Source organism: Magallana gigas, chromosome 6 (assembly GCF_963853765.1).
Source record: "Magallana gigas chromosome 6, xbMagGiga1.1, whole genome shotgun sequence".
Taxonomy (NCBI): Eukaryota; Metazoa; Mollusca; class Bivalvia; order Ostreida; family Ostreidae; genus Magallana; species Magallana gigas.
In genome coordinates, this window is record NC_088858.1 from 54,930,107 (window position 1) to 55,073,244 (window position 143,138).

Genomic DNA, 143,138 nt, shown 5'->3' on the forward strand with positions numbered 1-143,138 from the left:
AATTCATCGCTCAATCAATTTTCAAATATTTTAATCGTCCCAAATGACTATAAAATGTTTTGAACGTCTGAGACATTGTCCAAGAAGTAATCTTTATTGTGTTGGTTAATTGTGTTGGTTGTTATTACACAACCTTGGTGTGCTGTAACACGGTACTAAGACTTCCAATTCAATGTCGCACTCTTGCCGATGTAAGTGTTACATTGTTGTCTTGGAAGACAGAAACAAAAGATAATTATTTCTAATAAAGCTAGAAACGAACACGTAATCGAGGCAAGTGTTAACCTTATAACAAACAAGCGTCTACCGCTCAAACCGCGATCACTTTATAAAACAAACAAGCGTCTACCTTTAAGATGGTATGGGACATATGTAGATATTAATGGGGATAGAGTACATGATAATTAGAAAACTTTCACAGATTAAGATTTTTAAAATTGACAATATTTAGCCAAAAATAGGTTCTGAAAATATTTGAAGAGGTAAAAAGAGTAAAACCCCTAGCGGGATTCGAACTCACGGCTTGCAGATTCGTAGTAAACCGTAACCCGCTGATACAACCCTTTGTACGCTGTTAGGTGACGATATCGGGAAAGAAACTACTTATATAATTACACTTCATTTTATTGTTTATTTCGATAACCAAAATGTCACAACATGGAGGTGTCCCATACCACTTTAGGTCTGTTCACTCTATAACAAACAAGCATCTACCGCAGCTTTGAGCGTCTACATTTTTAGACCCCATTCACAGTCAATCGCTTGATATTGTCAAAATATATCTTTCAAATGTTACCAAATTTCCTTAGAGAAACAGTAAAAAATACTACGCATATGTTTATCTGGACAATCAACTCTCAAAAGGAATTAATTCAAAGCAAAATTAGAGATGTCAAACCACAGGAAATCAATTCATATTTTTAATACGCCACAAACATCAAAAGCAAGCTTATTCATGTCAATTGAAAATAAATGTCACAGTTTCCTTGTCAAAGCTAAACACTCAGTTAAAATCAAAGTACTGAAGAACTGACGGGAGTTGATTTTGTCGATGTTTACTTATTTTAAAATCAATGATATGTTATTTTGCATGACAAGTACATGTATACGTAGTTTCTAATTTGAATTACGCATATTTTTATAATATGAATTTTTGAACTTTGCGACTAGAATGTCGAGAAACCTCCATATGAATCATGTTAAATAATATTTAAAGATAAAATTAATTCAATCAAACTATGTATCAGTGGTAGAAATATTTCTCGAAAATTGTATGGATCCAAGCAATTATTTTATATTGAACTCTAGTCTCGTTAAACCAAACGCTCGGCTGACACCGTAAATCTCCGACAAGGGTTTTCGGAGACAGCCGAGCGTCGAGTTGAACGAGACTATATTGAACTCTGGCGTAGGAATACATACGACTACAAAAAATATTTAAATTGTTCGTACCATTTAAAATCTGACTATTTTTAAGGTACATGTATTTGTAAATAAGTTTCCTTGAAAAACAATGCTTTAGCATACATCACATCGAATTCATCAATTATTTTCAAGAACTAAGTCTTGTCAGGAGCAATGATTTGTGCTGAGGTCCAAACACTGTTTCACTTTCGGTTTGTCCGAGTGACTGCATAGGAGAGTTGATTAAAAATCAACTCCCAAAAATAGTTTTGACATATCGACGTATCGCAGCACAGATTGACCACGTGACAGGACAACATGGCGACAGAGGAACGATTTACATCGGGATCGAAAATCGTGGGAGAAGGGTGAACAAAAAATTATGCTTCAAAACGCTTCCTAAGACATGTATCAATATTAAAGTGATATTAGGCTTAAGGAAAGGTATTTCAAATTATGAGGCAGTAGAATCGGGGCCTTTCCAACTGAGCTCGTTCCGCTTACCGGAAAAGCCCGAGAAGTCGTCAAAGCAATTAAAACGTCAACATTTCAAAATACTGACATAAAGATTATGATAAGATTACATATACATTGTACAATATTAAACTTGTATACATTGTTTTTGATATAATGAAAACAATCTAGATTTTTGATACTTTTAAAATATTACTTAGTTTGAAGTTCCGTAAACCGCATCGAAAATATGCGTTCACAAACACTTTACAGACTTTAATTATCGATAAAACTGGGCCCAGCATGGATCATGGGGATAATAAATATGATCACCGCGGAATAAGCCTATTACATTTATACCAAAGGAATACCGATCCCGATGATTGGTATTTGGGCGAGATAATGAGATACTTTTGATGAATATGGATCATGGTGATACATGTACTTAATTTCAATAATTAGCAGTCGATTGGTTTTTAGCTGGATATCGCAGTCAAAACAAAACCTTGATAATTTATTTATCTGTCCACACATGGGCCTGTTGACCAAAGAAAATCGGATAAAGAAAGAAAGAAAGATACATGTTGATAGATAGATAGATAGATAGATAGATAGATAGATAGATAGATAGATAGATAGATAGATAGATAGATAGATAGATAGATAGATAGATTGATAGATAGATAAAATGAGGGAATCTGGAAGGATGTTTGGAATATATAAGGTTTATTTTTTAAAGTTTAATTTGATCTTTCTATATTTCCATATTTAACGACGCGAGATAAACGTTTCATTTGCAGGGAAGTTTAACGTATGGCTTTACGGGAAGCACAAGGTGTAAGTATGTAAGTATATTTATACACGGTTCTGGGCGAGACATTCTCCAGACGGCGGCAGCAACCATTGTAAGTTACCGAGGGACGGCCAACAAGATCAGGCCTCATTGGTATTCCAGCAATGTCTGCGTGACAGAATATCTACCGAAATGTTTACACAGAACAAATACATGCATGTAGTTTAATGTATTGTAATCCGATTCAAGCGTTTTTTTTCTGTTTTTTGCTTTGCCTAATTTTCGACAGTAATATGTTTTGAGCATATACCGGTATTTTCATTACAACCACGTACTTATTCGTGTAGCACAGTGCCTTTGATTAGAACACCCCCCCCCCCGTCTCGCGTCACAGGTACCCGTTTTGGTTGACCAATATTTCTATTATTCAATGCAATTTAAAAATGATGTTTTGACATTATTACAAAACATCGAATAATTTTGTTTGTAAGGAAGTATGATGAACGCCATATACCCATTTAATGGTTTAAAAGAATAATCTGAATTGAATAACAATCAAAAGTTAGAATATATAGGTACAAACCAGTGTCCTCTGTTCCTCCTCCCTAACACAACTAACACTGTTCTAAGTCTGAGAGAGAGAGAGAGAGAGAGAGAGAGAGAGAGAGAGAGAGAGAGAGAGAGAGATAGAGAGATAGAGAGAGAGAGAGAGAGAGAGCGCAAACGATTGCATAGTGCATACATATATCATTCTTGCCATGCCCTTATTTAGAGGGGGTGTTGGTATTTTTTGGTATTATTTTAAGTGTTTTAAAACGTTTTGAAAACTATTTTAGCTTGTATACCATTGTACACTTATGTTTTCAAAATATATCTATTTTATAATCTAAGATGGATTTTCAAAGCTGCTTAAATTGGTCCGTATGCATTAACCACTTGGTCATTGAGAACATTTAGAACATGTAAATGTATACAAATAATTTTCCAATTAAACGAAGAACCAGTGCAGTTTTAAAATAATCAAAATAATAAACATCCAAAACGAAGTCACAGTTCGATCATATCCACTGCAAACGTTTTCGCCATTCTCAATAACGTTCTCTGTCATTTCATTTTGATACCAAGAGTTTGTTTGATGATATTCGACTAATATTGTAGAGAGTACAGCCATTTATACTTTACATTTATTATACATCTACTAAGTATTTTCTATTTTAAGAAATCCGATTGTCATCATTCTAGATCTGATGCTGGAAATACCGAATCACGACATAACGTGACTCATTACTTACTTTAAACAATTTATAATATGAGAGAGAGAGAGAGAGAGAGAGAGAGAGAGAGAGAGAGAGAGAGAGAGAGAGAGAGAGAGAGAGAGAGAGATACAAATATGAGATGCTTTCTTTCATGGTACATCATCGCACGATGGTATGAATTATTACAGATGAGATTCTCTAGCTTTATACCCACAGGAACCACCAAAGAAAGTGTTTTGTTGATTGAATAATGCTAGTATTTGTCAACAATTATCTATGGTGTAATAAAATGTTCCAAGATTTTTACGCTGTCATTTACACTTTGAATGACATAAACAGCATATTATTTTCAAAACCCGCCATGAGAAGAATTGATCTAGTTTTGAGCCCCCCCCCCCCCCCACACACACACACACACACACACTTGGCTGGTACATCATCCGCACACTTCCTTGACCGGGGTCACATGCTCGCTATATATGGGCAAGGTCACGACTTTTCAAGGTACCGCCCTTTCTTGATATGCATACCAACATATTAAGTCGCTGCAATCTTGTACCATTCCAGACTTAGAAAAGAATCTGTAACCATTCCTACATGCATTGACATTTGTACTGTGTGGTTACTGAAGAAATGTCCCATTTAATGTAATAAATCTCCAAGAAAGAAATGCAGCGTTACCATAATTACCTAGATATTTAGGCAACCGAAAGAGGACATGAATATTCTAATGAGATAAAGAATTATAAACCGTTGTCATTGGATTGTCACCGGTGCGTCTTTCTGGCGCTATACTCGGTAAATGGTGCTATATATTGCGTTAGGTATATAGTAAATCACTCTTTGTATCAATATCTTCATTACCATACCGTAGACAGTATGGACATGTAAAAACAAACATATAAATATTGTACAACAGGTATATCACGTACGTACTGCTTGGCATTTCTATCTGGAGAGAACAGTTTTTTCGGTCGCTTTTGAAGTTGTGATGACTATGTAAATTCTTCAAACTAAGTCGAACTGGTTGGCAGACAATCCTTGTGTAAAAGTCAAAACTGGAACATAACATGGGTTAAATATGAATTTGAGATGGCGGAGTGGGTTATCTATAGATCGCCCATTGACAGCTCTAATATCCGTTCTTTGCTTGAAGGCTCTAGACCAAAATAAGACTTCGATCAAAATGGGGAAGAATGCAATTATAAGCATTTAGTACAATCTGCTGGAATAAACGTCTAATCGAAATTAGTTTAAACATGCAATATAGCCTATAATTTTGATAATAATACGCGCATGTAAGCATTTATTTAAAAGTCGCTTTAAATCCGTCTGAACAAAAAACACAGTCGAGGAATTCCTGGTTATCAATGACACAGGCTATACAAGATTTGTAGACAAACGTTGAATTACAACAAAGTTAAATAACAACGGAAAGTCTGACAAGGCATTGAGTTGTTATGACCCTGTCTCAATATCTGTTGACATCGTACGCGTCCGCACTTTCTTAAAACGTACATCGATGTTCTTACGAAAGACAAATAGGGCCACATGAAAAAATATTTTTATCTCGTAATTATTACGAGTATATTATCTCGTTATTACGAAAAAAGATCGCGTTATAACGAGAAAAGATCTCGTTATAACGAGCTATTTTTCTCGTTATAATGTCCTTACTTAGCAAAATCATTTTATCGACAAAGCCAGGAGAGAAAACCTCTGCATGCGACAAAAACACGCAAAATCTTTTGTGTCAACCATGTACGAAAGAGTATTTATTAATATAATTCAAATTCTATACTCCTTTGTAAAAATGCATGATGCAAATTCTCGGTAATAATAGCAAAATTTCTTTGTAAAGATCAAACGAATACAAAATAATCTATAATATTGCACGTAAAAACACACTGTTGTTCTGTTCCGATATATCTTCGATTCACATTTTGTTTTATTACTCGATATAAAGTGATTTACTATATACATGTACCTAACTACATTGTTAGCAAATCCATGTGTAAAGGTTGTAGGTTTTACGCAGCATATGTTCCTGTAAGACATCTGTGAGAAACGTTGAGAAACCTAATATACAGTGTCAGCTTGTAACAGCTGATTCTACAGGGTGGTTGTAATGTCATGTTGTAAATTCTGAATTTACCGGGAGGCAGCAAGTACAAAATTTACAACATGATAATAATTTTTGTATTCACTGCCACCCGGTAAATTCAAAACTACCAACATGACAGTAAATACAATATTTACAACATGACTATTTTTGTCCTGTTGTACATGTAGATTTTGTATTTACATTCAAAATTTTTACAACATAACATACAACATCTGAACTTGTTTCAATGCCAGTGTCTTCATCAATATTATACAAATATTGACTGGGGTTGAGGGCAACATTGATTATATTAGCCCCCGAGGGACGAAATATTGCCCGACGCGAAGCGGAGGGCAATATTTTCGTCCCAAGGGGGCTAATATAATCAATGTTGCCCGAAAACACAGTCAACATTTGTTTTGTTATATGAAGAAACAAACCAAAATTAAGAAATTAATTGAAAACAGATCGCCGTAATTTTCTCGGCTCAACAAAGAATTCACGAATTCAATTCTGTGCAAAGTTCATTTCCAAAATATCCTCAGCACCAAACCGCTGATATTCCTCCGACCGAAAGAATTAATATACAGATGTTCTACCTGATTTTACTTCACAGTACTATTCGCAAATCCTCATATCCGTTATGATAGCAAACCGTCGCATTGCGCGTCCGTTGTTTACTTGCCTTGACTGACTATTATGACGTCACCTTGTTTTGGAGTCGCGAAGAGTTATTTACGTCATCGTTTACGAATCAACTAATCAGAGGCGATTATTTGAAAAAGAGGGAATGTTCTCTAGATATTATTCCTAGCCGGTCAATATAAAAAAAATATTGACCGGTCAATTTTTTTCGGACGAGCTAATATTACAATTATTGACTATTCGTCTATATAGAGTTATATAGTGAGAATATACTACTGAATATAACAATATAATATAGTGACCAGAACCCTTAACCCCGCCCACCTAACTTTAATGTTTAAAGGCAATAAAATGTTTTAAATCCTGCGTTCTAACCTATTTGTATATCATTATGCAGTAAACTATATTTAAACCAATATTTAAATTAATAATGTATTGTATTGTTTATTTTGATAAAACTTATAATTTTATTGTTAGGAAAAGACTACTTATGTTATTTAGAACTTGTGTCCAATCCATTTGATTTAATCAATAACATATGTTCAAGTCAAACCAACGCCGCCCATCCGAAACCGCATGTAGAATTTACCACACAGCTTGGAATGAAGAGTTTTGAATGAAGGACTTAAATGAAGAGTTTGGATTAATTTGGTTTTCTTATCTGTGGTTTTTATCTGCGATATAAATCAGATATACCTTGTCACACAAAGACTCGTTATGGTGTGTCAAATCCGGCGCCTAATCAAGGAGAAAGTCGAGAGCAGACCTGAATGGTCTAATTTTCTCATGGGAAGAAGTAAAAAAAAAAAACCACGTTAGTTATATAAAATAACAGCCCGTCCCTGTTGTACTAGAATTCCTTTTTTTTTAAAATTGAAAATAACATGCCACAAAATATGAGATTGCATTTTGAATGGCATTGTTATAGTTAGAGTCTATTGGTGCAAGCTTAATCGCTCACATACAATGTCAAGTCTATAGGCTTAATGCTGTTTACTGGATATATATAATTAACAATCAATTAAAGAGATTCGCTCCTTAGGTTTTGGGTCGTCATTTTGGGTTACCTCTAGTCTGCAAATTCTGCATGACATATTACATGTATTTCTAGTGTTATATTTATATTTTCCAATGCCAAATAAACTTTATTGAATAAAATTATTTAAAAAAATTACATGTTTACCAAGTTTTGCAAGGGACTATATTTTGTGGCGGAAGGTTCTTAAGAAGGAAATGAACAATTTTCATAACTCACTACTTTTAGAGTACTGTTACTTTCGCTTCCAAATTTTCAGCGCAGACCAAACATTCTAGATAGTTTGTGTATTACGATATATTCATGATGATCTAAAAACATATTTAAATAATATTTTGATATTTCTATCGATATATTTCGGCATATTTAGCTTATATTTCATAGAAGTTAGGAAAAAAATAAACTCCAATTTTGGCCTAAAATTAGCTTATTTCATGCTATATCTCAAATATTTGAGATTTGACCCCTACTTGTTTAACTTTTGAATAAGACATCAAATGTATATCTATTTGTATGCAAAGTTTTGGAAAGATGACATTACTATAATTTTTTTTTAAATTTGATTACTCCAAAAATTTTGTAACATCTGTTGTTGTGTTTATTATGTACTGGCCTTTAAAGCCCCCAGTAAAGGAATAATTTTTCAATTTTGACTTAAATTTTAACTTTATAGTCACTACATGTGTTCAACTTCATACTACATTAAAATCATAATTGAATAATAGTTCAGAGTATAAATATTTGTTTGATTTCTTCAAATTATCAATTTCCACGTTTCAGGAAAAATATCATTTCTGTTTGGGGCACTATATTTAAGGAATGAATTCAAAACTTATTTGTTTTATACGATATAAAATGGTTTGGGGCAGTTTACGCTTTATAAACCGCGAAGCGGTTTATAAAAAAGCGTAAACTGTTACAAACCATTTTATATCGTATAAAACTAATAAATTTTGAATTCATTGCTTATAATTTAATTTTTTTATTCTTCATTGTATATATAAACGGTCATTTTACCTTTAAAATGACGTAAAATTGTACAAAATTCAAACGTAACGTCAGGCGTATTGATACATTTTAGACGTTAGTCTTACTATGACGTAGGCAACATTCTTTATACGATATAAAATAATTTTTTAGCCAATCAGAAAGCGCGTTACAACCAGAATTAAATTATTTCCAAATCAAAGTAATGAAGTACTGAAAGCCGGGCTCTTTTGGTGTGTCTTTATGCATAGTGTAGTAAAGACTGAATCTCTCTCTCTCTCTCTCTCTCTCTCTCTCTCTCTCTCTCTCTCTCATGCTTTTATTGTCGGCAAAGCGTTAGAGAGCGATCACTTTTTGTAAGAATATGTCTGTCTAGTAGAAATCAAAGTACTGAAGTACTGAAAGCCGGGCTCTTTTGGTGTGTCTTTATGCATATTGTGTAGTAAAGACAGAAAATCTCTCTCTCTCTCTCTCTCTCTCTCTCTCTCTCTCTCTCTCTCATACTTTTAATGTCGGCAAAGCATCAGAGAGCGACCAAATTTTGTAAGCGGCTATAAACAAAAATATGTCTGTCTAGTAGAAGTTAAAAAGTTCAACAGTTGCTGCCTTGAATTTTGCAATAAGCATTATATATTCAATCCCCATTTCTTTATCGCGCAGCAAAGTAGTTCATGGAAATTCATGCGCATTGTATGTGTCCAAAATGCATAGCAATGTTTTAAAAACACGTTATTAATAAGAAAACTAAAAAAGATAGACAATTCATTCGAAATTAAAAAAAAAGAAATAAAATGCCAACACTTTTGACAAAACATGGCTCTTTGTGTAACTATTAGGTATAGTGGAAGCTTTACCTTGACGCTGTTTGGTTTTTTGTTTATTTGTGCTATTTATAGTAACATTGGCAATTTGCCTGCCAATAGCCAGGACTCTGCTTTCAGCACACCCCTGCGAATGTGTTCGGAATGTTTTCTTTATCGTTGCTAAGTAAGTAATAAATCCAGAGGTGCTCGAATGAAAGTTCACGAGACTTCACCGATATTTGTTCACTTCCTGTGAAATTTCGAGCGGAAGTATAAGTGTTCGGATAATATTCTCAAAATACGTAAGTACTGGTCGTTTTTCATATCATATCCTACTGTGATTTATGTTAAAACGGGAAAAGCTTTCAAGATGTATGTCTTATTTTACCACCTAGCAGTTATTTATATTTAACGATAATATTCAGAACAGAGTTATCGTTCGTGTTCAAACACGTGTAGAGTGGTTGAAAATATAACCATTGAGTTGCTTAATAAAATCATAGCCATGTTTGATGCTTGTGGTGTGCAATACCATGTTTTTAAAAAAAATAATGGGTGTCTGTTTTGCATTAAAACTTAGTATATCGAGCCATTTTCAAGGAACATTCTGCATATAATGGTATAGTCTGTTTCACTATTGATGTTATTACTAGGTCAGGCGCGGATCGAAAATTAATCCTCAGGAGGGATCTCTTTTAAGCATGTTAGTTGTTGCAACAGCAGACAAAAACTAATTTTTGTATAGTCACATTTATTTCTAGAACACATTTTATTCACCAATTAATGAAGATAAAGTTTAAAATCAATAAACCTCTAAATTTTATATTTGTCTACTATATTAAGAACCTAGATACATGTACTGTGAAATAGACTTTATACACAAGGTACGATTTTTACTGCGAAACAAAGGGTCAAATAAAACCACGTGGTCTAAAATTTGAATGACAATAACATTCGCAGGGGTGAGCAGAGCCCGGCTAAAAAATTAACAGTTGCTGCCTTGAATTTTGCAAGAAGCGTTATATATTCAATCCCCATTTTTTCAACGCGCAGCAAAGTAGTTCATGAATATTCATGCGCATTGTATGTGTCCAAAATGCATAGTCTTGTTTTTAAAACACGTTATTAATAAAAAAAACTTAATAAAGATAGACAATTCTCTCGAAATTAAAAAAAAGAAACAAAATGCCATCACTTTTGACAAAACGTTGCTCTTTGTGTAACTATTTGGTATAGCGAAAGCTTTTACTTTGACGCTGTTTGGTTTTTTATTTACATTTGAAGTGCTATTTATAGTAACATTGGCGATTTGCCTGCCTACACCCAGGACTCTGCTTTCAGCAGAGCCCGGCTAAAAATGGCATGTGACATGGGTCACAAATAATATAAATGAACATTTCAGGTCCCCATCTTTATATTCAAGTGGATGATTGAAATTACTTTTATTTCAGGTGCCAACCTCCTTAATTCAGAATGCAAAACTACACCATAATTAAAATCTTTTAAGGTTATATGTGCTTGATGAAATTTTACTGATGGAGAATCTTTTAAAATGCTTGCGCAGAACAATTTTGGGGTGGGGTGGGGAGTTTGCCTTTATTTATTTCTCCAAGAGAGCGAAAAAAACCTTATTCCGTGTGTTTATCTGTGTGTGTGTGTCGGAGAAGGTGGGTCAGAGCTTTTGAGGTACAGCGCTTTCTTTTTTCATAAATTCATACTAGAATCCTCTTCCCCCTTTTTTTACCGAATAAAAATAATGCCTTTTTACCGGTATCTCAGTAGGGGGTCGATATTGCTTTTAAATTACTTTGTACACCGAACGCAATTTGACGCATGCACTGACGCACCACACATCGTTGTAAGATGACGCATCGCGGTGTTTTACTTGTTCATAAATGACGCCTTACATATACTTAAAATACAACATGCGTCTTGATTTGCCCTTCAAATGACGGAATACACATTGTTATATAGCATCTTAAATTGATTATACTTGAATATCTACATTTTCTAATGACTTGAAATTCATCAGTAATAACACTATACGAATCGATGTTTTAATGTATAGTCCACCATTTTTCATCTATGACTATTTAAATATTTTATCAAACAATTGCTGAAAATTACAGAGATACTGGTAATATTAGGAAAAATTCTTTGAATATTATGAGGTTATCAACCCTTCGGGCTTTATTGGATTTGATCACACCTGACCGTGTTCGATCACCTCATAATGTTCATAGAATGACTCCTTATTCAGTTTAGGGAAACAATACAACACAACAGCCCCTTCAAGATGGGATACATTTGTTAATATTCAATATTTTAATTTTTTTTAAAAGATTAATCTTTATTATTAAATAAACCCCTTAACACCACACTAAGATTTTAGTAATCAAACTTGCAATCTATTAGATATGAAATATGATAGTTATGGATAGACTACCTTAAGGGGGCTGGGGGGTGGCTGCCATTTTAGACAATACTGATCTCCTTTAAAAGAAGAGTTCCGTATAAAAATATAGAAAATGATAAAATTTTATATTAAAATATATGAAGTTTTTCTTTATCAAATAGTAGTTGATAGCTTCAGAAATCGCATATAAATTTTTCAAATAAATCTGATGGTTTTATATTACATTATATTTCGACCCCCCAGCCTCCTTAAGAACTTGAGCGTCGCATGAAGTCGATGAAGGACAACATATGTCCACCATTTTTCAGCGATCAAGGTCTGGACTACGTTTTGTGAATCCTTGTCGTCCAACTGCGACAACAGAAGGACCTTGGTAAATTATGGTGATTTGTAAATGAATTTAAAAAAAAGAAAAGAATGCAAAAACTCCAGACGGAACATTGATCTATTATTGTATACGACCTTGACACTAGATACACATCGAAATCTTTATAGCGATTATAGCCTTGTTCTCTTAAATGATGATTACTTGTACATGTAACACAACGGGCACAAATTTATGCGAAAGACAGTCACAGGGATCTCCCAAGCTCGCGTGTATCGGAACAATTACAGTGTATATCAGGTGGGCCAATGCTCGGAGGGAGGGGACTCGGAATGACCGGTGCTGGTTTATGTTTTATATACGGTGTACAGGTGGCGCCTCCTTTGTGTTTTGATCATGATTTATCCATCTTTGATTAGAGGCGACTGACGATTTGCCATCCGATAAAAAACATTGTCCTAATTTGAAACCAACTGACTGTGAAAGAAACCATTTATCTATCATGTGCAATATACAGGTACAAAATATACAGGTAAAAATATACAGGTAAATATATATAGGTACAATATACAAAGGTATAATATTTACGATTAAACCCCTTTTTACTCGTATTTCAAAAAACATACAGCAAGCACAAAAAATTGCATCCAATCTCCATGTGATATCTGCTGGTGATTTGTTCTGCTTTAATTGTTATGTTTTTTCCTCATGCTACATTCTTGCAACAGGGAAACCATACTTTTAACCCCCCCCCCCCTTCTATGACACTTCAACTGTCACCCACTCGTTTACATCTAGTCCTGGGTTTTGTCTGTCTTATTATCGCCATAAATATTTTCAAAATAAAATTCTATCAACACCAAACGTGTACATGTTTATTCATGTCTAGGAGCCCGGTTTGTCAGAGAAATTTATTTAAAAAAAACCCCCAAAACCAAATACAAATGAACGAAAGAATACATAAATGCTTAACAAGCTGTATGGAACCGAACAATACCGAAAAAAAACCCACGACAGTTGAAGACTTCCAGTTCACTTAATCACGTAAAACAAATAGGTAAATAAGTAAATAAATAAATAGATGAATAAATAAATAAATAAAGTCATTCAAATAGCTATTCAAAATAGATTTCTAAGCTGTCAATAACATAGATCTTTCAATGAATTTTCAGGATCAAGTTACTGATTTAAAATTATATGTCAAGGTTAAATAGAAATCGATGATGCTGTGTTCAAGTGTAATATATACCGGTATAAGTGCTTGGGTATTTGAATCGTCGTTGTCTTCATCGAGAGATTCTCCCCCCCCCCAATTTACAACATTACATACATTTGCATATATATGCATTTTAAAATAATTGTGGCCAAAAAACACAATAAATCAATTTTTCAATACCAAATAACACCAGCGAGTTCAAAACAAGACCCCATAAATACCGGAAGAGTTTTCGCGGCTCCACCGTCTGATTTGTATGCGCATAAGACCAAATGATGCGACCCCTGCTCCATATATCATAGAAAAACAAAAGAAAGGCTCTATTTTGGTCCCGTGGTCCTGTTTTTTGGAGTCTGAGTTTTTGTCATTCCATCTTCTTGTTTTCACGATGACGCTTGGTTTGAATTCCTGAGGTCACCCTCCTGCTATATATAAGGCCAGATATGTCAATGAATTCTGTTTAATGACACAAGGTTAATAAGTGATTTGTTGCGAAGTGTGTTCGTGCGTTAGGGGGCTACATGAACTGCTGTTGAAACCATCCTGATTATTTTGTAACTGTAATAATATAAATTAGCAGTTGTACTGTTGAGTCATCGGAATTCGTGGTTGCTCAATCTTTGAGCTATAAAAACGCGTATGACCGGTGGCATGTGTGGTGCCCGTAGTGTCAGGCAAACGAGAGTCGTTGACTGCCCCTGGATGGGACACCAGTCCATCACAGGCTAACCTTTAGGCGAAGCCTGTACCTGGGTAGGACACTAGTCCATCGAATGTTAACCTTTAGGCGAGACCTGTACCTGGGTAGGACAACAGTCCATCGCAGGCTAACCTTTAGGTGAAGCCTGTATACGTACCTGGCTGTACCCAACTGCAGCTGGGTGGACTGGTACATGCTACATGTCGATAAAGTACCTTGCCAAGGGGTATAACACAGTATATAAAGCGGCCACAGTTGGGCTCAAACCAGCGACCTTTGGTTACTGGCCTTTGACCATTTGACCAACGAGTCAATTCACCATTATGTTCTTATAAACACCATGATTAGGGTATATATATATATATATATATATATATATATATATATATATATATATATATATATATATATATATATATATATATATATATATATATATATATATATATATATATAAGCTGTTGAGTTATTATGTTCATGTATCTGGTATAATTTAATGAAGCAGCGTACGTGGTTTCTACATTTTCTGAAGTCAACCGATTTTGATCCAAGTAGCGAAGCTGATCGGAGTCCCATGTCTTGGGAGGATGGTGGTTTCTGATGTCCCCTAAAAACTTGCCGAAACCGGGGAGAGGGGGGGGGGGTCTTGTTAACCGGGGGGGGGGGGGGTGGGTAATCTTGTTTACCCTGGGAGGGGGCGGGGGTTCTAAGGCCTTCGTTCGGTTTTACTACGTGATTTTGATAAGCATAAATGTTACCCCTCCCCCGACTATCCTCTAGATCCGTGCATGTAGCAATTTATGAGTTACATACTGTATTGCAACTGGGAGACAAGATAAGTAAAGATTCACGCCGTTTTACTTACATTTAACACTCATATATGATGAAAATAATACTTGAAGCTGAGGATCGGTATATAATATAACTTAAGGTTCCCCGATCCTCAGCTTCAAGTATTTTTTTCATCATATATTAAGTATTATTTATCCTCCAAACTCTATAAATGAAATAAAATTAAAAGATTTTTTTTATGGTATCCATGCATTTTACTATTGCAATTTTGGCCACGATGGATAAAATGAAATAAATATAGAAGTTGAGATCAATTAAACAAAACAAAAAAAAAACCATGCAAAAAACAAAAAACAAAACCAAAAAAACCCTTATTTACCGGTGTCTCGAACCCCTCTGTCTTTAATTTAAGTCTCCGTGGAGCCACTAAGCCAAGCAGTTTTTTGAATAGTTGTATTATATGAACACTACAAGACTAAACAAATATGTCTATATAAAAGATAGCTGCAGGACTGTAGCTCCCGGTCTGAAAAAATTCGGATGGACGACCTGGGACTGTAGCTCCCGGTCTGAAAAAATTCAGATGGACGACCTGGGACTGTAGCTCCCGGTCTGAAAAAATTCAGATGGACGACCTGGGAGCTACAGTGCCTCCCATAGTAAAAAACTGCAATTTACTGCGCACAAAAAAATGCGCTAGTTTTGAACCGATTAATCTCATTTACGATCAAATTCTGTACAAATATTTGATCCCAAAAAATTTTACTACAGATATCGTCACTTCACTTGCCTCTGATATTCTTTTAAACACCATCAGCAGCACTGTAAATTAAAGTGGTGCAAGTTTGTTTATATTTAAAAATGGCGACTCTCGATCTTGACGTAAATTAACATACTTCATTTTCCGAGGTCGGTTATCATTTTTAAGAGAAAGTCTGAGGCAAGTAAAGTGACGATTTCAGTAGTAAATTGGCTGAAGAATTTAATGGTACTAAATTTTTTTTACAGAATTTGTGTGAAAATAAGGTTAATAAGTCCAAAACTAGCGCAATTTTTTGTGCGCCGTAAATTGCAGATTTTTCCTATGGTAGGCACTGTAGCTCCCAGGTCGTCCATCCGAATTTTTTCAGACCGGGAGCTACAGTCCTGCAGCTATATAAAAGACAGATTTATGGTACGAATAAAATATATTCCAAATAATTTAGAGTTATCGAACATAATGATAACCTTGATCATCATGATTCTATGCATACAAGGTACATGCATGAATATATCTGATTTGATTTCTTCTAAAGTATAGCATTATACTAGTCTGCAAGATAAATAAAAATTATTTTGGATTTTATACTGTGAAGAATTAGACATATATAATTTAATTCTGGTTGAAACGCGGCATTTGATTGGATAGAAAAATTAAGTTAAATTTGTATAACCTGGTTTGCATGTCACAAGACACTTCACAATGCACCAACGTCATAAATGTACTAATCAGCTTGACGTTACGTTTGAATTTTGAACAGATTATCATTTTTAAAAGTAAAACAGACTTAATTTGTACAACAAATTACAGAAAATTAAATTATAAGGAATGAACTCAATATCTACCCAAGTTATACTCGTATAACCTAGGTTGGAGCAATTTACGCCTTTTTATAACCTGCTTCGCAGATTATAAAGCGTAAATTGCCCCAACCCAGGTTATACGAGTATAACTTGGGTAGACATTGAGTTCATTTCTTAAATAATCTCTCTTGGTAAATTTTCACAAAAGACATTGCCTTAATTTGTATTTCTGAGTAAAATATTAATTTTCAATCATATGATAAACTATTTCAGATTTGTATGTATTTTGACATATTGATGTATGGATGTTCAACATATATATATATATATATATATGTGTGTGTGTGTGTGTGTGTGTGTGTGTGTATTGAGTATAGAAATATACATACATGTATATGTACTAATTAACCACTTCTATGCCACAGGGCCGATTTTGGGCCGATCACACAGTTGCGTAGAGTGCCACGGGGCCGATTTTGGGCCGATTTCAACATAAGATATTTTATACATCTTTTATGGTTCTAAAGATAACAGCAATGAAAGTTTTGCACATTTAAAATATTATACAATGCAATTTTTGTGGATTATATATGATTTTTTCATAAATTAACAATAAACAAAATATTATATGTACATATGTCTTACATGTAATATTTTAGGAAAATAAATTTGCGACACAAATGATTCCATGTTACATGAATGCTTTGTTTATGATACGAACGAGTTCTTGCTCATAGCAGTATTGAATAAATGAAATAAAGATCAACTACTTTAAAAATGAAATAGTTTGCACTGAAAATCAGGTTAGAATAATAATTGATGAAACAAATAGACACACGAAGCGGTTCAAAATGACGTCATTTTACGTAAGTGACGCCATAATTACATGTGTGTGCTCGTATATTCTGCTGTTTGGCGTCATGCCCCGCCCACCCAAACAAATGTAATTTACAGCACAGAAAAATGCATATCACTTATCACTTAATTACAATATTTACGTCTATTTTCTAACTAGAAATCTCAAAATATAGTTATTTGTCATACAAGAATTTGCCGAATACAGTGGAAAAAATATGAACAAAAAAATGTGAGCCGTGATTTTTATGTGACATGGGGATCCAAACAATTTGTCAGAGTAGAATTCTAGCATGATGCCATCATATTCTGTTTCACAGGTAAAAATTATGGTTTTGAAAATGTTATATGAGTTGATCCCTGTCAATTTTTTACCAACATACAATCTTTAAGTGTAATGCTAATGTTTACATGCGTCACAATTTCCTGAACATTCATTTTCATATTTACACCTTCCGAGTATAATTCCTTCTTCTATTTCTTATGGAAACGTATAGTTAATTCATAGCTCTATAGAAACAGCCAGACTGAAATCTACGCGCCCCGTTTATCGATTGGTCGAGCCTTCATCGACTGAAACTGACAGGACTTTAAATATTCACGCTCCGTTTATGGATTGGTCAAAACCTACAGCGACCTAAGAGAAATCACGGACTGCCCGAAATTATCATGATGATGTCAGACTCAAATTCCCATGAGAGACGATTTGGCCGTTTCTTTTAGCTAACTTATTGATGTACATTAACTGTAATATAGTGGATTTTACTTACTTTTTACAATCAATTTAATATTATTTTTAAAAGAAAGATGTAAAATATAGACAGTTAAATGCTTTCGTAGATGATTCAAGCGGGTTATGAAGGTAGTGATCATTGCAATAAAAAATTATGTATTCTTTCTGCAATGTAGCCACCTTCATATCCCGCATGAATCACCAAAGAAAGCATTTTATTGTTTAAATATTTATCTACATGTGCTTATATCTGTTATCACCTTTAAAATAATTAAAAACCTTTTTTTCAAATAGCTATTTGCCATTCAATTATTATCACACGTAAAATTGTATTTATTTTTAGAACTTAGTCATTTATCAATTTCATTCATGTCGGGTTCCTTGAGAAAATAATTCAAAATCTTTAAAGTTAATTAACTGGAACGTAAAATGCATACATAATTTTGAAATTATTCTTAAATATTAAATGTTCTCATGACAACTAGTGTTAAGATCGAGATCAAGTTAAATCAAGTGTTTTTCTAGGTGGTAGATTATTTTGACTATTCTGTACGTGTTAACATAAATTGATTATATCCGATACTTAACTCTCTCTTGAGAGATCTAGAACAATATTTCAACAACATATTATCTTCTGATTTTTTTTTTAGGAAAGTCGCCCTATTAATAATCTTAATATCGTTTACTAGTCACAGAATATATGAACATTTATAACTCTGTCCCGAGTTTTTGCTTCCACCACTTTCTGCTTGATATTTCGATAATAATAAATACCTTTGTGCTCAAACTACGTTCATCCACTAATATGAAAAATGTCCAGATTATCTGTTTTGAAACGCCCCCTCTACCGCTTCAGGTTTCAATACACTTCCAAAAATAGGAAGTCTACGGGGATTTTGAATTGCATTAACCATCAATAAGCCCGGATGATAACGCTGAAAAATTGCGCGAGGTATCCCGAGTACTTCCGAATTGAGAAAAGATGTAAACATTTCCCATTATAAATCTCCGTAAGTTTGTTTCCGTTCCTTTGAACTTTTATGAGTGAAAATGATAATTGTTCCATGAAGATAGCTTGGATATATTACCTTTTATCGATTTCAACTGCATTTCTTTCACAGGTATGTGTATTTTTATTAAAAATCATTAAAAAGTGATGGAAGCAATAACTAGGGAAAGACTATAGTATATCCGTTTGAATGGGATTGCCAGTTTCGTAGGGATGTAAAATTACCGAGATAGAAATTAGTGACATGGCGCTACCACAACCGATTGCAAAATTGGATTAAAAATGAATTCCATGTACACAAGTTTTACGATGAACGCCATTTATATCAATTTGAATAGCAGAAAAACTTTCCTCTCTTCAGTGTGTTTGTCAATGAGTAGCCTAGGAGATGTTATCCGGTCGCAGATTAAATTTTAAACTCGAAATTTGCTACTCGTTCATGAATGCATATAACCACACATGGGATCATGAAAAGCTTGCAACTCTGCTGAATCTTTAGGGACTGTGTGTAGCTTGGAGGCTCTTGACAAATTCTCAGTGAGAAGTGATAGAAAAAATCATAGTCTGATTGGCTGAAAAACTTATTGAAAGTAAGATAATATAAAAGAAAGGCGCATGCATGTGCACGCAATGTACTCAGTCGTTTTTAAGACACGAGTCCTACACTCCTAAATCCTACATTCTCGAAATATTTACAATTACAGATTATCTTTTGTAAAGATGAATTTTGACTTAGGCCTAAAAAAAAAATAGGTTTGTTTCCGCTTTCAGGCTGAAAAAAATTAGGGTCGGTCGGTCGGCTTTTTTTTTTTTTTTTTAATCTTTTTTTTTTCCCTCTCCATCTGTTCAATTGTGCATATTAAACCATTTATCTATTAAACTGGGTAAGATAAAAAAAAACAAGTATTTGTTGTCATTATTTAAATGATTTGATGAACTTTTTCCCCGGCTGGTGGGAACATTTCTCGAACTGGCACGACATGTGCTGCCATTTGTAAATAACAAACATCTACACAACACTGATGACATCTCAATAAGTTCTATAAGCGTTTTTACGACTTAAATTTGGAGGACACAATAAATTTTTAAATCGGATAAAAACGAAATTTTAACAAAAAACGGATAAAAACGGAAATTTACGAAAAAACTCGAAATTTTTTTTTGGGTCGGCGGGTTTAAGTTAGGGTCGGTCGGGAAAGCGGAAACAAACCTATTTTTTTTTTTTAGGCCTTATAGAATAACCCTAAAACTAGGCTCAAAATTCTTTTACGGAATGAAGATTTACTGTCATTCTAAAATCAAAAATCTACAAATATAATAGTGTCTGCTTGAAGGGTTTAAATATTTGTTTGGAAAAATATTCCAAATTATACATAACCGTATTTCACCAAAATAATTAATCGATTTATTTTTATTATCGTCGTTCTTTGTGTGAGAGTATTACTAAATTTGGCAATAAAGAGCACCCACTAAAAGTGCTGAGATTTGCAGGAAAAAATTCCATAGTTCTCTTGTACAGAGCTATGAAAATGCGACCTGAACTGTGTGCAGTAATTGTCGGTTAACTTTTGATCGGTTGAAATTAATGTTAGGGTAAATAAATGTTTTTATCCAATTTCTAGAATGGAAAGAATAATTAAATTCCTACTGTCCTTTACAAAAATTGAGTTTCATTAATATCAAAATTTGTACATGGCAATTTAAGGTGGGTCGCGGGTTTACCCATTAAAAATTCTCACGAGAAAACATACCCTGAAAATTTGTCAACTCGTTCTGTAGCATTTAAAGTTCATTATATAAAATATTTATCAAATTTGTCTACGCTGTTTTTATGCAATACCGCCTTGAACTTGGTATTGTTGATGGTGCTGTTTTGACGCTTTTCTAATGAATACATAGGAAAATGAGCATTTTTCAAGATGGAGTTATTTTGAGAAATTGCAAGTAACTTTAAAACAGTTAAGACAAATTTATCAACTGTTTCTGTGCGTAAAGAAAAAGTGATTTAAAATAAATTAATGTAAAAAAAATGATATGTGTTCTCGCTAGATTTTTTGCTATTTTATTTTTAATTTTTGATAATTTTACCAAAAATTGCCGTATTCTCGTATTTGACGTCGTGAGTACGACGTCATTTATTTTTAACCCGTTCCACTTATTTATTGATAACATCACTTAAAAATCAAATTTAGACTTCTTAAGTTTAAACTAGAAGCCTACATTTCTGAAAAAGCAATTTTAGAGAGAATGAAATTAATACGGAGATAAAAAAGCATATTTTTATTATGAATTCGGAGTTATAAGGCCTCCCGTGTACCCTCAGTTAGTATTGGCCTGTAAAAAACAATAATCTTAATTTTGCTTTTGTATTATAAAGATATTCTTTTAAATAATTGAAACGATTTGTTTAGTTGCTATTAAGAATATTAAATTAAAAAGCCCACTTTTGCCCTCTTATTCTAAATCAGAGAACGCAGAGCACAATATTTTTTCATCTAAAATTTAGAGGAAAGGATGGTTCCAAATTTTTAAGTAGGTTCCCAATTTCCACATTCTCTTTGTCAAATGTTATGTTAAATGTTAATGTAAATATATGCGAATAGTCTCAAATCTATAAAACGGATGATATTTGTAAGATATGGACTTTTATTTTGGTTATCAAAATCTTCACAACTATTGAACTAATTTAGAAAATTTAATTCCCCGGCTTTGCTCGTCTCTTTTTTCGGTCAAAATAGTTACGATATACTTACAATTAATGCTTGTAATTTTTTTTCTTTTGAAGAATTATTACTGACCAAAACTATTTTACAGACTCTCTCTCTCTCTCTCTTTCTCTCTCTCTCTCTCTCTCAAGTTTGAGACTACATGACTGTCATTACTTAGCTTTTATGTACAATTTCACATAGAGTTAAAATGTAAGTTCTTGCAAATAATCTACGTAGTTATGATGTATTGCTTCCAATCTGCATTTCCAACTTACGATTCCTACATGAAAACAAAAACTTGGTATGAATTACTACTTTAGTATTTACACTATAGACCTATTAGTAAAATCGAATTACTTTATTAGATCTATAACTAAGAGTATTTGACGTTAGAAAATGTGAAGCGGGAAACCTTGAGATGTCTCCTTTATGACGTCATAAACAAATGTGCACAAAACAGCCAGTCGAGTTGTCTTAATTGAGTACAGAATTTGATGACGAAAGCAAACCCGCGACCCACCTTAATAATACGAAGAAAATCAAATTCAATGCAATCACGAACACTTTGATTTTTTCCAAGGGACTACGCCCACAGTATCCAATTTTCAAGGATGAATGGGTGACTGTAAACGTATTACATTTGACTGTGTATTATTCATAGCGTTTATGGTTGAAAACCATTTCGGTATTAATCAAGTACATCTCTAAATGCAATTCATATACTAGTTAAGTACCTGTATAAGAATAGATATATATTTAAAAATACGATAATTTAGACACTTACTTGTTGAAAATTATTTTTTGCCCAATATCGTACACGTTAGATATAATACTCAGTACTCCTCAATTGATATTTATCCATAAATAAATAATTAAAATCATTCTTCAAGCCAATTTATACGAAGTTTTACCCGTAATTAAAAATACGCATTTCTTAAAAAGAGCTTTTACTTTTTATGTAGTGTTATTTTACCTTGTTTTGTTTGTTTGTTTGTTTGGTTGGGTTTTTTTTTTGGGGGGGGGGAGGGGGGCTGTTAATGTTTTAGAATATGGAAAAATTATCACTTGCCTTAACAGAAATATGCCTCATAAATTTTGGATAGGACTTAGTCATTAAAAAATATAATTTTGGAAACCGAAACCCATATTTTTCATTATCACAACAAAAAGTACGTGTGTACAGATCACTGAACTTTAAGTCAAGTGTGAGTTGTTTATCCGATTTGCTAAAGTTTCTTCTTCATTCCGAAAAGATTTTTTTTTCATGTAATTAAATCCATGTAGCTATATCGATTTATCATGCATTGATATGTAACTATTGTCATTCACTGCGAAGGTGTTTTAGTGTTGGGTAGTATTATATAAATAGTGCCTGTTTGGGAGGGTAACAGTTGAAATTGACACCCCGAGAAAACCATTGTCAACCGACGCGAAGCGGAGGTTGACAATGGTTTTCGAGGGGTGTCAATTTCAACTGTTATCCTCCCAAACAGGCACTATTTATTTTGTTATACTGAATGTCTTTTTTAAAAATCTTAAGAAAATTTTACTGCTTTTATATAGGAATAACGTGAATTCTACAGCGAACCGTACGCGCATAATTTTCGCGCATGTAATATTTTTTAATGTTACCCGTTGCCAAGTGCGTTGCTAACGCTGAGGGTAATAGTAAATATTGTTATACTTTCATGTTAAATACTGAAATCTGATTGGTTAAGACACAGTTAATAATATTTACTATTACCCTCAGCGTTAGCAACGCACTTGGCAACGGGTAACATTAAAAAATGTTACATGCGCGAAAATTATGCGCGTACGGTTCGCTGTAGAATTCACGTTATTCCTATATAAAAGCAGTAAAATTTTCTTAAGATTTTTAAAAAAGACATTCAGTATAACAAAATAAATAGTGCCTGTTTGGGAGGATAACAGTTGAAATTGATACCCCTCGAAAACCATTGTCAACCTCCGCTTCGCGTCGGTTGACAATGGTTTTCTCGGGGTGTCAATTTCAACTGTTACCCTCCCAAACAGGCACTATTTATATATTGTTATACTTTCATGTTAAATACTGAAATCTGATTGGTTAAGACGCAGTTAATAATATTTACTATTACCCTCAGCGTTAGCAACGCACTTGGCAACGGGTAACATTAAAAAATGTTACATGCGCGAAAATTATGCGCGTACGATTCGCTGTAGAATTCACGTTATTCCTATATAAAAGCAGTAAAATTTTCTTAAAATTTTTAAAAAAGACATTCAGTATAACAAAATAAATAGTGCCTGTTTGGGAGGATAACAGTTGAAATTGACACCCCTCGAAAACCATTGTCAACCTCCGCTTCGCGTCGGTTGACAATGGTTTTCTCGGGGTGTCAATTTCAACTGTTACCCTCCCAAACAGGCACTATTTATATATTGTTATACTTTCATGTTAAATACTGAAATCTGATTGGTTAAGACGCAGTTAATAATATTTACTATTACCCTCAGCGTTATCAACGCACTTGGCAACGGGTAACATTAAAAAATATTACATGCGCGAAAATTATGCGCGTACGGTTCGCTGTAGAATTCACGTTATTCCTATATAAAAGCAGTAAAATTTTCTTAAGATTTTTAAAAAAGACATTCAGTATAACAAAATAAATAGTGCCTGTTTGGGAGGATAACAGTTGAAATTGACACCCCTCGAAAACCATTGTCAACCTCCGCTTCGCGTCGGTTGACAATGGTTTTCTCGGGGTGTCAATGGCAACTGTTACCCTCCCAAACAGGCACTATTTATATAATATTGTACTTACTGTACATGTATATTATATACGTATAAATGATTAGCTAAACTAAACACCACTTTCATGCTATCGTTATTGTTTCTTATTTTAAATTTAATTCAACTCATTGCTGTTGTAGCTTGCGTCAATCCTGTTATAATTTTCATGTGTATAACTTTTTTGATCGAGTTGCTCAGTATTAATAATTGAAAAAAAAACTATTCGCACGCAATGACAATATTTATTTGCGCCATTTTACAATTTTAAAAGTGCTTTGTTTTTCGATGGGATGTAACGAACTATAGTTTGCTCAGCAAAACAAGCTGTCAAATAATGGTAGCCATTTTATCTGAATCGCTGAGAAAAACTCATTATTTATTCGCACGTTTTTATATATCATTTAAACTTTTCTTTCTTATTCTTATGCATAATCTAAATTCTTTCATAACTTAAGAAGTGCTTGCATAATCAACTTGACGTCATTTGTCGTACCTCGTTTTTTTTTTAGCTAAATAAAACATAAATAAAAGTCCAATATTGTTCGCTATTGAGAATTAATGATAAACATTACAAATTAAGGTTAGAATGAAATAAATACAAATTTCTTCCGGTGAACATGATATTGTAACATCATATTCGCACTATACCCTCGCTACAGAACAAAAATCAACTTCGGGCATTTTACATGTATGTAACATTATAGAAAAAGAATTACCCATAGTAATACATTCTTCTATCTGTATTAATTGCCTGCATCAAGTCAACTAACCATCTTTGTATGTAAAATTAAATGTTCGTGGCTTAATCACAACCAGAAATAGATATCTTTTGTTTTCTGTACATAATCGTTGGTTATGCATGCGATCGATTACATGTAGCAGCCGTGATTCATAGACTTTCAAATTCAGAAAGTTCTTTTTTGTTTTTTCTTACAAATGTTGACGCTGTTTTATTAAATAAAATATGCACCCCTAGATTTAGTCTGACAAGTGTCGTTGCGTTTAATGCATTCATATCAGATAACTGTGAGTATATTCCGCCTTCATCAAACTGGAGTCAAATTGCTCACAGTCCAAGCTCTTCTTAAACGGCTTTATATGAACAATTTGATGAATGATCATTAAGTACAAGAAAAATGCTTTGGTAAAAAAATGATTGAACGATATTTTCTTTTCAAAGTTAAATTTTCAAAACCCAATGAAAAGGTACATATATATAGGATCTCTCATGATTTGCGATGGTATATGATTTTTATCCAACGAGTTGTGTGTTTTCTATCCCCGAGCCTTGGCGAGGGGATAGAAAACACACAACGAGTTGGATAAAAATCATATACCATCGCAAATCATGAGAGATCCTTTTTATCACATGTTTTACCAAGTATTTTGTTAATCCCAACTTTTTCTGTAAACATTGTGATTGTGAGCCGCACAACACATTATTTACAACACGTCAACAACGTTACGCATGGAAAAAAAGTTCCGTGAAGTTTAACAAGCAGACATTCATTTTCGAACATTTTTTTTTTATGAATTCATGACAAATAACTGAAACAACATTAAATGTTTCAAATTTATATCTCAACACCCCTCAACTGAATTAATTATTTACTTTTTCATTCTACGTCAATCAACCGTCTAAACCTACGTAATGATTAACTATGACGTCACGTTGCGTAAGAACACACAGTGGAATATCAAAAATTTATACCATGAGTGATATCCACCGTATATTGGGATAAACATGTGATAAATATCAGATAAACATTTGCGTTTTTCATTTCAAATTAACTTTTAATTTATTATTAAATGTAATTTTAAAAAATCTATTTATAATACGATGAGTTAAACAGGTGCGCTTAACGTCAATAAGTCGATTTGACGCGAAAAGCCCCGCATTATATTATAACGTCATAAATTTTGTAACGTCATATACCAGTGACGTTACATATTTGGCAATTCAAACATTTACGTTGGCAGCGAAAGGGTTAAATGTTCATGTCTGTCCTAGCTCTTTGAATCACCCAACTCTTTCCCTCTTGTATATATGTTTATTTAACATGTTGAATGTTTTACGTACACTCTTCATGTTGCCCTTGAGGGCCCTTTATTGGCCAATAAAGCAATTGAATTGAAAATGTAATATATGTACATGTAATGTATCAGAGAGAGAGAGAGAGAGAGAGAGAGAGAGAGAGAGAGAGAGAGAGAGCTCACCCCACGGACACCCCATATGTGGAATCGAACTTTTATATGTGTGTTCACAATCAATGTCACATAATTTTCTTATTTTACATAGAAGGCTGCGTTGTCAATAAAAACATGAAATGATAAATAAAAAATCGAAATACAGTTGTACGACTGATAAAACTACTTCCAACCGGAAGTGTACATCTTTAGAAGGAAAACTCAGAAAAGGAACGGAATATGAACGCTTGTAAATTGCATGTAGTTTATTCATGTTTCAAAAGGATTCCCTATGTTGACACGACCTAAATTAACGTATATGGAGGATTTAACCCAATGTCAAACCAATTCATGCTTTCATCGGCGGGAAATTTACAAAAACGACGTAAAATCCACTTGGACAGAGTCGATTGTTTCACCCTTGCCAAGTCGAGCGAGGGCAGTTCCAGCTTAACGAATCCGTTATTTTGTAGTGGAAGCAAAAGTAGAAAGCGATATAATTTATTCCCAATTTACAAAACTCGTAAGAACGCCATGAATGATCGAGGTAAAACATTCGCACTGGGTGCCCCCGGATTTCAGTCTGCTTCAGATTTTCACAGACAGGAAACTTGTCCAGAACTACCCTCTGCTGAGGCTGAGGACAGTCCAATTAAAAGTATTCCCAAAATCTGTGCGGATTCGTATAAGGGCCAGAAAAGTATTGCATCATATTTTAATTTTAACTGCAACAATGAAAAACAAGATGGTAAAAAAATTAGACTTGATACAGACAGTAGGCCCTCTTCCAACAAATCAACTGAAGCTTCTTCTGTGATCTATATCAGTGATACTGATTCAACAAGCAGGTCACCCAAAGCCACACACAGTTCAGATCCATCCAACAGCCAGACTGGAACACCTTCAAAAATGTATTCACCAATTAAATTACTCAGAAAGTCTTCAACCATTTATGTTAGTGACTCAGATTCTTCCACATCAAAAGCGAATGGTGAACAAACTATGCAAAAGTTACAGCAAAATGATGTTGTGAAAGCATTATTTGAAGGGCAGAGAAACTTGGCCAAAAACTCAAACACAAAGAAAAGAAAAAGGGATGGAGGAATGAAAACATGTCCTATTTTATCTAAAGTACCAAGGACTAAGGTAGCTCTTTTTACTAAGGAGCTGGAAGAAATGAATTCCTCGGATGATGATGTGTTGTGGACAGCGGAAGAAACCACTGACTCAAAGTTTGGTCTTCTTGGTCATCAGCCTCAAGAGAAAATTAATTACTTTGATAAAATTCCAGATGAATTGTTGCAGAAAATATTTTGCCAGTTACCTATATTGGATCTTTGCCTAAACTGCAACAGAGTGTGCATAAGATGGAATGAAGTTATTTCACAGGAAAAGGTTAATTTTCATTTAAGCTTAGCTCTTTTGCATTAAAGAATTCAATTGTGTAACTTAAATATTTATTTGCAAAAAAATTAATTGACTTTGTTTTTGATTTTTTTAATGTAATTTGTAGTTTATGAAGTGGAAGAAGGCATACTATAAGCTTAAAAAGGACAACCAGTCATCTGAGGAGTCAAAGACAGCTGTTAGGCGAATTATGACGGAGAACGGAATGAAAAACACATCAGAGTATCTATCTGGACTCATTAGGTGATCTCTTAAGTGCTGAACAGTAAAACATCTTTACTCCATAACTTATCCTAAATTTTAAAATGAAAGCAAGTAAAAATTTATGATGTATTTCTTGAGTACATTTTTTTTTTTTTGTAATTTTAGGTACTTCAGTTCTTTCTTTTCCTTTCCTGTGTCTGTGAGGAAAGATATGTCAGAAAAAATGCAGCAACACAAGAAATATATGTGGGCCAAAGCTCTGATGGAGGAGAGATTGTCAGACCTTATCATTGAGGGGGTAAATATACAAACTCATGACATCACAAATAGAGTAAAAACAAGGTCAAGATATCCCAAAGGTGGTACACAGGGTAAATACACAACATTTTGACATAGAGAGAGAGAGAGGGTGTCAATACACTGGGGCTTGATATCCTGTAGGGGGCAGATGCACAAAAACATGATTTTATGGAGATGGTTATTATAAAGAGTCATAAAAATTTGATATCCGAGAGTGGTAAATACATAACAAAATTTAACCATTTCATAAATTTTCAGGAAAAATACCGATACTACAATTTACATGTAAGTGGTTATACATGTATCTGCAAATTTAGCTTAGAACATGATTTTTAAAAATATAATTGCTTGTACTAGGTTCCAAATCCCTGGAGTTTAATCATCACCCTGGTTGTGATCTCAGAGACAGTGGCGGACGTACAGGAAATCGTTAGTTGTATGTCACGTTCTATGTGTCTGACAGAGGAAATTCTGGAGATGTTGTATTGCTGTGCATCCATTTTGTTGTTGATGAAATTCCTCAAAAGAAGTGCTGTGTGGAATGGGTAAGGGTACAAAATTGCTGAGAGATGTGGAGAGTGAAACGATTTCTTGAAAAAAGTTGAAGCAATGCCATTAAGCACAATGAATTTGTTTAACTGTATATATGTTACTGCATGTACCTCATATTTGTCATGTTCTTTAAAAGAATTTTAACAGCATATAACTATTCTGATTGACAGGATGCATTACCGGTTGTTCTATGCCTTGTATCTGTTTGAGAATTCCTCAGTGGCTCATTATGGAGATCTTAAGGCAGTTACCAAGGGAGGTCAACAGAGCATTACCAATTACAGGTATTACATGACATGTAAGGTAATATCATATTAAAAAAAATTGTTAAACAGTAAAACATGCTTATAGCGAAGTTAGCGAACTCGCTTATAATGAATTGATGCTTGTTGGGAAGTGATTTTCATTCTCCTTTGGATTTAAACATATTGTGAAGATGTAACAAATTAAGTTTGAAATGAAACAAAATGGCCCTTCCCAGGAACTTTGTTTTAAGCACGTTTTACTGTAAAGTAGTTATGCAACTCCCTGATGATTCAATTTGAAATTTAAGAAAATGTTTGCTTCCCTCCCCCCTTGCCCTGATTCTACTTGCCTGTATCCATGTATCCATGGTATTAACAAACTTTGTTGCTAAATATTTGCACATTCTTGACACCACATAAAATAATTGAGAATGAAAGGTCACAGCGTGGGGCATTTGAACACGTGCAATTAATCAACAGGACACTGGAAACAATTGGCACTTTCTTGGTTCAAACAGACATGACTTTTATCACGGGTACATTAGCATATATTGGATGGTGGGGGAATGAGCTAACACACTAGGTTATCTAGGATTTCTCTATTAGAATGTTAAACATATCACTCTTTAAAAGAAAAATTTCACCACTGAACTTATTGTACATGCATGTAAATAGGGCAAACACGATGTCACGGCGCATTCATAATGTTCATGGTTACAATGTTTCCGCTTTGTTCAATCGTTGTTAGTTTATGTTGTTAGTTTTTGTAATAAGTATTATTATTTAAGAGCAAAAATAATCCCATCATGATGAAAAGTAGATAAACATGAACACTATCGTATTTTTTTCCCGAATCATAAAAAAATCCAGGATGTTCGCTACAACTTATCTTTAATTTGGCATCTATTCCCCTAGGACTATAACAGATTTTACTTGTGGTGTTTTAAAGTTATCATTATTATTATCCTGTGTGTGTTCTTTCGCAGAAAATAAATCATTAATATATCCCGTAATTAACAGAAATCCGGGCATCACTCAGAGATGTACAAGTTATCTCCCATAACATCTCGTGATGTGGAATGGGGGTCCGATCTTTAGTGTACATTTCAGAAGGAATTAAGGAGTTCGGAGTAGTATATCACACTAAAGGAGACTTTGAAGTTTTGTAGAAAATTAATCATATCTCACGGAAAATTCTTACAAACCAGTAATTGAACAAAATGTTCACTTACCCTTCGCTGATGGTACTTTCTTATTGCGTTTCCACGATTTTCTGTAATATAGTTTCCCACCGCTTGCTAACTTACAAGTTCTCGTAATATAACTTCATTACGAAAATTCGTAATATAAGATCTATATTACAAAGATTTGTAATATTACACATTTTAGTAATATTATTTATTTAAGTAACTAATATTACGATTCTTCATATTGGACTGGACTGTTTTATCAGTTTACAAATAATGGTCTGTTGTACCATCTTAATAGTTGTCTTGTACCGCAGAGATTACAAATTAAAACAGGTTCTTTTGTTTTGTAGTCGATCAGATACAGTAGTGAAATTAACTCATGAACAGCTACGCATTGTTAACCACAATGTTCAGGCAGGGGAAGTAATCAAAATCATTGCTTTTGCAGGTGAGTTGTTAGTTGTTGCAGGTAGACATTTTTTTTCAACTAAAGTATTTTTTTTTTAAATGAAAGCCATTGACATAAATTGTTATACCGTAAATTCTTGTGTATAGCCCACACATGTGTACAATATGCATCCCTAAAGTTGGGTGTAAAATGCTGAAGAAAAAAACGTTGCCTCCCTGTGAACCGGTAATACGCAATAAAAAAAAACCCAGAAAATTTTCAATCAAGTTTATTGTAAAGTCATTGATGTGCATGCACTGATAATGTATTTTAAGCGCTTAAAAGCAATAAAGTTTGTAGATCTCAACCAAAACATCAAAAGAAAAAAAAAAGGGGGGGGGAGGTCCTACACGGGGGACGGGGCACACACGTACACAGGTTATGCTGCTAACATTCGGTTAGGTTGAGATTTGAGGGTCTGATTGTAGCGTGCAGCAGTGTCTCGGATGTAATGAAAGTTAAGTATATGAACTGCACGTACATCTTTTTCTGACAACCATGTGAAGTATTTCCCACCTAGAAGAAAGAAGAATATATCATCCTCAGTCATGGCACACAGGTCCGCGGAGAGGTGAATATCAAAGGATTTGGTGATCTGATCCCACCAGTATGTACGTAAGTCATTAGTAGAGGGACAGGAACATACAGACATGGTGTTGCATAGTAGGCAGATAAAGGGAGTCTGTTCCGGAGGGCAAGCTATAAGCTTGCAGATAAATTTACAAAGAGAGATTTCATATGAGTTGGACGGAATAGACCAGATGAAACTTGGGTTTTGGTTTTGGATAATGGATTTGAAACGGTAAAAATCATTGTCATTTATCATTCTAATGTTACGGTTTGTTTGGTGTAGCTTAGATACAGCAGATCTCACTATCTTTTTCCAAGTCTGTTTTGGTGGAAATGAGCAATCAAGGAGCCATGTTTGTAGGTATTCAGTAAGACTGTAAGTGGACAAAATATTGATGACATCCGGAATAAACCCTCGCTGTTTATTGGAAATGTTCTCTAGGAATGAAAATAGGCGTGTTGAAAATATTTTCTTTGAAAGAGACTGGTGATCCATGAGACAGAGTCGGCCTAGAAATAAGAGTTTGCGGATATCTATTTCCGATTTGATAGGTAGAACTTTGAAAACACTTTCACAGATATCGGATCTTGTTTTGGTCGGAAGATTTTGTGCATTTTTGCAAACAAAATGTTGAAAAACATTTAATAGGCGTTGAAGATCGTTGGTAGATAGATTGCTCCATAATTCACAACCGTAGAGGACTGTGGGAAGAACGATCGCCTTATAGAGGTGTGACAAAGTAAGCGGGTTAAGATAGTTGGAGCCTATATCGTTGAGAGCAAAATATGATTTTTGTCCTTTTCTACAAGCTGTTATAGTCCTATCTGAGAGTGTAAGTTTGTTGTTGATAATAATGCCTAGGTGATTATAGTTGTCAGCACATGGAATTATTGTATCACCAAGTTTCCATATATAATCAAAATCTAGTTTGGAGCCTTTAGAGCGGACTTGTAAAATGCACGATTTTTGATCATTGAAGGAAAAACGCCACTTCCTGGAATATTCGGAAGAGACATCAAGCATGCGCTGTAACATTGTAGGTGTTATTGCAATACACACAATATCATCAGCAAGCGATGGACAGTTGCTGGTTATATTAAAAATACCAGTATTTGTACAGGACTTTTCCAGGTTAACAACAAGTTCGTTAATATACACAAGATATAAATAGGTTGACAGAACTCCACCTTGTCGTACACCTTGTGACACGGGAAACCAGTCTGATTGGGTTTGATTGACAACAATTGCACTGGTTGTGTTTGTATGACAATCATTAATGATTGACCAAAGTTTTCCAGATATACCCATTTCGCGTAATTTGATAAGGAGGCCATGCCTCCAAACCGTATTGAAAGCTTTTGAGATATCTAAAAAGCATACGTAAATATTGCTGCCCTGTTCAACGTTATGGTATATAGTTTCTTGCATATTGAAGGAAGCGGTTAAACACCCAAGATGCTTTTGAAAACCCTGCTGTTTTCCGCAGGGGAAATGTCTGTCAATAACAAACTCTGATATTCTTGAATTGATAACATTTTCAAAAACTTTAAGGAAACATGACAACAGGGCAACTGGTCTGTAGCTATTGCAAGATGTCTTAGGTTTGTCTCCTCCCTTGTATAATGGTACGATGAATCCACGTTCCCAGAATTCTGGGATTTTCCCGATATGTACAATTGTATTAAAGAGTTTAACGAGACACATATTCAAAAGGTCACCGCCAAAAATTAGATGTTCATAGGTAACAAGGTCTGGTCCCGGAGCTTTGCGGCGTTTGAGTTTGTTGAACACTGCTAATATGTCATTGGTTGATATTTAATAAAATATAATAAACTGTGAAGTGTGACACAGGGCAGGTGCCTGCAGTTTGTTCCCGTTTTGCACACATTTGAAAATTAGGTATCGAAAAAATGTGTGCAAAACGGGAATTTGACCAGGTGATATAATTGCTTAATTACTATAGTCTATATCACAGCTCCTGTAAGGGCAATTGACAATGAAATAAATAAAACATATCTACTCGCAATTGATATTTACATTTTTTTTATGTTACAATATAACTTGCATAGAAGCACATTTACATAATAATTGACATCCATGTTCTGGAATTTAATTTTAAACATCGATTTGGTCATCAACAATTTCATGAATTTCTTTAAACAAAAAAGATTATTGCAAAAATGTTGTGTATGTAGTGCTTTTGTTTATCTTCCTGCCTTTAGGAAGTACACTTACACGCTACAATTTAGAAGAGAAAATATCATATATTAGTATTTATTTATTGCTTTTGCTTACATAAATGGAGAAAATGTGTCTAGTGAAAACGCTGCTAATTATTTTTCATTTATGCTGTGGCTTGAATAATCGAAGAGAATACTATTAGACAAATTAATGTATGACGATATGATGATAAATAGGCAATTTTATATGCTTCAAAAACTGAAAATATTTTTTCACAAAACCTATCAAATGTAGAACTAATTCATACATTTTCAACCTTCTTCAGTTTGAGGTATATCGAATCAATATTTAAATTATTATTTTTGTCGGAATTTATTGAGCTGCTGATTTGAAAATTGACCCGCAATATACTAAAGCGGTGATGTTGATCATAAGATCTACTGTCAAGGCTGCTACTTCGAAGATTGAAATATTTTGTGATAAAGGTCTGTTTCTTTTCATAATAATCTTTCTGTTGATACCAAACAACCAATTATAAACACGCGATTTACATATTTTGCATCTATAATGTAAGTTGTAAAAAGAGACACGGACTACCCCATATGACTGGCCGTGTAGTTTTCCCCTTTATCATATAATTATCCACTGAATCAGCTTCCAATTGGCCCGGGACCAGCAATTTTTCCTCAATTCATCGAGTTTTATATTTAAAGTAAATGGGCAAAAATGTAAAAATCAAATCATCTAATCCTTATTTTTCTTATCAGTGAGCGGAAATTTAAGACTAAAAATATTAATTTGATCTTTATTTTATCAAATGAAAAAAAATTGTGATAGTTATTAGTCTAAAACACAACAAAATATCTATATTCTTCTTGTTTCATGGTGCTGATGAATGAATGATAAAACACAAGTAAAAATCCAGGTAAAATCTTTGACTGAAAGCAGACTATAAATTGCTATCACAACACAATTCACACCTATTGTTCTATACCCAATTATCAAATGTGTGCAAAACGGGAACACACCGTGCCTGCTTCTGACACCGAATATTGTTGAACAAACAATACATTGACCATGCGATGAGTAAACAGGTGGCTGGTTATGTAATGGTGAATACACTGGGGAAACTTGTGTGATGACAGAAACAATGGTCTAAGAGGATTAATGTTCTAATACATGGATATAAAATTAATAGTACCATTTTAACAAGAGCTTGGACTTTGTCTAGTTGTGTCAAACAGCAATGTGCCGTAGGCCTGTCTATTTCATTATTGGCCACTCAGCCATGGCTCTTTGAAATCAACAAGATTTGTCTGGCTTTTGAGCCAAGACTACGCAATCTACGCATATTTCACTCAAATCAATTTTACAATGTATATTTTGAATACATTTTATCAATGACTTTAATTTTAAATCTAATCGTACAATTGCTAAAAACTATATGCTAGTAAATATAAGTAGGTAATAAGGAATCATTTTTTGAACATTATGAGGTGATCAAATACAGCCTGATCAATCCTATCCTTCAGGCTCCCCCCTCCCCCTCATCCCCCCCCCCCCTTACACACACACTGTATTTGATCAACTCATATCACTCAAGAGAATCATTCTTTATTGCTTTAATAAGTACTTGTAAGTATTAATTTAAATATTGTGTATGTAGGAACCGGTAAAACTACGACCCTGGTACGCTACACCCAGATGAGACCTTCCATGAAGTTCCTGTTGGTTGTTTATAACAGGTAAAATATAACAACATTCACACAGTCCTGATTTTATGTTCTGTTACAATGTTTAAGGATGCACGACATTGTCCACATAAAGTAAATGACATTAGGATATACACCTGTACAAACAAATGACAATGAGTGTTCAAGACATTATCCACATTATAGGTGATGACATATATACAATCAGTGTATATTTCCGCTCGCGTTTGCATTGGAAATCTGCGATGTTCAATTTTCTATGAATAAACTATGCTTATTCATGCGCCATGAGACCAAATATAAATGTCTTCACATGCTTTAATTAAATTCATTTTTGTAAGATTAAATGAAACTTTCAATCTTACTTAACCAATTTGATGTGTACTTTTGAAAAAAAACAGTCATTAATACATATCTACTCCTTATTAATAAAGATTTTTCTCCACAAAGTTACTGGCACTATATTTTTGTCGCAGAAGCTAACTAAATACCATGTTGATATGGCTGTTCCATGGTAATGCATGTTTCATATCCCTGACTAAGAGCGTAAATTGTGGCTTCATAGAGGTGTGTAAAAGTGTAAGTCTTGGATTCTCTCTGTGGTAGCAGTTTGTATTTTATGGTATGGATATTGTCTGAGTGACTGTTGGTATGAGTACAGGGCAGCCTGGATGTTCCCTGCCATCTGTTGACAGATCCCCAGGATCTCCCAGGAGATGTCTCTGAGTAAATCATCTACATGCAGTCCCTGATCATGGTGGACTAGGACCTGTAGATCATCTAGAACTGTTTGTGCTCGCATTGTGTCAACATGTCTAGAGCAAAAAACCTCTAGCATATGTAACAGTACCAACGGTGGAATATGCAGTGCAGACCTTCCGTTTTGTCTAATAGATTGTTGTTCTGGTAGCAGTTCATTGATATAACATAATTTATTGACAAGGTTGATATTCCCTGCTACAGCCTGTCTCATCTTTGTAGACCAGGACTGTCCCCCTACAGCCTCAGTATACCTCTCTCTGTCTCTATGTCTATGATACATCAGATATGGCTGTGCTAACTTGACCTTTGTCATCTCTATAACAGATAAAGCTTCCCTGTATCTGAGTGTCTTGTAATAATACATGGCAATGTACAACATGTCAGAAACATACCCAAACTTGGCTGCTAATTTCAGCATATGCCTTGACATTTTGTGTGCAATATACACCTGTTTGTTGACACCTGTGTTTGTGTACATGTTGTGTAATATAAAAGCAGTGCTCTGAAGGATGGTGGCTGTATATATCTGTAAACTTACAACATGATACTGTGTCAGGGGAGAATCTATCAACTGTTCTACTGTGTGTAGGTACTTCATACAGAGCTGTAGGTTTGATGTTTGTATGATATCAGTGCTATCTATCTCACCAAATAATTCTACATCAAACCCAGCCTCAGAGATCAGAGTGTGTTCATCAGTACACACCGTGAGTCTGGGATTACAGAGGACATCAATGATAGAGGACCTGATGGAGGGACTGTGTAGCAGCAATGCTATACCCTTCTCATACAACCCATACAGTCGCCTGAATAAACTTGTTTGTGCTTGGCCATGGATTTTACTCAGAAACATGTTGTTTTCCGGAATGAAAAAATTTGGACAGATCCCCTCATACACCCATTTAAGGAGAAGTTTGAAGCAGACCCAGAAACCGGCCAGGAGATTATGTGGACACCAGTGAGGTAGTGTGTTTTGTTGAATGGCCCAGAAAACAGCTGTTTTCATGTGGTAGGAACACAGTAGTTTATCTTCATCTCTTAATCCATTGTTAATTATTACCTTTAAGAACAATTTCAACAAACCATAAGTTAAGAACTGTGTGTGATTCATTGAGTACACAAGTTTGTTTTCTGCCTGAGAGAAAGAAATTCTCCATTCTTTGTCTTCATGGTTTCCAAGTTTGTGTCCTATTGCTACATAGTGGCATCCATTTCTGACGATGTCATTGACAACATAAGGTGGGGGCCATGAGTGACATCTGTCTATCCATGAGGCGGCAGAGGGGGGCCAAAAATCACTGGCAAAACAATGAGCATGATCATATTCCATTATACCACCTAGTACTGTTCCTCTGTTACATGGTCCATGTATTGTAGCATCAGGACGTACATCTATTGATGTTTTTTTTATTATCTCTCTGTATTTAGAACTTGATATATAGAGTCCTCCATTCATCCTCACACACGATGACAACTCTCTTTGTCCAGCACACTCCAATGGTAACCAAAGTAACGTAAATCCTGCTGGACTCTCAGAACTGTCACAGAGAATCAGTGTCTGTCTGTGTATGTTGTAATACTCAGACTGAAAGTAGTCCCAGATCACTCGGTGGTCAGTTGGCCAGAACATAGTGTCTATGTCTGAACCATGTAATCTAAATCCTTCTCTCCTACTTCCACTCATCATTAATCTCGCAGGATATTGATTTTTTAACAGCTCCCAGATATCAATAATATCTCTCCTGGAGGCCACCTGTTGTGGAGTCCCAATCTTGTGACATATCCCCACATACACTGACTCTGATATTTTTTGAACAGGAATTTCTCCTCTAATATTGAAAGAACATAAGAATTAATAGATGTATTTTTACCGAAATTGTATACATCAATGACCAAATGTAATTAGGAAATTGTGAACTTTAAAATAAACTTACATTTGTGTTGCATTGTCTGAATCCATAACTTGAGAGAAATATGTCTAATTTTAGCTGCATGGGAAAACCCTTTGATACAGAAAGTGAAAGAAATTTTGCTTCAACCAATGTGATTACATGCTTCATATATATAAGTAACATGACTCAAATAATTCTTATAGTGATGTTAATTATGTGTATTGTGCACATATGTAAAAATATTTTCAATATGAATGATATGTAGCATTGTGTGCAAAGAGGAATAACTCTTTTTATTACATAATTATTTAAAAGATTTTTTTATTCTTATATTGTACTTCACCTCTCAAGAATCATTATTTTATTACAAAACTGTTTTGTTTTTCAGATCTGTTTGTGATTTTGCTAAAACAAAGTTTCCAAAAAATGTAGAATGCCAGACCGGACATTCATTGGCCTTTAAGTCTGTTGGAAGAAAGTAACTCAATATTAATTAAATTTTCTGAAAATTTTATTTTCTGTATTTATTAAAAAAAATGTATTGAAAAGTAAAGATAAATTAGTATGACAAAATGAATATGGTGGGGATTACTTAAATTCGATCCTTGTAAATCGGGGAAATTATGCTTCCAACAAATTAACTTGTGTCTTGTGATATATTTTAGGTTTAAAGATGCCAAAAAGCTCCGAGAATTGTCTGTGTTTGCCATAACACAACTCCTTCCATCTCGTAAAGGAGACAATTTGTTCATACGGGCCAAACTTGTGCAGGACACGCTCAAGGTGTTCTTTTCTTCAGCAGACCGAACAATATCTCTGGACCACACCCCGACCCAGAGAATGAATGACAATGGATTGCGAGTGTACATTGAAGTGGACAAGAGACAGGTAATTAACGAGAGGACTTAACTGTTGTGATTTTGGTTATGGTGGCACTGTGTTTATATGTTTAGATGGACAGTTGTCTCCCAATTAAATCAACTGTCTAATTGAACTGTCAATATTTTATAATTGTGTTTGCTTGATTTTTAAATTTTTTCTGCCAAACATTTAGGATAAATCTGGATATAACTTCAAATTTTATGATAATTTTGATTAAATTAATTCATTGATTTGTATCTTAAAAAAAAACTCTCTGAAAAGTAAAATTCATGTATAAAATACACATAACCAACTTTTGGACAGTATGACTATACTATACTAATTTTACGTCAATCAAGACCTCTGAATAACTTCTCCCACAAAAATATGACCATCAGAAGATAAAAATTCATAACATTTTCAAGTCGTTTTAGTTGTATTATAAAATTTTAATTTCAGAATAAAAATTTTCAACATGAAAGTCACAGCTCGTATTCTATAGAAGTTATGAGAATGTTCAGTTAACTTATCAGGCTGTTTTGGATTTTTTCAAGACAACAAGAACAAAGATTAAATAAGAATTGAAAATTCTTTTTTTTTTTATTGTCAAGTACTTGATTTGTTTACCACTAGGGCTAGATAAAAGATGCTGATTTTATACTTGATTTTACTGCTAGGGCTATGTAAAAGATGCTGAATTTCTGTGGGAGAAGATGAAGGACTTGAGGAATCCCAACGTTCCAATGACACACGACGGTTACCTCAAACTGTACCAGCTGTACAGACCCCGACTCAGTAACTACGACTGTATACTGATCGACGAGGCTCAGGACCTAACCCCAGGTGTGTCTTTGTCTCACTTTGGTGAACCTTGTAGAGTTTGTGTATATTTTAAAATATCATTCTGTAAGAAAAATATCAGTAATGATTTTAATTATTAGTGGGTGGTTCTCACCATTTGGGTATGATTCAAATGCAATTACGCCATCATTTTATATAAAATTTAGGAGACAATTAAAGTTTATAAAGATTGATCAATAAGTTACCTGATTTTTCTTCCATCTACTGTATGAAAATTGAAACCTGATGTCATTCTTGAAGTTAACTGATACAACTCAAAGTTCAATGATTTCAATTTCAGCCATATCAGATTTACTCCTCAGTCAGCCCCAGGCAAAGATCCTGGTGGGGGACCCTCACCAACAAATCTACTCCTTCAGGGGGGCAGTCAATGCTCTCCAGCAGATCAGGGCATCGTTTATCTTTTACCTGACACAGGTAAGACAGCCAGGTAACACTCAGAACTGTATAAGCCAAGCAGCTTCTGAGGCTTTGTAAAATCTCAGTCAGTCGTCTCAAAGAAATGTTTAAATGCATTAAGTGATTAAATACAGTACTGAAACTGAAGACCTTAATTACAGTACATCTCCAACACTCATTTAGGAGACAAGTAACAGTGTACAGTGTAGATTGTTTTACAGGTTAGTATAAATATTTTCCCCAAGAACTTTCAAAAACTTTTGAAGTAATCGTCTTGGATTTATTTTTATCTGATTTGAATGATTTAGAAATATCTTTTACTCATAAACATTTATAAAATTAAGGTAGTACAAAACAAATCAGGTAATGTTAACCTATCATTAGGGCCCCGCAAGGATTTGCGGGTGCCCTATAGTAATCACTCTGTCCGTCCGTCCTTCTGTCCGTCCGTCTGTCACTCTTCCGTCCACAAATTTCGTGTTTTTTTCTTATAACTTTTTTATGGTTGCCCAATCAAGTTCAAATTTGGTATGGTACTTCAGTAGGCAGAAATACATATTTTGATGCTAAGTTTGGTTCTCTATGTCTTCTGGTTTGGAGCTGGGGTGGTGGGGTAGATTCCTAACTATGCATAAGAATGAATGGGCAAAGAGAGATAACTGCTGAGGATGAATGGGCAAAGAGAGATAACTGCTGAGAATGTTACCATTGTATACATGGAAGGCTGTGCAATATTTGTCCTTTCGGATTAATTAACCTTTCACACTATTTTATTTTTGAATTTTTTTTTTTTTTTTTGCCTTAATGCTGTTAATTTTAACAGGTAATCAGATAAAAACCCCATTCTGTCATTTCTGAAAAAAAATCTTATTGTAAATTTAAAGAAGAAAAGGATGAGAGAGCAGAACAATTAATCCCCTGGGATTAATTATCTTGCCTGCTGCAGAAAATTTAGAGGCTTATCTCTATCTGTCATATCAAGATTAATGAACACCTTTGTCTGCACTGATGTTTGTTTTGAAGCAAATCCATGAGCTGCACCCTAATATTTTTACCCCTCAGTTTAAAGGATGGTATTTGATAAAGAATATATTTCATTCTAGTCCAAATACTTATATTCTGTAAAATAAGAAAAAATATATGAATTACAATAAATTTAATATCAGTGTTTTGATTCTTTTTCTTTTCTTTTTTGATGGATGTTTTGGTGTTGTTGTTGTTTTTGGTTGCTATGTTTATATTAAAGGAAACTTAAGAATAGTACCTGAAAATGTTCCTTCTATAAGCCCTGATTAAATTCAATAAATGGATGAGAGCAAGATAATTAAACCCCTGAAATAATTATCTTGCCTGTTTCAGAAAATCTAAGGTCTGTCTGTATCTGTTATATGTATTACCGTACACATATGTCTGCAAGTGATGTTTGTTTGAAGTTGAGGCAAAGCCTAGGTATCATTGCATTGCTATCAATTCTTTGGTTTTTTTTAACAAATTTTATTTCATCCCATGTTAACCCCCTTTATCCCATGGATATGACTCATTGGATATTTTTTTGATATCCCCCAGTTGTGACTTTACAACGGGATTTGCGTAGGCATAATGAAGTAAAATAATGTGGAGTTTTCTAAACAGTGTAAACATTGATTGTGGTGTATAAAACATGGGATAAATAGAATCTCATATGATTTGTAGTATAATATGATTTTTATCCAACTTGTGTGTTTTATCCCCTCACTAAGGCTCAAGAAAAAAACACTTTAATTGTTGGATGAAAATCCAACTACAAATCATGAGATCTTGCAGTTCTTTACATCTTATGACGGGCATTTATTTTTCATCATTGTTAATATAAAGAGGATGGAATTCAAAGTTTTTTTCACTTCTCTATATTAATTGTCATAGCGGGGCCCTTCCTGACTGGTCAGTTTTCTAGTTCAATTTATTTTTTTGAAAATTTAATAATTTGCTCATTTGAATAAAATATTTCAACTTTGAAAAATATCTGATCTGGCAATTTTTGCATACATCGCCCCAAACCTACCAATTGAACCTCCTTTAAGTGGAGAGTAAAAGTATTAAAGTGATCGTTATGGTTTGCTCTGCCAATAAGTTACTTTTCAAGATATTACAAACGTCTGTGCTGCAGATTTTTTTGTTACTTAAAGAAACGGAAATAAGTTATTACTGGCAATTTAAGGTAACTTCTGATGTAATATATTGTAAAACTAGCACTTGTGAATTCTTTTTTAAGACGATATTTTGCATTATTTACATCTATCTCTAAAAAGAAGATGTATTATTCAAATTTAAATAAAAGTTAACAATATGATTGCCATGACCCTGTAATGAAGATATATCAAAATAATGAAAATTTGACCATTGGTTTAATGGTTTTAGATTAATTTAGGTTTAATTTAGGTATATTTGACGGAGGTAAAAATTAATAAAAATCCTAGATGACATTATCATATTTGACCTTTGACTTTTTGATATGACCTCGAAATGTATAGGGTACTAGTATAAAGTGTAAACACTAGGGATAGTTGTGACCAAACGGGTCTTTCCTATGAACAGAAGACAAGTTACACATTTTGCAATGATAGAAGGCTAAATTGGACAAAAACCACATGCATTCAATTCAATTGTAGGTTTCGAAATAATCAAAATCCTCTGTACCTCAATTTTTTTATGCTATGAGTGATTGATGGGGATGATTTACATTACTTTCTTAAATAATGGATTGAAATTACATGTAACTTATACATAACATTAACCCATTTCTTTGCCTATTTGAGAAAATATTGATTTTACGGGTGTTTTGTACTAGCTCCCGAAACGTATGATGTTATGTTTTCAGTCATAATTATCTGTTTCTATATTGTGGTTGTTGTTTTTTAGTCATTCAGGTTTGGTCCAGAGATAGCACAAGTGGCTGCATACTGTATTGAGGAACTGAAACATGAGAAGAAGACACTGGTGGGAAATGGGAACTCTGGTAAGTAAGGGAAACAAGGAATCTAGGAACACTCTGGTAGGGAATGGGAAGTCTTGTAAGTAAGGGGAGCTATGAATCTAGGAAATGGGAACACTTGTAAGAAAGGGAAGCAAGGAATTTAGGACCACTCTGGTAGGTAATAGGAAGTCTTGTAAGGGGAGCCAGGAATCTAGGAAATTGGAACTCTTTTAATAAGGGGAGCCCAGAATCTAGAAGTACTCGGAAAGGGAATGGGAAGTCTTGTAAGTAGGGGGAGCCAGAAATCTAGGAAATTGGAACTCTTCTAAGTAAGGGGAGTCTGGAATCTAAGACCACTCTGTAAGGGAATGGGAAGTCTTGTAAGTAGGGGGAAGCCAGGAATCTAGGAAATTGGAACTCTTCTAAGTAAGGGGAGTCTGGAATCTAAGACCACTCTGAAAGGGAATGGGAAGTCTTGTAAGTAGGGGGAAGCCAGGAATCTAGGAAATGAGAACTCTTCTAAGTAAGGGCAGCCCAGAATCTAGGACCGATCCGGAAGAGAATGGGAAGTCTTGTAAGTAAGGAGAGCCAGGCATCTAAGAACATTTGATGGGGAAAATCAAAATCAATGAAAAAACATAATTTAACATAGTTTAAAAATAAAAAGAATTGCAGTTTATTGAAAAATAAGTTTATATTGGATTTTGAGGAAACCGGTGAACTTGATCTTTGTATTAATTATTGTCAGGCTGTGTGTATGGAGAGACCAGTGGACAGATAGCTGTTCTGTGTCGCTGTAACTTCACCGTTTTCTCTGAAGCAGTCAAGAAATGCTGTTATGCTGGGGAAACCAATATCAGGGTTGCCTTTGTTGGGGTAAGGGAAACAACTCTAAAATCAGGAACTGGATTCTGGAAGTTTTTGGACCAAAATTTCTCACTCTTATTAGTTCACCTGAACCAAAGGTTCTAGTTAGCTTTTCTGATCACCTGTTGTCCGTTGTCCATCTGTCTGTCCATATGTCCATCTGTATACTTTCACATTTTTGACTTCTTCTCTAAAACCACTGGGCCAAATTTAACCAATTTTGGTACAAAGCATCCTTATTGGAAGGGGATTCTAAATTGTTAAAACCTTTTGTAAAAGGGAGATAATCGTGAAACAGTGAGTATAAGGTGTGTGTTTTTGAAAATCTTCTTCCCAAGAACCACTGCACCAGAAATGCCAATATTTACACAAAAGCTTGTTGTATAGTGAAGATTCTAAATTGTAAAATCATGACGCTTAGAAGGACCAAAACTGGGGTCCCAGGCAAGGTTCAAAGTTTAACAGAGAAATAGGTAGGAAAAATGTTTAAAAATCGTCTTCTCCAGAACCACTGAACCAGAAGTGCCAATGTTTACACAAAAGCTTGTATATATAATGAAAGTATGGTGGCCTTCGGACAAAAATGGGGCCCAAAGTGATGTTCAGTTTTAAATATAAAGAAAAATGTTTAAAAATCTTCTTCTCAAGAACTACAATGCTTCAGTTTGTGAGATTACTATGCAAACATTCTTAAATAATGTAGATTTTAAATCAATAAAGCTGTGGCCCATGGACTAATACTGCGGCTCCAAGATAGGTTCAAAGTTTAACATAGAATATATATTTTGGAAAATGTTAAAACAATTTTTTTGAGAGCTACAAAGCTACAGTTTGTGAGATTACTATGCAAGCATTCTAAAATCGTGTAGATTCTAAATTTTTAATGCCAATCATAAAACACTGACTAATACTGGGGCCCCAGAAAGGGGTTCAATGTTTAAAATAGAAATAGCATATACTACCAAGGAACTGTTGTACAGGTGAGCGATGTGGCCCACAGAGTTGGAGTCAATTACTTTAAAATATAATTAAATACTTTCAAATACATTGATAATTTTGTGAATAACTTGTAATTACAATTACAGTGATTTTCTCAAATGTAATTAATAACTCTCAATGTAATTAAATACTCTACAATTACTTAGTTTTGTTTTTTTAAAATCTTGAGGACAAAACATGTATAAACCATGATTGCAAGGCTTTCTGTAGGGTAATGATTTGAAAGTTTGGAGTTCATTTAAATGATCATTTATATCATTTGTTTTAAAATTTCAAGAAAAAATTTCACTGACACTAATTTCATCCAGTATCAGAATCAGAAAGTATACACAACTATAAGTAGTACAGCCCATCAGTATATAAAGTAATAATGACTATGATTCAAAAGAATATGGTATTTAGACTCCCTTAAGTCTAAAATAGGGGAACGGGGGGGGGGGGGGGGGGGGGTGTTTACACCTGAGCAATATTAGACCTTTACCTATTGCCCTGGGTAGTGTGGCATGATGTATAAACATATTAACATTATGCGACATTTAATTATGATTGTATAAACAAAGTAATTGAAATGTAATTGAAAATACATGATATAATTGAAATGCATTTAAATACATTCAATTACTTGTACGATAATTGAAGGCAAAGTCGATTACAAATTACTTTCAATTACTTTGAAAAATGAAATTAAATACACTAAATTACAAAATACTTTTTCCAATAACCCCATCCCTGGTCGCCCATGGGCCTCTTGTTTATGGTTTTAATTAAAATTTAATATGTAATTTGTCTATATTTCATATATTTTGTTTGTACAGGATATGTTCCATTGATGATCTTGCATGCCTTTCTAACTGTAACAACTTCTCTTTGACAAGTAATTTGAGATAGAGTTTGAAAATAATGTGCATGTTGTAAATTGTATAGGCAAATAAAAATGAATTTGAAGTCTATCATACAGGGTTAATGCTTCATGAATTTGAAAAGATTTGGTATTCTGTGTGCATGAAATACAAGATTGATCACCTGTAAACTATAAACCTGTTTTATAGGGCACAGATGGCTTTGGATTTCCAATGCTACAGGATCTGTATACTTTGATGCTCTCCCCTGAAGAACGAATTAAACGTAAGTTATTTCAGACTTCAATGCAGCATCTTTGAATATGAATTTTGTTGAAACTGACCAAATAAATATGTTTTCTTTGTAACGATCTTATGATTATTCGTATACAATGTACAATATTAAAAAGTGTATCATTTACTTTTGACTAAAGAATTTGAACAAATATAATATTTTCAGAGAAACGCGTCATTGAGAATAAGCTAGTGAAGAAGTTTAACAGTTTTGCCGAGTTTGAGCAGTTTGCTTTGAAGACAAATGACATGGAGTTGCTAGGAAAGATAAAGATTGTGAAGACCTATCACCATAATCTTCCTGTCTCCATACACAAGATCCTGGCCAGGACTGTGAAAGATCTCAACACTGCAGGTAATGGATCTGAACAGAAAGAATGGGGTAAATCCTCGGTCTGCCAATAAGCCTGCCTGCTGTCATTTATTTGATTTGTTTTACAGACATGATCTTCAGTACGGTCCACAAAGCGAAAGGACTGGAGTTTAACACAGTGAAGTTGACGGATGATTTCAACGTGGGATTGGACTTTGTGACCGGACTTTCTAGTCAGTAACAATCCACAATACAAAAAGATTACATTTGTAGTTACATACTATCTTTAATGTTTTCACTACTAATGCTTACCACCAATCTAGTATGTCTGAATATGAAATCAAAGTAAAGCAGAAACAGCATTACTAAGACATAGAAGGTTAGAGTTTGATGCTTTCTGTATTTTTGGTTTTTATCAGGACCAGTGCCGATCAGTGCGGACGAGTTCAATCTTCTGTATGTAGCAGTGACTAGAGCTAAGCGGTCTCTCCTTATGACTCCAACTCTCGTCAACCTGATGAAGAGAGCAGGGGTAATCCTATCTTATTTAAAGTCAAAACATGTTTAACATTTATTTCCTATTTCAAAAAAGCATAATGCTTTACAAAGTTTGAATTTCCAAAATAAGATTTCTAAACCTCCAATTGCATGTTGACGCTGCTTTTACTTTTTTTTTTTCATTTCAGGAGAAATACGAGTTTCCTGTGCTGAGTTCTCAGTTGGTTACTTCCGGAGTTGTCATGAAATGTAAAGAGACGGACGAGGAGTTCACTCCCTTTGCTCTGACTTTACAAAAGAAACGGATAGTAACAGTTAGTCTTCTTGTTTGATATGCTTTTACATAAAACGAAAGAGGGCTTTATTTGCTATAAATTGTTTTTGAATTTATTGAAATAAATCCAATGGTTATTTGATATTTGATTTTGTAGCATATGAGACACAAAGTATAGTGTATAGGTACTGATACATGCATGTTTATCATTTTAGAGTGATGGAGTCATTATTGAGGGAGGTGTTTACGGACCAAAGATTCTGGTGGAGAATAGTCATCACTTCAGAGAATTACTAGGAGACCCCGATCACAAGCACACACAGGCCGAGGACTTTCCCAACGAGGAGAGAGAGATAGAGATTATCATTGATCTGGGGGTGTGAAGATAAGAGAGAGAGAGATGAGAGAGAAAGGAAAGAAAGAGAGAGAGAGACAGAAAGAAAGATTGTGAAAGAGATGGAGACTTCCATGCAGTGAAAAGTGTTATTTAATCTGTGAGAAAAACACTTAAACAGTAAAGACAGGAGAGAAAAGAGCATCTGTATTAGTGTGAGGGAGTGACTATAAACTTTGTGTGTTTATGAGAGAGAGAGAGAGAGAGAGAGAGAGAGAATTTGTTTCATTGTGAACAAAGCAATCAAACAATGGTGCTAAATGATTCTGATTACTAGTATTCTATAGCTGATTTGATTTCTTTCTACTTGGCTCTTATTGATAACACCAGAAAAGAAAAATAATAAAAGCCATTCAACAATTCGTTTTGTTGGTATTTTTTAAATTTTGTTTTGTTGGAATTTTTTCAAATACTGATGTTCCATACTATAGTATATATAGTATTAAAAAATGTAGGACATTCAAACTTACTTTGTTGTCAGAAACATTTTGTCATATGGACTACTATTTTTATACCATTTGATAGATTTTGCCTTTTTATATCACTTAAAAGACTTGTTGTTCTAAGAATATCACGGCTAAAATTGTCAAGTTAGATAACTCATGTAACCGAGATTTTTTGCATTTAGATAGTGCAGTTATTGTTATTTATTTATACAATACAGATCAATAGAAAGATAAGGCTTTGTTTTTGTTGTTTTTAATCATGAAAACGTTATTTCTTACTGAGCATTGAATTTTTGGGATTATGTCTTGTTTTTCCATCTTATGCTGTTACATGAATTCTAATGGCTTAAATTTTGACCCAAATAGGCAGAAAAACTAATTCAAGTGGTTCTGTTTTCAGCAAATTGCTTAACTACAACAAATATGTTCAATCACAAAAGTGAATTATTGTTTTTAGTCAACAATTCATAACTTTAATTTGCTTAGAATTTTCTCCAAGGGATAGAAACCACTCAAGAAGTATGGGTTCTTCCTACACATTGACCAAAGCTTCTCCTGCAATATATATCGGTGGTAACGATTCAACAAGCCGAAGAAAGCCCTGACGCAAATTAGTTTTGGTCATCCGCCTGAAGTTAAAGTTAACTCGTTGATTAAAATCCAATTGAATTGTTGCCAAAAAACATTTTTCCAGTTGTCTTTACTAGATGTGTGCGTGAATTCCAACAGATTGGGTATAAAATGGAATAATGTCATTTCATAAGAAAAAATGGATTTACATTTCAGCTTAGCTCTTTAAGATTTATTTTGAAAAAAAAAATTATTGATTTTTTTTTTGGATTCTTATATTTATTCTTTAGTTTATATATGTAGCAAAAAAAGGCATACTATAAATCTAAAAAGGACAACCAAATCAAATGAGGAATCAATAGATTTAAAAACACATCAGGGTCAGAGTATCTGTCTAGTATAATATACACTTATAAGAATATTTCCAACACATTAAGAACAACACAACTTAGGTGTGAGCCAGACGAGCTTTGCGGGCAGCTGGCCTTTAATGATATTACATCATCGATATCATGTGTACATAAAGTGTAACAAAAAAATATAATTCCCCATGAATGACGTTAAAAACCGCCCAGGAAAAACCATAGATAAAATATTTGAAAAAACAATGGAAACCTGTGTCCGAACGCAAGTGTAAATAACGTCTAGGGGCGAATATCGGACTTATTCATACATTATTATAAATATTATTATTAATTACGGAATGCTATATAATTCACTAAATATAGTGACATCAAAAAACTTAAAAAAGAATGTAAGCTTCGTGCGCTGAGTGAAACTGGCTAGAATGACCTTTACTATTAACTCTGACCTTTTATTCTGGCCTTCCTATGGCCCCGCCCTGTATTCCTACGCGAATCTATTCGAACACGTTAATATCATACAACATTTTTCCGCTATTCTACAAAACGCAGGACAACTATAGACTCATCAGGTGAGAAGACTTGTAAAATGTTTGGATACCTGGCCGGTAGGGAAAGAGTGCTTATAATTTCAAAAGTTTTCAAAAGTTTCTCCGATGATCTAAGTAAATTGTGTGATGTATGTGCTAATAAAAGAGAACATCTTTTTGAAGTTTGAAATATTTAAGGTTGATTCAAATCTCTCCGGTCTTTTGTTACCTTGTTTTCATAGTATGAGTACATCTTTTTTGTATTTTAAGATACTTCAGTTCTTTTTTTTCTTTCGTGTGTGTGATCAGAAAAAATGCAGCAACACAAGAAATATACGTGGGCCAAAGCTCTGATGGAGGAGAGATTGTCAGACCTCATCATGGAGGGGGTACAATGTAAATTCACAAATTATGATATAGAGGGAGGGTGTGAAATACATTAAGTCATGATATCCTAACAGCAGGTATAAGTGCTAGGTGACAAGAACCCCCCCCCCCCTCCCCTTCTGACCCAATATTACAGAACAACCCAGAAATAACTAAGTTCTCTTTTTTATGTGCAGAGGTAGAGATGGTAGGTTTTTATATCTGTTTGGTAGTAATACATGTATTAGTTCGTTCACTTCAATATATTTTGTAACAATTTTTAAAAGATTTTTATTAATACTGAACTGAACTCCCTGGGTTACACTGTAATATTGGGTTGGGAGAGGGGGGGGGGGGGTGATTGGGTATGTCCTGTCAGCAAGCACCTTTTAAGTATATTCACAAAAGCATGGTTTTATAGACTCGAGATAGTTGACATAAATTAAGATTCATAATATCTAAGAGTGATAAATACACAGATAAAATTTTTAAAGGAAAAATACTCCAGCTGTTTTGATTGTAGTTTCAAACATGATTCATGATGCCCTAGAGAAGGTTAATATAAAAGGTCATAAATGAGAGTGATCAATACATGCTAACAAGCAAAGTTTTTGCCATTTCATGAAACTAAAATTTATTGGTTATTTTTGTCTAATTCAGCTTAGAGCATGATTTGTTATACTAGGTTCCGAATCCCTGGAGTTTAATCATCACCCTGGTTGTGATCTCAGAGACAGTGGCGGACGTAAAGGAAATAATCAGTTGTATGTCACGTTCTATATGTCTGACAGAAGAAATTCTGGAGATGTTGCATTGCTGTTCATCTATTTTGGTGGTGATGAAATTCCTCAAAAGAAGTGCTGTGTGGAATGAGTACAAAATTACTGAGAGATGTTGAGTATGATATAATTTCTTGAAAAAAGTCGAAGCAATGCGATTAAGCACAATGAATTTGTTGAACTGTATGTTACTGCATGTATGTACATGGATGTGCATGGATAGCTTTAGTTAAATTAATTAACTAGACTCTCATATTTGACATGTTCTTTAAAAGAATTTTAACAGCATATAACTATTCTGATTGACAGGATGCATTACCGGTTATTCTATGCCCTGTATCTGTTTGAGAATTCCTCAGTGGCCCATTATGGAGATCTTAAGGCAGTTACCAAGGGAGGTCAACAGAGCATTACCAATTACAGGTATTACAAATCTAGACAGGTAAGGTAATATCATATTAAATAAAATTGTTAAACAGTAAAACATACTTATAGCAAAGTTAGCGAACTCGCTTATAATGAATTTATGCTTGTTGGCAAGTGATTTTCATTCTCCTTGTGAAGATAATGGATGTAACAAATTAAGTTTGAAATGAAACAAAATCGCCCTTCCCAGGAACTTTGTTTTAAGCACGTTTTACTGTAAAGTAGTTATGCATCTCCCTGATAATTCAATTTGTAAATTTAAGAAAATGTTTGCTTCCCTCCCCCTTGCCCTGATGCTACGTGCCTATATCCATGGTATCAACAAACTTTGTTGCTAAATATTTGCACATTCTTGAAACCACATAAAATAATTGAGAATGAAAGGTCACAGCGTGGGGCATTTGAACACGTGCAATTATTCAACGGGACACTGGAAACGATCGGCACTTTCTTGGTTCAAACAGACGTGTCAGACTTTTATCACGGGTACATTAGCATATATTGGATGGTGGGGGAATGAGCTAACACACTAGGTTATCTAGGATTTCTCTATTAGAATGTTAAACATATCACGCTTTAAAAGAAAAATTTTCACCACCGAACTTATTGTACATGCATGTAAATAGGGCAAACACGACGTCACTGCGCATTCATAATGTTCATGGTTATATCACCGGGGAAAATAAGGTGTTTCTATATATCCGGCGACAATAAAACTAAAATGCTTTAGATGGTAAAAAGCACTTTATTTGAACTTTAGGTCGGTAGGGTGAATTCTGGAAATCCAAAAACTACACCCGAACAATCCGAAGCCTAATTTTTGACTGATGATAATAATGAACAAATGATATAAATAAGAATAGTAAACAATAGTAATTAGCACAATAAGCATGAGTGACAGATGACACGGAGTAAAACTTCAAATTGAGTGAGTCAATTATATCAAGTCTACAAAGTTAAGAGTTAATTTAAAACGATTAAGCAATTACGCATTACGTAAACAAATGTTTTGGGATTAATTTTTTGAAAGACAAGATGCAATAAAGATAATAGCAATTTGATAACAAATAAAGAAATGTGAATTTGAAGCTTTATACAAAATGTCTTAAATTATAGTTCATTGAAATTTCACTCCATGATAATTCCATCGCGCTTCAAAAAAAGAGACGTCCTCGTCTAGGAGATCATCGGAATGATTTGTAGGGAATGTGCGGTTTGTATCTCAGCGTCGTTTGCTTAGGTCTTGGCCGGAATATGCAAAATGTGTTCTACATTGTGGAGGTCCACAACTGCAACACGGCATTCTGGGCTGAACCATATTTAAAACGAACCTTTGTTGTCGGTCCCCACACCAGGAAAATATTCCTAGGATTCGAATGCAATAAATCGGTCGCTTAAAAGAACATATTAGCATAATGGCAAAGAAATCCACACACGAAACACACAGAACGAGAACAAGTGTTCACAGGATGACGTCATCCCGCTCTTGTTACATGCTGGATGGAATCCAGGCGTAGAGTATGTCCGTGCAAGTCCTGGGATGTCCAAAACTCGAAAAGCAGCGACGTTGGTATATGGTCGTAAAACGCGGTTGAATCTTCTGCTCTTGGGTTGTATTATCGGCGTTTGTTGATGCTCTTGGAAAACTCGCTCGCTTGCTGGTACGCAGGATCTAACTGCTACAAAGTATATGTAGCAATCCCGGGTAAAATACCCTTAGGATATCTCCACCAAACTATCACCGGGAAAAATATGGTAAAAAGCACTTCATTTGAACTTTAGGTCGGTAGGGTGAATTCTAGAAATCCAAAAACTACACCCGAACAATCCGAAGCCTAATTCTTGACTGATGATAATAATGAACAAATTATATAAATAAGAATAGTAAACAATAGTAATTAGCACTATAAGCATGAGTGACAGATGACACGGAGAAAAACTTCAAATTGAGTGAGTCAATTATATCAAGTCTACAAAGTTAAGAGTTAATTTAAAACGATTAAGCAATTACGCATTGCGTAAACAAATGTTTTGGGATTAATTTTTTGAAAGACAAGATGCGATAAAGATAATAGCAATTTGATAACAAATAAAGAAATGTGAATTTGAAGCTTTATACAAAATGTCTTAAATTATAGTTCATTGAAATTTCACTCCATGATAGTTACAATGTTTCCGCTTTGTTCAATCGTTGTTAATTTATGTTGTTAGTTTATGTAATAAGTATTATTATTTAAGAGCGAAAATAATCCCATCATGATGAAAAGTAGATAAACATGAACACTATCGTATTTTTTTCCCGAATCATAAAAAAATTCAGGATGTTCGCTACAACTTATCTTTAATTTGGCGTCTTTTCCCCTAGGACTATAAAAGATTTTACTTGTGGTGTTTTAAAGTTATCATTATTATTATCCTGTGTGTGTTTCTTTCGCAGAAAATAAATCATTAATATATCCGTAATTAACAGAAATCCGGGCATCACTCAGAGATGTACAAGTTATCTCCCATAACATCTCGTGATGTGGAATGGGGGTCCGATCTTTAGTGTACATTTCAGAAGGAATTAAGGAGTTCGGAGTAGTATATCACACTAAAGGAGACCTGGAAGTTTTGTAGAAAATTAATCATATCTCACGGAAAATTCTTACAAACGAGTAATTGAACAAAATGTTCACTTACTCTTCGCTGATGGTACTTTCTTATTGCGTTTCCATGATTTCTTATTGTTGCACTTACCGAACTGACCCTGCGTTATCAGTACCGGTGGAACGTAATACTAGGCTGACGTCATAATCAGATACAAAGCATCCGCAGACAAACAAACTCGAATTTTGTTTAGTATTACGATTTTCTGTAATATAGTTTCCCACCGCTTGATATCTTACAAGTTCTCGTAACATAACTTCATTACGAAAATTCGTAATATAAGATCTATATTACAAAGATTTGTAATATTACACATTTTAGTAATATTATTTATTTAAGTAATATTACGATTTTTCATATTGGACTGGGCTGTTTTATCAGTTTACAAATAATGGTATGTTGTACCAACTAATTGTTGTCATGTACCGCAGTGATTACAAGTCAAAATAGGTTCTTTTGTTTTGTAGTCGATCAGATACAGTAGTGAAATTAACACATGAACAGCTACGCATTGTTAACCACAATGTCCAGGCAGGGGAAGTAATCAAAATCATTGCTTTTGCAGGTGAGTTGTTAGTTGTTGCAGGTAGACATTTTTTTCCAACTAAAGTTTTTTTTTTAAATGAAAGCCATTGACATAAATTGTAATACTGTAAATTCTTGTGTATAGCCCACGCTTGTGTATAATATGCATTCCTAGAGTTGGGTGTAAAATGCTGAAAAAAAAACGTTGCTTCTTTGTGTACCGGTAATACGCAACAACAAAAAACCCCAGAAAATTTTCAATCAAGTTTATTGAAAAGTCATTGATGTGCATGCACTGATAATGTATTTTAAGCGCTTAAAACCAGTAAAGTTTGTAGATCTCAACATCAACAAAAGCAATTACTTAATTGATAATTAGTCATGACCAATTCTTTGATTGTTTTTAAAAATCACCAGAAAGAACCGTTTGCATGTCTTACATTGTCATCATCAAGTCGTACAAATGATCATTAAAATTTCTACAGTGTCTATGTAAAATAATAACATTAAATTGCATAATGGGACACAAAGTAAATTAGTTTTAAATCAAATCATTATTATTGCTTATTTACTTTTCTCTAATAAACTGTGAAGTGTGCCTGCTTCTGACACCGGATATTGTTGAAAAAACATTGACCTCACTATGAGACAACAGATGGCTGGTTATGTAATAGTGAATACACAGGGAAAACTTGTTTGATGACAGGAACAATGGTCTAAGAGGATTAATGTTCTAATACATGGAAATAAAATTAATAGTACCATTTTAACAAGAGCTTGGACTTTGTCTAGTTGTGTCAAACAGCTGATGTTGGCCTGTTTATTTTATCGCTGTCCACTCAGCCATTGCTCTTTGAAATTAACAAGATTTGTCTGGCTTTTGAGCTAAGACTACGCAATCTATGCATATTTCACTCAAATCAAATTTACATAAATATTTTGAATACATTTTATCAATGACTTTAATTTTAAATCTAATAGTACAATTGCTAAAAACTATATGCTAGTAGATATAAGTAATAAGGAATCATTTTTTAAACATTATGAGGTGATCAAATACGGCATGATCAAATAATAAATAAATACTTGTAAGTATTAATTTAAATATTGTGTATGTAGGAACCGGAAAAACTACGACCCTGGTTCCTACACCCAGATGAGACCGTCCATGAAGTTCCTGTTGGTTGTTTATAACAGGTAAAACATAACAACATTCATAACATTCATACAGTCCTGATTATTATGTTAAAGTGTTCAAGACGTTATCCACATTATAGGTGATGACATATTTACAATCAGTGTATATTTCCCCTTGTGTTATTCATGCGCCATGAGCAAAAATATAAACATCTTCACATCCTTTAAGTATATTCATTTTTGTAAGATTGAATGAAACTTTCAATCTTACTTAACCAATTCGATATGTACTTTTGAAAAAAACAGTCATTAATACATATCTACTCCTTATTAATAAAGATTTTTCTCCACAAAGTTTCTGGCACTATATTTTTGTCGCAGAAGCTAAATAAATACCATGTTAATACGGCTGTTCCATGATATTGCATGTTTCATATCCCTAACTAAGAGTGTAAATTGTGGCTTCATAGAGGTGTGTAAAAGTGTAAGTCTTGGATTCTTTCTGTGGTAGCAGTTTGTATTTTATTGAATGGATATTGTCCGAGTGACTGTTGGTATGAGTACAGGGCAGCCTGGAGGTTCCCTACCGTCTGTTGACAGATCCCCAGGATATCCCAGGAAATGTCTCTGAGTAGATTACCTATATACAGTCCCTGATCATGGTGGACTAGGACCTGTAGCTCATCTAGAGCTGCTTGTGCTCGCATTGTGTCAACATGTCTAGAGCAAAAAACCTCTAGCATGTGTAACAGTACAAATGGTTGGATATACAATGCAGACCCTCCATTTTGTCTACTAGATTGTTGTTCTGGTAGCAGTTCACTGATGTAACATATTTTATTGATAAGTTTGATATTCCCTGCTACAGCCTGTCTCATCTTTGTAGACCAGGACTGTCCCCCTACAGCCTCAGTATACCTCTCTCTGTCTACCTGGTGTCCATACATCAGATATGGTCGTGCTAACTTGATCTTTGTCATTTCTATACCAGATAAAGCTTCCCTGTATCTGAGTGTCTTGTAATAATACATGACAATGTACAACATGTCAAAAACAAACCCAAACTTGGCCGCAAATTTCAGCATGTGACAGGACAGTTTGTCTGCAAAATACATCTGTTTGTTGACACCTGTGTTTGTGTACATGTTGTGTAATATAAAAGCAGTACCCTGAAGAATGGTGGCTGTATGTTTCTGTAAACTTACAACTTGATACTGTGACAAAGGAGAACCTATCAACTGTTCTACTGTGCGTAGGTACTTCATACAACGCTGTAGGTCTGTTGTGTGTAGTGCATCATTCCAATATATCTCAACAAATAATTGTACATCAAACTCAGCCTCAGAGATCAGAGTGTGTTCATCAGTACACACGGTGAGTCTGGGATTACAGAGGACATCAATGATAGAGGACCTGATGGAGGGACTGTGTAGCAGCAATGCTATACCCTTCTCATACAACCCATACAGTCGCCTGAATAAACTTGTTTGTGCTTGGCCATGGATTTTGCTTAAAAACATGTTGTTTTCTGGAATGAAAAAATTTGGACAGATCCCCTCATACACCCATTTAAGGAGAAGTTTGAAGCAGACCCAGAAACCGGCCAGGAGATTTTGTGGACACCAGTGAGGTAGTTTGTTTTTTTGAATGGCCCAAAAAACAGCTGTTTTCATGTGGTAGGAACACAGTAGTTTATCTTCATCTCTTAATCCATTGTTAATTATTTCCTTTAAGAATAATTTCAACAAAGCGTAAGTTAAGAACTGTGTATGATTCATTGAATACACAAGTTTATACTCTGCCCGAGAGAAAGAAATTCTCCATTCGTTGTCTTCATGGTTTCCTAGTTTGTGTCCTATTGCTACAAAGTGACATCCATTTCTGATGATGTCATTGACAACATAAGGTGGAGGCCATGTGTGGCATCTGTCTATCCATGAGGTGGCAGAGGAGGGCCAAAAATCACTGGCAAAACAATGAGCATCATCGTATTCTAGTGAACCTCTTGTTCCACTGCTACATGGTCCATGTACTGTAGAATCAGGTTTGAATGTACATGTGTTGTCTCTGTATTTAGAACTTGATATATAGAGTCCCCCATTCATTTCCACACACGATGACAACACTAAATTGTTAGCTCTTTCCAATGGTAACCAAAGTAACGTAAATCCTGCTGGACTCTCAGAATTGTCACAGAGAATCAGTGTCCGTCTGTGTATGTTGTAATACTCAGACTGAGAGAAGTCCCAGATCACTCGGTGGTTAGTGTGCCAGTACATAGAGTCTAAGTCTGAACCACGTAATCTGAAGCCTTCTCTGCTACTTCAAGCCATCATTGATCTCCCCAGATGATTATTTTGATTCGCCAACAACTGCATAATATCCACTATATCTCTCCTGGAGGCCACCTGTTGTGGAGTCCCTATCTCGTGACACATCCCTACATACACTGACTCAGACATATTCTGAATAGAAGATCCTCTAAAGAACATAAGAATTAATAGATATAATTTTACCGAAATTGTGTACATGTACATCAATGACCAATTGTAATTAGGATATTATGAATTTTATTAAAATAAACTTACATTTGTGTTGCTCTGTCTGAATCCATGGTTATGTCTAATTTTAGCTAAGCATGGGAAAACCCTTTGATACAGAAAGTGAAAGAAATTTTGCTTCAACCAATGTGATTACATGCTTCATATATATAAATAACATGACTCAAATAATCCTTATAGTGATGTTAATTATGTGTATTGAGCACATATGTGAAAATATTTTCAATATAAATAATATGTAGCATTGTGTGCAAAGAGGAATAACTCTTTTTATTACATATTTAAAAGATTTTTTTATTCTCGTATTGTATTTCACCTCTCAAAAATCATTATTTTATTACACAACTGTTTTGTTTTTCAGATCTGTTTGTGATTTTGCTAAAACAAAGTTTCCAAAAAATGTAGAATGCCAGACTGGACATTCATTGGCCTACAAGTCTGTTGGAAGAAAGTAATTCAATATTAACTGAACTTTTTAAAAATTTTATTTTCTGTATTGATTAAAAAAATTGTATCGAAAAGTAAAGATAAATTAGTATGACAAAATAAAGATGGTGTGGATTACTTAAATTTGATCCTTGTAAATCGTGAAAATTATGCTACCAACAAATTAACTTGTGTCTTGTGATATATTTTAGGTTTAAAGATGCCAAAAAGCTCCGAGAATTGTCTGTATTTGCCATAACACAACTTCTTCCATCTCGTAAAGGAGACAATTTGTTCATACGGGCCAAACTTGTGCAGGACACGCTCAAGGTGTTCTTTTCTTCAGCGGACCGAACAATATCTCTTGACCACACCCCTACCCAGAGAATGAATGACAATGGATTGCGAGTGTACATTGAAGTGGACAAGAGACAGGTAATTAACGAGAGGACTCGGTTGTTTTGAGTTTGGTTATGGTGGCACTGTGCTTATATGGACAGCTGGCTCCCAATTAAATCATCTGTCTAATTGAACTGTTAATATTTTATAATTGTGTTTGCTTAATCTTTAATTTTTTTCTGCCAAAAATTTAAGATAAATTTGGATATAACTTCAAATTTTATGATAATTTTGATTAAATTAAGTCATTAATTTGTATCTTAAAAAAAAAACTCTCTGAAAAGTAAAATTCATGTATAAAATACCCATAACCAACTCTTGGACAGTATGACTATAATATACTAATTTTACTTCAATCAAGACCTCTGAATAACTTCTCCCACAAATATATGACCATCAGAAGATAAAAATTCATAACATTTTCAAGTCGTTTAAGTTGTAAATTTTAATTTCAGAATAAAAATTTTCAACGTGAAAGTCGAAGCTCGTATTCTATAGAAGTTATGAGAATGTTCAGTTTACTTATCAGGCTGTTTTGGATTTTTTCAAAACAAAGATTAAATAAGAATTGAAAATTCTTTTTTTTGATTGTCAAGTACTTGATTTGATTACCACTAGTGCCAGATAAAAGACGCTGATTTTCTACTTGATTTTACTGCTAGGGCTATGTAAAAGATGCTGAATTTCTGTGGGAGAAGATGAAGGACTTGAGGAATCCCAATGTTCCAATGACACATGACGGTTACCTCAAACTGTACCAGCTGTACAGACCCAGACTCAGTAACTACGACTGTATCCTGATCGACGAGGCTCAGGACCTGACCCGAGGTGTGTCATTGTCTCACTTTGGGCTCACTTTGGTGAACCTTGTAGAGTTTGTGCATATTTTAAAATATCATTCTGTAAGAAAAATACTGGTAATGATTTCTTAGTGGCTGGTTCTCACCATTTGAGTATGATTCAAATGCAATTTCGCCATTATTTTACATAAAATTGAGGATACAATTAAAGTTTATATAGATTGATCAATAAGTTACCTGACTTTTCTTCCACCTACTAGATAAAAATTGAAACCTGACGTCATTCTTGAAGTTAACTGATACAGTAGCTCTAAGTTCAATGATATCAATTTCAGCCATATCAGATTTACTCCTCAGTCAGCCCCAGGCAAAGATTCTGGTGGGGGATCCTCACCAACAAATCTACTCCTTCAGGGGGGCAGTCAATGCCCTCCAGCAGATCAGGGCATCGTTTATCTTCTACCTGACGCAGGTAAGACAGCCAGGTAACGCTCAGAACTGTATAAGCCAAGCAGCTTCTGAGGCTTTGTAAAATCTCAGTCAGTCGACTCAAAGAAATGTTTAAATGCATTAAGTGATTAAATACAGTACGGTATAGATATTTTCCCCAATGAACTTGCAAAAACTGTTGAGTAATCGTCTTGGATTTTTTTTTATCTGATTTGAATGATTTAGAAATATCTTTTACTCATAAACATTTATAAAATTAAGGTAGTACAAATCACATTAGGTAGTTTTATCCTATCATTCAATTTTTTTGAAAATTTAATAATTTGCTCATTTAAATAAAATCTATAAAATATTTCAACTTTAAAAAATACCCGATCTGGCAATTTTTGCCTACATCACCCTAAACCTACCAACTGAACCTCCTTTAAGTGGAGAGTAAAAACATAAAAGTGATCATTATGGTTTGCTCTGCCAATAAGTTACTTTTCAAGATATTACAAATGTCTGTGCTGCCTTTTATACAGCAGATCTTTTTGTTACTTAAAGACACTGAAATAAATTATTTCTGGCAATTTAAAGTCACTTCTGTTGTAAAACTAGCACTTGTGAATTCTTTTTTAAAACGATAAATTGCATCACTTACATCTATCTCTAAAAAGAAGTTGTATTATTCAAATTTAATGAAATTAAACAGTATGATTGTCATGACCCTGTAATTAAGATATATCAAAATAATGAGATTTTGACCATTAGTTTAACGGTTTTAGATTAATTGAGTTTTAAGTATATTTGACAGAGGTTAAAATTAATAAAAATCCTAGATGATGTCATCATATTTGACCTTTGATTGTTTGGTATGACCTTGAAATTTATTGGGTATAAAGTGTAAACACTAGGAATAGTTCTGACTAAATTTCAGATCTTTACAATGAATATACACAAGTTACATATTTTGCAATGATAGAAGGCTAAATTGCACAAAAGCCACATGAATTCAATTCAAATGTACATGTAGGTTTTAAAATAATCAAAATCCTCTGTACCTCTGTTTTTTTATGCTATGAGTGATTGATGGAAATGATTTAGATTATTTTCTTAAATAATGGATTGAAATTAACTTTTACATAACATTAAGCCATTTCTTTGCCTATTTGAGAAAATATTTCAAAGTATTGATTTCACGGGTGTTTCGTACTACCTTAAGTATTTGAGAATCCCAAAACGTATGATGTTATATTTTCAGTCATGATTATCTGTTTCTATATTGTGGTTGTTTGTTTTTTAGTCATTCAGGTTTGGTCCAGAGATAGCACAAGTGGCTGCATACTGTATTGAGGAACTGAAACATGAAAAGAAGACACTGGTGGGAAATGGGAACTCTGGTAAGTAAGGGAAACAAGGAATCTAGGACCACTCTGGTAGGGAATTGGAAGTCTTGTAAATAAGGAGAGCCAGGAATCCAGGAAATGGGAACACTTGTAAGAAAGGGAAGCAAGGAATTTAGGACCACTCTGGTAGGTAATAGGAAGTTTTGTAAGGGGAGCCACGAATCTAGGAAATGGGAACTTTTCTAATAAGGGGAGCCCAGAATCTAGGACCAATCTGAAAGTGAATGAGAAGTTTTGTAAGTAGGGGGAGCCAGAAATTTAGGAAATCTAAACTCTTGTTGTAAGTAAGGAATCTAGGATCACTCTGGAAGGGAATGAGCAGTGTTGTAAAGGGAGGGTGGGAGCCAGGAATCTATGAAACGGGAACTCTTGTGAGTAAGGAAAGCAAGGAATCTAGGAAATGGGAACTCTTCTAAGTAAGGAGAGTCCAGAATCTTGGACCACTCTGGAATGGAATAGGAAGCCTTGTAAGTAGGGGGAGCCAGGAATCTAGGAAATGGGAACTCTTCTAAGTAAGGGCAGCCTGTAATCTAGGACCGCTCTGGAAGGGGATGGGAAGTCTTATAAGTAGGGGAGCCAAGAATCTAGGAAATAAGTACTCTTCTAAGTAAGTGGAGCCCAGAATCTAGGACTTCTCTGGAAGGGAATTGTAAGAAGGGGAGCCATCTAGGAAATGGAAACTGTTGTAAGGAAGGAAAGCAAGAAACCTAAGATCACTCTGGTAAGGAATGGGCAGTCTTGTAAAGGGAGGCAAGAATCTATGAAATGGAAACTCCTGTAAGTAAGGGAAACCATGAATCTAGGATCACTCTGGAAGCGAATTGTAACTCTTGTAAGTAAGGCATGCAAGGAATCTAGGACCACTCTGGAAGGGAATGGGAAGTCTTGTAAGTAAGGGGAGCCAGGCATCTAGGAACATTTGATGGGGAAAATCAAAATCAATGAAAAAACATAATTTAACATAGTTTAAAAATAAAAGAATTGCAGTTTATTGAAAAATAAGTTTATATTGGATTTTGAGGAAACCGGTAAACTTTATCTTTGTATTAATTATTGTCAGGCTGTGTGTATGGAGAGACCAGTGGACAGATAGCTGTTCTATGTCGCTGTAACTTCACTGTTTTCTCTGAAGCAGTCAAGAAATGCTGTTATGCTGGGGAAACCAATATCAGGGTTGCCTTTGTTGGGGTAAGGGAAACAACTATAAAATCAGGAACTGGATTCTGGATGTTTCTGGACCAACATTTCTCACTCTTATTAGTTCACCTGTACCAAACGTTCTAGTTAGCTTTTCTGATCACCTGTTGTCCGTTGTCCGTCTGTCTGTCCATATGTCCGTCTGTATACTTTCACATTTTGACTTCTTCTCTAAAACCACTGGGCCAAATTTAACCAATCTTGGTACAAAACATCCTTATTGGAAGGGGATTCTAAATTGTTAAAACCCTTTGTAAAAGGGGGATAATTGTGAAACAGTGAGTATAAGGTGTGTGTTTTGTTTTATAAGGTGTGTGTGTTGTAAAAATCATCTTCTCAAGAACCACTGCACCAGAAATGCCAATATTTACACAAAAGCTTGTTGTATAGTGAAGATTCTAAATTGTAAATTCATGACCCTTAGAAGGACCAAAACTGGGGTCCCAGGCAAGGTTCTAAGTTTAACAGAGAAATAGGTAGGAAAAATGTTTAAACATCTTCTTCTCGAGAACCACTGAACCAGAAGTGCCAATGTTTACACAAAAGCTAGTATATATAATGAAAATATGGTGGCCTCCGGACAATAATGGGGCCCAAGGTGGTGTTCAAAGTTTTAAATATAAAGAAAAAATGTTTAAAAATCTTCTTCTCAAGAACTACAATGCTTCAATTTGTGAGATTACTATGCAAACATCCTTAAATAATGTAGATTTTTAATCAATAAAGCTGTGACCCATGGATTATTACTGCTGCTCCAAGATAGGTTCAAAGTTTAACATGGAAATATATATTTTGGAAAATGTTAAAAATTGTTTTTGAGAGCTACAAAGCTACAGTTTGTGAGATTACTATGCAAGCATTCTAAGATCGATAAATTGTTAATGCCAACCCGGTGCCGGACATCTCATCGAAAGACAACTCGCCGAATGCGACAACTCATCTAAAGTCAACTAATCGAAAATAAAACTCATCGACGTGACATGTCAACAAAAGACATCTCTTGGATGAGGACAACTCATCGATATAAATTGAAATAAAAATATTTAAGAAATAAACAAGGTTATTTAGTGAACATGGCGTTATGAATAGCAATTGTTCTGTTGGAATATTCCATGATGCGCGCTAGTGCATCATGGAAAATATGCCAGCAGAGCAGTTGCTATTCATAATGCCATGCTCACTAAATAATCGTTGTTTATTACTTATATTTGCATTTTACCACTCGCAAATACCCTGTATTAGCCTAGACCTTGACATTTAGCTATTGCACCAAAAATAAACATTTAGACAGTAATGTATCTTTTTTATTCACATAAATTTGTTAACAAAATCAATGATAAGTTATATTTATTTAGTAATTCCTTTAAAATGTTATTATAAGACATGTTTTAATTAAATACATAAATTATATGGAGTTGGAGGAAAACACATAATGTATCGAATAGTGGTTTAAATCTTTAACGTCATGGAAAAGTATTTGACATCACACCTTTATGACGTCATAGTATACAGACAGAGCAATTGCGATTATAGAAAAATAATTGCAGTCCCAGTAAGGATTTACAGTGGGAAAGAACAATGCATATGCAAATATTAATGTTTGAACACTTTCAGGTTATTGTCCTTATTTTATTCTCAGTCACGATATTGCTGAGGGAGGAAGCGATTTTACATTTATTCCTTCGCAAAGGAATAAAAACAAATTAATGTGACAAATGTGATCAGAAAAATGAAAAAAAAAATTATTGGAAAATTAAAACAAACAGATTTACTTGATCGTTTTAACATTTGGAGAACGAGTCGCGAATGGCAATTATTTACCATACCTTGAAGGGCTAGCACACAAAATAAGGTAGTAATGTAAATGTTAATCAGTGCGAATACAATTAAAACATTTGATACCTAATAGTTATTGTGTTTTACTTTTCACTTTTAGTGTCTACTTTTTCACTTTTATTTTCACTTTTGATAAGTTTCGATGAGTATCGATGTATTGTCGTATCGATGAGATATCTATTCCATGACTTGTTGTATCGATGAGCTGTCCATTCGGTGAGTTGTCGCATCGATAAATTTTTTTGATGAGTTGTCTTTCGATGAGTTGTCATAGACCCATGCCAACCATATACCACTGACCAATACTGGGACCCCAAAAAGGGGCTAAGTTTAAAATAGAAATAGCATATGCTACCAAATAAAATTTTACAAGGAACTGTTGTACAGGTGAGCGATGTGGCCCACAGAGTTGGAGTCAATTACTTTAAAATGTAATTAAATACTTTCAAATACATTGATAATTTTGTGAATTACTTGTAATTACAATTACAGTGATTTTTTCAAATGTAATTAATAACTCTCAATGTAATTAAATACTCTTCAATTACTTAGTTTTGTTTTTTAAAAATCTTGAGAACAAATACATGTATAAACCACGATTGCAAGGCTTTATGTAGGGTAATGATTTTAAAGTTTGGAGTTCATTTAAATCATCAGTTTTAGAATTTGTTTTAAAATTTCAAGAAAAATTTTCATTGACACTAATTTTTATTCAGTATCAGAATCGGAAAGTATACACAACTATAGGTAGTACAGCCAATCAGTATATAAAGTAATATTGACTAGATTCAAAAGAATATGGTATTTAGACTCCCTTAATTATTACAAATTACTTTCAAATACTTTGAAAAATGTAATTAAATACACTAAATTACGAAATACTTTTTTAAATTACATCATCCCTGGTGGCCCATGGGCCTTTTTTTATGGTTTTGATAAAATTTAATATGTAATTGGTCTTTATTTCATATATTTTGTTTGTACAGGATATGTTTCATTGATGATCTTGCATGCCTTTCAAAATGTAACAACTTCTCTTTGACAAGTAATTTGAGATAAATTTTGAAAAAAATGTGCATGTTGTGAATTGTATAGGCAAAAGAAATGAATTTGAAGTCTATCATACAGAGTTAATGCTCCATGAATTTGAAAAGATTTGGTATTCTGTGTGCATGAAATAAAAGATTGATCACCTGTAAATATAAACCTGTTTTATAGGGCACAGATGGCTTTGGATTTCCAATGCTACAGGATCTCTATACTTTGATGCTCTCCCCTGAAGAACGAATTAAACGTAAGTTATTTCAGACTCCAGCATCTTTGAATATGAATTTTGTTGAAACTGACTTACAATTTGATTTGATTGTAACACGTTTACAACTTTTAAATAAATATGTTTTCTTTGTAACAATCTTATGATTGTTCGTATACAATGTACATTATTGAAAAGTGTGTCATTTACTTTTAACTAGAGAATTTGAACAGATATAATTTTTTCAGAGAAACGTGTCATTGAAAATAAACTAGTGAAGAAGTTTAACAGTTTTGCCGAGTTTGAGCAGTTTGCTTTGAAGACAAATGACATGGAGTTGCTAGGAAAAATAAAGATTGTGAAAACCTATCACCATAATCTTCCTGTTTCCATACACAAGATCCTGGCCAGGACTGTAAAAGATCTCAACACTGCAGGTAAAGGATCTGAACAGACAGAATGGGGTAAATCCTCGGTCTGCCAATAAGCCTGCCTGCTGTCATTTATTTGATTTGTTTTACAGACATGATCTTCAGTACGGTCCACAAAGCGAAAGGACTGGAGTTTAACACAGTGAAGTTGACGGATGATTTCAACTTGGGATTGGACTTTGTGACCGGACTTTCTAGTCAGTAACAATACACAATACAAAAAGATTACATTTGTAGTTACATATTATCTTTAATGTTTTCACCACAAATGCTTACTACCAATCTAGTATGTCTGAATATGAAATCAAAGTAAAGCAGAAACGGCATTACTAAGACATAGAAGGTCAGAGTTTGATGCTTTCTGTATTTTTGGTTTTTATCAGGACCAGTGCCGATCAGTGCGGACGAGTTCAATATTCTGTATGTAGCAGTGACTAGAGCTAAGCGGTCTCTCCTTATGACTCCAACTCTCGTCAACCTGATGAAGAGAGCAGGGGTAATCCTATCTTATTTAAAGTCAAAACATGTTTAACATTTATTTTCTATTTCATAAAAGCATTATGCTTTACAAAGTTTGAATTTCCAAGATAAGTTTTCTAAACCTCCAATTGCATGTTGACGTTGCTTTTACTCTTTTTTTTCATTTCAGGAGAAATACGAGTTTCCTGTGTTGAGTTCTCAGTTGGTTACTTCCGGAGTTGTCATGAAATGTAAAGAGACGGACGAGGAGTTCAGTCCCTTTGCTCTGACTTTACAAAAGAAACGGATAGTAACGGTTAGTCTTCTTGTTGGATATGCTTTTACATAAAATGATAGAGGGCTTTATTTGCTATAAATTGTATTTGTATATATTGAAATAACTCCAATAGTTATTTGATATTTGATTTTGTAGCTCATGAGACACAAAGTATAGTGTATAGGTACTGACACATGCATGTTTATCATTTGTAGAGTGATGGAGTCGTTATTGAGGGAGGTGTTTATGGACCAAAGATTCTGGTGGAGAATAGTCATCACTTCAGAGAATTACTAGTGGACCCCGATCACAAGCACACACAGGCCGAGGACTTTCCCGACGAGGAGAGAGATAGAGATTATCATTGATCTGGGGGAATGAGAGAGAGAGAGAGAGAGAAAGGAAAGAGAGATAGAGACAGAAAGAAAGATTGTGAAAGAGAAAGAGACTTCCATGCAGTGTAAAGTGTTATTTAACCTGTGAGAAAAACACTTAAACAGTAAAGACAGGAGACAAAAGTGCATCTGTATTAGTTTGAGGGAGTGACTTTAAACTTTGTGTGTTTATGAGAGAGAGAGAGAGAGAGAGAGAGAGAGAGAGAGAGAGAGAGAGAGAGAGAGAGAGAATTTGTTTCATTGTGAACAAAGCAATCAAACAATGGTGCTAAATGATTCTGATTACTAGTATTCTAAAGCTGATTTGATTTCTTTCTACTTGGCTCTTATTGATAACACCAGAAAAGAAAAATAATAAAAGCCATTAAATAATAAAAGCCATTCAACAATTCGTTTTGTTGGTATTTTTAAAATTTTGTTTTGTTGGAATTTTTTCAAATACTGATGTTCCATACTGTAGTATATATAGTATTAAAAAATGTAGGACATTCAAACTTACTTTGTTGTCAGAACATTTTGTCATGTGGACTACTATTTTTCATGCCTTTTTATATCACTTAAAAGACTTGTTGTTCTAAGAATGCCACGGCTAAAATTGTCAAGTTAGATAACTCATGTAACCGAGATTTTTTGCATTTAGATAGTGCAGTTATTGTTATTTATTTATACAATACAGATCGATAAAAAGATAAGGCTATGTGGTTGTTGTTGGTTTTTTAAATCAATCCCTACTGAGCATTGGATTTTTGGGATTACCTGGAATATCTTGTTTTTCCATCTCATGCTGTTACATGAATCCTAATTTTGACCCAAATAAGTAGAAAAACTAACTCAAGTGGTTCTGTTTTCAGCAAATTGCTTAACTACAACAAATATGTTCAATCACAGAAGTGAATTATTGTTTTTAGTCAACAATTCATAACTTTAATTTGCTTAGAATTTTCTCCAAGGGATAGAAACCACTCAAGAAGTATGCGTTCTTCCTACATATTGACCAAAGCTTCTCCTGCAATATATATCAGTGGTAACGATTCAACAAGCCGAAGAAAGCCCTGACGCAAATTTAAAGTTAACTCGTTGATTAAAATCCAATTGAATTGTTGCAGAGAACATTTTGCCAGTTGTCTTTACTAGATATGTGTGTGAATTCCAACAGATTGGGTATAATTTTAATTGACATGGAACATAAGAAAAAATGGATTTACATTTCAGCTTAGCTCTTTTCAGATTTATTTTGAATTTTTTTTTATTGATTTTGTTTTTTGGATTCTTTTATTTATTCTTTAGTTTATATATATATATATATATATATATATATATATATATATATATATATATATATATATATATATATATATATATATATATATATATATATATAGCAAAAAAGACATACTTTAAATCTTAAAAAGGACAACCAAATCACATGAGGATCGAATCAAAGGTCGCTGTTGGGCGAATCGTGACAGAGAATAGATTGAAAAATACATCATGATCAGAGTATCGGTCTAGACTCATCAGGTGAGAAGTAAAATGTTTGGATACCTGGCCGGTAGGGAAAGAGTGTTTTAAATATCAAAGTACCTGAGATTAAGAAAAAGTCTTGAAAAGTTTGTCGGATGATCTAAGTAAGTTGTGTGATTTATGTGATAATAAAAGAGAAAATCTTTTTGAAGTTTGAAATATTTAGGGTTGATTCAGATCCCTATGGTCTTTTGTTATCTTGTTTTCATAGTATGAGTACATTTTTTGTAATTTTAGATACTTTAGTTCTTTCCTTTCCTTTCATGTGTCTGTGAGTAAAGATGTGTCAGAAAAATGCAGCATAATAAGAAATATATGTGGGCCAAAGCTCTGATGGAGGAGAGATTGTCAGTCCTCATCATGAAGGGGGTACAATGTTAATACTCAAAGTCATGATATCATACACAAATTTTCTAATGGGGGGGGGGTAGTGTAAATGCACAAATTATGACATAGAGGGAGGGTGTCAAATACAATATAAGTCATGATATACTAGAGGCGGGTATGAGTGAGGTTACAAGACCCCCCCCCCCTTCTGACCCATTGCAGAGCAACCCAGAATAACTAAGTTCTCTTTTTTATATGCAGAGGTAGAGAGGGTAGTTTTAAAAATCTCTTTTGGTAGTTATATTTAGTTCTTTCTCTTAACATTTTATCTTGAGACAGTTTTTTAAAGATTTTTGATTAATATTGAACTAGACTTCCTGAGTTATTATGTAATATTGGGTTGGGAGGGGGTGGGTGGGTCGGTATGTTCTGTCAACAAGCACCTGTTAGGTAAATACACAAAAGCATGATTTGATAGAGGTAGTTAATATAAAGATTCATAATATCTAAGAGTGATAGATACACAGATAAAATTAAGCAATTTCATAATTTTTAAGGAAAAATACTAAAATTGTTTTGGTTATAGTTTCAAACATGATTGATAATATCCTAGAGATGGTTGAAATAAAAAGTCATAAATGAGAGTGATAAATACATGTACACAGACAACATTTTTCCATTTCATAAGACTTAAAGTTTTATTTTTATTTTTGTCAAATTCAGCTTAGAACATGATTTGTTGTACTAAGTTCCGAATCCCCGGAGTTAAATCATCATTCTAGTGATGATCTTGGAGACAGCAGCGAACATACAGGAAATCATCAGTTGTATGTCACGTTCTATGTGTCTGACATAAGAAATTCTGAAGATGCTGTTTCGCCGTGAGTCCATTTTGTTGATGATGAAATTCCTCAAAAGAAGTGCTGTTTGGAATGGGTAAGTGAGAGATATGGAATGTGGAATGATTTCATGAAAAAGTGTAAGCAATGCAATTAAGATTCTCGCACAAGGAATTAATTTGACTCTATGTTACTTTGTACATGTATTAATTGTTTAATTAAATTAATTTATTTAATTAATTAGACTCTTAGCATGTTATTAATGAAAGAAAATTTAGAGTAAAGTGCTTGGACAGCTATTTGAGATAAGATAAAATAATGCAGCTTTGGGAGAGAAAAATGGTGGTAACATACCTACCCCTTAAATACTTGTGGGTTTAAATTCAGTGGGACAATTCCGCTAAATAATAATTTATGTAGTAAATGAATCCAAAATCAATACTGCAGGTCTAAAATATAATGCCGAAAAAACAAAAAAGAATATTTTTTAAAGAAATTGTCTCTCTTTATGTATGGATCTTCGAACTACACGTGTAACTACATGTGTAAGACCTTAAGCAAGAAAATTAAAAATGGGTTGCAATGGGTAGCTCACCTGAGCATAAGGCACAAGTGATATTTCTGCAAAAAATTGTTACCATCAATGTTACTATTGACTTTTTAATGTGGTTTTCAGCTTGGTTGATGAATTTTCCTTTCAGTTTTTCTAGAACTACAGGGTTAATTTCAACCAAACTTGGCCTGCAGTATGATAAAGGACATGTATTTAAAATTTGTTAAATAAAGGACAAAGGACTTTTCTGTTAGGAAAATAAATTGCATGTTTAAAAAATGAAAGTATAGAGTCATTTGCAGTTTTTTTTTATACCATATTGACCATAGTGGGAAAAGGAACGGGGTCACATTCCTACAATTTGTCAAAAAGGCATGTTATTTAGAAAAGTACCAATATTTTACAAAAATCTCCTGACCCCTAGAGTTCAGTAAAGTGTCAACATTTTGTTACATTTTAATCTAGTAAATATGAAGTACATGTATTTTGATCAGCAGTATCTGTGAAATTGAGATAATTACATGTACATGTTCTTAGTCAGTTAATGTGACTGAAAGCATACCTAACAATATGCAAAATATGATAGCCAATTTTAAAAAAAAAAAGAAGTTAGAATTAAGAAGTACCGGTAGAAGTTAGTTATAAATTATATTTGTTTATTTAGCTGTTAAAATAATAGAAATGGATTTGTGAAGTTTATTTATTGTGGAATTTAAATTCATTGGTAGGGGGTGGGGTTTGTGGATTGCTTTAATCTTACAGGCTGGTGGGGACGTAATGTCATGTATTCTCTTATACCAACATAAGGAAATATGACTTTCCAACCCTAATTTATTAATTCGTGGAGGATGTTAATTTGTAAATTAGAGGTATGAATTCACAGTGAGGTGCTCAGATGAGCAATATGCACAGTGATGCGCTCAGGTAAGCAATGTGGTCCATGTTATGTCATGTTCTTTAAATGAATTTTAACAGCATAATGCACATCACTGCTTTGATTGACAGGATTCATTACCGGTTATTCTATGCCCTGTATCTGTTTGAGAATTCCTCTGTGGCCCATTATCGAGATCTTAAGGCAGTTAACAAGGGAGGTCAACAGAACATTACCAATTACAGGTATTACAAAACTAGTGACATCTAAGGTAATATCATATTAAAAAAAATGTTATACAGTAAAACATGCTTATAGTGAAGTTAGCAAACACGCTTATAATGAATTGACGCTTGTTGTGAAGGGATTTTCATTCCCCTTGTGATTAAAACATATTGTAAAGATAAGGGATAAAAGATTATGTTTAAAATGAAGCAAAATTGCCTGTCCCAGGAACTTTTTTTAAAGTATGTTTTACTGTATATAATTAAAGTGATGGTAATTTTCCAGTTTTATCAGTTTACAAAATTAAAATAGACAGCATGGTCTGTTATACAATCTTAATTGTAGTCATGTACAGCAGTGATTACAAATCAACACGGGTTCTTTTGTTTTGTAGTCGATCAGATACAGTAGTGAAATTAACTAATGAACAGCTACACATTGTTAACCACAATGTTCAGGCAAGGGAAGTAATCAAAATCATTGCTTTTGCAGGTGAGTTGTTAGTTCTTGCACTCTAATAAACTGTGAAGTGTGACACGGGGCAGGTACCTGCTTCTGACACCATATATTGTTAAACAAACATTGACCATGCGACGAGTAAACAGGTGGCTGGTTATGTAATTGTGAATACACTGAGGAAACTTGTTTGATGACAGAAACAATGGTCTAAGAGGCTTTATGTTTTAATACATGGAAATAAAATTAATAGTACCATTTTAACACAAGAGCTTGGACTTTGTCTAGTTGTGTCAAACAGAAATGTGACGTAGGCATGTCTACTTCATTACTGGCCAATCAGCCTTGGCTCTTTGAAATCAACAAGATTTGTCTGGCTTTTGAGCTAAGACTACGCAATCTATGCATATTTAACTCAAATCAATTTTACAAAATATATTTTGAATATATTTTATCAATGACTTTAATTTTAAATCTAATAGTACAATTGCTAAAAACTATATGCTAGTAAATATAAGTAATAAGTAATCATTTTTTGAACATTATGAGGTGATCAAATACAGCATGATCAAATCCATCCTTCAGGCTCCCCCCTCCCACTCTCCCCCCCTCCCCCCCTTACACACTCACTGTATTTGATCAACTCATACCACTCAAGAGAATCATTCTTTATTGCTTTAATAAGTACTTGTAAGTATTAATTTAAATATTGTGTATGTAGGAACCGGTAAAACTACGACCCTGGTACGCTACACCCAGATGAGACTTTTCATGAAGTTCCTGTTGGTTGTTTATAACAGGTAAAATATACAACATTCATACAGTCCTGATTTTATGTTATGTTACAATGTTTAAGACATTATCCACATTATAGGTGATGACATATTTACAGTCAGTGTATATTTCCGTTTGCGTTTGCATTGGGAATCTGCGATGTTCAATTTTCTACGAATAAACTATGCTTATTCATGCGCCATGAGCACAAATATGATGGTCTTCACAAGTAAATTCATTTTTGTAAGATTAAATGAAACTTTCAATCTTACTTAACCAATTCGATGTGTACTTTTGAAAAAACAGTCATTAATACATATCTACTCCTTAATTAAAAAAGATTTTTCTCCACACAGTGTCTGGCACTATATTTTTGTCGCAGAAGCTAACTAAATACCATGTTGATATGGCTGTTCCATGGTATTGCATGTTTCATATCCCTGACTAAGAGTGTAAATTGTGGCTTCATAGAGGTGTGTAAAAGTGTAAGTCTTGGATTCTTTCTGTGGTAGCAGTTTGTATTTTATGGAATGGTTCTTGTCTGAGTGACTGTTGGTATGAGTACAGGGCAGCCTGGAGGTTTCCTGCCATCTGTTGACAGATCCTCAGGATCTCCCAGGAGATGTCTCTGAATAGATTACCTATATACAGTCCCTGATCATGGTGAACTAGGACCTGTAGATCATCTAGAGCTGCTTGTGCTCTCATTGTGTCAACATGTCTAGAGCACAAAAACTCTAACATGTGTAACAGTACATTGGGAGGAATAAACAATGCAGGAGCTCTGTTTTGTGTACCAGAGTGTTGTTCTGGTAGCAGTTCACTGATATATGATATTTCATTTTCAAGTGTGATATTCTTTGCTACAGCCTGTCTCATCTTTGTAGACCAGGACTGCCCCCTACAGCCTCAGTATACCTCTCTCTGTCTACATGATACCTATACATCAGATATGGCTGTACTAACTTGACCTTTGTCATCTCTATAACAGATAAAGCTTCACTGTATCTGAGTGTCTTGTAATAATACATGGCAATGTACAACATGTCAGAAACAAACCCAAACTTGGCTGCTAATTTCAGCATATGCCTTGACAATTTGTCAGCAATATACACCTGTTTGTTAACACCTGTGTTTGTGTACATGTTGTTTAATATAAAAACAGTGCACTGAAGTATGATGGCTGTATATTTCTGTAAACTTACAACTTGATACTGTGTCAGGGGAGAATCTATCAACTGTTCTACTGTGTGTAGGTACTTCATACAGTGCTGTAGGTCTGATGTGTTTAGTCCATCACTAATATATATCTCACCAAATAATTCTACATCAAACTCAGCCTAAGAGATCAGAGTGTGTTCATCAGTACACACCGTGAGTTTGGGATTACAGAGGACATCAATGATAGAGGACCTGATGGAGGGACTGTGTAGCAGCAATGCTATACCCTTCTCATACAACCCATACAGTCGCCTGAATAAACTTGTTTCTGCTTGGCCATGAATTTTGCTTAAAAACATGTTGTTTTCTGGAATGAAAAAATTTGGACAGATCCCCTCATACACCCATTTAAGGAGAAGTTTGAAGCAGACCCAGAAACCGGCCAGGGGATTTTGTGGACACCAGTGAGGTAGTGTGTTTTGTTGAATGGCCCAAAAAACAGCTGTTTTCATGTGGTAGGAACACAGTAGTTTATCTTCATCTCTTAATCCATTGTTAATTATTTTCTTTAAGAACAATTTCAACAAACCATAAGTTAAGAACTGTGTATGATTCATTGAATACACAAGTTTGTACTCTGCCTGAGAGAAAGAAATTCTCCATTCAATTTCTTCATGGTTTCCTAGTTTGTGTCCTATTGCTACAAAGTGACATCCATTTCTGACGATGTCATTGACAACATGAGGTGGAGGCCATGAGTGGCATCTGTCTATCCATGAGGAGGCAGAGGGAGGCCAAACATCACTGACAAAACAATGAGCATCATCGTATTGTAGTGGTCCATTTGTTCCACTGCTACATGGTCCATGTACTGTATCATCAGGATTTATTATTATACGATTTATCTCTCTGAATTTAGAACTTGATATATAAAGTCCCCCATTCATTCTCATACATGATGACAACACTCTTTGTCCAGCATTCTCCAATGGTAACCAAAGTAATGTAAATCCTGCTGGACTCTCAGAACTGTCACAGAGAATCAGTATCTGTCTGTGTATGTTGTAATACTCAGACTGAGAGAACTCCCAGATCACTAGGTAGTTAGTGTGCCAGAACATAGTGTCTACGTCTGAATCACGTAATCTGAATCCTTCTCTCATACTTCCACTCCACATTGATCTCCTCACATCACGTTGATTCCCCAACAGCTCCCTGATATCCACTATATCTCTTCTGGAGGCCACCTGATGTGGGGTCCCTATCTTGCGACACATCCCCACATACACCGACACAGACAATTTCTGAACAGGAATTTCTCCTCTATTGAAAGAACATAAGAATTAATAGATGTATTTTTACCGAAATTGTATACATCAATGACCAAATGTAATTAGGAAATTATAAATTTTAAAATAAACTTACATTTGTGTTGCTCTGTCTGAATCCATAACTAAAGAGAAATATGTCTAATTTTAGCTATTAATGGGTAAACTCTTTGATAAAGAAGGTGAAAGAAATTTTGCTAAAACCAATGTGATTACATGATTCATATATATATAAGTATCATGACTCAAATAATCCTTATAGTGATGTTAATTTTGTGTATTGTGCACATATGTAAAAATATTTTCAATATAAATAATATGTAGCATTGTGTGCAAAGGGAATAACTCTTTTTATTACATATTTAAAAGATTTATTTATTCTTATATTGTATTTCAACTCTCAAGAATCATCATTTTATTACAAAACTGTTTTGTTTTTCAGATCTGTTTGTGATTTTGCTAAAACAAAGTTTCCAAAAAATGTAGAATGCCAGACCAGACATTCATTGGCCTTCAAGTCTGTCAACAATATATATATATATATATATATATATATATATATATATATATATATATATATATATATATATATATATATATATATATATATATATATATATATATAATTGAATTTGGTAAAGATTGATTAAAGTGTTACCTGACTTTTCTACTATCTACTAGTTAATGGCTAATGTACACAATTCTTGAAGTTCACTGATGCAGGAACTCTAAGTTAATGACATCAATTTCAGCCGTATCCGATTTACTGCTCAATCAGCCACAGGCAAAGATCCTAGTAGGGAACCCTCACCAACAACACCACTCCTTTAGGGGGCAGTCGATGCTTTCCAGCAGATCAGCGCGTCGTGTATCTTTAACTTGACACAGATAAGACATCCAGGTAACACTGAGAACTGTATTAGCTAATCAGTCTCTGAGGTTTTGTATTCAGTCAGTCGTCTTAAAGAAATATTTAAATGCATTAAAACACTTGTAAAAACTATTGAAGCAAACATATTTGATTAACATGTAATTACATCAGATTTCGTGATATAATATTATCTGTCAATACGCATGTAATTAGTTTTGAATATATCAAAACAAATTATGTTTTTAGTCATGATTATCTGTTTCTATTTTGTGATGGTTGTTTTCAGTTATTTTGGTTTAGTCCAGAGATAGCATAAGTGGCTGCTTGCTGTATCTAGGAATTGAACATGTGAAGGTGAGAAGACTGTAGTGGGTATTGAGAACTCTGGTAAGTAAGGGAAGCCAGGAATCACGGAAGTGGGAACACTGGTAAGGAATAAATTCTCTTGTAAGTAGGTAGGGAATGGGAAGTCTTGTTAGTAAGGGGAGCAAGGAATCTAGGAAATGGAAAGTATTGTAAGTATGGGAAGCCAGGTATCTAGGAAATTAAAACACTTGTAAGTAAGGGGAATAAGGAATTAATCTAGGATATGAAAACTTTTGTGAATATGGGGAACCAGGTATCTATGAAATATAAACTCTGGTAAGTAAGGGAAACCATGAATCTAGAACAACTCTGGTGGGAAATGGGATTTTTTTTATAAGTAAGGGGAGCCAGGTGTCTAAGTTTTGAAAAAAAAACTTGTATTATTTAGGGTAGTCAGAAGTATAGGAAATGGAGACTCCTGTGACGAAAGGGGACAAGGAATCTAGGAACACTTTGATAAGAATTACATCAAAATCAATATAATACTTAATATAATATAATATAATATTTTACTGGAAATGGACATTGATGGTAACCTAACAGCAAAACTTTATGATAAACGCGATGAATTCAATTATTCTATAGTCAACGTTCCTTACTTATGTAGCAATATACCTTCATCACCTGCATATGGTGTTTTTGTCTCTCAGTTTATTCGATATGCAAGGGCATGCTTTTCGTATGAACAGTTTCTGAGGCGAGGCAAGCCAATTGAAAAACAATTTGATAAGACAGGAATATCGACAGTCTAGTTTGAAGTAATGTTTTTTTAAGTTCTATGGTCGATACAACGACCTTGTCAGCAAATGCAGTCTTCCAATGGGTCACATGATGACTGACATTTTTCATACTAATTGTTATACCATAATTTATCACCTAATTGTCTACGGACTTTTCTGGTGTTTTTCCCCGATTTCGACAAAGAGCACACGGCGGGTGGGTCCGCAGAGAATGGTCACTCCTCCTAGGCACCTGATCCTACCTCTATCTTTTTGGAGGTCCTAGTTATGTTGCTTTTGAATTTAAATTTCGTTTTATGGATTTTTGAGATGGTTGAGGGTTTGTTATTGTCACATTTTTTCATAATAACAAAACTTGATACAACTAAGAAATAAAAAGCATTGTAGTTTTTTGAGAAGAAAGTTTATATTGTTTTTTAGGAAGCAGGTAAACTTGATCATCAAATTAATTGTATTTATTACTGTTATCCGGTTGGTGTATACAGAAACCAGTGGACAGATTGCTGTTTTGTATTGCAGTAACTTCGCCGTTTTCTCTGCAAATCACATTAGGGTGACCATTGTTTGGGTAAGAAACAACTCTTGATTAGGAACATGATTCTGAATATTTCTGGTATCTTATTTTAAGTAACGTCAGATGACGTTATAGAGCAACCTTTTTTTTTTATTAAAAATATTAATTTTTTACAATTTGTTATCAAGAGACATTAATATTTGGTTATTTTAAATATAAAAGATATCACTATATATTATCTACCTACAATACTCTACTTCCTTATGATAAGAAAAATTTCATCCTTTTGAGGAGATGGATATTCCCGAAACTTTACTACAGTGTAAAACATCTTAGATGAAAATGCTTACAATCTAGTTAATCACAAGAATTTGTTCAATTTAATTGATTTTATAGAATAACATATCATATGTTGTTTAAGCATCCCTCTGGGTCTCCTTCTCTCTCTCTCTCTCTCTCTCTCTCTCTCTCTCTCTCTCTCTCTCTCTCTCTCTCTCTCTCTTGTTAGCAAATATAGCCCTATATCTATAAAAGTAAATCACAAAATTTCAAGAGTTTATACCGTAAACCACATTATTTATTGGAAGTTGTTCCATATTACTTTGGATATTACTATTTTTTTTCCTTTAACCTAAGCATGAGTCACATTATATGTACAGTGGGTGAATATTCGTTGCTTGATCAGAAAATTAACACTCTCGTCAACACTTTCATAGCATTGATTTCTGCAACAAATTAACAAAAGAGACATCTTATTGTTAAAATAAATCAAAGAAACATAGATACAAGTGTTAAGATTAAAGCTATATTCTTACTGTTTACTTTGACCAGGGATAGTACTGATCTGTGCGGAGGAGTTCAATCTTCTGTATGTAGCAATGACACGAGCCAAAGTGGTCCCTCTCTATGGCTAAATCTGATGAAGTCAGCAAGTGTTATCCAAATACTTTTTAAATAAAATATTTCTCTCATTATGTGGAAACGTCTTGTTATGCAACATTTAAAACGTTTTAAAGAGTTTCATAACACTGTTCTATTTCCTTATTCGTTTTTAAATTGTTTTAAAGAGTTTCACAATAATATTCTATTTCCTTAATCGCTTTTACTCTATTTTTGTACTCTGTATCTTGTCAATGTAAGGAGAAATGCGGGATTCCAGTGTGGAGTTCTCAGACTGTAAATTTTAATTGTATTTGTTTGTATTTAAGTATTTCAGCTTCTTTAATGATATCTAAACCTTTAGAAGAAATCATCTATGATTATAGACTTAAAAGCTCGATATATGTTTATTATTGTAATACAAATACAATACAAAGATGTAAATTTTGGGTTATTTTTATCACATCTACCGGGCCCAAATCTATTTCAATATATCTGTTTAAACCTTTAAGGATTTTGTTTTTCGAATTATGCCGGAAAACTTCACATAGCCTCGCAATATCCGATATTTCGCTATTGAAATAATTATGTAATTTATATTTTGCTATTGAAATTATTATATAATTTTGATAATTATTTCAATATCGAAATATCGGATATTGTTAGGCTATGTGAAGATTCCGGCATAATTCGAAAACAAAATCCTTACAGAGATTTTACGGATATATTGAAATAGATGCTAAATTAACCTAAGATACGTAAATAAAAACACAATACAGGAAACAATAATAATATAAATTGTTAGATTATCTAATTTAGAATGTTAATTATTCTCTCAGCTACGTTCATGACTATATAGCCTTAAATAGTGTCATGTCCTAGCTGAAAACATATTGAGGTCTCTCGAACTTCCATGTAAAAGACCTTTAATATTGTTTATTTTTTTACTTATTTTTCCACTATTTTTAGGACAGCTTTTTATTTGGAAATATAATGAAACAATTTTCCTATACTCCCAGAACTAGCCCATTTGGGAAGAAAATGCTTAGCGATAGAAACTTTGGACTTTTACCAAAGTCTTTGTTCGAGTTAGAGGGTCCTCCAATCTTTTTATGCTAATGCAGAAAGGACCAGAGAACTCTTTTTAGCAGTCAATGTTCTTAAAAGTTTCAAAATTTAAATAAAAACACTAACAATTCTAAACATCGAACCTTTTCGGATGGAAGCGTGTCACTTGGCCAATCAAAATGAAATAAAGGCTAAAGGTCAAGGTCTTTTAAAAATATGTGAATTATTGATTTTCATATCTCTTTTGTTTAGGATAGTATATGAAAACTTTTTCATGAATGTAATAGGACCTAATAAGCCAATACAATTCAGCCCCTTTTTTAATATAGTTAGAGAGTTATTGCAATTATTGTAGAAAATGCTTATTATTGCTCCTCCTTTGAAAGTGAACTTTCTTTAGTCCACCTTATATGATCCTTCAATTTATTCACATCGAAAAGATCTCGTGTTCCCTTCATGCAGTTATTGTCTCTGAAAGTTTCTTAATTTAAAAAAAAAAGATAACTTTTGAGCTATTTATGGTAAAGGCATTAAACCACTTGAAAATGAAGAGTTGACCTAGACCAACCAAACAGCCATAAAGTTCATATGTTAAAGTAAATAAAAAAAGGAATTCTAAATCTTTAAACATTATTTTAAAGTAATGGAGGGCGAACATTTCATCAATTCTAATGAATTCATTTTGAAAACAAACGTTTTAAACATAAGAAATTATAAGGTGAAAAGTTTTAAAATATTAGAATAATGAATAAAAAGTAATTTGCAATAGATTTAAATAGATATTTCAAATACAATGTAAACAGAAGCTTACAAGGTATCCAGAACTATGATTTTACAAAAACATGAATATATTGAACAGGTAAAGGTACACCTAACTGTATCTTACATGAAGATAAAAGTCGTGGGGTTCTGGAATCGGCGGGGTTTTCGCTATTTATGGTGAGTTAGTAAATCATGCATATTAATGAATTCAGTCGCAAATTTCTATTGCTCAGCTTTAATATAGCAGTTAACAATAAACACGTGGTCAACATACACCCATAAACAAATTCCTCACGTGACTCATTTATGCATTCACTTATTCATACCTCACACATGCTCAAAAGACAATGCGCGTTAAATATAAAAATACAAAACAGAAAACTTTTAGATAACCACTGCGACACTTTTACAACATTCCCCAAAAATATGTTTGATAATCATACATGAATACGAGAATGTTGCTTAATGTAACATTTAGTTTATACATAGCAAAAAAGTCTTAAATTTTCGATTGATTTACCAATTAATGACAATTAATTAAGAGGCAACAAGAAACAAAAATACTTTAAAATAGACTCTCAAATAATGTCATTAACGTGTTAACAAAATTAGACAATACGAACATGATATAAAAAAAGGACTGATGCCAACTTTATCTTACTAACACTGTACACGAGTAAAGAAAAATGCACATGTAATATTAGGCAATGTTTTCAAGAACACACATATTTACATATTAACACACAGAAAGTGTTAATCATCCAAAAAGGTATTTTTTAAAAATAAAAACGATTATATGATTAATCCATATAAAACCATTCATGAAGTTTCTGTTTGTTATATAACTTGATCACTTAATTAAACAAAATAAGTAATTGTCTGTTCATTACAAGCTGAAATGGTGAAGATGTTTTAAGTATGTAATTGTAAATCCCTTATTCTTTGAATAGTAGCAGACTGAATATGATTTAGTGAATATTGTCTGAGTGACTGTTGGTATGAGTACAGAGCAGCCTGGAGGTTTCCTGCGATCTGGTGACAAATTCCGAGGATCTCCCAGGAGATGTCTCTTTTTACTACATCAATTACTCTATTTTTGTCATGATGGACTATGGCCTGTAGATCGTCTAGAGCTGATTGTGCTCTCCTTGTATCAACATGTTTATAACATAAAAACTCCAGCATGAAAAACATTACTACGGGTGGAATAAACAAAACAGTCCATTTTCTGTCTTGATTGGACTGTTGTTCTAGTATTAATTCATCAATATATACGATCTGATTACTTAGAATGATATACATCGCTGCAGTCTGTCTCATTTTCCGAGTAAATGACTGCCCCCCTACAGCATCACTGTACCCCTGTATATCTACATTCCCCCTAAACATCAGGTATGGCTGTGCATACTTGACCCTTGCCATCTCTAATACAGATAAAGCTTTTTTATATCTTAATGTCCTGTAATAGTACATGGCAATGTATAACAAATCAGAAATGGATCCAAACTTGGCTGCTAATTTAAGCATCTGACAGGACGATTTGTCAACAGTGTATAATTGTTTGTTGCCAATTGTGCCTCTGTACTTCTCATGTATATTAAAAGTTATACGCTGAAGAATGGTCGCTGTATGTTTTTGCAAACCAAGAACTTGATACTGTGTCAGGGGTGAACCAATCAATTTTTCTACTGTACGAATGACTGTTATACAGTCTTGTAGGTCGGATGTGTGTGCTGCATCACTGTGTTGTATCTCAATAAATAAATCTGCATCATACTCCGCCTCTGAGATCAGAGTGTGTTCATCAGTACACACCGTGAGTCTGGGATTACAGAGGACATCAATGATAGAGGACCTGATGGAGGGACTGTGTAGCAGCAATGCTATACCCTTGTCATACAACCCATACAAACGCATGAACAAGGTTGACTGTGATTGGCCATGGATATTGTTAAGAAACATATTGTTTTGTGGAATAAAAAAGTTTGGACAGATCCCTTCATAAACCCATTTAAGGATAAGCTTAAAACAGACCCAGAAACCAACCAGGAGATTTTGTGGACACCAGTGGAATAGGTTTTTTTGTTGAATGGCCCAAAAGATGGCAGTTTTCATGTGGTAGGAACACAGCAGATTTTCTTCCTCTCTTTGTCCGCTGTTAAGTATTTCCTTTAAGAACACTTTCAACAAACCGTAAGTTAAAAATTGTGTGTGATTCATTGAATGCACAAGTTTATATTCTGCCCGAGAGAAAGAAATTCTCCATTCGTTGTCTTCATGGTATCCTAGTTTGTGTCCTATTGCAACAAAGTGACATCCATTTCCGACAATTTCTGTGACAACATTAGGTGGGGGCCATGAGTGACACCTATTTATCCATGAGGAGGCTAAAGGAGGCCAATAATCACTAACAAAACAATGAGCTTCATCGTATTCTTTGAATCCCACTTTTCCACTACTACATGGACCATGTGTAGAAGAGTCAGGTGTAGAGAAAAGAAGTTGGTTTTCTCTATATTTAGAACTTGATATATAGAGCCTCCCATTCCTCCATACACAAGATGACAACACTTGCAGTCTGGATCTTTTCAATGGTAACCAAAGAAGGGTAAACCCTGCTGGACTCTCGGAACTGTCACAGAGAATCGGTGCCTCTTTTCGTGTGTTGTAAAACTGGGGGAAGTCCCAGAACACTCGGTGATCAGTTGGCCATAGCATAATGTCAATGTCTGAGTCGTTAAAACTGAACCCTTCTCTGTAACTTCCACTCCTCATTGATTTGAACGAACCTCTTTCATTTACTTTATTCATCCAGATCTCTCTGATGTTCGCTATTTCTCTTCGGTAAGCCGCCTGTTGTGGGGTCCCGATTTCTTTACACATTCCAACATAAACTGATTTAGACATTTTTTGGACAGCCATCGTACTGAAATCGAAAGAACACAAAATAGTTCTCCTTTTCAACTTTCTTGGTATCACAAATACTAATGACGTATGTAAATGTTGATCTGTACGAACAACTTACTTTATGTTGCTTTGCTGGATGAATGGACCTCAGAAAATGTGTTTTGTTTGCTCTCACATTTTTAAAAAACAGTCCTTAGGTGAATCTAAGTCTAGGTGTTTTAAATTATAACACAAAATTAATTATAGACGTCGGTAAAACCGTTCAAAAAGAAAGTAGTGAATCTGTTATATATTGTATTTGCTGTCATATAAATATGATTGTATGCTCAATTAATTTAAAGCTTTGTAATACATTTATTCTCGTTGCATCGATACACTGGTTTAAAAAAAATAATCACTATTGTCTATGTTAGGCAAAGAGGAATAACTCTTGTTATACAATGTACAACACAACCGATGAAATCGATATTTATAATTCATACAGAAAACTTGCATCTTCCGCGTAATTGTTATAATTCTAATGCTTTTAAATGTAATATTTATATTATCGAACACTTTATCATTTTAGAGGTACAGTTTTGCTTATAGGGAAAAATTCATTTCCCTCAATTTCTAGACAAAATGAATAACATGTTCATTGATATCATCAGTTATTGTTAAAGACACTCTTGTCGGTAACCACTGCTGGCTGGCAGTTTTAATAAATCCGATGGAACATAATTTGACGAAAGGATGAATTAAAGCATTGCTACCTATGTCATCTTGAATCAGTAATAGATAAATGCTATGCATAAAGAATGAATATTTATAGTTTTTGAATTCATAAATACACCATTTGTGATCCGTTCTTCCATTTTTTAGCACTGATCCGTTCTTCCATTTTTTTTTCATAGCATGTCATATAGAAAAATATGGAATACGGGTGTCCCTAATTGGATGATCTTAATCCCTCAATCTGATTTTATTTATTTTTCTCTTAAAGTCTTAAATTTGTTATTTCAGGTGTATGTGAAATGTTTTCCTCGTCTTCGACCATTTCAATTCATAGTTTTAAAAGTTATTTAAAAGGAAATAAAAACGTTAATCGTTAAGATTTAGTTTTCATGTTTGCAGGAAATTAGTTGTAGTATCTCGGAAATTAAATGTCGATTTCTGAAAACGTTGGCAATAAATGGAATTAATAATCATTTGTATGTACAATTTATTGAAACCCACATATTCCAGAGTTATATCCGAATCAATGCGTGTGTTTCGTCTCGGAAACAAATCGCGTTTGGTTACTTTTCAGAGCGTTTTGTTTTGTTTTATTTTATTTTTCACCTGTACAGATGCTGCCTACATTTAAGATCACCATTAATATTGGCTGCTGTCAGACCCTTTTAAGGTATAAATAAGTGTTTTTCAAAATTAAGTAAAATATAAGTATTTCACTTTATTTAAAAATAAAACGTGTATAATCATTCAGAAAAGAGTTTGCCTGATCGGGTCTGATAAGTTTTAATTCAAATTGGTCAGGACAATTTTACTAGAGTATTTATTCATAGAAAAGGTAATTTTATGAATGGGAATGGAGCCTAAAGGCCTTTCAAGAGACAATATACGGAAGTGCACAAAAAGAACATCATCGTTCATCTTACCTTATCAACAGGTAAAACAAAATGTTTTATTTTGTGTCTTGTAAACTTTGTACAGCATTGGCTACCTATTTTGATGTACAATTATTTTATCATTATTTTAATCATTTCAATTGTGTATTTAATACAATATAAAAAGCATTCTGAGAGTATTGCATAAGCAATACACGTCCCCTACCGGTTTGTATAAGTTTGTGAAAACAATGCACTGTTATGCAGAATATCATTTATGACCGTCTTCTGTAACCCGAATCAAAAGACCAACCCGATAACGAACCCGATTGTGATAACACAAAACAACCCTGTTAATTAAATTTACAACACAATGCTTGACACTATTTTACAGAACTTATTTGTTTGTTAGAATCAATACAAGGTATGGTCAAAGTAATGCACGATATTATACTGACTACATACTTTCCTCGTTTACTCAATACACACCGAACCCGATAACGAACCCGAGCATTAAAAAATTGGAATATAAATTTTTTTTTTCGAAAACATGGTCAAACAGACGCTACAAAAGTGTAAACTTGATTTCTAGTTTGACATTTTGAGGCTGTTCAGCAAATTTTATATTATTCCGCAAACGCATAAAGAAAAAAAAGTGTGGAAAACTGAAGTGTGACATACAGACGGACGGACGGGCAGACGGACTTACGGACGCAGAGGAAAGCTGTAGTCCCCTCCGGTGAAAACCGGTAGGGAACTAATAATTGGCTTTCAATTTCAAACTATCGTGTCATAAACAATAACTCCTGGATTCTTGATGAGGTGATGCAATTTATTAGATCTGCAATTAAGGAATAAGGAATCATTCTTTGATTGTTAATTATGAGGTGATCATTTTGGTCGGGGCGTGATCAAATCCAATAAGCCTGAAGGGCTTTATAATAGATTTGATCACGCCCGACCGAAATCATCACCTCATAATATTTAAAGAATGATTCCTTATTACTTATATAATTTTAATCCATCTCACAATTATATATTTGAATATAAATAAGCAAACCCCGCTGGCGCCTTAATTTGGCGTCATTTGAAGTTATGGGTTATATAGAACAAACCGATACGTAGTGTTATCACAGGCTAAGACACTGGAAAATGAAATTATTATCAGATAGACAACGCTTTTGTTTTTTTTTATGATAATTTAATTTCTTTACCATATACTAGGTGTACTACTTACATGAAATCATAAAGGGATTTTTTTTTTATTGGTTAGCCCATGCCTTTTGTTTCCTGCCATACAATCAGTGGAGCAAAAACCTAATCAGAGATTGTAATACACTCCACTTACTTAAAATTAAGTTTACCTTTTCTTAATTACACGCAACGTAATCATATTTAAAGAGGTTAAAATCCTCGTTCTTTTAAATATATTTGTACATGCATTGATTATGTGAACTTCTTATTTGATTAAACTGTTAATCCCCCTTAATCATAGCGTCAAAGGTATTTTTACGTCCGATGTTCACAATAATATTTGGATGAAATAATTTACAGAATAATATGAAAAATTTTAATATATATCTAAATGATTCCAGTGCTGTCTACTTTCCAGGCCAGAGCATCCAAGGTGTTGTGCAATTCTATGTGGATAGCAAGATTAATACGACAGGTATCCCTTCTCTTTCGTTTTCTCTTTCTCGTTCTCTCTCTCTCAATCTTTCTTTCTCTTATATAGTTTTTTAACACATGTTGAATTTTCTGATGATATAAGTATTTTAAACCAAAACATAAAACATCAAATAATCACATCACATTTAAACTTATATTAATCACATGTATGGGAAATTTATTTTAACATCACATTTTGCTACTCTTTCAGGAGTACACATAGAGTTTTGTGGAGTAACTTACGTCGATTTTAAAGAAAAACAAAGAAATGGACAAGGAGAAAGTTGTTACAGTTCCCTGGAAAACCACTGTCACAATACAGTTGCACTTGCCTCTAAAGGTTTGTTTGTTATCAGAATTACGCTAATGTCACATTTTCAAAGTACCTTTGTTAACTCTACAATTTTATCATTTGGCTAAACAAGAATGTCCAGAAAACATAATTGACATTGTTAAGTCAGAGAGAGAGAGAGAGAGAGAGAGAGAGAGAGAGAGAGAGAGAGAGAGAGAGAGAGAGAGAGAGAGAGAGAGAGCTATTCACTACTTTGAAATTGACCATGCTTTATCCTGTCACGAGTTTTTGCTTCTACCACTTTTCGCTTGAAATTTCGATAATCATTCATATCTTTCTGCTTAAACTATGTTCATCCGCTTATATGAAAAATGTCCAGATGATCTGTTTTGAAACGTCTCCGCTACCCCTTCAGGCTTCAATACACAACCCAAAATAGAAAGTCTACGGAGATTTTGCCTAGAATCAGACATGAAATAGCCCGGATTATAACGTTGAAAAATAATGCGAGGTATTTTTAGTGAGTTCCGAATGGTGTAAAGATGTAAAATGTCCCATTATAAACCTCCATGATGAATTTATTTCGTTCCTGTGAACTTTTATGAGTGACAGATGATAAAGTGTCAATGAAGATATCTTTAATATCTTCCATTTTTTCGATTTTAACTGTATTTCTGTCACCGGTACATATATGTGTATTTTATTAAAAATCATCACAACACATTGGGACATACTATAGCAAGGTTTTCAAAGATCAAAGATACGATGTTTAAAAAGTGTCAGTATTATAGATGATTTTCTCATTTTTAGCCCAAATGTATCTTGTAATATATTGCCGTGAGGTAGGAGACTTAAACCTACATTAAATTGTATCATTGTGATAAATAAGTTGCATCATAAACATATATATATATGAAATTGTCACGTAAAAGTTACCTAATGAAACGTATGTCAATCATCCTTAATCCCAGAGACAGGGTCCCCAAGGCGGGGATTTAATATGTTCAGTTATTTTATTTGTCACATGTTTTTTGTTAAGCATGAAGCCCCAAAAAGAAATGATACTTTTCCTGAAACATTGCTAAAACTTTGCATTGAAACTATTTTTTAAAAAATTGAAACAAATTAACAAATATTTATAGGTAATAGTACACTATTGTTCTACATAATTTTTGAATTATGTTTTGAACAATAGGAAGCTTAAGTAGGAGTACTCTTGAATTATTAAGTTTAAAAATAAACGCTACAAAATATAGTCCCCTTCAAGACTGTGTAAATATGTCTTTTTTTTTTAAAGCTTTTTATTCCATATAGTTTATTTTAAATGGTTTAAAATCATATACGTGTAAAATGAATATAGAAAGCCCCCAGAATTTCCAGACAAGAGGTGCCCCTAAATGGCTACCATAAAAACAGAGAAACGAACCCCTTTAATATAAATAATATCAAATGATGTGTAATAAAAAAAATCTTTGGATGTGCGTATATTTAGAAATAAATTTGTTTGCATACGATTTGCCGAAAAAAATCTATAACATATCATACATGTTTTGGTTTCTTCTCAATACTATAACCGACATTAAAAAGGAGGAAACTTCTCCAACTAAAAGTGCGATGCACAGATATAATTGGGGAAGAGATAATTTTTTTTACAATTTGTTTTAAAGAAATACCCCGCCAGCCATTAAAAGTAAACAGAGGGTTCAATGAAGAGTCAAAATCATCAAGATTTTACCTTTGTAATCCAAGGATCCCTTTTGTGATGAGAATAAAAGGTTATGGAGAGATTGAAAGAGTATTGTTAGACGAATCCTTGTTTTTAAGGAGTCTATTTTTGTGTTTACCCTAGCCATTTGATTTACATGTAGTATCCCTAAATGTTTAATAGCTTAAGAATCCACGACTTCCTGTGACTTCTTTTTATGACAGTGTTTCATAACATGGCGATTTTAGTGCATTGTGAAACAGTTTATACCACCAAACTGTGTTGTATATCTCTGTTGCGCAGTGGGTGCTGCTTCGGTCTACCAACCCGCAGGTCCCGAGGTTGAATACTGCATGGATTTTCTATTTTCATCAATAGTAGTAAAATTTTAAAAAGTGATTTTTCCGCAATCAGTGAACTTTTTAGTGTCATTTTCAAGTCGAACACATTCTAAAAAAAATCCATATTTTTAGTAATTTTGAAGAATGGGCTTGTAGACAGAACGTTTCCCAGGTGTGTGGAGGACCCTTAATGTTACCTTTTACGACGCATGTGGCCAAGTTGATTTATTAAGAGTAATTTTTATTTACAAGTGTATGAAAAATTCATTCATGTTATTGCACATCAATTTACACAGATGGCTCTGAATTTTGTTTGTCCACTGGAACCTACCAATACCTATTTACCACGCAACTTCCGGAGGAGCTGCCGACATCCTTTGAGTGCGACGGTGGATACACTCGGTATTACTTACGAGCTTACATTGCATGCAGCTCACAGGATGAAATGAGCTGCATTCTACCAGTCACTGTTCTTACCGTTTTTGACCTAAATGAATCAATTTACGCAATGGTAAGTGCATTATTATTTTTTATATTATACGCGTCATAATTTAAAAATGAGAGAGAGAGAGAGAGAGAGAGAGAGAGAGAGAGAACTAAAATGAAAAGATACTTAGTTCGGATTTGATTTGTATGATAACACATAAATGTTTTTAAACTAATTTTTTTCCAAAATGATACGTTTGTATTTACGATAAACTTATTAACTAAGGCAAAATTGGCCGTGTATTTAAACAGTTTCCATCCATTGATACCATCTATTTTTAGAGGTCCGAGGAAGTAGATGATCTGCAATTAGTTGGATGTTGTTCCAAGAAATGTATAAAAACAAAACTAAAACTAACTAAGTCTGGATACGTTCCGGGCGAAAGGATCCAATTGGACGCGTCTTGTGATAATCAGACACAACAATCTCTCGCTCAGGCGTATGTTAATCTTGTTATGGTAAGTGGATTATTATTCCTGATTTATTTGGCATCCCTTTTTGAATTTGAAATAAGACAATTCTTATATGCAACACTTTATATTATTGTAATTAAAAAAACCAAATATCTGAAGAAAAAAAAACCGCGATAGTTTATGACAATAAATTGTAACAAAGTGATCCTATTTTGAATAACATAGAAAAACATTTGTTTTTTTTGTATACAATAAAAAACATTGATTTCAGACCTGACACACATTCTGTTAAACTAATGACATATTACCTTTAAAGAAATATCTACATGTTATCAGTGTTGTCATCGATATAGAATATCACACTTAAGAAGTGTTGTCATTGATATAGAATATCACACTTAAGACAGAGAAGAAGGACCTCGTCGTACAGAAGATCATAAGGAGTTGGTCAGTGCCGGTAATCCCTCCCCAAACACACCTGTCCCTGGATGACCTCCAACTGACCGTCCCGCCCCTACCTCCCTCGGGATCCCGATATTGCAACAATATAGATATTCACTACACACTGCAAGTAACTATAACATACTATCGACTGTTCTTCTAAGCTTTAACTCACCGATTATAAATTAATTAGTTTACCATCTGACAGCAATATGTAACTTCTAACTACAGGAACCCCCTCCAAAAAACGTACAAAATTTACTAAGAATTATTAATCAAATTGGTCTTAAAGCATTCTATATTTATTCTTGAAAACCCACAATTAATAATTTTGATGTTATTAAACGTAATTTGATAGTTTACGGTTGAGCTGTCGAATGATGTCTGCTGTACGTCTTCTTTGAGTCTCATTGTTGGCAATGTACCGTTGGAAAGTTGTGCAAACCAATACACCGGAAATGAAGGTTCGAATGTCGCAAAAGTCAACAATCAACAGCTACCGAACGAAATTCAGAAACGACTGTTGAATAGTGCAGGTACGGAAACCAATTTATGCTACCTTTCTTCTATAATAAAAAATAGCATTAACAAAAGCGTGTATAAACACTTTCATGTATTACATGCAAAAAAAAACCCCATTGAACTCACCCTGGGGAAAATAATATCTAAAATTAAGCATTATAAAGCATTTTTTTTATTATAACGTTTTTATAGAAAGGTAGGATTATTGATGTGCAGTGTTTGAATATTCTTGCAGGCGTTCCAACACACAAGTATGATGACACGTCTTGTGTATTAGTGGACACTTATTTTCGATCAAGTGACAAAGATGGTGAATGGCATCCAGAACCTTTACCCGGCCAGCCAGTAAAATGGAGGCCTTCATACCTGTACTATGTCAACCAGATTTCCGATACTTGATATGGATGCACAGGATTATTGCATGGTAGTTCTATTGCGTAGAGAGAATTGTACTGATTTTTACAGATATACACTCAAAAGCAGTTGAAACTAAAAAGTTATACTGATCGCTTTTTATTTAAAATGTATCAAAAAATATTCATATTAATTAAAAAATAAATCATTTTCAAAAAACAATTGTGTTTTGTTAGCCTCCTTGGATCATAAATAATGAAGTTTTTATTTGCATCATTCTTGTTGAATGGATTTCAAAGGGAATACGCCAGAATAGGATAGGCTTATATTGGATTATTAACAAAAGGTTGCACATGCCCTTTGTTAAGAGCTCTATTAAAACAATGTTAAATCTGCGACGATATTCACCTATTAACCCATATCACCCGAACAGGTGAATGTCTTTTTATGCCAAAATGTTAAATCGGGTTCAGAGAGAGTACAAAAAGGCAGATGAGGGTGAACATGTTTTCACATTTAACATGCAGTTCAAATCAGTGTAAAATATTGCTTGTATGAACACACAACGTTTTTGACTGTGAATTTATCGTCGCGTTTCTGGGTTTTCCACGGAACAGACTTTATTATACATGAAGTTACTAGATTGGAAATTTGTCTTATTGTCTTGCAAGAATGGCGCTCATTGAATCGTTTGGTGACACACTTACTCTCTGGTTACGCAGTAAAGTAATCCCTTATATTCTGTTTGGAACGTGTATAGTTGTGATTATTACTAGTTGTGTTCTAAATATCTTTATGATTTTTATGCTGAAGCGGCGAAAGTTAATCGCTCTACCAACAAATAGATTTTTGCTACAACTGATTGTGATAGACTTTCTAGCTTGTGGCTTTGTTCTTGTTCCGATCTGTGTCACGGCTCTGGCTAACAGTTGGATCCTTTCAAACCCCTTGTGTTACTTTCATGCCGTGATATCAACATGGCTTCTCCTTGTATCATTTGGCTTGGTGTCCTTATGTTTTATCGAGCGAGTTACTAAACAAAAAACTCCTAAAATACACCAAAAGTTGTTTGACACAAACGTTGGAGTAACTTTGATTTCAGGTTTCGTTTGGGCAATAGATCTCGGCATAGCTTTGTTGCCTGTTTTTGACATAGCTAGCGTTGCTTATGACGAATACCAAGCTTCCTGTGTTGTGTCCTATTCCAAGAGCAAGATATTAGCTCCATTGATGTTTGCCTTAACATTTGTACTGCCTTTTCTAGTTTTTATCGTGTGCTGTATTATTCTCTTCTCCCACCATCGAAATAAAGCAAAACAGAAACAAGATGATATGATAGAAATGTTAAAGCCAGTGCAGGAACAGAACACTGTTCTTGCGTCACCACCGGCGTCAGAAAGAAGCACACTGTCAACGACAGGTATCGTTCCCGCCGTAGAAGAAACTCCAAGAAACGTTAGTGCACGACGCGACACCCTGGCAGAAATGACAATGTCAGAGCAAGAAACCGAAAACAATCGCAGACGTTATTGGAAGAAAATACGAAAATCCACAAAGCATCGCCCAAGCCGGCTTCAGTCAGTAGTGAGCGCTGTACAAAACTACGACCTGTTATCTGACGATCATAGGGACGAGGACCACCATCTTGCTGTGACCTATATGATCGTGTACAGCTTCCTCACGATCTGCTGGATACCTTTCCTATCTCTAGCTTTGGCTAACGCGTTCAGTGACTCCATTTGGCAAGGGTGGTATTCTCTGACACTTATCTTCTCTGTACTAAGCTTTATAGCAAAGCCTATTATATATCTCGCACACAACAGACACTTCCGGCAAAATTCAAAGATGGCGTTACCAAGCAATGTGGCCACAAAAGTTGAAAGAATTAGAAATTCAATATCGTCTGCTGTGAACAGATTAGACAGAGCTGTTTTTGTTTCGCCTAGAGCAGATAAAACTATCGTGACGACCATAGCGGTGAATAAGACAGCAAAGGCGTGGATGAAAACAGTTAAAAAACCAGATGCAACACCAATAATACAAGAGGAAGGTGAAGGTGAAAATACCTGTGGATCATCGTCTAGGGCCGAAGAACTAGAACCTGATCAAAATGATATTACTAATGATGATAATGTCCATCCCAATTGTGCTAGCATGATAACGGGTTCCAATGGAAACTTGGAGTATGTACCAAGCTTACCAGGCCCAAGTACCACATTTAGAAAGTCTGCCAGTCCCATTCCAGCGCTACAATTGATGCAGCCTGATGATTGAATATAACAATGTTGTTTTTAGAACACGACGTTGATGACTTTGTTCTATTTTTTTTTAATTTCAGTATGTACTGCTATGTTTAGAAGTGAAATGAGTATTAGTTTTATTGCTTTCATTAATGATTGTTTAACCATTTTAGGATGACAAGGCAAACTTTTTTTTAAATGGCTGAATAAACTATCAAATAATATTATGAATTCAATACACAATAGTCAGATATAAGCTCCAGTAATCTTTTAAAGTAACATAAATTACTCGGTTTCATTTTAATGGTTTATTTTATAAATTAAGGCAAATTGATAATTAGGGTATTATTGTTGCTTATAAGAACTTCAACGTTCATGTCTTTAAACTGAAAGTTAACAAATTTAGTAGTGTCAAAATTTTATATTTATATTTGATAAACGATAAAACACATATCTTATTGTAGGTTCTAAATTTTCAATGATCACAAACGGTAAGGTAGAATACCGACATATCATAATTATATGTTAAGAAAAAACTGTTTTACTCCATGATTAATACAATGGGCTTAACTGAAGTTTTCTCAATTCTTGATAATTTATATGAAGCAGAATTTATTCAAAGATTTGTACATGAAAAAAAAGAAATCATTCGTTGTGACCCTCAACTCGACATTAGTGTATATTGACGACGTATTATCAAGTAACAATCGTTACTTCCATTCTTAGGTTGACTCGATAAATCCCAGTGAGCTTGAAATAAAAGATACCACAGATTCTTGGTCATCTGTTTCCTATTTAGATATTTTACATGAGAAAGAATTTAATGGAAACCTAACAAATATCTTTGTTGATAAACCTAATGACTTAAACTTTTCTATAGAAAACTTTCCATACTTGTGTAACTATAAACCGTCATCAGCTGTATATGCAGTTTTCTGTTTCGGAGTTGATTCGATACGCAAAGCATACTTAACGTATGATTAATTTCTAAAACGAGGCAAGCTACTGACAAACATGTTGAAAAAACAAGATTATCAACAGTCTCAATTGAAGTTATCATTTCCTAAGTTCTATGGTCGATACAACGGCCTTGTCAGCAAATACAATTTTCCGCTCGGTCGAATGCTGACTGATGTATTTCATACGAATTGTTAGGCCATTATTAATCACCGTATAGTCTTCGGTTTTTCCCGCTTTCCCGATTACGATAAAAACAGAAGATTCAGCATTTGTGAACGGTGCGCAGAGGATGTTCACTCCTCTATGGCACCTGATCCTCCACATGTACCTCTAATTTTTGTAGAGTTCCTGTTATGTCTGCTCTTTTGTATATTTCTTTGGACTTTTTGATTTTGAATATTGTACGCTATCACTACCTTTTTGGGCACAATGACCGTAAAATTAAAAACAAAATCTGAATGTAATTTTAATAATTGAGCACCTATCTAATTATTAATAAGAGTAATTTTAACAGTATTTGGGATCTTAAATTATTTTACCATGATATGCCTTCTATACATTAACATAATAAGACATTGATATACTATGTAGTAGATATTGATTTTATACAATCTCACTAGAAGACGATTAGAAACCTTCTCTACTTTTTAACTAGGAGTACAAGTCGTGACTACTGACAAAATGATTATGATATTCTAGTCTTATGGGTATGTATATTCCATTTAAATCCTAATCGCACCAAAAATAAAGTGTTTAATCTTTAAATGTGCCATATTTATCTAAAGTGAATAATGATTTTGTTAGTAATATAATAAGATGATACTATACAGTGTATGTAACACTGTGCCGGAAAATTATGCCGGTGCCAAGGTGACATTTTTGCACGCGCTTAAGACGCAGTTTCGGAAAAATCTAATATACCAAATGATAGACCATTGCTCAAAGAAGATATAACCACTTTTGTTTTTTAATGTGTTTACCTGACAGGCGAGATATTTACAATTAATAATTAATACCCCATAGGAAAATGATAATTCCTATTGGAGAAATGATTCTCCTACAGGAAATATTATTCTCCTATTGAAACTTTATTTCCCATAGGAGAATGTTATTTCCTGTAGGAATTTGAGACAGACAAATAGTTTTCCTATAGGAAATTAAGATTTCTTATCATATTTTATCAAATCCTATCGGAATTGAAATTCTATGCAAATTGTCTGTATTCCGAGAGGAAATTTCAAATTTCTTATAGGAATATTGTTTTTCCTATGGGAAAATATTTTTCTTTGGGAATTAATTTTGAAAGGTAAATATCTCATTTGACAGGTGAGATACCATGATACCAAAGATGTTTGTAAACTCTTTAGGCAATGGTCTATGATGTGGCATATTTGAATGATTTGATATATACAGCTTAGATGGGTGCAAAAAGGCCACCTTGGCACTAGCATAATTGTCCGGCACAGTTGTATATGTAGCAGTATATTGTTCCAAACGGTCGGATCACTTCAAATTGTCAGGCAAGGATTATCAGATCAAACAAGACGCAAATTGAATTATTAAAGCACTATTTCTTTTTAAATCTATTGTATGACGATTACTTGTATAAGAAAGCTATTTTAAACAAACTCTTTAAAACGTGCTGAAATACAGACAACTTTAATGTGTAATACGTCATTAGTTTCATAGCGTGGTGATACGGAATCGGAAACTCACAGTGTTGACTCCGGACAAATCGGATCACACAATTTGACAGTATCCAGAAAGAAAACATTATATGTATATACAGAAATAGTTATCAAACTTAGGGCGGTAACATTGTATTTAGCGATGTATCATTTTCAAAACTTGTTATCATAAGAGGAAAGCAATTTGATCAGCTACGAATCAATTTCTTGATAATATCTTGTTGTCTTTGAAAATACACTGTATTTTACACATGTAGGATTGCTTATTTACGTTTTATCGTATAAATAAGAGCGTAGTTTGCGTGGGTTTATTGTCATTAAATCTTGTTTTGCTTCGTTTGAGGATTGCTATTTTCTTCTATCGACCAATAGAAAAGAAATGATATAGTTCGGCGATGGTGTCTCACTCCAATGCACATTGTTAAAGGGGGTTTAAACCCAGGGTGTATCGCTTTAATGCATACATTTATGAAAATATACGGTTGAATTGAACTTATTAGTACGTGTGACCTTATAGATTGTCGAAATTAAATACATGTAAACGCTTGATATTATAAGTTTAGTTACATTTATGCCCCGCTTTAATTCATTAACCATATTTAGTAAGAATATTGAAATCACAATAATTGCATTTAGAAAATAATTATTTTAAACAGAAGTTCAAATATCATTGAATTAAAATAAGCTAATGAATAGAAAATGCATTACAGAGGCATGTGAAATATATACATGTATTTTATTTAATATTTCATCTAAGGCATCCCATTTATATCATTTAATGACTTTCATAAAATTACCTCTTGCTTAAATTTAATGTAAAGAAATTAATCGAACTTTTTATTTTTATTGCCAAATATCATTGCTATTTATCTCAAGTTGACTTTGTATATCATTTGCATAATGATTAAGAGACGTACGAGTGATTTCTTGTGATCTTCTAGTACAGATTTTCTCTGAAAGAGTAAAATACATCTGATATTAATGAATCGGTATTCGATTTAAATTCACCCCAATTTAAAAGAGTGTTGATCCAGAAGTAATGTCACAGATGCGATAAAATCGTGTAAAACAGGATATCAAGAATCTTTGATCTGTACAGACATCTTTATTGCGTTCAGTGATTTAGATGTAACCAGGAAATAATTTTTGAAAACATTTGACGATTCTTTGTGGATGCATAGAACAACACCCGAATTAAAACATTTTATTATGGAAAATTATACACATAAACAGCAAATCAAACATATTGCTTTTCGAGCAATTTTTGATTGTTCAAAGACAATTAAATAAACGAAGTCATTTTAGTTATTAATTCAATTTATTGACAAAAACCACATGTCACACAACTTATACATACACAGTACAAATATGATTAGTTCACAGATTTTCTTATGTTAAATGAAAAACGTATGAAATAATTCTTGTTGATTTAAGATAAGCGTTGATTCAATTCTGATAATGATATCGATGTTTCATCAATAAATAACTTATTTACAAAGACGACCTTGATCACTTTTTCTTCAATATTTTTTACGTTGTGATGTACTGTGTAATCAATTGAATTCATCGGGCCAATTTCGTGGTTTATTGTTCGTTGTTGTGGGGATGTTGTTTCGTAATTGTAACATAGTTGTAAGATCCAAAATGTAGATTTGCATTTTTATGGTAAGATTTGGAGAGATCCGTTTCCTCTCAGTTGACTGGCAATATTTACTCACCTCAGCAATATGGATAATTTTTCAATACCTATAGTCAAGATGGAAATGAATGGCATGCAGATATTATGACTTATATAAGCATGTAATCTGCTTAACACTAACGGAAAGGGTATTGGCATATAAACTATTTAAAGATATCTATGAAGTAACATGAGGTGTAACCATCATGATTTGTCGAGTCAAAAAGTGACACAATTGAGGTTAAACAAGCTGTATTATATAATTTGGTTATACATAAATGTATTTCACTTACTTCATTCTCAGATTTTTGTAAACTGATTGCACTCGTATCTTGTTTTGATTTTGATATATTTTTTTTTGCTTTAGTGCAACATGAAATGATAATTTTTCACAACTAATCACTTTACATTAACATTGAAATAAAGGCAAATATTGCAACAAATATTCATATATGAATATCTCAATTGGTATCAACTTAAGGACATTGTTTTCTCAGGGTTTGAGTTCTCAGATTCGGATTGTTATAAAGTTCAATGGTTTAAACATATTTTATTGTATATTTACACGATGGGATTGGGCAAAAGTTTCATAACTTATTAAGCCCTCTCCTTAAATTTTCAAAAAATATTCAATGGCCATTATCTCAAAAAGAAGGTCATTGACCTACTTTTTTGAAAGTGAAAAATAGCATTACAAGGATAGGTCTTTAACACTCAATAGATGGTTTTTCATTATCATCAGTGGGATTTTTTTTCACTTTGAGTAAACGTATACCTTAACGTGCATAAAATGGTTTGAATTTTATTCATTGTGTGCTTTGAATTCTACAGAGTCGAACCTTCTTGTAATCAATAAAAGTGTTTGGGTAAATCAAACAGTACGGTTGTTCAGGGTAGTCCATTAATCAAAGCCTGTTTCGTTTAATGATTGTTATTAATGTCTGCCATCGACCAATAGAAACGAGTCTCACACTAAAGATTTAAATGTATCTTTTATACGGGTTAGACACTTTTATGAATGAATATGGGATCGTTTTCAACAAATACTTTGACACATTAAACAAACGTACGCAATGTCGCTCTGTATTGAATATGTCGCGTTTAAGTCATAACTAACACATTAAATTAGGCAACCTCTTTTACTTTATTAATATTTTCATTTTATGAAAATGTATTTTTGCAACAAAGTTTTAAAAGCTCTATGATTTTTCACCAAGAAGCTTTGTTACGTCTAACGATTGCACGTGTTTTCAAAATCCCCATCTTTATTTCACGCTTGCTTGCTCTCTTGTGCTTTTCAATGGCAATTTCAAACGTTTCTAAACCTCTCGATATCTTAATTGGTCAAAACCTTTTATGAATTCTTTTTTTTCTCGACGTTTACATTTTTTACCGTTTGTCACTTGTTTTTACACTAGTGAAAACTTTATATATTAAATAACAAAGCTAAATCTGTCAACCAAACATTTACTGATGATTTATTTTTTTTGAGATGTCTTTTGCCTCAAATAAAAAGAACAGTTTTCCAAACCCAAATGTGCATTGCATTAAAACGCTAACTTTTTAGACGGAGGCTGTATAACAGCCTCCGTATATTGTGATTGTGTTGCACGTGACGTCAAATAATGAGGATTCCTTAAGCATCATCTAGTGGTGGAGGAAATAATCAATAATTATGAGATTAGATGAATAAACATGGTGGGCTTCTTTGTCTTTGTCGTATATCGTTCGCGTATTATCAATCGGAGACGTATCTTTCTTTACAGCCGCATTCCTCCCCCCCCCCCCCCCCCCCCCGGCAAGTGATGTAAGAAGTCAGTATGTTTTTACACGCTGATAATAGTGTCGCGCGTGAAAAAAAAGCTAGAATTGACCCCAAAAAATGAGAGAGAGAGAGAGAGAGAGAGAGATTCGTTAAGAAAAAAGAAGTATACGAATTAAACTTCAAATATACAGTATATCAATCCTTAAATCAAACATCACAAACAGTGTAGAATACTTTTTGTTAGGAATACTTCTTTCTCCCTACTTGAAATGAAAACTATAAGAATAAAAAGTGTTCCCTTATCTTGGAAGGAACCCGTGGTGCACCTCGCGCGTTTATTGATTAACAGGGATAACACGTGGACTCGGACTGAAACTGCATGCTGGATTCAATTACAATGTACTATATTCTTTTGTGGATACAAATTTTATGAAGATATAATATTAGTATATTTCAAATGAATATACGTAAAATTACGCCTAAAACTAACTCTCTCTCTCTCTCTCTCTCTCTCTCTCTCTCTCTCTCTCTCATAACGATCATAATAAGAGAATATAAGAGAATATCTGGATCGACGACACTCGTTAATCAAGCAACCCCTTCTGTAAGACAGAAGAGGGGGGGGGGTGTTGTACGGTTAGACGAAGTAGTTTGCAATTTAGAGGTTATCTTTTGTCTTGAACAGATGTGAAAAGTACATGCCGTTTTCTACCTTAGGTTTGCAAATCACTATACACAGGAAATAATATCGACTTAAATTAAATATAAACAAGAAAAGAAATGTGTACATAAAAAGTTTGCATTGTATTTCCACTTAGCCAACATTCTGAAATGAGGCATCCGGCAAAATTTACTATTTGCGCACGCATTGCGCCTTGTACTATTTTATTTACTATGCAGTGACAACCTTATTTAATATTTATATTAAAAAGAGCATATTTTATTGAATAGCTTAGTGTATGAAAATTTTGATTAAAAATAGTAAATTATCATCCTGTCAGCCAGACAGGCAACAAAGTGCTCATATTCTCAATATTCATTAAATTTTGCAATTGTTTGAAAATGCATATTGATAATCTTCCAAATTTAAAACATTGATATTAATCTAAATATGTTTTCTTTTCAAGAATTGAAATTTGAGCATGATGAGTTAGAGTTTGATTATATCACATATATAAATCATTTTTGTGTACTATTTGTAACAATAGGTGTTGCTGTAAAAAAGATTCAGTCATTGCCCATCTGAATCTAATGTCAGTATATAAGAAGTCATCAGTGTGCATAACAGTTCGTTTTGGGTTTTTTAAAAGGTTTGTTCAAAAGAGAATAAAAAATTATACACGACTCAGAAGTACTAACAAAAACAAAAATGATCTTCATAAACTATGAAATGAAAGATCAAATTCCATTTGGATAAAATTAAAGGAATCTGAGACCAAATTGAATACATTTTTAAAACCTGAATACTATTTTTAAAAAACTACTGTTTCAGTCTTAACTGATTGTGAAAATTAGTAGTTCTTTTCATTAAATTTCAGTCACAAATTATAATCCATGTATGAATTAAAATGGCGTAGTTTTCTACTCAGACAGATGATGAATGCAAAGAATGTTTCTCAGCAAAAAAAAAGTTTGAGATATTAGTATTAAGAAATGGTAGACCCCTGATTTTGTGGACCTCAAGAAATTTACAAAAACATATCTGCTCACATGTACCAGAATTTCTGGTAATACTTCTTAAATCCAATCCTTTATTAGGTCAAATCAAATTAATTGGGGTTTAATTGGCATTTAAGATCTGTTTACATTCCTGGTTACAAAAAATGTTTATACATTATTACTTACTATGTGTTGTCAAAACAAAATCCTTCCTTTAACAACAATGATTCCATATTTCTGATTACTTTTATCGTTTGAAAATCCAACATCCGACATTTTTTTCCAGCAAGAAGCACATATGTCAATTTAAAGGTAATTTAACAGCTCAAAATTCTTACTCCTTATCTTAATTGCTGAGGCCACAGGAATGGGGTATCTAAGCTTAGAATTCTACATGTTTGAGTACATGGTTCTCAAACTTTTATTAACATTTAGCAAAATTTATTCACTTCAGATTTTAGGTAAGAGCAAGTTAGAAATCCCTTTGGTTGAAAGATACAGCGAATGGAAGAGTGAGTCGATTATTATGTTGCACAGAAGGTTTTCAGGAGTATTCAGATATGCATATTGAGGTCACGCGTCTTATCAGCTCGATCTATAATTCAGCAATAGCTGTGAACCAGGGAGTCAATTTGGATCTTCAAATTAAGTCTTTATAATATGTAAAATTCAGAAATATTTAAATATTGGAAGGAAAAAATAATAATCGAAATATCTTCAAAAGAACAGGGGCGTACAGGGCGTTGCATGTCCCCCACTCGGAGCAATGAAGACGAAAGAATTTCAATTCAAGTAAGAATATTAATTTTTGATTTGTATGCATTGTTTTTATTATGAATTTCACAATGGAAGTCAATTGTGTGCTTTCATTCGATCAACACGACAAGTATTAGTTTCCAAATTAAGCTGCACATGGTTTTTTGCCTAAATCTTGGATCATTCGGTGTTCTGAAAATTAGGTTTGAATGGGTCCTGACTCCATCCTTAAAGTATTTTTAATTAAAGAAAATGTTTATTTTTATTTTTTTATTGATTCATTAAAATGGAGTCTAGACCCATAATGGGTCAAATTTGTGATTTTCACCAAAAAAATGTTTTATTTTATTAATTATTGTCAAAAAGCTTTTTATTCACCCGTACTCTAATGTGTCAACGTAGCTCACTGTGATAGGTGGAGGCTCGTAGTCCATTCTTCTCAATGGCGAGGGTGTTCGAATCGTATATATTGCGTTTTATTTTAAATTCATTTGCCTGTAAGAAAAACGTGTTTTGCTCTTTTATTGATTATGAGAAAAATATCAAATTCCTTTTGTATATTGACAACAATTACGTTATGTTCATGTTCTGTACAAACAATGTCGGATAAAAATAGCGCTAGCACAGATATGAAATCATTCTGTAATGTTTAGAAAGCATCAGATAAAACAAAAAAGATACAAGGGTTGATCAAAAAGTAATGTCACACTATGTACCGTCCTTCTCATTAGCGCTGTATTGTAAAAAATGATACATCAATGATATATTCATTGCAATAACAGCTTTTTGTTTCTTATCTTCAAATTCGGTGGATTTTTACAAAGATATCACAGTTGTTTTCCCCTTAAATTCTTACTGCTAATGTTTCTCTTTTGCGAAGCTAATATTTAAAAGAAACAAAGAAATAAAAGACTTCTCTTTGTTTAAGTGTCTTTTTTTTTGTATATAAGATACCTAGTGTTGACTAAGAAATGCTGATAGAAGACACAATTTTGTAATGTCCATCTCCCAACTCTCAATAGTAATTTCTATTAGCTGTTGACAAAAACTTTGTTGACAAACTTAACTTTTGTCAAAGCGATATTTGTCTGTTAACATGATTAAAAAATATTTTAAATAATTATTTTAAAAAAATTTAAAATACAAAATCATTTATCTTAATAAATTTGATAGGTTGATTTCAACCCATTCATATATGCAATCATAAAATCTATATAAAAAAAAAAACTTGTTGATATTCATTGGGCGAATGGATGTAGAAACGACAACAAACAATAGTAGGTAAAGCCTTGTTGAAGAAACCAATTAAATCTAAATTGTTGTTAATTTTAAACGATGTAATCTATTGAAGATGATATGAACATTTACGACTCATTTTATCATATTTTGTTTACCTGTTTATTTACATTTTCTAATAATGGTTACAAAATTCATGCACCAACGCTTTTGGTCACATTCATTAATGTTTAAAGTAGACATGAAAAGTTTTATTAGGTTTCTAATAAAAACTGTTATAAAAAAGTAACTTTGTAGCCATTTTAAACTCTTTGTTGGCTTTTCCCCAGATTTACAAAGATTAGAATTATAAAGTTTTTGAAGAATGATTGTATTTATTTTTTCCATTACATTAGAGAAAGAGAAATAGATAAAAAATGTTATATCGTTAACATCTGTCTACATTATCATATTTCATTATGTTGCTTTTGTATGTATCAATGACAAGACAATTGTTCGTTGTGCCGAGTTCAACCATTTTTGGTATCATCCTTTGATCAATAGGGTAGTTAAATTTAATGTTGTTTCGCCCTGAGTCATAAAAGTGATAGCAATCAACTTTTAGGTACATTTTTTTAAAAGTCTGTTATACTTATTCATGCTCTGTTTTTTTAAAACTAGTAGAAATATAAATGCTTTTTCAATTGAACACTTTTTTAATACCGCAATTTTGATAATTTTCCATACAATAATGGCAACATATCATATAGTTTTCGTTTTATGTGTTTTTGTTATTCTCCTCTTACCTGCATCACAAAGACAAATCGGGATTTTTTGTTAAGATGTTTTTATTCAATTGTTGATAATCACTCAAAGTACATTTTAGCAACAATATTGAAATCTTTGATATTAAATGAAATTCTAAAGATTGTTGAAATGCTATTGTGTAACCAGGAAAATCTTTTTAAAAAACAAACCTTCTAAAGCATTATTGGCCAATATGAAATCAAGCCGTGACGGCAAGATCCGGGAGTAAAAGTATAAAAGGTGCACGATTTAAAAGTTGAAGCAAACCAGAATCATCTGTTGAAGCTGATTTATATTTTCTTAATTGATATTTGCTGAAGCAGATTAATCTTTTCGCAGTTGCTGTTAAAAGTTATAAGGCAATGTTTCTCTCTTTTTATTTGCATTATTTGATATATTTTAATAGTAGTTAGAAACAATAACTAAAAGAATGTTCAACAGGCATTTACAATAGGAATTTTTTATTGCCCATATGTGTAGCTTTATTTAATTTTTAACATTTTTGCAGATTGACCAAGTATGAAGGTCCAAATTGTATTTGGAGTATTGATGTGCGTAATTGCATGTTTGGGACAAGAATCGGTTCCTGAAGAAATAATGGAGGACGAAAGATGTAGGTTTTGAATTGTCGTATATTCATTATAACTTAACAAAGATTATATCTCAGTTCTTATTCACGCATGAAACGTCTAAAACGTAACCATTTTGAGCTTTTAAATTGAAAATATACTGCTGAGGAAACAATTACATCTGAAGTCTTCTTTATATAAAACTGATCTCATGTGATCTTTTCGCGTTAAATCCCAATGTGCTTATGCAAAATAATTTTTCGTCAACTCTGTATCTGCAAAAGGAAATTGTTTTATTACTTGAGCTTAAAAAGTACTATTTTCATCGATACCATACATAATGTTTTAGTGTTTGACGAACAATCTAAAGATTCAGCTGTGGACAAAGTTAAACCAAACATTTGTAAGTTATATAGTTTCATAGAACATGATATTTATTAATTTCTTTTTAAATAAATGTTATGGTTATACATTACGAAGTCGTTTCTTCTTAAACTCAAATCTTAATAAAAAAGAAATAAAATATTGCTTTAAAAACATGCATAAATAAGCTATACACTTTACGTTTACCTTTTCAGTGCCTTTCTATAAAAGATCCTGCTGTCCAAGAAGGAATGGAATGTCCATCAACCTCGCTACTGGAACATTTTCAGGGAGCGTAGAAGGTGTATCATCGCCGACATTTCAGGATCAAACATCAACGGAGGCCAAATGTAGGTACATGGCGACTCTGCGGGCCAACTTTCAAAACCTCACACGATGTCTTTATGACTGGCACCAGGGCGGATGTGTGTCCTTTCCAATGTGCAAAAGGCGCATGCTCAGAATCGATATGTTCTTGGGAGAGGATAGAAAGGGATACATGTTCAATGTGGGAGATAGCCAAAGTAATAATGGATGGGGTAAGACACTTTTCTTGTGTTAATGATTGTTAATATGCAAATACAACTATGCTATTTTGATTTAAACTTTACCTTTTTTTTGAAAGGTGGAGATTCTGGTCATACAAAACATGATGCGGAAATCTTCGGCTATTATCCAACCATTCGTGGATATAAATCTGATTTTTGCAAATCCGAGAAGTCAACCTGGGCAAACACACTTTTAAAACCCGGTGTCCTAAGAGTTACCATTTTTGCTGCCAACAACTACGCCAGAATTACCAATGACAACGGATTCGAAGTGAAGGGTTGCCACAAGTGTGCTTTTGCTCTCAATGGACAAGACCCAGATGACCGTGCTAACACGCTATACATGGCCTTTAACAGGGTGATCGCGGCTAGCAATAGACCAGGAGTTGGGGTGTGTACCGTTAGAATCCGCTGGGAGTGTCCAGATTGTGAGAGATCTATTTTCCCATTTCCTCTAGGTGATAAAGCAGCTGATGTTAAATAACTCCTTTCTTGGTCGACTATTTGTTTTTAATGTGTGATCCAAATTTATTACAAATCTTCATTTTTTAAGAAAAAGTTTTAAAATTCAACCAAGTTTACAAAATATTGTAAAAGGTGGAAATCATGTGCTTCAAAATTGAATTGAATTGAATTATTAAAATATTAAATAAATTACTTGTGTCAAAACAAACTTTGTCTGTTTACACTTTTAAAAGGTATTGTTTTTACTCAATGACTATTTATTTCTTCAGCAATTCAAGTGTTTTAAGATATAGCTGTTTAGACCGAAACTGTTGTGACCATCATGTTGGTTTTTTTTTTGTTAAATATATAATACTCTAGGTATGATTTGTAGTAACACATGCGTAAAAAATCAAGATTCAATCGTAGATTTGAATCAGATTTCAATTTTTGGAATAAACAATTAATTTTAATTATACAATGTATGAATCTTCAATTTTTAAAATGATTTTCTGTACAGCACTAGTTTCCAATTTTTTTGGTGAAAGATTATAATTAAGAAATTATTCTATTCTATCATATTATTTTAAGATTTGTGCTGTTTTGTTATTTGGGTTATTTAGTACTAAGTCTTTAAATTTACATTTTAATAAATAAATCCAAAGGTTTATAAATAAATACAAAGGATTAAATTTTTTTCTATATTTTTAGGCGATCCATAAATATATCCGAACTTACATTAAAGGACAGGTGACACAAAATCATTTCTTCTTTGATAAAAATAAACAATTTTCCCATTTGACGAGCATCAGATAAGAACACACAGCTTAATGAAGTTGAAAATCCCAGCTGTAGGTGATCTCCGAGTTCTGCCGATCTTTAATAAGAAATAGATGTGTGTTATTCGTCAGAGACGATTTAGTCAGCAATCGGCTTCATAGGAATCAGAGCAAACAGACAAGGATTTATTTACCTAGGAGAGTGTATTTTTGTTGCAAATGATGATTTTGAAATAAATTTAAAGCAATATCAGATTAAAGTGAATTTATATATTAAAAAAACAACATATTTTATTGAATAGCTTAGTGTATGAAAATTTTGTGATGGAAAATAATAGATTATTATCCTGTCACCCAGACAGGCAACAACATGCTGAGATTATCAATATTCAGTAAAGTTAGGAATTGTTTGAAAATGCTTATTGATAATCTTCCAGATCCAAAATATTGATATTAATCTTAATATTTTTTTCAAATTCAACTTTGATTTTTATTATATCACATATAAAATTCAATCCTTTATTAAGTCAAATTAACTTAATTGGGGTTTAATTGAGATTTAAGATCCGGTGACATTCCTGGTTACGAAAAGTCTTTATACATTATTATATTAGATTAAGTCAAAACAAAATCCTTTCTTTATAAACAATGATTCCATATTTCTGATGCCTTTTATCTTTTGAAAATCCAATATCCGACATTTTTCAGCATGAAGCACATAGGTCAATTAAAAGTTAATTTAACAGCTCACAATTCTTACTCCTTATCTTAATTGCTGATGACACAGGAATGGGGTATCTAAGCTTAGAATTATACGTGTTTTTGTAAAAGTTTCTCAACTTTTTAAAAACAATTAGCAAAATTTATTTACTTCAGATTTTAGGTAAGAGTAAGTTAAAAATCCCTATGGTTGAACGATACAGTAGATGGTAGAGTGAGTCAGTTCTCATATTATTCAGATACGCATATTGAGGTCACGCGTCTTATCTGCTCGATTTCCAATTCAGCAATAGCTGTGAAAAAGGGAGTCAATTTGTGTCTCCATATTAAGTCTTTATAATATGTAAAAATCAGAAATATTTTAATATTGGAAGAAAAATTAATAATCGAAATATCTTCAAAATTTAAGAAAATTAGAGGACATGCGGGATAAGCAATATCAATTTAAGTTTAAATATTTATTCCAATTTAGTAGTATAAGCTGACAGACATTCTATGTTTTATCGTTTATTGAAAAATAGAAACTTCATATCTCAAACAGGTGTCTACATAACTGGAGATAAGTACATATATATATATATATATATATATATATATATATATATATATATATATATATATATATATATATATATATATATATATATTTATTTGAGAAAGTGGTAGTGACTTTGACGTGACCTTTATGCAAAAACAAGATAATCAAATTTGATGAAACTGAAAGAATCATTAGGTTATGCGATCTTTCTGTCTATGTCAAAATTTCATGAGTTTTGTAAAGAGTATGTCTAATAACAAGAAGACTCCTTCCTTTACGGTCAGGACAATCGCTGAATCTCCAATACTTGGTTTTGCGTACTTTGCCGCCACAAATATACATAGAAATTAAACATGTATTACATGTATAAGTCATGGTAAGTTTAAATTTTTTCTCATTATTTTTGGTAAAGAGACCGTTATGTGAAAATCATTTATAATCATCCGTATGAAATAGATACTTTTGAATATTTTGTTTGTTTGATTTAAGGTATTTGATCCATATTAGGACCTAATTTTCTAACCTTTAATCTATCATGTATTCAATACTCTGCTATTAATTCGAGGCATTTTAGAGTAGAGAAAGGATTTACCAAAAGAAATTCACTTAAGCAATAACTAATTACTTAAGATTGTACAGGTTTTCAGGACAAAGGGGTGAAGCAAATTTCTAAAAATAAAAAAATAAATACATGTAATATGAATATGAATAAATGGTTTGGTGGAAAAATTGTATATCATAAATAGCAAGAGAAACTTTTCTGAAATCAAATTTTATACCCGGTATCATTTTTTATAATCGGTTTTTATTGATTAAAGCAGGGATGAGGGGGAGGGGACTTTTTAAAAACAGGAAAAGATCATTTTTAAAACACATTCTGCTCTTACATAGTGATGTTGAACATGAAAGTCATGTCGAAGTATTCAGCGTATTAAAAAAATATATTACATTTTTGTTATGCTTCCAGATTCATTGAATCTGGGGCTATTGTTGATCGGACACCTCAGTTTGATTTGTTGAACATAATTCAATTTGGACATAGGAAAACATGCAGTGAAAATAGAGAATAGAAAAACCAATATTTCAAAATGAAGGCCTGATTTTTTTTTATTTGGAAGATATAAAAATGACAAAAAATGCCAAAAGCTGTACTGTAGAGGCTTTTTATTATAATTTTTTAAAAAATTTTCCGGCCAATATGATTGTTGTTGCTGGAGCAATTAATGTACCTTTTGTGTTAGACAATTATCAATGTTTCGGACACACAAAATGATCTAATTTAAAAATATATTGACAATGTATATAATATTGTGTTATATAATATTTTACTTTATCACATAATATTGTATCATATGATACAATATCATATTTTTTAAAACTATTTCCCTATATAATTTTCTTATATAATTGTATGATACATTGATATATGTAAAGTACATTGACAATGTATGTATAAATAATCTTTATTAACGGGTAAAAAAACCCAAATAATTTTTCTTAATTATCATGAATTTTAAAAGCTAAGCAGAGATACTTCCCCAATTTACACAATTGACAACTGTTCTAGAAATAATATTGATAGCTTTTTATATCAGAATATCAAATATATTAACTAAATGCTACGAATCTATAGATTTAGACGATGAATTTTCTTATAATGATATGTAACAGTTTCACAAAGATATATTTGAATGATGGTCACAATAATAATTTTTTGTTTTTGGGTTCAGTAATACCATAGGTAACCGACTAGATTCCGACTAGATTCGTAGTTCCCCAAAAAAGTACATGGATGGTAGTAGGCCCATCAAGTTTATTTAAATCACATTTACGTTCCATTACAATATAAAAGAAAACATATTGTTACGGCATAAAAGAGTATAAATTACATCGAGCGTTTGATCCTAGCAAAAAATTATGGTGCTTTCAAAGCACACCAAAAGAAGACAAACATACAAAATGGCACTAAGAAAAAAACAACATATATTCAGTTTATATGCACAAATGGTTTTTGGAGGGTTTTTCAGGTAATAAAGTTAATAATGTGGGTGTACTTTTGCGGGGATGTTGCAATTTTTTAGTCCTTTTTAATTTTTGCTGCTAATGCTTGGCCTATTTTTAGACTTTAAAATAAATTTAGATCTACTGGTGACTTTCTTTATTTAAAGAAATAGCTAGTTTTGACTTATAAAATGCTGATAAAAACTCCATTTCATAATGCGTAGCTCACAAAATTTATTGCAGTTGACAAATTGTGATTTTTGCGTCTTACGAGAAGACACTTAACTCGATAATTCGTATAAAAGGATATTGAACACTCTCATCTTTTTAAATCTTATGGTTGGTTACAACCTATCCATGTATGTTATTAGAAAATTTATCAAATATACAGTTCTTGAAATTTCATTGGTCGATTGAAGGTAGATACAATATCAAATAAAAATAGGGAAATCCTTGCTGAAGAAACCTTCGAGATTTAAATTGCTGCCAAAAAAATAAAACGAAGTACGTCGGACAAAATTTAATATAATTGAAAGACATTTTCGTATTTATTACAATATAGCAAAAATGTTTAAAGTAGACATGAAAATATTTTTTTTAGGTTTCTAATAAAAACTGTTATAAAAAAGTAACTTTGTAGCCATTTTAAACTCTTTGTTGTTTTCCTCAGATTTCAAAGAATAGAATTATACAGTTTTTGACGAATGATTGTTTTTATTATTTCATTACATTAGAGAAGGAGACATGGATAATAAAGGTCATCTGTCTACATTATCACTTCTCATTATGTTGTTTTTGTATGTATCAATGATAAGGCAAATGTGCGTTGTGCCGAGGTCAACTAATGTTGGTATCATCCTTTGATCAGTAGGATAGTTTAATTTAATGTTGTTTCGCCCTGAGTCATAAAAGTGATAGCAATCAACTTTTAGGTACATTTTTTTAAAAAAGTTTGTTGTACTTATTTATGCTGGTTTACTATAAATATAAATGCTTTTTCCATTGAACACTTTTTTTATACCGCAATTTTGATAATTTTCCTTACACTAAATGGCAACATATCATATAGTTTTCGTTTTATGCGTCTTTTTCATTTGTTTACAAAGACAAATCGGGATTTTTTGTTAAGGTGTTTCTTTTCAATTGTTGATAAGCAATTGTTGTTTTAGCAACAATATTGAAATCTTTGATATTAAATGAAATTCTAAAGATTGTTTAAATGATATTGTGTAACCAGGAAAATCTTTTTAAAAAACAAACCTTCTAAAGCGTCATTGGCCAATATGATATCAAGCCGTGACGGCAAGATCCGGGAGTAAAAGTATAAAAGGTGAACGATTGAATAGTTGAAGCAAACCAAAATCATCCGTTGAAGCTGATTTATATTTTCTCAGTTGATATTTGCTGAAGCAGATTAATCTTTTCGCAGTTGCTGTTACAAGTTATAAGGTAATGTTTCTCTCTTTTTATTTGCATTATTAAATATATTTTAATAGTAGTTAGAAACAATAACTGAAAGAATGTTCAACAGGCATTTACAATAGGTATTTTTTAATGCCCATATGTGTAGCTTAATTTAATTTTTAACCTTTTTGCAGACTGACCAAGTATGAAGATTCAAATTGTATTTGGAGCATTAATGTGCGTAATTGCATGTTTTGGACAAGAATCGGTTCCTGAAGAAATAATGGAGGACGAAAGACGTAGGTTTTGAATTGTCATATATTCATTATAACCTAACAAAGATTATGTCTCAGTTCTTATTCACGCATGAAACGTCTAAAACATGACCATTTTGAGCTTTTAAATTGAAAATATACTGTTGAGGAAACAATTACATCTGAAGTCTTCTTTATATGAAACTGATCTCATGTGATCTTTTCGCGTTAAATCCCAATGTGCTTATGCAAAATAATTTTTCGTCAACTCTGTATCTGCAAAAGGAAATTGTTTTATTACTTGAGCTTAAAAAGTACTATTTTCATCGATACCATACATAATGTTTTAGTGTTTGACGAACGATCTAAAGATTCAGCTGTGGACAAAGTTAAACCAAACATTTGTAAGTTATATAGTTTCATAGAACATGATATTTATTAATTTCTTTTTAAATAAATGTTATGGTTATACATTACGAAGTCGTTTCTTCTTAAACTCAAATCTTAATAAAAAAGAAATAAAATATTGCTTTAAAAACATGCTTAAATAAGCTATACACTTTACGTTTACCTTTTCAGTGCCTTTCTATAAAAGATCCTGCTGTCCAAGAAGGAATGGAATGTCCATCAACCTCGCTACTGGAACATTTTCAGGGAGCGTAGAAGGTGTATCATCGCCGACATTTCAGGATCAAACATCAACGGAGGCCAAATGTAGGTACATGGCGACTCTGCGGGCCAACTTTCAAAACCTCACACGATGTCTTTATGACTGGCACCAGGACGGATGTGTGTCCTTTCCAATGTGCAAAAGGCGCATGCTCAGAATCGATATGTTCTTGGGAGAGGATAGAAAGGGATACATGTTCAATGTGGGAGATAGCCAAAGTAATAATGGATGGGGTAAGACACTTTTCTTGTGTTAATGATTGTTAATATGCAAATACAACTATGCTATTTTGATTTAAACTTTACCTTTTTTTTGAAAGGTGGAGATTCTGGTCATACAAAACATGATGCGGAAATCTTCGGCTATTATCCAACCATTCGTGGATATAAATCTGATTTTTGCAAATCCGAGAAGTCAACCTGGGCAAACACACTTTTAAAACCCGGTGTCCGAAGAGTTACCATTTTTGCTGCCAACAACTACGCCAGAATTACCAATGACAACGGATTCGAAGTGAAGGGTTGCCACAAGTGTGCTTTTGCTCTCAATGGACAAGACCCGGATGACCGTGCTAACACGCTATACATGGCCTTTAACAGGGTGATCGCGGCTAGCAATAGACCAGGAGTTGGGGTGTGTACCGTTAGAATCCGCTGGGAGTGTCCAGATTGTGAGAGATCTATTTTCCCATTTCCTCTAGGTGATAAAGCAGCTGATGTTGAATAACTCCTTTCTTGGCCGACTATTTGTTTTTGATGTGTGATCCAAATCTATTACAAATCTTCATTTTTTAGAAAAAGTTTTAAAATTCAACCAAGTTTACAAAATATTGTAAAAGGTGGAAATCATGTGCTTCAAAATTGAATTGAATTGATTTATTAAAATATTGAATAAATTACTTGTGTCAAAACAAACTTTGTCTGTTTACACTATTAAAAGGTATTGTTTTTACTCAATGACTATTTATTTCTTCAGCAATTCAAGTGTTTTAAGATCAAGCTGTTTAGACCGAAACTGTTGTGACCATCATGTTTTTTTTTTTTTGTTAAATATATAATACTCTAGGTACGATTTGTTGTAACACATGCGTAAAAATCAAGATTCAATCGTAGATTTGAATCAGATTTCAATTTTTGGAATAAACAATTAATTTTAATTATACAATGTATGAATCTTCAATTTTTAAAATGATTTTCTGTACAGCACTAGTTTCCAATTTTTTTGGTGAAAGATTATAATTAAGAAATTATTCTATTCTATCATATTATTCTAAGATTTGTGCTGTTTTGTTATTTGGGTTATTTAGTACTAAGTCTTTAAATTTACATTTTAATAAATAAATCCAAAGGTTTATAAATAAATACAAAGGATTAAATTTTTTTCTATATTTTTAGGCGATCCATAAATATATCCGAACTTACATTAAAGGACAGGTGACACAAAATCATTTCTTTTTACTAATTTTTCTTATATGGTATTGCTGGCATATCAGCGTAACGTACGCAGTTAGTGAAAGCGTTTTATGCGTGTTTTGAGTATTTTTATATTTCAAATATGATGTACACGTATATACTTACATCAAAATTGAATTTTCGGTGTTCTAGACGATCTTTTATCATACAGACGATACAGTATCATTGAGATGGAAGAAAAAAAAAACCGTAGGACTGACGACATTAAAAATTAAAATACAGTAAACATTAAAATACCCGGTAATTTGTGAAACTAGTATTTTTAGCAATGCAATTTTGTTTATGTTTGCATTACTAAGCAGTTGTTTATTCCAGCAGCTATATACATATGATCCGAATAGAGAGCTCTAGACGTTGCCTGGTTTGATTTTCCGATTGGGATTATAGTCTGTCGATCCCAAAATATTCATGCAGCACATTTTGACGATTTATAATGGAAAATGTTGACATCCCTCTCCATTTGGAAGTCACTCAGAAGACCTTGCACAATTTTTCAACACTATCATCTGGGTCTGTTGAAATGCGAAACCCCATAGACTTCTTTATTTTTAGCCGTGTATTTATACCAGCTGATAAGCTAGAGAGGACGTTTTAAAGAAAGAATAATGAGAATGTTTAATGCTTCTAAAAGAGAATTGCTTGAACCCTAAGGTATATATAAATATACAGCAAAAAGTGAATCGACGATATTTTGGGACAGAATATAGTGGTCAATGCATGTACTGTTAATTTTGAGGAAATAAATATTCTTGAATAAATAATCTAATATTGCTAATCTTTCAAAAAAAATTAAAAAGGTACATAAAGTATATCGTTTTAGCATGCTTAACAAATCTATGACGTAAATAACATTAGATAAGATTTTCCGTTTTCCCTTCCGTTCCGCTTTCCGTTCCGTTTTCCGTTCCGCGTTTTAGCAACACCCATGTACATGTATATACATTGTATACACGTGAACCCATCTAATCGAAGAGATGGGTAAAACTATGTATTTTTATGACCTATTCTTCAAATCCACTTGCACTATTTTATTAGGTAAATAACAGCTTTAAGGCGGTGCAGGACACCTGCATATTGTGATGTACATGTATACTTTCCATTGAGATAAACAATAAAGTATATTAAATATTGATTAAATATTTACCCCCAAATAATGTTACCTAGCATGGAAGTGCAATGGGTTTGAGCATTTACATGTCTGTAAGAGCATTGGGGTCCAAGGTGTATTTTTGGTAATTTTACAATTGATATAAATGAATTTTCATGGGGCTGGGGGGGGGGGGGGGTCTGGACCCCTCACTCCCACCCCTTCTCTAAATCTGTGCACACGATGATGTTCATGTAGGCACACAGAAGCAAATCTAAAACCGGCAACCGCCACGGGGAGGGGGCATAATTTAATTTTTAATTTTGTTTGTAATAATTATGTAGACCATTATACTTTCTATGACATAAAGTGTTAAGATTATTGATTAACTGAAAATTCACTGCAAACAGTTCTACCCCAAATTGCACATAAAGTGCTGCTCATGTCATGATGTGTATTATCATATGGGAAGGGATCACATCCTTCAGTTATGAAAATTATAAATCTTAATTGTATTACCGGAGCTTGCATATAGCCTTCATTTTTAATTAAACTGGTACAAAACAGTGTTATTTAGGGGCAAACGCATGGTGCGGGTATTACTGTCTAATGACAGCATCTAGTTTTTTTAGTTCTTCCGGTCAATATGATTTTTGTTGCTGGAGCAATTAATGTACCTTTTGTGTTAGACGTTTAACAATGTTTGGGCACACAAAATGATCTAATTTTCCCTACTTGTCTTTTTCAGAAATATATTGACAATGTATGTATAAATAATTTTTACTAACGGGTAAAAAAAAAACCAGATTTTTTTTCTTAATTATCATGAATTTTAAAAGCTAAGTGGAGATTCTTCCCCAAATAAAACAGTTAACAACTGTTTTAAAAATAATATATACATTTTATTGTATATCAAAATATCAAATATATAAATCGATTAAATGCTACGAATGTATAGATTTAAACGATGAATTTTCTTATTATGATATCTAACAGTTTAATAAATATATTTTTGAATGATTGTCACAATAATGATTTTTTTTGTTTTTAGGTGAAGTAATACCAAAGGTAACCGACTAGATTCTGACTAGCTTTGCTGCTCCGAAAATACATAAATGGAAGTATGTCCATCAAATTTTTATTTAAAACATATAAGTTTCATTACAATATAAAAGTAAAGCATTGTTACGACATAAAAGGGTAAAAATTACATCGAGCTTTTGATCCTAGCAAAGAATAATGGTGCTTTTAAAGCACACCTAAAGATGACAAACATACAAAATGGCACAAAGAATAAATATATATATTCCGTTTCTATGCATAAATGGTTTTTGGAGGGTTTTTCAGTTAATAATTTGGGTGTACTTTTGCGGGGATGTTGCAATTTTTTAATCCTTTTTAATTTTGGCTGCTAATGCTTTGCCTACTTTTAGACATTAAAATAAATTTAGATCTACTGGTGACTTTCTTTATTTAAAGAAATAGCTAGTTTTGACTTATAAATGCTGATAAAAACTCCATTGCGTAATGCGTAGCTCACAAAGTTTATCGTAGTTAACAAATTGTGATTTTTGCGTCTTACGAGAAGACACTTAAATCGATAATTCGTATAAAAGGATATTGAACACTTTCATCTTTTTAAAACTTATGGTTGGTTGCAACCTATCCATGTATGCAATCAGGGAAATTTATCAACTATAAACTTCTTGAAATTTCATTGGTCGATTGAAGGTAGATACAATATCAATAATAATAGGGAAATCCTTGCTGAAGAGACCTTCGAGATTTTAATTGCTGCCATAAAAAGTAAAACGAAGTACGTCGAACTGAATTAAATTGAGAGACATTTTCGTATTTGTTACAATATCACAAAAAACATAGATTTTTTTTACATGAAAGGATTAACAAAGACAATAATACGAAATATGATAGAAAAAAAAACATGCCCAGATTCATTGCAATAACAGATTTTTGTTTCCTTATCTTTAAACTCGGTGGGTTTTTACAAAGAAATTACAGTTGTTTTCCCTTTTGATTCTTGCTGCTAATGTTTCTTTTTTGCTAAGCAAATATTTAAAAGAAACAAAAAATAAAAGATTTCCATTTGTTTTAGTTTCTTTTTTTATATAAGATACCTAGTGTTGACTAAGAAATGCTGAAAGGAAAAACAATTTTGTAATGTCCATCTACCAACTCTCAATAGTAATTTCTTGAAAACGTTTTCGTTACGTTTTAGGTAAGAAACTATTGTGATCGCTGCTACATTTTTGATTAAGTCTTTGAAGAACGCTCTATGAATCTAGCTGTTGACAAAGACTTTGTTGACAAACTTAACTTTTGTCAAAGCGATATTTGTCTGCTAACATGATTAAAAAATACTTGAAATATTTTTAAAAAAAAATTTAAAATACAAAATCGTTTATCTTTATAAACATGATAGGTTGATTTCAACCTATCCATATATGCAATCATGAAAACTATAAAAAAAAAAGCACTTTGTGATATTCATTGGGCGAATAGATGTAAAAACGACAACAAACAATAGTAGGTAAATCCTTGATGAAGAAACCAATTAAATCTTAATTGTTGTTAATTTTAAACGAAGTAAACTATTGAAGATGATATCAATACTTACAACTCATTTTCATATTTTGTTTACCTGGTTATTTACATTTTCTAACAATGGTTACAAAATTTACGCACTAACACTTTTGGTCAAATATTTAATGTTTAAAGTAGACATTAAAAGATTTTTTAGGTTTCTAATAAAAACTGTTACAAAAAAGTAACTTTGTAGCCATTTTAAACTCTTTGTTGGCTTTTCCTCAGATTTACAAAGAATAGAATTAGAAAGTTTTTGAAGAATGATTGTTTTAATTTTTTTTCATTACATTAGAGAAGAGCAATAGATAAAAAAGGTTATATCGTTAACATCTTAATACATTATCACTTTTCATTATGCTGCTTTAGTATGTATCAATAAAAAGATAATTGTTCGTTGTGCCGAGTTCAACCATTATTGGTATCATCCTTTGATCAATAGGGTAGTTAAATTTAATGTTGTTTCGCCCCGAGTCATAAAAGTGATAGCAATAAACTTTTAGGTACATTTTTTAAAAAAGTTTGTTGTACTTATTTATGCTCTTTTTTTTTACTAGTAGTAATATAAATGCTTTTTCCATTGAACACTTTTTTATAACGCAATTCTGATAATTTTCCATACATTAAATGCCAACATATTATATGGTTTTCGTTTAATGCGTTTTATTTATTTTCCTCTTACCTGCATCACAAAGACAAATCGGGATTTTTTGTTAAGGTGTTTCTTTTCAATTGTTGATAATCACTCAACGTTCATTTTAGCAACAATATTGACATCTTTGGTATTAAATGAAATTCTAAGAATTTGTTTAAATGCTATTGTGTAACCAGGAAAATCTTTTTAAAAAACAAAACTTCTAAAGCGTCATTGGCCAATATGATACCAAGCCGTGACGGCAAGATCCGGGAGTAAAAGTATAAAAGGTGCATGATTGAATAGTTGAAGCAAACAAAAATCATCTGTTGAAGCTGATTTATATTTTCTCAGTTGATATTTGCTGAAGCAGATTAATCTTTTCGCAGTTGCTGTTAAAAGTTATAAGGTAATGTTTCTCTCTTTTTATTTGCATTATTAAATATATTTTAACAGTAGTTAGAAGCAATAACTAAAACAATTTTCAACAGGCATTTGCAATAGGTATTTTTTAATGCCCATATGTCTACCTTAATTTAATTTTAACATTTTTGCAGATTGACCAATTATGAAGGTCCAAATTGTATTTGGAGTATTTATGTGCGTAATTGCATGTTTGGGACAAGAATCGGTTCCTGAAGAAATAATGGAGGACGAAAGACGTAGGTTTTGAATTGTCGTATATTCATTATAACCTAACAAAGATTATGTCTCAGTTCTTATTCACGCATGAAACGTCTAAAACATAACCATTTTGAGCTTTTAAATTGAAACTATACTGCTGAGGAAACAATTACATCTGAAGTCTTCTTTATATAAAACTAATCTCATGTGATCTTTTCGCGTTAAATCCCAATGTGCTTATGCAAAATAATTTTTCGTCAACTTTGTATATGCAAAAGGAAATTGTTTTATTACTTGAGCTTAAAAAGTACTATTTTCATCGATACCATACATAATGTTTTAGTGTTTGACGAACGATCTAAAGATTCAGCTGTGGACAAAGTTAAACCAAACATTTGTAAGTTATATAGTTTCATAGAACATGATATTTATTAATTTCTTTTTAAATAAATGTTATGGTTATACATTACGAACTCGTTTCTTCTTAAACTCAAATCTTAATAAAAAAGAAATAAAATATTGCTTTAAAAACATGCTTAAATAAGCTATACACTTTACGTTTACCTTTTCAGTGCCTTTCTATAAAAGATCCTGCTGTCCAAGAAGGAATGGAATGTCCATCAACCTCGCTACTGGAACATTTTCAGGGAGCGTAGAAGGTGTATCATCGCCGACATTTCAGGATCAAACATCAACGGAGGCCAAATGTAGGTACATGGCGACTCTGCGGGCCAACTTTCAAAACCTCACACGATGTCTTTATGACTGGCACCAGGACGGATGTGTGTCCTTTCCAATGTGCAAAAGGCGCATGCTCAGAATCGATATGTTCTTGGGAGAGGATAGAAAGGGATACATGTTCAATGTGGGAGATAGCCAAAGTAATAATGGATGGGGTAAGACACTTTTCTTGTGTTAATGATTGTTAATATGCAAATACAACTATGCTATTTTGATTTAAACTTTACCTTTTTTTTGAAAGGTGGAGATTCTGGTCATACAAAACATGATGCGGAAATCTTCGGCTATTATCCAACCATTCGTGGATATAAATCTGATTTTTGCAAATCCGAGAAGTCAACCTGGGCAAACACACTTTTAAAACCCGGTGTCCGAAGAGTTACCATTTTTGCTGCCAACAACTACGCCAGAATTACCAATGACAACGGATTCGAAGTGAAGGGTTGCCACAAGTGTGCTTTTGCTCTCAATGGACAAGACCCGGATGACCGTGCTAACACGCTATACATGGCCTTTAACAGGGTGATCGCGGCTAGCAATAGACCAGGAGTTGGGGTGTGTACCGTTAGAATCCGCTGGGAGTGTCCAGATTGTGAGAGATCTATTTTCCCATTTCCTCTAGGTGATAAAGCAGCTGATGTTGAATAACTCCTTTCTTGGCCGACTATTTGTTTTTGATGTGTGATCCAAATCTATTACAAATCTTCATTTTTTAGAAAAAGTTTTAAAATTCAACCAAGTTTACAAAATATTGTAAAACGTGGAAATCATGTGCTTCAAAATTGAATTGAATTGAATTATTAAAATATTTAATAAATTACTTGTGTCAAAACAAACTTTGTCTGTTTACACTTTTAAAAGGTATTGTTTTTACTCAATGACTATTTATTTCTTCAGCAATTCAAGTGTTTTAAGATATAGCTGTTTAGACCGAAACTGTTGTGACCATCATGTTGGTTTTTTTTTGTTAAATATATAATACTCTAGGTATGATTTGTTGTAACACATGCGTAAAAATCAAGATTCAATCGTAGATTTGAATCAGATTTCAATTTTTGGAATAAACAATTAATTTTAATTATACAATGTATGAATCTTCAATTTTTAAAATGATTTTCTGTACAGCACTAGTTTCCAATTTTTTTGGTGAAAGATTATAATTAAGAAATTATTCTATTCTATCATATTATTCTAAGATTTGTGCTGTTTTGTTATTTGGGTTATTTAGTACTAAGTCTTTAAATTTACATTTTAATAAATAAATCCAAAGGTTTATAAATAAATACAAAGGATTAAATTTTTTTCTATATTTTTAGGCGATCCATAAATATATCCGAACTTACATTAAAGGACAGGTGACACAAAATCATTTCTTCTTTGATAAAAATAAACAATTTTCCCATTTGACGAGCATCAGATAAGAACACACAGCTTAATGAAGTTGAAAATCCCAGCTGTAGGTGATCTCCGAGTTCTGCCGATCTTTAATAAGAAATAGATGTGTGTTATTCGTCAGAGACGATTTAGTCAGCAATGGGCTTCATAGGAATCAGAGCAAACAGACAAGGATTTATTTACCTAGGAGAGTGTATTTTTGTTGCAAATGATGATTTTGAAATAAATTTAAAGCAATATCAGATTAAAGTGAATTTATATATTAAAAAAACAACATATTTTATTGAATAGCTTAGTGTATGAAAATTTTGTGATGGAAAATAATAGATTATTATCCTGTCAGCCAGACAGGCAACAACATGCTTAGATTATTAATATTCAGTAAAGTTAGGAATTGTTTGAAAATGCTTATTGATAATCTTCCAGATCCAAAACATTGATATTAATCTTAATATTTTTTTCAAATTCAACTTTGATTTTTATTATATCACATATTAAATTCAATCCTTTATTAAGTCAAATTAACTTAATTGGGGTTTAATTGAGATTTAAGATCCGGTGACATTCCTGGTTACGAAAAGTCTTTATACATTATTATATTAGATTAAGTCAAAACAAAATCCTTTCTTTATCAACAATGATTCCATATTTCTGATGCCTTTTATCTTTTGAAAATCCAATATCCGACATTTTTCAGCATGAAGCACATAGGTCAATTAAAAGTTATTTTAACATCTCACAATTCTTACTCCTTATCTTAATTGCTGATGACACAGGAATGGGGTATCTAAGCTTAGAATTATACGTGTTTTTGTAAAAGTTTCTCAACTTTTTAAAAACAATTAGCAAAATTTATTTACTTCAGATTTTAGGTAAGAGCAAGTTAAAAATCCCTATGGTTGAAAGATACAGTAGATGGTAGAGTGAGTCAGTTCTCATATTATTCAGATACGCATATTGAGGTCACGCGTCTTATCTGCTCGATTTCCAATTCAGCAATAGCTGTGAAAAAGGGAGTCAATTTGTGTCTCCATATTAAGTCTTTATAATATGTAAAAATCAGAAATATTTTAATATTGGAAGAAAAAATTTATAATCGAAATATCTTCAAAATTTAAGAAAATTAGAGGACATGCGGGATAAGCAATATCAATTTAAGTTTAAATATTTATTCCAATTTAGTAGTATAAGCTGATAGACATTTTATTTTTTATCGTTCATTGAAAAATAGAAACTTCATATCTCAAACAGGTGTCTACATAACTGGAGATAAGTACATATATTTTTATTTCTTTTTATTTGAGGAAGTGGTAGTGACTTTGACCTGACCTTTATGCAAAAACAAGATATTCAAATTTGATGAAACTGAAAGAATCATTAGGTTATGTGATCTTTCTGACTGTGTCAAAATTTCAGGAATTCTATAAAAGGTATGTCTAATAACAAGAAGACTCCTTCCTTTACGGTCAGGGCAATCGATGAATCTCCAATACTTGGTTTTGCGTACTTTGCCACCACAAATATACTTAGAAATTAAACATGTATTACATGTATAAGTCATGGTAAGTTTAAATTTTTTCTCATTATTTTTTTTAAAGAGACCGTTATGTGAAAATCATTTATAATCATCCGTATGAAATAAATACTTTTGAATTTTTATTGATTAAAGCAGGGATGAGGGGGAGGGGACTTTTTAAAAACAGGAAAAGATCATTTTTAAAACACATTCTGCTCTTACATAGTGACGTTGAACATGAAAGTCATGTCGAAGTATTCAGCGTATTAAAAATATATATTACATTTTTGTTATGCTTCCAGATTCATTAAATCTGGGGCTATTGTTGATCGGACACCTCAGTTTGATTTGTTGAACATAACTCAATTTGGACATAGGAAAACATGCAGTGAAAATAGAGAATAGAAAAACCAATATTTCAAAATGAAGGCCTGATCTTTTTTTATTTGGAAGATATAAAAATGACAAAAAATGCCAAAAGCTCTACTGTAGAGGCTTTTTATTATATTTTTTTTAAAATTTTTCCGGCCAATATGATTGTTGTTGCTGGAGCAATTAATGTACCTTTTGTGTTAGACAATTATCAATGTTTCGGACACACAAAATGATCTAATTTTCCCTACTTGCCTTTTTCAAAAATATATTGACAATGTATATAATATTGTGTTATATAATATTTTACTTTATCACATAATATTGTATCATATGATACAATATCATATTTTTTAAAACTATTTCCCTATATAATTTTCTTATATAATTGTATGATACATTGATATATGTAAAGTACATTGACAATGTATGTATAAATAATTTTTATTAAGGGGTAAAAAAACCCAAATAATTTTTCTTAATTATCATGAATTTTAAAAGCTAAGCAGAGATACTTCCCCAATTTACACAATTGACAACTGTTCTAGAAATAATATTGATAGCTTTTTATATCAGAATATCAAATATATTAACTAAATGCTACGAATCTATAGATTTAGACGATGAATTTTCTTATAATGATATGTAACAGTTTCACAAAGATATATTTGAATGATGGTCACAATAATAATTTTTTGTTTTTGGGTTCAGTAATACCATAGGTAACCGACTAGATTCCGACTAGATTCGTAGTTCCCCAAAAAGTACATGGATGGTAGTAGGTCCATCAAGTTTATTTAAATCACATTTACGTTCCATTACAATATAAAAGAAAACATATTGTTACGGCATAAAAGAGTATAAATTACATTGAGCGTTTGATCCTAGCAAAGAATTATGGTGCTTTCAAAGCACACCAAAAGAAGACAAACATACAAAATGGCACTAAGAAAAAAAAACATATATTCAGTTTATATGCACAAATAATTTTTGGAGGGTTTTTCAGTTAATAAAGTTAATAATGTGGGTGTACTTTTGCGGGGTTGTTGCAATTTTTTAGTCCTTTTTAATTTTTGCTGCTAATGCTTGGCCTATTTTTAGACTTTAAAATAAATTTAGATCTACTGGTGACTTTCTTTATTTAAATAAATAGCTAGTTTTGACTGATAAAATGCTGATAAAAACTCCATTTCATAATGCGTAGCTCACAAAATTTATTGCAGTTGACAAATTGTGATTTTTGCGTCTTACGAGAAGACACTTAACTCGATAATTCGTATAAAAGGATATTGAACACTCTCATCTTTTTAAATCTTATGGTTGGTTACAACCTATCCATGTATGTTATTAGGAAATTTATCAAATATACAGTTCTTGAAATTTCATTGGTCGATTGAAGGTAGATACAATATCAAATAAAAATAGGGAAATCCTTGCTGAAGAAACCTTCGAGATTTAAATTGCTGCCAAAAAAATAAAACGAAGTACGTCGGACAAAATTTAATATAATTGAAAGACATTTTCGTATTTATTACAATATAACAAAAATGTTTAAAGTAGACATGAAAATATTTTTTTTAGGTTTCTAATAAAAACTGTTATAAAAAAGTAACTTTGTAGCCATTTTAAACTCTTTGTTGTTTTCCTCAGATTTCAAAGAATAGAATTATACAGTTTTTGACGAATGATTGTTTTTATTATTTCATTACATTAGAGAAGGAGACATGGATAATAAAGGTCATCTGTCTACATTATCACTTCTCATTATGTTGTTTTTGTATGTATCAATGATAAGGCAATTGTGCGTTGTGCCGAGGTCAACTAATGTTGGTATCATCCTTTGATCAGTAGGGTAGTTTAATTTAATGTTGTTTCGCCCTGAGTCATAAAAGTGATAGCAATCAACTTTTAGGTACATTTTTTTTAAAAAGTTTGTTGTACTTATTTATGCTGGTTTACTATAAATATAAATGCTTTTTCCATTGAACACTTTTTTTATACCGCAATTTTGACAATTTTCCTTACACTAAATGGCAACATATCATATAGTTTTAGTTTTATGCGTTTTATTCATTTGTTTACACAGACAAATCGGGATTTTTTGTTAAGGTGTTTCTTTTCAATTGTTGATAAGCAATTGTTGTTTTAGCAACAATATTGAAATCTTTGATATTAAATGAAATTCTAAAGATTGTTTAAATGATATTGTGTAACCAGGAAAATCTTTTTAAAAAACAAACCTTCTAAAGCGTCATTGGCCAATATGATATCAAGCCATGACGGCAAGATCCGGGAGTTAAAGTATAAAAGGTGCACGATTGAATAGTTGAAGCAAACCAAAATCATCTGTTGAAGCTGATTTATATTTTCTCAGTTGATATTTGCTGAAGCAGATTAATCTTTTCGCAGTTGCTGTTAAAAGTTATAAGGTAATGTTTCTCTCTTTTTATTTGCATTATTAAATATATTTTAATAGTAGTTAGAAACAATAACTAAAACAATTTTCAACAGGCATTTGCAATAGGTATTTTTTAATGCCCATATGTCTACCTTAATTTAATTTTAACATTTTTGCAGATTGACCAAGTATGAAGGTCCAAATTGTATTTGGAGTATTGATGTGCGTAATTGCATGTTTGGGACAAGAATCGGTTCCTGAAGAAATAATGGAGGACGAAAGACGTAGGTTTTGAATTGTCGTATATTCATTATAACTTAACAAAGATTTTGTCTCAGTTCTTATTCACGCATGAAACGTCTAAAACATGACCATTTTGAGCTTTTAAATTGAAAATATACTGCTGAGGAAACAATTACATCTGAAGTCTTCTTTATATAAAACTAGTCTCATGTGATCTTTTCGCGTTAAATCCCAATGTGCTTATGCAAAATAATTTTTCGTCAACTCTGTATCTGCAAAAGGAAATTGTTTTATTACTTGAGCTTAAAAAGTACTATTTTCATCGATACCATACATAATGTTTTAGTGTTTGACGAGCGATCTAAAGATTCAGCTGTGGACAAAGTTAAACCAAACATTTGTAAGTTATATAGTTTCATAGAACATGATATTTATTAATTTCTCTTTAAATAAATGTTATGGCTTTACATTACGAAGTCGTTTCTTCTTAAACTCAAATCTAAATAAAAATGAAATAAAATATTGCTTTTAAAACATGCATAAATAAGCTATACACTTTACGTTTACCTTTTCAGTGCCTTTCTATAAAAGATCCTGCTGTCCAAGAAGAAATGGAATGTCCATCAACCTCGCTACTGGAACATTTTCAGGGAGCGTAGAAGGTGTATCATCGCCGACATTTCAGGATCAAACATCAACGAAGGCCAAATGTAGGTACATGGCGACTCTGCGGGCCAACTTTCAAAACCTCACACGATGTCTTTATGACTGGCACCAGGGCGGATGTGTGTCCTTTCCAATGTGCAAAAGGCGCATGCTCAGAATCGATATGTTCTTGGGAGAGGATAGAAAGGGATACATGTTCAATGTGGGAGATAGCCAAAGTAATAATGGATGGGGTAAGACACTTTTCTTGTGTTAATGATTGTTAATATGTAAATACAACTATGCTATTTTGATTTAAACTTTACCTTTTTTTGAAAGGTGGAGACTCTGGTCATACAAAACATGATGCGGAAATCTTCGGCTATTATCCAACCATTCGTGGATATAAATCTGATTTTTGCAAATCCGAGAAGTCAACCTGGGCAAACACACTTTTAAAACCCGGCGTCAGAAGAGTGACCATTTTTGCTGCTAACAACTACGCCAGAATTACCAATGACAACGGATTCGAAGTGAAGGGTTGCCACAAGTGTGCTTTTGCTCTCAATGGACAAGACCCAGATGACCGTGCTAACACGCTATACATGGCCTTTAACAGGGTGATCGCGGCAAGCAATAGACGAGGAGTTGGGGTGTGTACCGTTAGAATCCGTTGGGAGTGTCCAGATTGTGAGAGATCTATTTTCCCATTTCCTCTAGATGTCAAGGCAGCTGGTAATGAATAACTTCTATCCTGGCCGACTATTTGTTTTTAATGTGTGATCCAAATTCATCCAAATGTTCATCTTTTGTAAACAATTTTAGAATTAAACCAAATTAAAAAAAAATTGTTACAGGTAAAAATAATGTTTCAAAATTAAATTGAATTGAATTATATAAATATTGAATAAATTATCTTTTTCAAAACAAACTTTGTCTGTTTTCACTTTTAAAAAGTTTTGTATTAATTGAATGACTATTTCTTAAGCAATATAAGTGTTATAAGATACAGCTGTGTTTAGACCGAAACTGTTATGATCATTATGTTGTTTTTGTGTTTAAAATATACTACCTTAGCTTTTAAGTTTAGGTATGATTTATTGTAACACATGTGTAAGAACTAAAATTCATAGGTAAGTATTAACGGTTGATTTAAGAAGAGGTTCAATTACATTAAATCTCTATTACCATGTTACAAGTTGAATTCAAACTCAAATAACAGAACATTTTTGTATAAATTTTGTAAATCATTTGGAGTTAATAACATACACACATTGCAATGCTACCATGCTGTCAACTAAATGTCAACTAAAAGCTCTGGAAAGTTGACTTAGTGACAGATGAATACCATTTATTCATTTTAAGTTACTTGTTAGTTAACTGAATGGCGGAGCTTTATCATGAGGTATCCAGAAGAATAAATGAGAGAACTGCAGCATGTGGTATCAGGAGAACCATTAAATTAGACATCATTGATCTGTTTCCTATTATTTTTGCTATCAATTACATGTTTTACAATGCCCTAAATAGATATTGTTAAGATCTTCTAATGAAAGTAAGAAAAGCTTTTTTTTTTTAATAATAAGCGTTTAAGAAGTTTATGAACAGTTTTATAAAAATAGAGACAATGTGTATAGTAGAACGATTGTTTTAATAAAATTAAAAGTAATGACCTAACAGGTATTATTGACGGTATGTACATGTATAGTAAGGTTAATATCAGACTGGTTAATGATATGATGAACTAATAGTACACCGAAAATAAACAAATATCAGTTCTATTTAGTATACGTATATATTCTAAAACAGGTATTTGATACAGTAATTAAATCATTTAACATTCAAACTTTATAAAATTTGAATTTTATTAAATCAATTAAAAATGATTTTTTTTTAAACATATAAACATTGGTTGAACGAAATGGCATTACTAAATTTCATTGAATTATTCCTAAAATTTGGCATTAAATTTGACTATTTGAAGTAATCAAACAAATACTTATACAATGTAGTTTGAACAATAATTTGATTTTTATACAGTATGACCGTGAACAAATGTAGTAAATGAGAAAAATGACAATAGCAAACTGTCAACCATCTCAAATAACCATAAAACGAAATACAAATCCAAAGAAGAGCAACACAGACCTCCAATAATATAAAGGTAGGATCAAAGGTAGTGAATATAATAGTAATTTTTGAGGAAAAGTAAATCATAGAAAACCTCATTTACTGGTGGGTTTAAATGCCAGTACATAATTAACACTAAAGCAAAATTATGCTAAGATTTCTACGAAATGTTGAAATATTCAAATCATAACGCAAAGTAAAAATCTTTTCAAAACTTTGCATTCAAATAGACATATATATGATGTTTCATATAAAAAAGAAATTCGAGATATGACATGAAATAAGCTTATTTTAGGAAAAAGTGAAGCTCATTTTTTTCTTGACTTTTATGAAATATAAGATAGATATGGCAAAATATGTCGACAGAAATATTAAAACGTTGTTCAAATATTTTTGTTCACAATCCCATGAAGATATCGTAATGCACAAACTATCTGGTTTGGTCTACACTGAAATTTACAAACCTAAATTAACAATACTCTAAAACTATCGACGTCTGAAAATCTTCATTTTCTTCTTGTCAATCTTCCGCCACATAATATAGTCCCTTATTAAACTCTGCAAATATTCAATTTTCTTTAACATATTTATTCAAAATAGTATATTTGACATTGTAAAATAAAAACATACGAGTAGAATAAATATATGCTGCAGAATTTTGATACTTGAGGTGACCCAAAATATTTACCCTGAAAAACAGAGGAACAGACCTTTTCAAGATAAACTTAGTTAGAGAAAATAAGCAAATTAGTCAGGCTTTATTTTCAACTTTAGAACGTCAAAAAAAAAAATAAGGGGAAATTACTAAATAACACAATGTTTTGATTTCCGGGTAATATTTTTTTCATTAATCATAAAAGAAAAGACAAAAGGGTTGATTAAAAAGTAATGTCAAAGATACGATAAAATCGTGAAAATCGGCGTAATGTGACAATCCTTCGTGTATTGAGATAACAACCTATCATAGTGAAAATGTTTAGTGTAATATTGAATTTACTTCGTAGGATGATATATTACAAGGTAAGGTAAAGATAGTAGCTGCAGAATAGCAACATCATTTCTGAACATTTGGCATTCTGGTAGAATTTCATTATTAAAACACTTTTATAAAAGATTTTGTATAATTTTGTTGGCATTAAGTAGTTACTCATTTTGTGAGCTCAGTTTTATCGATGGCTTTTCAAAAAGACATGTACGTAGCTTTATAATACAGGCCTAGCCGATTAAATAAGAATATAGCTTTATATTTCCTACAGAGCGTAATGTCTTTTAACTAATTTATTTGATAAAATTTAAAAATGCATTGTATCATTAGTCTTATGTCCGGCCTATTGACTACTCGAGATAGAGACAAAAAGCATCGCGTAGTTATCCGAAACGGACGGTGACATTTTCTCAGTTTGGTGAAGTCTGTGTTATATCTGTTTCGACACATTGTGTTGTTTTGGAGCTTTTTCAAATTTTGAAGCATGACATTAATTCTAGAGAAAAGACATAAATTCATGACGCGGCGATGCCACGTATATATCCTTTTATAAACAGCAAAATCTTCTGAATTATTCAACGAAATAAATTCAACTTAAATATTTGGCTTTCAAAAATTTGATGAATCATTTTATTCAACACAGGGCTAATGAAAAGTGCGTTGCATAGTGTTACATTACGCTTGAATCAAACGTTGTGTATATTTACTTCAAATAAATAATAGAAAATGTTGATAAATGGAATAAAACTAATCTTACAAATCAAGAAAATAAAACAGTTATAGATATACTAAACCAAACACTAGAATTTATAAGTCGGTACAGGAAAAGACTTTTTGAATTTATTTGAAATTTTTAAAAACAATTCAGAGAAGCACTTCAATTTAAAAATATGAGATTGGTGCATCAAAATCCTAGATATTTTAAACTTTTTAGGGTGCTGACTAGAGCCAGACTTTAAAAAAACTGAAAAAATGTGTCGAATTAAATTTACTTTTTACAATAGAAGAGTACAACGTAGTATTATGACATGAAAGGATACACATTACATCAAACGTTTGCACATAGCAAAAAGTCACAGTGCTTTTAAAGCACACCCAAAGAATAAAGAATACAAAATGTCACACAGGAAAAACACTTTTAGATTAGTTTTTTAAAATCTAATAATTTGGGTGTTGTTTTGACAAAGAAAATGCAATTTTTTACTCATTTAATTCTGGCTGCTATTGCTTTGACTTTGTGTAGCTATTTTTTAGACAATCAAATAAATTAAATTAACTTTTGAGTTCCTTTGCTTATTCAGTAACAAGTGTTGCGTAGTGATAAAATGCTGATAGAAAACAACACGTTGTGATGTTCATCTCATTATTTATATCTTATTTAACAAATTGTGATTTTTTACTTCGATGAGAAGACATTTAAATCGATTATTTGTAAAACAGGATATCAAACATTTTCATCTTTATTGAAGTTATGATTTATGACAACCAATCCTTATATGTAACCAGGAAATCTATCAAAAATAAACTTCTTGAAATGTCATTGGTCGATTGAAAGTAGATACAATATCAAACAATAATAGGAAAAACCTGGATAAAGAAATGCACTTGATTTAAATTGCTGCGATCAAAGTAAACAAGTCGAATGGAATTTATTCGAAACGCATTTTCGTATTCATTACAATAAAACAAAACAAAAAACAGAGAATAGATACATTAAAGGATATCATAGAATTATACTATGAAATGATATAGATTACATCGAACGTTTCCTCCTGGCAAAAAATCAAGGTGCTTTCAAAGCACACCTAAAGATTACAGAAATACGAAATGCAATTCATTGCAATACCAGTTTTTTGCTTTTTTTCATCTATTGATATAGGTATACTTTTGAGAAGGATATTGCATTTGTTTACCCCTTTGATTATTGCTGCTAATGTGTTGCTTGTGTTTGACTATTATTTAAGAAAATACAATAAATGAGGATTTCCTTTTTGAGTTTTTCATTAATGTAATTAAATACCTACTTTTGATAGATAGAAAGCTTACAGAAAGAACAATAATTTTCATCTTCAAACTTTCGTTAATAATTTTTATTTATTTTGTTATCCTAAAGACGATTGTCTTTGCTGTCATACACACATTTTGTTTCATTTTTTGACTAACGCTCTATAAATCCAGTTGAGGACAAAGACAAATTTGTCAAATCGAAATGTCGTGTTTACATGGATTTAAAGATAAGTTATTGTTTTTTCCTTGAATCTTTTTATTCCTCAGCAATATAATAGGGTTTAGCCATCTAAATTCCGTTTTTCAAAGGGCCTATGAAATTGTTCAAAGTTCCAAGTGTCCTTAGATTTTTCGGTCTTTTCAGACGTCACTGTCTTTGGGCTATTTGTTTAACACGACCAAATCTGTGACGTCATACATAAGTTCGTCAGTATTTTCGAAAAAAAAATCCCCTTTATCCCAAACCCATGTCATTTTTTTTTTACCAAATCTGTTTAAATTTGTCTTTCAAATATTTTGGCTATACCTCGTGATTTTTTGTTGTAATTTCAGAGAGACTTTTATTGGCCCATCAAAAATTCCACTATTCAAATCGTAACGACTGTAAACACGTTTACTAAGAATTGTCAAGGCGTATATATCGCTCACCTGTAGTGCAAATCTGCTTCGTAATTGACGTTGTGCTTAAGTGTCCAAGTAGCGCAGTGGACAATGCACACGCTTGTCACCGCTGCGACCCGAGTTTGATCCCCCTGAGCGACAGTGGTTGTATGTAATAGGGTATGGCGTTCGCCCGCTTAGACAACGTGGGGTAATATCCGGGTACTCCCGCTACTTCCAACATCAAGGTCGATTGAAAGTAGATACAATATCAAACAATAATAGGAAAAACCTGGATAAAGAAATGCACTTGATTTAAATTGCTGCGATCAAAGTAAACAAGTCGAATGGAATTTATTTGAAACGCATTTTCGTATTCATTACAATAAAACAAAACAAAAAACAGAGAATAGATACATTAAAGGATATCATAGAATTATACTATAAAATGATATAGATTACATCGAACGTTTCCTCCTGGCAAAAAATCAAGGTGCTTTCAAAGCACACCTAAAGATTACAGAAATACGAAATGCAATTCATTGCAATACCAGTTTTTTGCTTTTTTTCATCTATTGATATAGGTATACTTTTGAGAAGGATATTGCATTTGTTTACCCCTTTGATTATTGCTGCTAATGTGTTGCTTGTGTTTGACTATTATTTAAGAAAATACAATAAATGAGGATTTCCTTTTTGAGTTTTTCATTAATGTAATTAAATACCTACTTTTGATAGATAAAAAGCTTACAGAAAGAACAATAATTTTCATCTTCAAACTTTCGTTAATAATTTTTATTTATTTTGTAATCCTTAAGACAATTGTCTTAGCTGTCATACTCACATTTTGTTTCATTTTTTGACTAACGCTCTATAAATCCAGTTGGGGACAAAGATAAATTTGTCAAATCGAAATGTCGTGTTTACATGGATTTAAAGATAAGTTATTGTTTTTTCCTTGAATCTTTTTATTCCTCAGCAATATAATAGGGTTTAGCCATCTAAATTCCGTTTTTCAAAGGGCCTATGAAATTGTTCAAAGTTCCAAGTATCCTTAGCGTTTTCAGTCTTTTCAGACGTCACTGTCATTGGGCTATTTGTTTAACACGACCAAATCTGTGACGTCATACATAAGTTCGTCAGTAATTTCGAAAAAAACTCGTTTGTCGGCCTTTTCTCAGATTAAGAGAAAATGGAATTGTACATTTTTTGAGAATGATTGGTTTTTTTTTTTATTTTTATAAGCTAAAGAGAAATCAATGAGGAACGTTAAATGGTTAAAATCTGCTTACATTATCACTGGTCATTATGTTACCTTTTGTATGTAGCAATAGTAAAACAAATGTTCGTACGCCGAGTTGAATCATTGCTGTTTTCTTCCAAACATTGTTAGTTTGCTTTAATCAAATGTTGTTTCGTACTCAGGCGGAAAAGCATATATATTTTCAATGAATGTAAATGTACAATTGAGATTCATATAGATCTGGATATGATTTTTCATACGTTTTTTAAATTCTCTTACCTGTATGACTAAAACAAATCGGGATTTTTGTGTAGGTGTTTTATTCAAAAGTTGATTATAACTCCAAATACTCTTTTTAGCTTCAAGATTGAAATCTTTGATTTTAAAGGAAGTTCTAATGTTTTTATTTTATTGTGTAACCAGGAAATCGTAACAAATAAACCTTCTAAAGCGTCATTGGCCATATGGTCGTGAATACGAAGCATCAAACATTTGTGGCAGCATCCGGGAGAAAAAGTATAAACAGGGGCTCGATTAAAGAGTTGAAACAAACCCGAATCGTCTGTTAAACTGATCTATCTTTTAACAGTTGGCATCTTCTGAAACAGAGATTTCTTTATAAAGTTGCTGCTAAGAGTTGAGAGGTAATGGTTTTATCTTCTTACTTGCATTTTAAAAAATGGTTTCATAAAAACCATTAAGAATTGATGAAAGATTTATTACAAGACTTTTGCAATAGATTTTTTTTCAACTGTCAAAATGTCTAGCTACTTTTTCTTAACTGTTTTGCAGATTGACCAAGTATGAAGGTCAAACTTATATTTGGAGTATTAATGTGCGCAATTGCATGTATGGGACAAGAATTGGTTCCGGAAGAAATAATGGAGGACGAAAGACGTAGGTTTTGAATTTTTTATGATAACGTTACAAAGATTATCTCTCAAATTTTATTCACATATTAACTTTTTAAAAAGTTACATTTATTGATTTACTCAAAAGGTTCATTTTAAGTACTCTTTATATGCAACTGATCTAATGTGATCTTCTCACCTGAAAATCCAGTGTACTTGTATATAACGTCTTTCACCAAAGATCAGTATTTTAAAATGCTAGCAGGTACCAATGAATGTTAAAACATTTGTTTTAAGTCTTCATGGATTATTTAAAAAAAAAAATAAATATGAAGCAAATAGTGTTCTTTAGATTATATTTGTGCTATTTTGCATCTTTTTTCTTAATTTAGATTCAATAAATATAAGTTTAAATAAAGGGGTTCAAAGGATATATCATCCAGTGTCTAGTAACCACGCATCGCATTAGAGAACTAAGAAAATAAAAATCGTATCATAAACAAGAAAGATATTATTCTTACAAATATTTCCATGATTTCTTTTTTTTGTCATGAAAGCTTCTTTTATAAGATGATTGAGCTTGAAATGCACTATTGAATACGTTCCGTTTCAGTGTTTGACGAACGTGCTATGAATCCAGCGGTGGACAAAGTTAAACCAAATATCCGTAAGTTATATATCTTCATAAAAACAGATAATAGATTTTTAATTTTCTACTAAATAAGACTTATAAATGATAAGAACTATCCTAATGCAACTCTACTCTAATGAAATCAGTAAAATAAAATATTGCAATAAACATGCATATATATCTTACACACTTTACGTTTACGATTTTAGTGCCTTTCTATAAAAGACCCTGCTGTCCAAGAAGGAATGGAATGTCCATCAACCTAGCAACTGGAACATTTTCAGGGAGCGTAGAAGGTGTATCGTCACCAACATTTCAAGCTCAAAAATCAACGAAAGCCAAATGTAGCTACTTGACGACTCTGCGGGCCAACTTCCAAAACCTCACAAGATGTCTTTATGACTGGCACCAGGGCGGGTGTGTGTCCTTTCCAATGTGCAAAAGGCGCATGCTCAGAATCGATATGTTCTTGGGAGATGATAGAAAGGGATACATGTTCAATGTAGGAGATAGCCAAAGTAATAATGGATGGGGTAAGACAAAATTCCTTTTGTTAATGATTGTTAATATGCAAATACAACTATGATATTTTGATTAAAACCTAACCTTTTTTTGAAAGGTGGAGACTCCGGTCATACAAAACATGATGCGGAAATCTTCGGCTATTATCCTACCATATTTGGATATAAATCTGACTTTTGCAAATCCGAGCGGTCAACCTGGGCAAACACTCTTTTAAAACCCGATGTCAGAAGAGTGACCATTTTTGCTGCCAACAACTACGCCAGAATTACCAATGACAACGGATTCGAAGTGAAGGGTTGCCACAAATGTGCATTTGCTCTCAATGGACAAGACCCGGATGACCGTGCTAACACGCTATACATGGCCTTTAACAGGGTGATCGCGGCAAGCAATAGACGAGGAGTTGGGGTGTGTACCGTTAGAATCCGTTGGGAGTGTCCAGATTGTGAGAGATCTATTTCCCCATTTCCTCTAGGTGACAAAGCAGCTGATGTTGAATAATTTTTATGTGAACAGATAACTATGTTTTCAAAATGTGATCCAAATTTTTTATAAGTCTTCATCGACTTTCTTAAAAAGTTTAAAATCATAACTCGTAAAAATTATGCACAATTATTGTCAATCAAATTATCAAAATGTTGAATACATTACTTTTTTGTCACAACGAACTTTTTCTGTTTACATGGTTAAAAAGTATTACTATTACTTTTATCAAATTGTTATTTCATATCCTCAACAATATGAGGTGTATTAAGATGTAGTTGTTTAAAGCAAAACTATATAGAACATCAACTTGTTCATCGTCATTATAATAATTCCTTAGAATAACACCACATTACTGTTTTCTCGTTGTTGATATTTTTTGACTCTACACAGGTTGAAGGCTTACAATTCAGTCAATGTAATGGTATTTGTCACTTCTTGACTTTTACCTTTTATGACAATATGTCACAACATGGAGATTTCAACTCATTTGGAAACTGTTTATGTTACCAAAATTGTGTTTATTTTTGCAGCACAGAGGGTATACATAGTTTATTAATTACCAGCAGGCCCCAAGCTCGAATAAAGCAGGAATTTTTGTTTAAGTGAAAATCAATTATGCTTTAAAATTTGATTTTAATCCCAAAATTGAACTTTTTCCATCATTGTCAAGTCAAGTGCAAGCTTGAATTTCATATTCTTTATGGGATATGAACAGTTGGACTTATTTTTGGGAGTTGATTTTTAATCAACTCTCCTATGCAGTCACTCGGACAAACCGAAAGTGAAACAGTGTTTGGACCTCAGCACAAATCATTGCTCCTGACAAGACTTAATTCTTGAAAATAATTGATGAATTCGATGTAATGTATGCTAAAGCATTGTTTTTCAAGGAATCTTATTTACAAATACCTTAAAAATAGTCAGATTTTAAATGATCCGAACAATTTGAATATTTTTGGTAGTCGTATGTATTCCTACGCCAGAGTTCAATATAGTCTCGTTCAACTCGACGCTCGGCTATCTCCGTAAACCCTTGTCGGAGATTTACGGTGTCAGCCGAGCGTTTGCTTGAACGAGACTATAGTTCAATATTGCTTGGATCCATACAATTTTCGAAAAATATTTCTACCACTGATACATAGTTTGATTGAATTAATTTTATCTTTAAATATTATTTAACATGATTCATTTGGAGGTTTCTCGACATTCTAGTCGAAAAAGTTCAAAAATTCATATTATAAAAATATGCGTAATTCAAATTAGAAACTACGTATACATGTACTTGTCATGCAAAATAACATATCATTGATCTTTAAATAAATAAACATCGACAAAATCAACTCCCGCCAGTTTCTCAGTACTTTGATTTTAACTTTGCTAATGGGTGTGGAGGACCCTTAATGTCAACTGAAAGGTCTTGAAAGCTGACAGAATGACATTTATATGCCAACAAGTGATCTTCAAGTTATATTTCAATTGACTGAACGACTGTGCCTGATTTTTTGTAATCAAGAGAATAATGAAGTTAGACAGAAGTTACATTTCAGCAGACCCGATGGCAGAGCTACATCATGCAGTATCAAATGTCATTAAAAAGACTTTTTTCAACAGTTCGCTATTCTTTAAGCTATCAAAGAAATACGATAAAATATCAAACAAATAACTTTAATAATCCTCGTATTGTTCGCCTAGTCCTTATGAAAATGATGTTTGTATATGAGCGTTGAGCGTATGAACAGTTTCTAAGGCGAGGCAAGCTACCGACAAACAAGTTAATAAAACAGGACTATCAACAGTCTTGGTTGAAGTCATCTTTTCGTAAGTTCTATGGTCGATACAACGACCTTGTTAGCAAATACAATCTTCAACTGGGTCGCATGCTGATTGACGTTTTTCATACAAATTGTAAGACCATAATTAATCATCTAATTGTCTACGGAGTTTTCAGTTTTTCCGCGATTACGACACTGGTCGATCAGCAGAGGATGCCCACTTCTTCATGGCAACTGGTCCTATCTCTATCTTTTTGGAGGTCCGTGTTGCTCTGCTTACAATTTGTATTTGGCTTTATGGATTATTGAGATGGTTGACAGTTTGTTATTTTTATTTTTGCATACTTTCCATGATGCGACCCCAAAAGGAAGTGACACTGTGTGTTTGTTAAGAATTTTCTCAATAAATTTCTATTACAAATATACTAGTTTTACAAAAAGAGACAGACATTACATGTTTACTCACTTATTCATTGTAAATGTACGTTTAACTGGCGAGAAAACTATGAGTCTCTAAAATCTTTTATTATGAAAGATATTCGGATAACGACATTAATCAAATTTTTAATCATTCTTTATCTAATAACAAACTTTATCACATCTAATTTCAATTTTTGTAGGACTTTTTTAGCTCACCTGAGCTGAAAGGTCAAGTGAGCTATTCTGATCACATTTTGTCCGTCGTTCGTCCGTCCGTCTGTCTGTCCGTCTGTAAACTTTTCAGAATTTGAACTTCTTCTCTAAAACCACTTGACCAAATTCAACTAAATTTGGCTCAAAGCATTCTTATGGAAAGATGAATATAAATTGCAGAAATGAAAGAAAAATTTTCATTGAAAGCGGAGAAAACCTCAAACTGTAAAAAAAAAAGGGGGGGCTGCATTTTTAAAAACTCTTCTTCTCAATAACTACTGAGGCAAATTCAACGTAATTTAGCACGAATAATCCTTATGGGAAGGAAAATATAAATTGAAAAAATTATGGGCTAAATCTGTTTCAAATCTGAGTTATTACGAAAATAATAAGAAAGAAAAGTCGTGTTTCAAGCAATTTATAGCATCCATGAGTCTTGGTAAAATGGGTAGGCATGACCGGGCCAGGGCAAAACAAAAGATTGACAATTTGCTATTATTAATTAATTTGCTAATCTCATTAAAATTTCAAGATATTTACTGACCAGTATATTTGTATTCGCTGTAAATATTGATGCAAAATTATGAGTAATTGGAATTGACGATTGCCGATCTGCCCCGGCTTTTATTTTGCCCCGGCCCGGGTTTGCTTACCCATTTTACCAAGACTCGTATTCCATAATTCTAAAACGAGGTTCTTTGTTTAAAGCAGCCATGACGTTATATGATAAACGGGTCGATCTGACAATGATGAATTTGTTTGTTGTTCAACAGTTCGTGTACGAAGGGAATCTTTGAAACATGTAAAATACATTGGTGCCGATTTTGTGAAGTAAATTGAAGCTAAATATTTCAATGCGTTAACAGTTTTCACATATGACGGTGGTGTTAGCTTGTTGTGATTTTCGTTTCGTTTTCATTTATGCTTTGGGTTAACCTGGAAAATGTCGCTTGTATTTCCTGATTTTTACATATCAAATCAAACAGAGACTTCGGTAAATCAAACAGTTCACTGTTTACTTGCGCAAATTGTATTAAGAAAGAACTAAAATGCAATTCATTCAGGCTATCGGTAATTCTGTATCATATTTTGCGTAATGGTAGAATAATGCACTATATTTTGTTGAGATGCTCGGCATTTTCTCGAGTTTATTCAGTTTAAATAGAGTTTAATATCGCTGACGGAAATATGTAGGTATATACATGTATATGATTCATTTCGAAAAATAAATTGTGTTCTTTATTTGTTATAGTGCATGTTTCTTGTGTTTAATTGTTTACAATTTCTATTTACTTACCATATTTGAGTGTTAAGCTTCGAATTATAAGCAAGATACAGAGATTTGCTCACAATTCTATGTTTGTACACAGATCTGAGGCCATTCATTTTTTTTCCATTTTAAATGCCGAATAGAAAATACCAAGTTAAAAATCTTAAGCTGAATGTAATAAACTCATGTGAACAGAATATGACTCAAACCTAGCAAAATTTTGAGCTCATCTTGCTCATAATTCTACGATTGACGCTGAAATGTTGGTTGATCATTAGAAATTCTATATGAATCAGAGTATGTTAAATACTTGTACATAAAAAAATTAAAGAATGATATGCTGTATATAACTACTCTCTGGGGCCTACTCTTTATACAATGAATAATGTGAAATGTGAGTAAATAAAAACGACATCGTTAAAACAGTTTCCATAGTTCTGACACATTTCTGTTGCGGGGATAAAAGAATTATCGCTATTCCTAAGAAAATATTACAGCGGAAAATTATCCTGGTTTGTTAAGCCATTTGTTATTTTTTGAATAAAATTGAAAATAATGGGTGCATAGGCCATAGTAAATTAGAGTGATGTGCCTGTCAATACGGTATCATTGATTTTTATAGCTCTTTAATATGTCACGTGACAACATTTTTCATTCCAGTGTATTCATCAATCAAGTGTGAGTAAAGTTATAAAAGTCACGAGTTTACGCGAAGTAAACAACAGTCATTTAATTATAATGGAGAAGACAAATTAAATTGTTGAATATTATTAATTTGAGAAATTGAGCGAATTGAGGTGCAATTATCTTCTTCACATATATACATGTAGGATTTTTTTGATAAAATACAATAACTATTATATTTAAAATAAAAATACAATAACTAGTAAGTAGTTGAGGAAGAAAATGTACCTATATGCTCTCATATATTTTGATCGCTTTATTAAGTGGGGGAGGGGGCAGAACGAAAATACAGGGAATTAGAAGTTATATAACAGTGTACCCCTACCAAATATTCAGTTCTATATCTTGCGTAGGATTTTCTTATTCTGGGTAAAAACAGTATTTCATGAAGGTACAATGTCAAAGATTACGTGTATGCAAAAAAAAGTGTAAAATTCGAATACTTCACAATATTTATTTTTTTGTTATTCTACCGAGGGCCATATGGCACAATATCTTTTGAACGCCCATTGTTGCTCAGGCCTCAGGATCATGAAGCAATCTTAGACTTAAGTAAAAAATTGTATACTCTCTTAATGTCTCTAGATTGAAAAAACTGACAAAATTGAAATGTTACTAAAATTGGCTTGATTTAAAATTGTTAATTACAAATTTTGATCGTCATTTGATTATAAACAAAATTTTTATGGCTGACTGAAATTTTGTCTTAAGTCTGAAATTCCTTCATGATCCTGAGGCCAGCAGGTGAGCGATGTGGCCCCATGGGCCTCTTGTATCAAATCACATGCAGATAGTGTAATCATCAATTAACCTATTTGTAGATTTGAACTTTTTTCTTGATTTGTAAAATTACATAATGCTTTGTTAATAAAATATCTTATCACTCAAAGTTATTCTTATATAATAATACGTGACTTCAATCATAATGAGAAAAATCAAATTGATATGACAGGTGATTAAATGAGAGAACATACGTCCTAATTGCATCCATTATCGTTAACTTTATTGATCATGAAAAAAAAATTGACAATATTCGTAACGATTAATATTCGTGTTGTTTTATATTAGTGTGATGGTGACGAGTGACGTTTTATAAATATATTTTTTTTAGTAAAACATCGGTTTTGTGAATGGAATGTTAGTATACCATTCAGCCATCTAGTCAACATATAATATTAAGAGTCGATTATCATAGATATCTCGTTATAGAATATGTTCTTATCAAAGGTAATGCATCACGGTAGCAAAATAAATACAATTGCGAACATTAACACTATCTGAATAATAAAGCCGTTTGCAATCAATTTTAGTATCATTTGCATTTTCGTAGAATATACAATTTCACACTAGACTTTAAATGTATTTCTTTTAAAACCAAATGACTTGGGCACTACAGAACATTATGACGGGGGTTTCCGTCAAAAGCGTGTGTTTAATATGTAACGGTTTTACAATATATGTGATCATAGTTTACAAAAGATTGGTTTATTTAAGGATATATTGCATTTTTGCGACGAAAATGTGTAGGTTGTGATCAACGGTTTTAACCAGCTGCTTCGTTTGAATATTTTTCACAATGCGGAATCTATGGTCATTCTGCTCTATTATTGTTTGTTTTATTACGTCATAAACATCATCATACAAGAACTAACCTGGCTTCTTAAAGTTTGATCGCGACTAGCAGTGAACAAGATAATTGAATTCATTCCATCATAATCCTTTGAGAGGGTCTAAACTGTGAAATAAGATCAATTTCACCTCGACTCCTTGGTGTCAAGATGGTGGTGAATAAAAATTGTAGTTTGTAGAGTTTTTAAAACATTTTGTACTTGTCATTTAAGAAATAAACACTTAAAACTTCACCGCGATATGAACTTTGTTGGTCGCGTGTTAAATCCTGTGAAGCCCGAAGGATTCTTTTTTTGGCTGTTATTTACTTAAGGTAAGGTTTGCGGTTACAGGGAGATAACTCACACATTTTTATTGTGACGTAACACCAACTACCCTTTATTTCAGTTATGACGTCAAAATTTATATGACGTCATAATTGATTTCAGGTTTTCTTTTTTTTCGCGGGTTTTTTTAGTTTCAATGAAAAATTAAGAGGACACAAGCATTTTATCAATTTCCACTAAAACGAAATCCGCATCATATGGTTTTGAATAGTGTTTTAGAAACATCAGATTACACATATTCTAAGACACGTTTTTCTTGAAATCGGTGGACTTGGAAAAGTTTCAAATAAGATGTTTTCGTTTACATAATAGTAGTCCAAAATTAAGACTTTTGTTGCATTTTATTCTTTTTTTAGATAGTTCATCGAATTCCCAATATTACTTCACAATCAACAAAACTCAATGAAATTCGCTAATGTCGCAATAACATTTCCTATACATCATCAATACACACTTTATAAAAAGCAAGTAGTAGCTGACTTTGCTACTTTTTAACATTATATAACATGTACAAGTTTCTTTGGGGAATGCCGCAGCACTGTAGTGAGATAGCTCACATTATTTATTACCGCATACAGTGAATAGCTAACAAATTTTGAGCCTATGAACAAATCATTTCAATTCCAATCCGCTTCAATACTTGTATTGAAAATTGAGTAAAATCGTTTAGCACATTCTTATAGATTTTTCGTTTTATAAATCAACCTCAAAATGATATACATAACTCTTTCTTTTAGTTTGCGCAGGTCATTTGTGAAAAATTGCAGAAAAATGTTGACACACCGTAAAAACGAAGTCAATCATATGTTCATTTTTTCAATGATATTAATTGAAAATTATCATATACATATCATATTTCAATAAAAAAAAAATCTATTGCAGAAAATTTTTACAAATTATTTTCGCTTTTCGGCAAAATGTTCAATCGGAAAAAATACAAACTTTTGCAATGTTCCTACTAAAGATCTAGTTATATTTTATACTATCTTTAATTGTTTTGGTTATATTTAGTAACTCTTACTAGTAATTTTTTTAAATAGTCAAACCGTTATCATTAAATTCTTTTAAGTCTTATTACTAAAGAAAATTAACACATATGCATTTGATGTAAATTAAGAATCATAAAATGCGCCACGAAGACGTAGATCAATGGCGCAATATTTCA

At 32.9% G+C, this 143,138-nt stretch overlaps 10 protein-coding genes and 1 long non-coding RNA gene across 11 annotated transcripts; 9 read left to right on the forward strand and 2 right to left on the reverse strand.

Moving 5' to 3' along the window:
• Positions 1 to 26,938: 26,938 nt before the first annotated feature.
• Positions 26,939 to 48,457, forward strand: LOC105347767 (F-box DNA helicase 1). Its single transcript, XM_066086430.1, has 19 exons — positions 26,939 to 28,156; positions 28,275 to 28,411; positions 28,538 to 28,670; positions 29,030 to 29,217; positions 29,395 to 29,508; positions 31,010 to 31,107; positions 35,526 to 35,604; positions 38,614 to 38,703; positions 38,891 to 39,113; positions 39,764 to 39,929; positions 40,228 to 40,364; positions 43,245 to 43,341; positions 44,048 to 44,175; positions 46,215 to 46,290; positions 46,465 to 46,653; positions 46,740 to 46,844; positions 47,031 to 47,143; positions 47,298 to 47,423; positions 47,599 to 48,457. The coding sequence occupies exons 1-19, from the start codon at positions 27,098 to 27,100 to the stop codon at positions 47,764 to 47,766; spliced, it is 3,426 nt and encodes a 1,141-aa protein (XP_065942502.1). The 5' UTR covers positions 26,939 to 27,097; the 3' UTR covers positions 47,767 to 48,457.
• Positions 35,625 to 38,350, reverse strand: LOC105347765 (uncharacterized). Its single transcript, XM_011456966.4, has 2 exons — positions 38,268 to 38,350; positions 35,625 to 38,162 (listed from the first exon to the last, which is right to left on the reverse strand). Exons 1-2 carry the CDS (start codon positions 38,291 to 38,293, stop codon positions 36,131 to 36,133), a joined length of 2,058 nt encoding a protein of 685 aa, XP_011455268.3. The 5' UTR covers positions 38,294 to 38,350; the 3' UTR covers positions 35,625 to 36,130.
• Positions 48,458 to 49,996: 1,539 nt separating the features above from the next.
• On the forward strand, positions 49,997 to 67,620 carry LOC136275973 (F-box DNA helicase 1-like). The gene is given in 18 exon segments (XM_066086431.1): positions 49,997 to 50,074; positions 50,737 to 50,924; positions 51,140 to 51,253; positions 54,373 to 54,470; positions 55,550 to 55,573; positions 55,576 to 55,627; positions 58,490 to 58,579; positions 58,767 to 58,989; positions 59,616 to 59,781; positions 60,089 to 60,225; positions 61,489 to 61,585; positions 62,652 to 62,779; positions 65,843 to 65,918; positions 66,125 to 66,313; positions 66,400 to 66,504; positions 66,691 to 66,803; positions 66,957 to 67,082; positions 67,259 to 67,620. Coding segments are annotated over 18 exon segments (2,154 nt in total). The 5' UTR covers positions 49,997 to 49,999; the 3' UTR covers positions 67,412 to 67,620.
• Positions 67,621 to 72,167: 4,547 nt separating this feature from the next.
• LOC117688760 (uncharacterized) lies at positions 72,168 to 76,000 on the forward strand. The gene is made up of 3 exons (XR_010714469.1): positions 72,168 to 72,272; positions 72,958 to 73,036; positions 75,942 to 76,000. It is a non-coding gene; the product is annotated as an uncharacterized lncRNA (long non-coding RNA).
• Positions 76,001 to 80,582: 4,582 nt separating this feature from the next.
• LOC105320896 (uncharacterized) lies at positions 80,583 to 83,849 on the reverse strand. The gene is made up of 2 exons (XM_011419029.4): positions 83,725 to 83,849; positions 80,583 to 83,625 (listed from the first exon to the last, which is right to left on the reverse strand). Exon 2 carries the CDS (start codon positions 83,619 to 83,621, stop codon positions 81,612 to 81,614), a length of 2,010 nt encoding a protein of 669 aa, XP_011417331.2. The 5' UTR covers positions 83,622 to 83,625; positions 83,725 to 83,849; the 3' UTR covers positions 80,583 to 81,611.
• A 1,511-nt stretch (positions 83,850 to 85,360) lies between these two features.
• LOC105320895 (arrestin domain-containing protein 2) lies at positions 85,361 to 91,637 on the forward strand. Its single transcript, XM_034467070.2, has 7 exons — positions 85,361 to 86,861; positions 87,072 to 87,200; positions 89,495 to 89,709; positions 89,967 to 90,143; positions 90,487 to 90,669; positions 90,898 to 91,075; positions 91,297 to 91,637. Exons 1-7 carry the CDS (start codon positions 86,753 to 86,755, stop codon positions 91,458 to 91,460), a joined length of 1,155 nt encoding a protein of 384 aa, XP_034322961.2. The 5' UTR covers positions 85,361 to 86,752; the 3' UTR covers positions 91,461 to 91,637.
• A 13,406-nt stretch (positions 91,638 to 105,043) lies between these two features.
• LOC136276330 (uncharacterized) lies at positions 105,044 to 106,177 on the forward strand. The gene is made up of 3 exons (XM_066088163.1): positions 105,044 to 105,155; positions 105,331 to 105,654; positions 105,741 to 106,177. The coding sequence occupies exons 2-3, from the start codon at positions 105,372 to 105,374 to the stop codon at positions 106,145 to 106,147; spliced, it is 690 nt and encodes a 229-aa protein (XP_065944235.1). The 5' UTR covers positions 105,044 to 105,155; positions 105,331 to 105,371; the 3' UTR covers positions 106,148 to 106,177.
• A 5,566-nt stretch (positions 106,178 to 111,743) lies between these two features.
• LOC136276206 (uncharacterized) lies at positions 111,744 to 113,424 on the forward strand. The gene is made up of 4 exons (XM_066087541.1): positions 111,744 to 111,848; positions 112,154 to 112,207; positions 112,383 to 112,706; positions 112,793 to 113,424. Exons 1-4 carry the CDS (start codon positions 111,755 to 111,757, stop codon positions 113,197 to 113,199), a joined length of 879 nt encoding a protein of 292 aa, XP_065943613.1. The 5' UTR covers positions 111,744 to 111,754; the 3' UTR covers positions 113,200 to 113,424.
• Positions 113,425 to 118,567: 5,143 nt separating this feature from the next.
• LOC136276625 (uncharacterized) lies at positions 118,568 to 120,387 on the forward strand. Its single transcript, XM_066089140.1, has 5 exons — positions 118,568 to 118,676; positions 118,825 to 118,929; positions 119,235 to 119,288; positions 119,464 to 119,787; positions 119,874 to 120,387. The coding sequence occupies exons 2-5, from the start codon at positions 118,836 to 118,838 to the stop codon at positions 120,278 to 120,280; spliced, it is 879 nt and encodes a 292-aa protein (XP_065945212.1). The 5' UTR covers positions 118,568 to 118,676; positions 118,825 to 118,835; the 3' UTR covers positions 120,281 to 120,387.
• Positions 120,388 to 125,191: 4,804 nt separating this feature from the next.
• Positions 125,192 to 127,067, forward strand: LOC109618369 (uncharacterized). The gene is made up of 5 exons (XM_020065908.3): positions 125,192 to 125,344; positions 125,493 to 125,597; positions 125,903 to 125,956; positions 126,132 to 126,455; positions 126,541 to 127,067. Exons 2-5 carry the CDS (start codon positions 125,504 to 125,506, stop codon positions 126,945 to 126,947), a joined length of 879 nt encoding a protein of 292 aa, XP_019921467.3. The 5' UTR covers positions 125,192 to 125,344; positions 125,493 to 125,503; the 3' UTR covers positions 126,948 to 127,067.
• Positions 127,068 to 133,635: 6,568 nt separating this feature from the next.
• Positions 133,636 to 136,999, forward strand: LOC105338148 (uncharacterized). The gene is made up of 5 exons (XM_034467067.2): positions 133,636 to 133,810; positions 133,959 to 134,063; positions 134,631 to 134,684; positions 134,858 to 135,181; positions 135,268 to 136,999. Exons 2-5 carry the CDS (start codon positions 133,970 to 133,972, stop codon positions 135,672 to 135,674), a joined length of 879 nt encoding a protein of 292 aa, XP_034322958.2. The 5' UTR covers positions 133,636 to 133,810; positions 133,959 to 133,969; the 3' UTR covers positions 135,675 to 136,999.
• The last annotated feature ends 6,139 nt before the right edge of the window (positions 137,000 to 143,138 follow it).

Coding starts and splice junctions, on each gene's coding strand:
- LOC105320895 (XM_034467070.2), top strand. CDS start 86,753: ATGAAAAATTTTAATATATATCTAAATGATTCCAGTGCTGTCTACTTT. Junction 87,201..89,494: donor AGTTGCACTTGCCTCTAAAG/GTTTGTTTGTTA, acceptor CAATTTACACAG/ATGGCTCTGAATTTTGTTTG. Junction 91,076..91,296: donor ACGACTGTTGAATAGTGCAG/GTACGGAAACCA, acceptor ATATTCTTGCAG/GCGTTCCAACACACAAGTAT.
- LOC136276330 (XM_066088163.1), top strand. CDS start 105,372: ATGTCCATCAACCTCGCTACTGGAACATTTTCAGGGAGCGTAGAAGGT. Junction 105,655..105,740: donor CCAAAGTAATAATGGATGGG/GTAAGACACTTT, acceptor TTTTTTTGAAAG/GTGGAGATTCTGGTCATACA.
- LOC105347767 (XM_066086430.1), top strand. CDS start 27,098: ATGTCAAACCAATTCATGCTTTCATCGGCGGGAAATTTACAAAAACGA. Junction 28,671..29,029: donor CAGACCTTATCATTGAGGGG/GTAAATATACAA, acceptor TGCTTGTACTAG/GTTCCAAATCCCTGGAGTTT. Junction 46,845..47,030: donor CTTTGTGACCGGACTTTCTA/GTCAGTAACAAT, acceptor GGTTTTTATCAG/GACCAGTGCCGATCAGTGCG.
- LOC109618369 (XM_020065908.3), top strand. CDS start 125,504: ATGAAGGTCCAAATTGTATTTGGAGTATTGATGTGCGTAATTGCATGT. Junction 125,957..126,131: donor CAAAGTTAAACCAAACATTT/GTAAGTTATATA, acceptor TTACCTTTTCAG/TGCCTTTCTATAAAAGATCC. Junction 126,456..126,540: donor CCAAAGTAATAATGGATGGG/GTAAGACACTTT, acceptor TTTTTTTGAAAG/GTGGAGACTCTGGTCATACA.
- LOC105320896 (XM_011419029.4), bottom strand. CDS start 83,621: ATGGCTGTCCAAAAAATGTCTAAATCAGTTTATGTTGGAATGTGTAAA.
- LOC105347765 (XM_011456966.4), bottom strand. CDS start 38,293: ATGGATTCAGACAATGCAACACAAAT. Junction 38,163..38,267: donor TCAGACAATGCAACACAAAT/GTAAGTTTATTT, acceptor TTTCAATATTAG/AGGAGAAATTCCTGTTCAAA.
- LOC105338148 (XM_034467067.2), top strand. CDS start 133,970: ATGAAGGTCAAACTTATATTTGGAGTATTAATGTGCGCAATTGCATGT. Junction 134,064..134,630: donor AATAATGGAGGACGAAAGAC/GTAGGTTTTGAA, acceptor GTTCCGTTTCAG/TGTTTGACGAACGTGCTATG. Junction 134,685..134,857: donor CAAAGTTAAACCAAATATCC/GTAAGTTATATA, acceptor TTACGATTTTAG/TGCCTTTCTATAAAAGACCC.
- LOC136276206 (XM_066087541.1), top strand. CDS start 111,755: ATGAAGATTCAAATTGTATTTGGAGCATTAATGTGCGTAATTGCATGT. Junction 112,208..112,382: donor CAAAGTTAAACCAAACATTT/GTAAGTTATATA, acceptor TTACCTTTTCAG/TGCCTTTCTATAAAAGATCC. Junction 112,707..112,792: donor CCAAAGTAATAATGGATGGG/GTAAGACACTTT, acceptor TTTTTTTGAAAG/GTGGAGATTCTGGTCATACA.
- LOC136276625 (XM_066089140.1), top strand. CDS start 118,836: ATGAAGGTCCAAATTGTATTTGGAGTATTTATGTGCGTAATTGCATGT. Junction 118,930..119,234: donor AATAATGGAGGACGAAAGAC/GTAGGTTTTGAA, acceptor ATAATGTTTTAG/TGTTTGACGAACGATCTAAA. Junction 119,289..119,463: donor CAAAGTTAAACCAAACATTT/GTAAGTTATATA, acceptor TTACCTTTTCAG/TGCCTTTCTATAAAAGATCC.